The sequence below is a fragment of the Lucilia sericata genome, unplaced genomic scaffold (genome assembly GCF_015586225.1).
Source record: "Lucilia sericata isolate MDLA Ls3-8-SP2 unplaced genomic scaffold, ASM1558622v1 Contig000904F_arrow, whole genome shotgun sequence".
In the NCBI taxonomy this organism is placed as follows: Eukaryota; Metazoa; Arthropoda; class Insecta; order Diptera; family Calliphoridae; genus Lucilia; species Lucilia sericata.
In genome coordinates this window covers 1-127,500 of record NW_023994891.1, presented here as the reverse complement: position 1 = coordinate 127,500, position 127,500 = coordinate 1, and the positions used below count along the sequence as shown (strand labels likewise).

General features: G+C 31.6%; 2 protein-coding genes and 1 long non-coding RNA gene across 7 annotated transcripts in view; 2 read left to right on the top strand and 1 right to left on the bottom strand.

Moving 5' to 3' along the window:
• The window catches only part of LOC119608965 (serine/threonine-protein kinase grp), a 63,339-nt gene extending 59,471 nt beyond the window's left edge, over positions 1-3,868 (top strand). Inside the window, exon 6 of one of the 3 annotated variants that reach the window (XM_037963607.1) lies at positions 2,921-3,868. In XM_037963607.1, the coding sequence (XP_037819535.1) occupies positions 2,921-3,579 (659 nt within the window). In that variant the 3' untranslated portion in view covers positions 3,580-3,868. The remainder of the gene's footprint in view (positions 1-2,920) is intronic. The other 2 variants (XM_037963606.1, XM_037963608.1) reach the window with 2 other exon arrangements.
• Positions 3,869-10,615: 6,747 nt separating this feature from the next.
• LOC119608964 (putative uncharacterized protein DDB_G0293878) lies at positions 10,616-96,399 on the bottom strand. Of its 3 annotated transcripts, XM_037963603.1 has the most exons (10): positions 95,772-96,399; positions 74,928-75,001; positions 40,796-41,696; positions 23,131-23,396; positions 22,538-23,069; positions 20,988-21,126; positions 20,055-20,900; positions 19,598-19,996; positions 12,194-13,068; positions 10,616-11,896 (listed from the first exon to the last, which is right to left on the bottom strand). In XM_037963603.1, the coding sequence occupies exons 3-10, from the start codon at positions 40,848-40,850 to the stop codon at positions 11,388-11,390; spliced, it is 3,621 nt and encodes a 1,206-aa protein (XP_037819531.1). In that variant the 5' UTR covers positions 40,851-41,696; positions 74,928-75,001; positions 95,772-96,399; the 3' UTR covers positions 10,616-11,387. The 3 variants fall into 3 exon arrangements, with proteins under 3 accessions (XP_037819531.1, XP_037819532.1, XP_037819533.1); XM_037963604.1 differs by lacking the exons at positions 74,928-75,001; positions 95,772-96,399 and adding an exon at positions 61,080-61,116; XM_037963605.1 differs by lacking the exons at positions 74,928-75,001; positions 95,772-96,399 and adding an exon at positions 58,999-59,035.
• Positions 96,400-98,205: 1,806 nt separating this feature from the next.
• On the top strand, positions 98,206-98,807 carry LOC119608966. Its single transcript, XR_005231883.1, has 2 exons — positions 98,206-98,348; positions 98,720-98,807. It is a non-coding gene; the product is annotated as an uncharacterized LOC119608966 (long non-coding RNA).
• Positions 98,808-127,500: the final 28,693 nt, after the last annotated feature.

The window sequence follows — 127,500 nt, the reverse complement described above, 5'->3', positions numbered from 1 at the left end:
ACTAGACTATAGACTAGACTATAGACTAGACTATAGACTAGACTATAGACTAGACTATAGACTAGACTATAGACTAGACTATAGACTAGACTATAGACTAGACTATAGACTAGACTATAGACTAGACTAGACTATAGACTAGACTATAGACTAGATTATAGACTAGACTATAGACTAGACTATAGACTAGACTATAGACTAGACTATAGACTAGACTATAGACTAGACTACTATAGACTTAGACTATAGACTAGACTATAGACTAGACTATAGATTAGACTATAGACTAGACTATAGACTAGACTATAGACTAGACTATAGACTAGACTATAGACTAGACTATAGACTAGACTATAGACTAGTCTATAGACTAGACTATAGACTAGACTATAGACTAGACTATAGACTAGACTATAGACTAGTCTATAGACTAGACTATAGACTAGACTATAGACTAGACTATAGACTAGACTATAGACTAGACAATAGACTAGATAGACTAGTTAAATAGGCTAGATAAATAGACTAGATAAATATATTAGATAAATAGACTTGTTAAATAGACTAGACTATATACTAGACTATAGACTAGACTATAGACTAGAATATAGACTAGACTATAGACTAGAATATAGACTAGGTTATATACTAGACTACAGACTAAACTATACTCTAAACTAGACTATAGCCTAGAATATAGAATATACTACAGACTAGAATATAGATTAGACAGAATATAAATTCGACTAAAGAATAGACTAAAAATTAAACAACAGACTATAGACTAGATTATATACTAGACTATAAACTAGACAATAGATTAGACTATAGATAAGACTATATATGAGACTATAGATTAGACTAGACTATAGGCAAGAGTGTAAACTTGACTATGGACTAGACTATAGACTAGACTATGGACTAGGCTATAGACTAGATTATGGACTAGACTATAGACTAGATTATGGACTAGACTATAGACTAGACTATAGACTAGACTATGGACTAGGCTATAGACTAGACTATGAACTAGACTATAGACTACACTATAGACTAGACTATAGACTAGACTATAGACTAGACTATAGACTAGACTATAGACTAGACTATAGACTAGACTATGGACTAGGCTATAGACTAGACTATGGACTAGACTATAGACTAGAATATAGACTAGACTATAGACTAGACTATAGACTAGACTATATACTAGACTATAGACTAGACTATAGACTAGACTATAGACTAGACTATAGACTAGACTATAGACTAGACTATAGACTAGACTATAGACTAGACTATAGACTAGACTATAGACTAGACTATAGACTAGACTATAGACTAGACTATAGACTAGACTATAGACTAGACTATAGACTAGACTATAGACTAGACTATAGACTAGACTATAGACTAGACTATAGACTAGACTATAGACTAGACTATAGACTAGACTATAGACTAGACTATAGACTAGACTATAGACTAGACTATAGACTAGACTATAGACTTGACTATAGACTTGACTATAGACTTTGAGCTAGACTGTAGACTAGACTATAGACTAGACTATAGACTAGACTATAGACTAGACTAGACTATAGACTAGACTATAGACTAGACTATAGACTTTGGGCTAGACTGTAGACTAGACTATAGACTAGACTATAGACTAGACTATAGACTAGACTATAGACTAGACTATAGACTAGACTATAGACTAGACTAGACTATAGACTAGACTATAGACTTGACTATAGACTTTGGGCTAGACTGTAGACTAGACTATAGACTAGACTATAGACTAGACTATAGACTAGACTATAGACTAGACTATAGACTAGACTATAGACTAGACTAGAGACTAGACTATAGGCTTGAAAAAAGACTTGAATAATGACTAGACAAGTTTGTAGACTAGACTCTAGACCCTACTAAAGCTTACACTCTAGACAAGGCTATAGAATTGACTATAGATTAGACTACTAATTAGAGTACATATACATTAGACTAAAATATAGACTGGACTATAGACAAGATCATTACTTGTCTATTGACTGCTATGTGGACTACTTATCAAAATTTTATATGTTAGAAAAAGTAAAGAAAATGTCGCGGTATAATTACGTATTAGTATTTAGAATCTATATCATACCTCTATCGTAATTTTAAGCCTAATTATGTGTTAAACATGTGTTTAGTGTTAAAAGTGTTCGAAATTTTTTGTACAGGTACTTAGTGACTCTCAATGGTTATAGATATTTGAGTTTCACTTTGTACCTGACCTAAAGATTTCTACTCGCAACTAAGTTTAAAAAAAAATTGACCTAAATTGATTTTGTTTCCAAGTTCTTAACTGAATTAAGGTGGAACTTTCTGAACTTTATACGTCTTCAACCCAGTAATGATTTTGGCTCTGCACACAACATAACTAAATGCATTTTACTTAGTGTTTTTATAAAATTGCGCATGTTATCATAGCTTTGGCGCTTTAGCTGTATGATAGCTTTGATACCTTCATAAAGCTAGATTACCAAAGCATTGAAAATGCGTTTCCACAGCAAAAGTTTAAACAAGTTTTTAATAGAAAAAACTGATTCCTAAAAAGTGCTTTATATTAATAATTTTCTCTGTTAAGTTCATATTCATTTAATTATTTTCATTTATGTATAATTTTTTTTGTAATTTAAAAACTTTTATAATTTTTGCATATTATTTGTTCTTTGGTGATTTTAGCTGTATGGTTAAATATACATAAAATTCCATAGAGCTTTATTACCAAAAACCAAATGGTTTTTGCTTTTATGTTCATCTTATGTTTGTTTGTTTTTTTCATTTAAAACATTGTTTTACATTTTATTTCTGTTTTTATTAACAAATTTTGTTACATACTATATTGTACCCCCTATTTCTTTCTTAGATCGTTCACGTGATTTGGTTGATTCTGCTGCTGCCTTAGAGATACGCTCACCCAAAGCCAAACGTCAAAGACAAATGTCTAGTCATCACAGTAGTCATAATATGGATGATTCCATATCACGTAATTATTGCTCACAACCTATGCCGATAGTTAAACATGATTTCGAAGCTCCCGCCAAACAACAAGAGGCCAATATACATCCAGCTGCCCAAGAACATCGTCTTGGTTTCTGTTTCTCCCAACCCGCCATGTTGGATGATCTACTGCTGTGCACACAAATGAATCAAACACAATCTGCTTCGCAAAATGTATTCCAACGTTTGGTACGGCGTATGACACGTTTCTTTGTGACACTACGCCAGGAGGATACCATTAAACGTCTGGTCACTACCATCGAACGTCTCGGCTATACCTGTAAAATTAGTGAAGATAATCTGGTGGTCACTATCTCGACCATAGATAGACGCAAATTACGTTTAGTATTCAAGGCACACATTATCGAAATGGATGGTAAAATCTTACTCGATTTCCGCTTATCGAAAGGTTGTGGTCTAGAGTTTAAGCGTCGCTTTATTAAAATTAAACAAATTATGGAGGATGTTGTACTCAAGGGACCCGTTACCTGGCCCATAGCAATTGCCACCAATTGTGTGCCTTAAAATGTATTTTCTCGTTTCTCTATTTTAAATTTATTTGCTTTGTTTTAATTTAATTTATAGTTTATAGTTGTAACGTCTCTTTTTGTTTCATTATGATTGTTTTTGATTATGTCTTTTATTCTTAAAACTTTTCTTTAACTTATTGATGTTTTATTCAAAAAGAAAGGAATTGCCTTAAATGGAACCATTGTTTTTAGCTTAAGTAGGTAGATAAACATTGATATTTTTTTTCAAAATAAAAATGACTTTTTTAATAAATTTTGTAAAAAAAATTGATGAATAAAATAAAGTAAAATGGGTTTTATTTTGATTTCCTATATAAAAGTTCTAATGTAAGTTTTCTGATCATGAAATCTTCAATGATAATGGAGAGATTCAGTCGTTCAATAACGATGAAAAATAAATGAAATGAAAGGTTAGATTATAGACTAGACTATAAGCTAAAATATAGATTAAACTAGATTATAACTAGACTAGACAGAAAAGCCTATGGACTAGAGTAGGCTATAGACTAAACTACAAACTAGACCATGGACTAGACCAGACTATAGACTGGACTAGAATATATTCTAGACAATAGACTAGAATATAAACTAGACAATAGACTAGAATATAAACTAGACAATAGACTAGAATATAGACTAGACTATAAACTAGAATATAGACTAGACTATAAACTAGAATATAGACTAGACTATAAACTAGAATATAGACTAGACAAGACTATAGATTCGACTTAAGATTAGACTGTAGATTAGGCTATAGACTAGACTATAGACTAGACTAGAATATATACTAGACAATAGACTAGAATATATACTAGACAATAGACTAGAATATAGACTAGACTATAGACTAGACTATAAACTAGAATATAGACTAGACTAGACTATAAACTAGAATATAGACTAGACTATGCACTAGCCTATAGATTAGACGATTGACTAAACTATAGACTAGAGTGGAATAGACCGGACTAGACTAGAGAATAAACTAGACTATAGCCTAGGTTATAGACTAAACTATAGACTAAACTAAAGACTACACAATAGTCTTGACTACAGACTAAACTACAGAATACACTAGACTAGGCTAGACTACAGACTAAACTATAGACTATAGTATAAACTAGGATATAGACTACAATATAGACTAGCCTATAGACTAAACTATATACTACACTATAGTGTAGGATATAAACTAGGACATAGACTACACTATGGAATATACTTTAGACTAGGTTATAGACTAAACAATAGACTACACTATGGACTAGATTTTAGATTAGATTATAAACTAGACTATAGGCTAAGCTATAGACTAGGCTAAACAATAGACTACACTATGGACTAGACTTTATACTACACTATAGACTAAGCTATAGAAAAGACTATAGAATAGACAATAGATTAGACTAGACTTTATACTACACTATAGGCTAAGCTATAGACTAGATTGTAGAATAGACAATAGACTAGACTATAGACTACACTATAGACTAGATCATATCCTAGACTTTACCATAAACTAGACTTTATACCAGACTAGACCATACTATACTAGACTAGACCATAGACTAGCCTATAAACTAGACCATAGACTAGCCTATAAACTAGACTATAGACTAGCCTATAGACTAGACTATAGACAATCATATAGACTAACCTATAGACTATGAGCTAACCTATAGACTAGACTAGAGTATGAACTAGACTATACCCTAGGTTATAGACTAAACTATAGACTAGACCATATACTAGACTTTAGACTATACCATAGACTAGACTTCATACTAGACTATGGACTAGCTTATAGACTAGACTATAGACTAGTCTATAGACTAGACTATGAACTAGCCTATATACTAGACTGAATATAGACTATATATATATATATATATATATATATATATATATATATATATATATATATATATATATATACTCTAGGTTATAGACTAAACTATAGACTACACTATAGACTAAACTATAGACTACACTATAGACTAAACTAAAGAATACACAATAGGCTTGACTATAGACTAAACTGTAGAATACACTGTAGACTAGGCTATAGACTAGACTATAGACTTGACTATAAAATAGACTACAGGCTAAACTAGACTTTAGATTATACCATAGACTAGACTTTATACTAGACTGTAGACTAGACTATAGACTAGCTTATAGACTAGACTATGAACTAGCCTATATACTAGACTGAATTAGACTATATATATATACTCTAGGTTATAGACTAAACTATAGACTAGACTATAGATTAAACTAATGACCACACTATAGACTAGACTATAGACTAAACTATATACTACACTATAGACTAGGCTATAGACTAGGATATAGAATACACTATGGACTAGACTTTAGACTACACTAAAGCCTAGACTATAGAATAGACTATAGACGAGAATATAGACAAGACTATAGATTAGACTATAGACCAGAATATACACTAGACTATAGATTAGACCAGACTGTACGTTACACTATAAACTAGACTATAGATTAGACGATTGACTAAACTGTAGACTAGACTAGAGACTAGATTATAAACTAGAATATAGACTAGGTTATAGACTAAACTATAGACTATACAATATACTAGATTATAGACTAAACTATATAATACACTATGGAATAGACTGTATACAAGATTATAAACTAGACTATAAGGCTACTTTATGGACTAGAATATAGACTAAACAATAGATTAATTCGAAATATTTTGAAAGAATTTTAGTAAAACATTTTTCAATTAGTACATAGTTTTCTTTGTTGTTGTATTAGTATATATGATTTATTATTAATTCAACATTTGTTTTTATTTTATTATATTTATAATAGATAATATGAAAATTCAAATGATTAAAGGTTTTGACTTTAAGTAAATATTACACATGACTTGACTCGTTTCACTTAATTTAATAATTTTGATCATTAGTTTAATATGTATAACGTTTTTTAGCGATGATAATTTTTGTATTAAATTTAACTTATAGTTAACTAATGTATAACAAGTCAATAGAATACATATTTAATCATAATATTATATAGTTATATACAATAAACAATAAATTTGCAATTAAATATAAATATTTTGTAATAATATTAATAATAATAATAATAATAATTTACAACCTAATAGAAAAATATTTTATTAAAGAGATAATATTTAAAGCGTTAGAAAATAATTCTTTTAATATGATTTCATTAATATTTTGCATTGAATACATTTCATAATTAGTTCTTAATTTTATTTTACACTAATTTATGGCTAATAAATAGATTTTATTTAAATTAAAAATATTTTATATATAAAAAAAAAGAAAATTTTTAACAAACAAAAAAAGATGTTTAATAATATTTTCTCATTTAATTCTGTGTATTAATAATTTGTACAAAATTTAAGGCATATTACAATGATGATCAAAGTATTGTTTTATTAAAATATATAAAATAATTAAAGAAATTTTTATTACAAAATTTACAGCTAAGAAAATATTTTTTTGTTTAAAGCCAACAATAACAAAATGTTTACATTTGTTTTATTTAAATAATAATATGAATTAATAATGCACACAATTTTTTAAAATAAAAAAAATAAATTAATTTATAATTAATTTTCTTTTTTTTTACTTAAGGTACATAATTATATATTCTTTTGCATTATGTTTTGGATTATATATAACAAGTTGTTTGTTTTATGTATTTCTTATGTTATTTTATAGTTTAATAGTTAAATATTTGTTCTAATAGAAAATTTTTATTATTATTATATATATTTTTTAATAAAAATATTGTAGTTTTTTTTTACAAATATTTGCACTTAATAATTTTTATTTAGAATTTTTTTTTTTTAATTAAATTAAAAGTTTAAGGCTTAAATACAACAAATTTGGAAGGAATATTGAATATATCTGAGTTCCTGTACAATGACGATTCCAAAGTTGTGTGAGAGATAGAGTTTAAATGTATGATAAAAGGGAGAACTAGTGTAAAGATTTTATCGAGAAGAGGCCTTATTCAGGAAGAAAGATTTAAGAAAAATGCTCTCTTTAACAAACACATTTTGTATAGAACACTTAGTTAAAGATTTTCTATAGAAATTTTCTCTCTTTAAGAGACATATTTTCTATAGAAGGTTGCTTAATTTGTATAGAAAATCGCTCCCTTTAAGATGAGTTTTTCTATAGTAGAATGTTCTCATTAAGAAATATATTTTCTATAGAAAGTTGCTTTTTTTTAAAGGCACATTTGTTTAGAAAATTTACTCCCTTTAAGAGAAGCTTTTTCTGTAGAAAATTGTTCCCTTTATGAAAAACATTTTCTATGGAAATTTGTTCCCTTTAAGAAAAATAGTTTCCATAGAAAATTGATTAGTCTTAGAGTCTCATTTTGTATAGAATTTTGTTCTGCTAAAGAGACTCATTTGCCATAGAATAGTGCTTTCTTTAATGAAGACATTTTCTGTAGAAAACGGTCTATTTAAGAGGCTAATTCTCTATAGAAAATTGCTCCTTTTAAAAGGTACCTTTCCCATGGAATATTGCTCTCTTCAAAGAAGACATTTTCTACAGAAAATTGTTTGTAAATAAGAAATATATTTTTATATAAAATATTTCTCTTTTTATGAGCCTGATTTTCTCTAGAAAACTGCTCTCTTTAAGAGTCTCATTTTCCATAGAATATTGATCTCTTCAAAGACATTTTCTATAGAAAACTTCCAGTTTAAGAGACACAATTTTTATGGAAAATTGAGAGTTATTTTCTCTAGAAAACTATTCTCTTAAAGAAAGTTATTTTCTATAGAATATTGGTTTGTTTAGGAAATTTATTTTCTATAGAAAATTTCATTACTCCCCTTAAGAGACGATTTTTCTTAAGCAAATTGTTCTATTTAAGAAAAACATTTTCTATAGCAAATTGTTCTCTTTAAGAAAAACATTTTCTATAGAAAATTGATTAGTCTTAAAGTCTCATTTTGTATAGAAATTTGTTCTGCTTAAGAGAATCATTTGCCATAGAAAATTGCTTTTTTTAATGAATGTTTAAGAGGCTAATTCTCTATAGAAAATTGCTCCTTTTTGGTGGTACCTTTTCCATGGAATATTGCTCTCTTTAATGAAAATATTTTCTACAGAAAATTGCTTGTATATAAGAAAGTTATTTTTATATAAAATATATCTCTTTATGAGCCTGATTTTCTCTAGAAAACTGCTCTCTTTAAGATTCTCATTTTCCATAGAATATTGCTTTCTTCAAAGAAGACATTTTCTATAGAAAACTTTCTGTTTAAGATAGACAATTTTTATGGAAAATTGAGTGTTATTTTCTCTAGAAAACTATTCTCTTAAAGAAATTTATTTTCTATAGAATATTAGTTTGTTAAGGAAACTTATTTTCTATAGAAAACTTTTCTTGTTAAGAGACTCATTCTCTATAGAAAATTTCATTCTTTAGGAGACTAATTTTCTATAGAGAATTACTCTCTTTAATAGTCTCAATTTCTAAAGAAAATTGCTCTATTTAGGAGACTCATTTTCTATGGAAAATTGCTCTCTTTAGAAGACTCATTTTCTATGGAAAATTGCTCTTTTTTTTGAAAGACATTTTGTTTCTATAAGAGTGTGATCTCTGCAAGAATTTGTTCACTTTAAGAGTTTGAAATTCTCTGGAAAATATGTCACTTTAAGAGACTAATTTTCTCTAGAAAAATTTTCTATTAAAGAAAGAGATTTTGTTTGGAATATTTCTATCTTTAAGAGAAAGATTTTCTATAGAAAAGTTGTCTTTTTATTAAACTGATATTCTTTAGAAAATTTGTCTTTTTCGGTTAGAAAATTTCCCAAGAAAAACTGAGACAGATTTACTCAAAAATGTTGGGCCCTTAACAGACTGATTTTCTCAAGGAATTTTTTACTCTTTTCGAGGCTGATTTGCGGTAGAAAAATATCCTCTTTTCGAGATTTGATTTGCTTTATCTCTTTAAGGGAAATGTATCTTAAGAGAGAAATTTATATTAAGAGATTAATTTTCCCTAAAAAAATGGTTCTTTAAGAGTATGAGTTTCTCTAGAAGATTTAACTCTTTAAAAGGCAGATTTTCTCTAAGAAATTTGTTGCTTTTCGAAACAGATTTGCTGTAGAATTCAGTGTAATATTCCCTAGATAACGGCTGTCTTTACAATCCATATTTTTTATAGTAAATGTATCTCTTACGAGTCTAAGTTTCTATGCAAAATTGTTTCCTCAAAGAGTTAATTTTGTTATAGAAAACTTGTCTCTTTAAGATACAAACAGACAAAGTATTGTATATTTACTATAAGACAAGACAGAAATGTCTAAATTCTAAAGGTAAACTTGTAAATTTTAAGACGGAATTTCACAAAAAGAAATTTTATAAAATTTTAGGAAAAATTTAGTCAAAAATATTTCTAAATTAAAAAAAATAATGTTATATTTTTTTAATGTTTATTTAAATCCTTTTAAGTTAAGCTTAAAAGTATTATAAACAATTTTTTTTCGTTTAGTAATAAGAGTCATGCAAAAACGTTCGAGATATCAGCTTATAACTCAAAAATACGAAAGAGTTATAGTGATTTCAGAGAAGAAATATAATTAATAAATAAATAAAAAAAAATATGTTTAAAACAAAAATATTGATGGATTAGAATAATACAATTTTTGACTAAATTTTTTATAAAGAAATACTTATTTAAGGCAGTTGAATTATAAAAGTAATATTGCACTTTTAGGGCCGGTTTTTCAGATAAAGATAATCTACATTCTTTGTTTAAACCTAGTTTAATATATGTTTTGTGTTTTTCAGTAAACAGTAACGTTACTTATTATCTTAGTTTAACTGAGTGTTATTGGCCAATTAAACTTAAGTTATAAGTGAGAAGACACAATTAATAAAAACAATAAAACAATGATTTCGGAAGAACAAAAACTTAATATTTTAAGTAAATTGCAATTTTCCAATTTGTTTTGTTTTATTTATTATTGTTTTAAATGTTTATTTAACATTTTTCCAAAATTTTTCATTTTACAAAAGTATTATTTGCAAAAAACAGATGTTCATTGTTTATGTTTTTGAGTGAAAAGTTGGCAATACTAACAAAGTTAACTAAACTTAAATCCATAACTGAAAAACACAATCATCGGTTAAAGTCCGTCTAAATTTGTTCCGAGTTTAATCTAACAGCAAGTTAAGCCTAGTTTAACTGAGTAGTAAGAAACCCGCCCTAAGACCTAAGGTCAGCATTATATAAAATATTGGAATTTTTACTCTCCGCAATATTGAATAGGCTCTTTTTACTTTTTAAAAATGTATTGCACTCTTCTTTACACCTAATATATAACGTATCCAATCACCAAATCCGATATTCAGTTAAGATTCATCATCTTAACTCGAATAACACAAGCCGACTTTAGTTATTTTTCTGAATCAGAATTTGACTTTATTTCTGATACTCAGGTTTACGAATTATTTCCCCTTTTCTTTAGGACAAATTCCATCAATGAAATCGAATGCTTGGTGGGAACATCACTAATGTACAAATTTCCTTTAAAGGTCTTTGCTAATTTCACCATTAACCTGGCTCTTAGCTTTATTTTGAATATTTACAATACTAACCTTAAATTTAACACTCTCCCTTTCTTTACTTCTATAGCTTTAACCAACAGCTGTTATACATTTTGTTCTCTAACTCTCAAACTTGAATCTTAATATTTATCTTTTGGACCTTTTGCTATACCTACTAGTCGTAGGTAATGACTCCAAATTCTAGTAACTTATTTTCTTGCGCAACTTTAAAGACAAACGTTGCTGCTGCTGATGTTCACGTTGTTCGGCAGCCATAACTCCAGCAGCATATTTAGCACTACGCGGCATATAAAGACCCTGACTGGTAGTAGGTGTAGGTATACCGGAGGTAGAGGTCGAAGAAGTAGACGAAGCAGTTGAAGATTCCAAATTTGTGATAGCAGCCTGGCGATGTCTGGTGCGAAAACTACCACCACCACCACCACCAACAACTGTTGAGGTGGCACCAGTAGCAGAATTGTTGTTGTTGTTGGAGGCGGCAGAAACTTGATTGTTAGTCTTTCTCAGCAATTTAGTGTTGTACTCATCACATTTATCCTTTTCAATGCGTGTACTACTTAAGGATCTTTTATTGCGTTTAATATTACTAAAGCCTCCACCAGAAACTCCGCTGCCATATTGGCTACTACAGGGTATACCCGTCGTTGATGGCAAGGAACGCTGTGATGTACGACTAAGACGATTTGTATCTAAATTTTGAGGAGTAGAGGAGGCGGAAGAGGAACAGGGTGTGGGTGTGGTTGCCAGGGATAGGGAATGGTTATAGGAGGATAATAGGTTTGGCATAGTGGTTGTGGTGGTGAGATTGTGATGTGATTGTTGTTGTTGTTGGTCATGGTGCGGGAATGAATTGTTGTCGGCGGCAATGGGGGGAGAAGAAGATGATAAGAAATTTATGTTTAATTGTGTTTGTTGTATTATATTAGAGATATTATTATTATTATTATTATTATTATTATTGTTATTATTTTCTAAGGATAAATTACTGTTTGAATGTGTGGATTTAAGGGTTTCAGCGTCAGAAGAGGAATTTGAATGATTGGCAGAGGTACAAGAGGATTTTGTTGTATTGGTACGCAGTATACGTTCTTCCAATTTATTACTACTATTGCTACATGTTGTGGTTGTTGTTGTACTACTACTATTGCTATTGTTGTTGCTGCTATTGTGATTATTAGTTTTGTTCATATTGCCCAAGAGATTGCCAGTAGAGGGTAAAGGATTCGAATTTAAATCCAGTGTAGCTGAAGATGAACGTGTTGTAATGCCACCGCCACCACCACTGACACCACCGCCCAACTGTATGGATGAGGGCAAGGCAGAAACATCTCGATAATAACGTGCAGTAGTCATAGTACAAGGTGGTGCTTGTTGCAGACCACCTCCAGCTCCACCACCACCATCTTGATGACGATGATATCTTAAACGTGATCTTCCTCTCAAAGTCATGTGATGATGTGAGGGTGCTGTTATAGCGGCTGCTGCCGATAGTCTATTGGAACTTCTAGAAGGCGGTATAGTGGCTGATGAACCCACTACACCACCACCATGATTAATGGCCACATTCAAATCAATTAAAGCTGCAGTTGCTCTCACTATGGGTATTTTACTTTCATTGGTTGTGGAACTTATTAAAGTGTTGTTGTAGGTTTTCGTTTGTTTATTTAAACTACTGAGTGTGGGAGTAGTTACATCATGTTGATGTGGTAGCAAAGTTGATGATGTTGTTGTCGCTGTTGTGGAACTTACAGTATTGGCATTGTGGTTGTTGTTGTTATTATTATTATTATTGGCGGCAGTGACATTATTTGAAATCTGTTGTTGCTGTTGTTCAGCTTTACGTAAATGCATTAGTCCCATTCTTTAGATATTAGTTTATATACAATTGTTAGTAGTTTTTTTATTGTATGTTGTTGTTGTATAATATTTATATTGATTTAGGGTAATTGTGTTGTTGTTTTATTGTTTTATTTATTATACAAGATATATATAAAATCCCCGAAAGTCACCGCAATTTAGAGAGAGAGAGAAGAAAGAGAAAAAATAAATATTGGAAAGATATATTATAGTAAATCAAATATTATATTGGTGTTTATATAGTATAATGTATAGATTTGGTAGATTACAGGTGTTATAGGGAGAAAAAAACTATGTTTCGAATGTTGAAATAATAAGAAGACATGCAGAGCAAAGGCAATTAAGAAATAAGGAATCAAATAAAAATGCACTCAAAAAGTTTGTTATATATTTTAAGATCGGAGAAAGCAGTTGGTTATTAAAAACAACACAGTGGATTAGTAAAACCTTAAAAACTGCTGTACTTTAGATACCAAACAATATTTAGATCTGCATAGATCTGCGTAAGTCAGTAGATTTTTTCGAAGAGTAAAGCGATTCAAGACAGTCGACTTTCTTTCTTGATCTTCTTGAAGATCTCTCTGAGTCTGTAACATGTAATGGACAATTTAAATTTTGAAATAGTACTAACTTATAACCAAAATAGTACTTTTTAGGTTTGAAAGTACTAAACTAATTTAGACTAAACTTCGGACTAAACTACAGACTAGACTATATACTAGACTATAGACTACACTATAGACTTGACTATAGACTAGACTATAGACTAGACTGTAGACTAGACTATAGACTATACTATAGACTAGACTATAGACTAGACTATAGACTAGACTATAGACTAGACTACCGACTAGACTATAGACTAGACTATAGACTAGACTTATAAACTAGACTATAGACTAGACTATACACTAGACTATACACTAGGCTTTAGACAAGGCTATAATCTAGAGTATAGACCACACTATAGACTAAACTATAAACTTGACTATAGACTAGACTATAGACTACACAATAGACTAGACTATAACCTAGACTATAACCTAGACTATAAACTAGACTATAGGCTAGACTATAGACTAGACTATAGACTAGACTATAGACTAGACTATAGACTAGACTATATACTAGACTATAGACGTGACTATAGACTAGACTATAGACTAGACTATAGACTAGACTATAGAGTAGACTATAGACTAGACTATAAACTAGACTATAGACTAGACTATAGACTAGACTAGACTATAGACTAGACTATAGACTAGACTATAGACTAGACTATAGACTAGACTATAGACTAGACTATAGACTAGACTATAGACTAGACTATAGACTAGACTATAGACTAGACTATAGCCTAGACTATAGACTAGACTATAGACTAGACTATAGACTAGACTATAGACTAGACTATAAGCTAGACTAGACTATAGACTAGACTATAGACTAGACTATAGACTAGACTATAGACTAGACTATAAGCTAGACTATAGACTAGACTATAGACTAGACTATAGACTAGACAATGGACTTGACTATAGACTAGACTACAGAATAGACTATAGACTAGACTATAGACTAGACTATAGAATAGACTAGACTATAGACTAGACTATAGACTAGACTATAGACTAGACTATAGACTAGACTATAGACTAGACTATAGACTAGACTATAGACTAGACTATAGACTAGACTATAGACTAGACTATAGACTAGACTATAGTCTAGACTATAGACTAGACTATAGACTAGACTATAGACTAGACTATATACTAGACTATAGACTAGACTATAGACTAGACTATAGATTAGACTATAGACTAGACTATAGACTAGACTATAGACTAGACTATAGACTAGACTATAGACTAGACTATAGACTAGACTATAGACTAGACTTTAGACTAGACTATAGACTAGACTATAGACTAGACTATAGACTAGTCTAGTCTATATTCTATAGACTAGACTTACGGATTTGATGTAGATCGAAATTTCTACAGTAACGGACGTTTTCGGGGAATAGTAACGAACTATTTGTCCCAAAAAATCCCCCACAAGAAATACATTTTAATACCCTTCACCTTCATGGCAGAAGAGAATAAATACATAAGTTTGTTATAAATACATAAGTTTGTTATAGACTAGACTATAGACTAGACTATAGACTAGACTATAGACTAGACTATAGACTAGTCTAGTCTATATTCTATAGACTAGACTTACGGATTTGATGTAGATCGAAATTTCTACAGTAACGGACGTTTTCGGGGAATAGTAACGAACTATTTGTCCCAAAAAATCCCCCACAAGAAATACATTTTAATACCCTTCACCTTCATGGCAGAAGAGAATAAATACATAAGTTTGTTATAAATACATAAGTTTGTTATAAATACATAAGTTTGTTATAGACTAGACTATAGACTAGACTATAGACTAGACTATAGACTAGACTATAGACTAGTCTAGTCTATATTCTATAGACTAGACTTACGGATTTGATGTAGATCGAAATTTCTACAGTAACGGACGTTTTCGGGGAATAGTAACGAACTATTTGTCCCAAAAAATCCCCCACAAGAAATACATTTTAATACCCTTCACCTTCATGGCAGAAGAGAATAAATACAAAAGTTTCTTTAATCGTGTCCGGCCGTCAGTTTATCTTCGAGATCCGAAACATCAGTATTTCTATCAGACATACTTTCGAGAAGTTTCCTATTTAAAATCAGCAATATAAGTTTATAAATAACAGAGATATGAGCAAAATTCCAAAAGATCGCTTGAAAGTATTACGACAATTTTTTTTCACAGGAGATAATTGTGATTGAATTTACATAAAAATAGTTTTTCCAAAATTTTAATATGTTTACAACATAATTATATTTAGCAAAGTAACATCAAAACTACAGCAAAATTGATGTTAAAGGTTAGAAAAGTAGGGAACCATTAAAGCTAAAAAATTTTATAAGAAAACACCCAAAAGCCACAAAAGAAAAAACAAACAATAAATACAACAACAAAATATTACAACAAAGGAGGAAAAGCCAAAAGTTGGGAGAAGGAAAAAGAAAATAAAATAACACAAAGAAATTTATTAAATAAAAAAATACAAACAAAATTTGGTTTTTTGGGGGGGAAAATTTCAAAAATTTGTAAATATTTATTGAATCATTATCATGCATAAAACAAAAGAACTATTAAAATATTTAGTACAAATAAGTTAATAAAGATTTAATAATAAATTATACAACAAAATTTAAATATCTACAGAAATTCAAAAAATATATAGAAAGATGTCTTTTATTTTTCTTGATAAAATTTTAAAAACATAAATAAATTTTAAATAAAAGGTGGTATGTATATAAAAAATATATATGTATGTATGTATATATCAAAGTAAGTAGTACTTAGTAGTGTGTTTAGTTCTAATAATATATAATTACAACAAATCGAAAAAAATACATTACAATTGGGATAGATTTATTATTTTTGTCTCTACTACAATATACAATTTTGAAAATAAAACGAAAATTTCTTTTTTTTTATTAGAAAATAAAAATTTTGGTGTGATAATAATAAGAATAATAAACTTTTTTAATATATTAATAAATATTAACTATAGCTTATGTTTTAAAATAATTTATTTAAGTATTTTGTTTAAAATATACTTTAATTTTGTTATAAATTTTATTTTGGAGTAGGAAAAGGGGGAAATTTTTATTCAACCATCAACGATGACGATTAAAGTATTGCATTAGACTTCGTTTAAAGCTTGGTTTTGTTTTAAAGTTGTTTGTTTGTTAGAAATAAAGAAATTTAAATTTTTACAAAATTTTAATTAAACAAACTAAAAACATATTACAAAAACAATATTAAGAGTGTTAAGTATTTAATTATTCCAAGCATTAACTAAAATTAGTAAAAATAAATTTAAATTAATGAACCTAAAATATATTTGTTTATTAGTTTTTTAATTAAATGGTATTTTACTACAAAATTACTCTGAAATTGGGAAATATGTTAGAAATAAAAGAAAAATATTCTATAGAAAATGTTATTTCGAACTAGACAACTTTTCTATAGAAAAAGTTCATTTAGTCCAGACAAATTTTCTATAGAAAAAGTTACTTTAGACTAGAAAACTTTTCTGTAAAAAAGTAGGTTTAGGCTAGACAACTTTTCTATGGAAAAAGTGGCTCTAGACTAGACAATTTTTCCATAGAAAAAGTTGCTCTAAACTAGACAACTTTTCCATAGAAAAAGTTGCTCTAAACTAGACAACTTTTCCATAGAAAAAGTTGCTCTAAACTAGACAACTTTTGTATACAAAAAGTTGTCCTAGACTAGACAACTTTTCCGTAGAAAAAGTTGCTCTAGACTAGACAACTTTTCCATAGAGAAGTTGCTCTACACTACACAATTTTTCTATAGGAAATGTTGTTCCAGTCTAGACAACTTTTCTATAGAAAAAGTTGCTCTAGTCTAGACAACTTTTCTTTAGAAAAAGTTGCTCTAGTCTAGAAAACTTTTCTATAGAAAAAGTTGCTCCAGTCTAGAAAACTTTTCTATAGAAAAAGTTGCTTTAGTCCAGACAACTTTTCTATAGAAAAAGTTGCTCTAGTCTAAACAACTTTTCTATAGAAAAAGTTTCTCTATTTTAGACAACTTTTCTATAGAGAAAGTTGCTCTGGTCTAGACAACTTTTCTATAGAAAAAATTGCTCTACTCTAGACAACTTTTCTATAGAAAAAGTTGCTCTAGTCTAGACAACTTTTCTACAGAAAAAGTTGCTCTAGTCTAGACAATTTTTCTGTAGAAAAAGTTGCTCTACACAACACAATTTTCTATAGGAAATGTTGTTCCCGTCTAGACAACTTTTCTGTAGAAAAAGTTGCTCTAGTCTAGACAACTTTTCTGTAGAAAAAGTTGCTCTAGTCTAGACAACTTTTCTATAGAAAAAGTTGCTCTAGTCTAGACAACTTTTCTATAGAAAAAGTTGCTCTAGTCTAGAAGACTTTTCTGTAGAAAAAAGTGCTCAAGTCTAGAAAACTTTTCTGTAGAAAAAAGTGCTCCAGTCTAGACAACTTTTCTATAGAAAAAGTTGCCCTAGTCTAGACAACTTTTCTGTAGAAAAAGTTGCTCTAGTCTAGACAACTTTTCTATAGAAAAAGTTGTTCCAGTCTAGACAACTTTTCTATAGAAAAAGTTGCTCCAGTCTAGAAAACTTTTCTATAGAAAAAGTTGCTTTAGTCCAGACAACTTTTCTATAGAAAAAGTAGTTCTAGTCTAGACAACTTTTCTATAGAAAAAGTTGCTCTCATCTAGACAACTTTTCTATAGAAAAAGTTGCTCTCATCTAGACAACTTTTCGATAGAAAAAGTTGCTCTCATCTAGACAACTTTTCTATAGAAAAAGTTGCTCTCATCTAGACAACTTTTCTATAGAAAAAGTTGCTCTCATCTAGACAACTTTTCTATAGAAAAAGTTGCTCTGGTCTAGACAACTTTTCTGTGGAAAAAGCTGCTCTGGTCTAGACAACTTTTCTGTGGAAAAAGTTGCTATAGTCTAGACAACATTTCTATAGAAAAAGTTACTCTAGTCTAGACAACATTTCTATAGAAAAAGTTACTCTAGTCTAGACAACTTTTCTATAGAAAAAGTTGCTCTAGTCTAGACAACTTTTCTACAGAAAAAGTTGCTCTAGTCTAGACAATTTTTCTATAGAAAAAATTGCTCTAGTCTAGACAACTTTTCTATAGAAAAAATTGCTCTAGTCTAGACAACTTTTCTATAGAAAAAGTCGCTCTAGTCTAGACAACTTTTCTATAAAAAAAGTTGCTCTAGTCTAGACAACTTTTCTGTAGAAAAAAGTGCTCCAGTCTAGACAACTTTTCTATAGAAAAAGTTGCTCTAGTCTATAAAACCTTTCTGTCTAGACTAGAGCAACTTTTCTATAGAAAAAGTTGCTCTAGTCCAGACAACTTTTCTATAGTATAAGTTGCTTTCTTTCCCAGTAACAGGTCTAAATTAAATACCAACAAAACTACCACATTAAAATTTAAAACTAAATGTTAATATTTACTAAAAAGAAAGAAAATATAAATAAAATGCAAGAACTAATGGCGGCAATATGAACAAATTAATTATAAAATTGACAAAATAAAATTCAAAAAAACAATTTATAATAAAAAAGTAGCAATTAAAAAGGAAAAAATCATTTTTTTCATTTTCTTATAAAATTTAGCAATAAAAAACACGGCAACAAACATTATCAAAAAATTAAATAAAACGTTAATAAAATGGCTTTTGAAAAAAAAACTAAAAGTTAATTTTCTTAGATTTTTGTTAAAAAATTGGCAAAATGAATTTAGTTATTAAATGATAAAAGAAATTAAAAATTTGTTAATTTGTTTGTATTAAGAAAAAATGAGGAATTAAAAAGTGTTGGGAGGGGGATAAAGTCAAAAAAAGGGATCATTTTGTGTGTATAGGGGGGTGGGGAGGGTTATTTAAAACTTACCTTTTGCTATAAATAGCTAAACTGCGTGCCCGTGTTGTTATTGTACTATTAACACTAGTTAAACCCATGGTGGTGGTAGTTGAGGTTAGATTTGTTGTTGTTGCTGTTGTAGTTGGACCACCAACACTGTTATTGTTGTTGTTATTATTATTGTTAATATTATTACAATTATTGTTATTACTGTTGTTGTTGTTGTTATTATTATTATTGTTATTAATATTGTTGTTATTATTTAATAAATTATTTGTAGCTGTCACCGCTGCATTTGAATCCAAACAATCTTGTGCCTTTAGGCCAGTTGTGGTGGTTGTAGTGGTGGCCAACATATTAACCAAATTATTGTTATTACGGAACGGTTGTGAACGGGCTCGGGTATGACGTAAAGGATTTTCAGTTTCACTGTAAAATAATGTTTAAATTTAAATATTTTAAACCATAAGTTGCATTTCAAACTTACCCTGTACTACCACCAGATCTGGAATTATGTTGCCTTCTCATGGCCTTAATTTGATTTAGTTTATCACCCTGAGTTTGTGCCTTGGTCTTTTCTATAGCTGCCTGTGTCATTTTCACCGTGGATGCTATGGTAGGCCTTTGTAAGGCGGCCGGTTCATAAGTAGTTGAAGGTTTTTTCAATTTCTTTTCAGAATACAAAGGAGCCGGAGCCACATTCGTATTAGTGGTGACACTTGAGCTAGTTACCGTTGTAGTTGTTATCAAACTATGACCATTACCCATTAAAGGTGGTGTTCGACGTAAAGTTATTTCGGTAATTGCTGCAACACCTCCACCACCACCCGTGGGAGTAGGTGAACTTCTTAGAGATGTGGTAGTAGTGGTAACATTACTGCTCTTCGTACTGGCAACTGTTGTCGGCGATTTGCGTCTTCGCGACACTATAAATGTGCTATTGGTATTAGAGGTTGTAGATTCTTCTTCGGTTTCGGTAACATCATTGTCATTATCACTAGCACTAGTAGGCGGTGTTATGGCACCATCTTTCGCTGTCATTAACAAACGTGTACGAGTTGTTAGAGTTTTATTGCCATTCTCATAGGATTCCAAAGAATCCAATTGATTCGAATCAGTTTGATCTTCCTCATTCAAATGCATGGTGTCGACCTTTTGTGAAATACCCTTGACGCGTGTCATTAACATTTCCGTATTATTTTCATTCGTACGTAACTGACCAGCAGAACAAGTTTTATACAATAAACTATAAATGCCATATTTGTGTACGGGACAACAGGTACCAGCACGTTTACGCATGCGTTCTCCCTCAGACCACAGCCAGGATTGTTTACTAAAGTTATGGAGGAGAAGGAGGAGATAATGAGAAATTTATATAAAATTGTTGTCAATTTGTTTAATTCGTAAGTGATTTAATTACTCTTCCATCCATTGTTGTTGATGACCAATAACCGAACCAGGACGACATAAACGCAACCAGGCTATAGCTTCCAGAGCTGAGAAATTATAGTGTTTCATAATATAAGCACCAATTAAACTACCAGTGCGTCCAAGACCAGCTAAAAACAGAAAATATGTCCCATTGAGATAAAAACAATATTTCATTTCAAACTTTTTGTATAGAAATGGATGACTAGACTAGAGCAACTTTTTCTATCAAACCGGACTAGACTAGAACAACCTTTTTTAATAGAAAAGTTGTTTAGTCTAGATCAACATTTTCTACAGAAAAGTTATCTAGACTAGAGCAACTTTTTTCCAAGAAAGGTTGTTTAGACTAGAACAACATTTTCTATAGAAAAGTTGTCTACACTAAGGCAATTTTTTCTATAGAAAAGTTGTCTAGACTAGAACAACTTTTTCTATAGAAAAGTTGTCTAGACTAGAGCAACTTTTTCTATAGAAAAGTTGTCTAGACTAGAGCAACTTTTTCTATAGAAAAGTTGTCTAGACTAGAGCAACTTTTTCTATAGAAAAGTTGTCTAGACTAGAGCAACTTTTTCTATAGAAAAGTTGTCTAGACTAGAGCAACTTTTTCTATAGAAAAGTTGTCTAGACTAGAGAAACTTTTTCTATAGAAAAGTTGTCTAGACTAGAGCAACTTTTTCTATAGAAAAGTTGTCTAGACTAGAGCAACTTTTTCTATAGAAAAGTTGTCTAGACTATAGCAACTTTTTCTATAGAAAAGTTGTCTAGACTAGAGCAACTTTTTCTATAGAAAAGTTGTCTAGACTAGAGCAACTTTTTTCCAAGAAAGGTTGTTTAGACTAGAACAACTTTTTCTATAGAAAAGTTGTCTAGACTAGAGCAACTTTTTCTATAGAAAAGTTGTCTAGACTAGAGCAACTTTTTCTATAGAAAAGTTGTCTAGACTAGAGCAACTTTTTCTATAGAAAAGTTGTCTAGACTAGAGCAACTTTTTCTATAGAAAAGTTGTCTAGACTAGAGCAACTTTTTCTATAGAAAAGTTGTCTAGACTAGAGCAACTTTTTCTATAGAAAAGTTGTCTAGACTAGAGCAACTTTTTCTAAGAAAAGTTGTCTAGACTAGAGCAACTTTTTCTATAGAAAAGTTGTCTAGCCTAGAGCAACTTTTTCTATAGAAAAGTTGTCTAGACTATAGCAAATTTGTTTATAGAAAAGTTGTCTAGACTATAGCAACTTTTTCTATAGAAAAGTTATCTAGACTAGAGCAACTTTTTCTATAGAAAAGTTGTCTAGACTAGAGCAACTCTTTCTATAGAAAGGTTGTTTGGACTACAGCAATCATTTCTATAGAAAATTTTTCTAATCTAGAGCATGTTCTTCTAAAGAAAAGTTATTTCGGCTAGAATGTGTTTTCTATAGAAAAGTTGTGTATACTGGAAGAGCCTTTTTATATAAAGTTGTCTAGTTTAGAGCAACTTTTTCTATAGAAAACTCCAGACTAATACAATAAGATTAAAACAAAATTAAGGAATTCTTCACCCACCTTTACAATGCACTGCTATGGCACCCTTTGTCGTCTCACATATCGTTAAGAATTTCTTCAATATCAAATCACTAGGCGTACTACCATCAATGAAAAATAGATCTTTATGATCAAAACCGGCATTCTCAAAACTGGAAGCATGATAAACCTTGGCATTCAAACGTATGATGGTCGTTACATTATTTGCGCGAAAATATTCAAAATAAGTTTCCGGTGAATGGCAAGGATAACCATTTGGCAGTGTTTTGGACTTTTGATGAGGTCCACAGAAGGCAATAAACTTTTGAGGAACAATCCAATTGAAATCACCATTTTCAACACGTTCATAGTATTCATATTCCTCGGCATCGAAATCTTCAAAATTAAAGAAACCCGCCTTTAAAGATTTGTGTACAGCATTTAGGCAATCGATTAGGGAGATTTTATAGCCACTAGGGCCATAGGAGGCATCACAAAAACGTGTATAAGCAGGTATTTCGCCCATGACCAAAGGGCGATAGGCCTCTTCGGGTGATTTGTTGAGGTAAATTATCTGGGGTAAAAAGAAAATTTGTTTAGAATTTTTAAAATGTTGTTATTATACTTGATCTCACCGCAAATGCTCCCATTAGATAGGCGGCATTAACTCTTTTAGCCGGATTCATGGAGGTGTAGTGTACAATCTTTTTATTAGCCAAAGTTTTATTATTTAATTTGGCATTCAATTTCTGACAATAGCGATACAGCATGCAAATGTTTAGGGGACCAAAATCATTGTAGAAATTTTCATAGATAAAATCATCATCGATGCTAAAATAATGACTGGTTGCAGTATTTTTTGGTTTAAAATTCTTTTTAAATGCCACAAAATATAAACGATCTATAAAGAAAGCAGGATATAATAGAAATTTAATATTTAGAAAATATATAAAAAAATTGTTTAGTTCTTTTATATTTAAATAAGCCCCTTTACATTCATAATAAGATTTAATTAAAACACATTATGAAATTTATTTTAATTTCGCAAGACCCATTAGAATTATTAATAAAGGCAACAACTTTAAATTCAGCTCAAAGAAAATGTAATAAAAATTTATTGTTGGCATTTACGTGCCACACATTTGTTACTTAAAGAGTTAAAAACAAAAGGACCAATATACACGTAAGAGTTCTATATTCGGCTGTGCCGGATCTTATATACATACATATATACCCTTCACAATATAAAAACAAAAAAGTACCAATTCCATTTTTATATATTTTCATACAATCTGGACTATGAATGTTCAATTTTAAGTTTCTAGATTCAATATTATAGAAAATTCAAAAATTCCTTTTGAAGAACAAAAAAGTATTAAAAAAGTCCCATATTATAGAGTAGACTATAGACTAGACGATAGAGTAGACTATAGACTAGACTATAGAATAGACTATAGACTAGACTATAGACTAGACTAGACTATAGACTAGACTAGACTATAGACTAGACTAGACTATAGACTAGACTACAGACTGGACTAGACTATAGACTGGACTATAGACTAGGCTATAGACTATACTATAGACTATACTATAGACTAGACTATAGACTAGACTATAGACTAGACTATAGACTAGACTATAGACTAGACTATAGACTAGACTATAGACTAGACTATAGACTAGACTATAGACTAGACTATAGACTAGACTATAGACTAGACTATAGACTAGACTATAGACTAGACTATAGACTAGACTATAGACTAGACTATAGACACTAGACTATAGACTAGACTATAGACTAGACTATATACACTAGACTATAGACACTAGACTATAGACTAGACTATAGACACTAGACTGTAGACTAGACTATAGACTAGACTATAGACTAGAACTATAGACTAGACTATAGACTAGACTATAGACTAGACTATAGACTAGGACTATAGACTAGACTATAGACTAGACTATAGACTAGACTATAGACTAGACTATAGACTAGACTATAGACTAGACTATAGACTAGACTATAGACTAGGCTATAGACTAGACTATAGACTAGACTATAGACTAGACTATAGACCAGACTATAGACTAGACTATAGACTAGACTAGACTAGACTATAGACTAGACTATAGACTAGACTATAGACAGACTATAGCTAGACTATAGACTAGACTATGACAGACTAGACTAGACTATAGACTAGACTATAGACTAGACTATAGACTAGACTATAGACTAGACTATAGACTAGACTATAGACTAGACTATAGACTAGACTAGACTAGACTATAGACTAGACTAACTAGACTAGACTATAGACTAGACTATAGACTAGACTATAGAACTAGACTAGACTATAGACTAGACTATAGACTAGACTATAGACTAGAACTATAGACTGAACTAATAGACTAGACTATAGACTAGACTATAGACTAGACTATAGACTAGACTTAGACTAGACTATAGACTAGACTATAGACTAGACTATAGACTAGACTATACGAACTAGAGACTAGACTAGACTAGAACTAGACTAGACTAGACTATACTAGACTAGACTATAGACTAGACTAGACTATAGACTAGACTATAGACTAGACTATAGACTAGAACTATAGACTAGAACTATAGACTAGACTATAGACTAGACTATAGACTAGACTATAGACTAGACTATAGACTAGATTATAGACTAGACTATAGACAGACTATAGACTAGACTATAGACTAAAGACTATAGACTAGACGATAGACTAGACTATAGACTAGACTATGACTAGACTTAGACTAACTATAGACTAGACTATAGACTAGACTATAGACTAGACTATAGACTAGACTATAGACTAGACTATAGACTAGACTATAGACTAGACTATAGACTAGACTATAGACTAGACTATAGACTAGACTATAGACTAGACTATAGACTAGACTATAGACTAGACTATAGACTAGACTATAGACTAGACTATAGACTAGACTTATAGACTAGACTATAGACTAGACTATAGACTAGACTATAGACTAGACTATAGACTAGACTATAGACTAGACTATAGACTAGACTATAGACTAGACTATAGACTAGACTATAGACTAGACTATAGACTAGACTATAGACTAGACTATAGACTAGACTATAGACTAGACTATAGACTAGACTATAGACTAGACTATAGACTAGACTATAGACTAGACTATAGACTAGACTATAGACTAGACTATAGACTAGACTATAGACTAGACTATAGACTAGACTATAGACTAGACTATAGACTAGACTATAGACTAGACTATAGACTAGACTATAGACTAGACTATAGACTAGACTATAGACTAGACTATAGACTAGACTATAGACTATAGACTTATAGACTAGACTATAGACTAGACTATAGACTAGACTATAGACTAGACTATAGACTAGACTATAGACTAGACTATAGACTAGACTATAGACTAGACTATAGACTAGACTATAGACTACTATAGACTAGACTATAGACTAGACTATAGACTAGACTATAGACTAGACTATAGACTAGACTATAGACTAGACTATAGACTAGACTATAGACTAGACTATAGACTAGACTATAGACTAGACTATAGACTATAGACTAGACTATAGACTAGACTATAGACTAGACTATAGACTAGACTATAGACTAGACTATAGACTAGACTATAGACTAGACTATAGACTAGACTATAGACTAGACTAGACTAGACTATAGACTAGACTAGACTATAGACTAGACTAGACTATAGACTAGACTAGACTATAGACTAGACTAGACTATAGACTAGACTATAGACTAGACTATAGACTAGACTATAGACTAGAGTATAGACTAGACTATAGACTAGACTATAGACTAGACTATAGACTAGACTATAGACTAGACTATAGACTAGACTATAGACAAGACTATAGACTAGACTATAGACTAGACTATAGACTAGACTATAGACTAGACTATAGACTAGACTATAGGCTAGACTATAGACTAGACTATAGACTAGACTATAGACTAGACTATAGACTAGACTATAGACTAGACTATAGACTAGACTATAGACTAGACTATAGACTAGACTATAGACTAGACTATAGACTAGACTATAGACTAGACTATAGACTAGACTATAGACTAGACTATAGACTAGACTATAGACTAGACTATAGACTAGACTATAGACTAGACTATAGACTAGACTATAGACTAGACTATAGACTAGACTATAGACTAGACTATAGACTAGACTATAGACTAGACATAGACTAGACTAGACTATAGACTAGATTTTAAACTAGACTATAGACTAGACTATAGACTAGACTATAGACTAGACTATAGACTAGACTATAGACTAGACTATAGACTAGACTATAGACTAGACTATAGACTAGACTATAGACTAGACTATAGACTAGACTATAGACTAGACTATAGACTAGACTATAGACTAGACTATAGACTAGACTATAGACTAGACTATAGACTAGACTATAGACTAGACTATAGACTAGACTATAGACTAGACTATAGACTAGACTATAGACTAGACTATAGACTAGACTATAGACTAGACTATAGACTAGACTATAGACTAGACTATAGACTAGACTATAGACTAGACTATAGACTAGACTATAGACTAGACTATAGACTGGACTATAGACTAGAATATAGACTAGACTATAGACTAGAATATAGACTAGACTATAGACTAGACTATAGACTAGACTATAGACTATAGATATATAGACTATAGACTAGAATATAGACTAGACTATAGTCTAGACTAGAGGCTAGACTATAGACTAGACTATAGGCTAGACCATAAGCTAGACTATAGACTAGACTATAGACTAGGCTATAGTCCAGACAATAGCGTAGACTATAGTCTAGCCTATAGTCTAGAATATAGTCTAGTCTACAGTCTGGATTATAGTCTAGTCTATAGTCTAGCCTATAGTCTAGTCCATAGTCTAGCCTATAGTCTGGACTATTGACTAGACTATAGTCCAGACTATTGACTAGACTATAGTCCAGACTATAGACTAGACTATAGTCCAGACTATAGACTAGACTATAGTCCAGACTATAGACTAGACTATAATCCAGACTATAGACTATACTATAGTCCAGACTATAAACTAGACTATAGTACAGACTATAGACTAGACTATAGTCCAGACTATAGACTAGTCTATAGTCCAGACTATAGACTAGACTATAGTCCAGACTATAGACTAGACTATAGTCCAGACTATAGACTAGACTATAGTCCATACTATATCCTAGGACTATAGTCCAGACTATAGACTAGACTATAAACTATATTAAAGGCAATACTATAGTCGGACTAATTGAGCCCCCATATAACCCCTCTTTCAGAAGATCACTGGTTTTTGCAACAAATTTTTAAAATATTTCGGAATTGAGCTTAAATGCTTTATTATTAGAAAAATTATACATATGGTCGTTTTAATTTTTGAATGAAATTTTAAGAGGTTATCTGGGATTTTTGCTCATATCTCCATTATTTATATTTTAATTAGCGATATTTTCGAAAACATGCCTGATGTAATTATTGAAGATTACAAGTGCAGTATTCCGAGATATCTGGGGTCTTCAGAAAATTGATTGTAACAAACGCACAGACGGAAGTAACATAATCAACATAATGAACTAGAATATATACTTCATAAGGTCGGATAATTATAATATATATTAATAACAAACGAAATGACAAACTTATATATACCCTACTCACGAAGCCGTAGGGTATAATAAAGAAACATATAAAAAAACTTAAATTTGAAAATTTCAACAGTTGTTAGAGCGTCACGCCAAAGAATGCCTAAAAAACGACCAAGAAAAGCATTTCAAAAAACAACAAAAACGAATCTTATAAAAACATTCCTATAAAATGGTAATACAATGGTGTTATCATGTGTTTGTATGAAAGAGAGAGAAATATGTTTGCATGTTAAGAATTTAACTTAAAATTTCCTAGTATAAATAAATAATAAAATTGCAAAATTTATTTAGAAATTATAAAAATGTCAAAAGTTAATAAGGCGGGCGGTTATGGTTGTAAACACTCTACAAATAAGTATTGACTGGAGAAAAAGAAAACAACGACGACAATAACAAAAAATTGCCAAAAAAATAAGAAAGTTATGGAAATATTGGTGGTATTAAAAATGGAACGAATAAACAATAAACAGTGTTGAACAAAATCTTTCTAATACTGTTGATTCGAAAAAATTAATGAAATTGAAAAAAATTGTCAAAAGTAAAAAAGATTTTAAATAAAATTTAAAAATATTTAATTTTTTTTTCAAAATTTTTATTTTGAAAACAGAAAATGAGAAGAATTGTTTTCAACTAAAACTGAAATTATTTTCTTATAAATTCTCATGATTTAGAGATTATTTAAAAAGTTTTGAAAGTTTTTCGAAAATAACTTTGACGTAGAAAGTTTTAACCTCTACTGTAAAAAAAAAACCTTATTATGTTCATAAATGTAAACAGGAAGTTTAAGGAATACAAAGTTTATTTAGTTAAAGGCAAATGCATACATATTAAAAAAAATAAATTCAATCAGCAACAAATACAATACAAATTGTTGTAACTGTTAGTGGTTCAATTTACCGGGTTAAAAGTTGCCTTTTTTCCTTTTTTTTTCTAAAAAACGAAATTTAATAAAGGTTTTGTTGGTTTACCAAGTAATATTTAAACACATATTCAAAATTTCAACAGTTGTTAACAATTTTCAAGGGAATTTTAACAACTGTTATAAAAAGTGAAAAAAAATCAACCTTAACCAATAAATAAAATACGAAGAAAGCTATTTTTTAATATAGGTTACTCAGATGAAATATTTGTTTCCTCGCAATTTAAAATATGCAAATAGAGTTAGTATAAATAATATAGTACAAATGTATTTCAAAAAAGAGTATTTTTAGATTTAACTAGAAAATAGTTTAAATTGTATGCGTTGCTTAGGTATTCACATAGATATTTTACAAATAGCTATTTCTTTCCTAATGTTAGTTTATGTGTTACGAAAGTTGCTATAGTATAGTTAAGTTGTTGTATGTATCATAGCTACTATTACATTTTATGCAATATGAACTTCTCATGTCATGTTTATTCCTCATATTCGAACCAAAAAAAGAAGGAAAAAATATCTAATGTCTTACAAGTGCAGTTGAGAAAAAAACAGTTATAAACAAGGGTTATCAAACTTCTGTTTAAAAAATCTAAATATGTATTGACTTTATAAAGAATGTCCCTTATAAAGAATGTCACGAATAGCAAAGAACTTTTTCCGCAATCATTTAAATCTAAATATAATACTGAGTGATAAAAAAAACTACTTATAGACTAGACTATAGACTAGACTATAGACTAGACTATAGACTAGACTATAGACTAGACTGTAGACTAGACTGTAGACTAGACTATAGATTAGACTATAGACTAGACTATAGACTAGACTATAGACTAGACTATAGACTAGACCATAGACTAGACTATAGACTAGACTATAGACTAGACTATAATCTAGACTATAAACTAGACTATAGACTAGGCTATAGACTAGACTGTAGACTAGACTATAGACTAGACTATGGACTTGACTATAGACTAGACTATAGAATAGACTCTAGACTAGACTAAAGACTAGACTATAGACTAGACTATGGACTAGACTATAGACTAGACTATAGACTAGACTATAGACTAGACTATAGACTAGACTATAGACTAGACTATAGACTAGACTATAGACTAGACTATAGACTAGACTATAGACTAGACTATAGACTAGACTATAGACTAGACTATAGACTAGACTATAGACTAGACTATAGACTAGACTATAGACTAGACTATAGACTAGACTATAGACTAGACTATAGACTAGACTATAGACTAGACTATAGACTAGACTATAGACTAGACTATAGACTAGACTATAGACTAGACTATAGACTAGACTATAGACTAGACTATAGACTAGACTATAGACTAGACTATAGACTAGACTATAGACTAGACTATAGACTAGACTATAGACTAGACTATAGACTAGACTATAGACTAGACTATAGACTAGACTATAGACTAGACTATAGACTAGACTATAGACTAGATATAGACTAGACTATAGACTAGACTATAGACTAGACTATAGACTAGACTATAGACTAGACTATAGACTAGACTATAGACTAGACTATAGACTAGACTATAGACTAGACTATAGACTAGACTATAGACTAGACTATAGACTAGACTATAGACTAGACTATAGACTAGACTATAGACTAGACTATAGACTAGACTATAGACTAGACTATAGACTAGACTATAGACTAGACTATAGACTAGACTATAGACTAGACTATAGACTAGACTATAGACTAGACTATAGACTAGACTATAGACTAGACTATAGACTAGACTATAGACTAGACTATAGACTAGACTATAGACTAGACTATAGACTAGACTATAGACTAGACTATAGATTAGACTATAGACTAGACTATAGACTAGACTATAGACTAGACTATAGACTAGACTATAGACTAGACTATAGACTAGACTATAGACTAGACTATAGACTAGACTATAGACTAGACTAGACTAGACTATAGACTAGACTAGACTATAGACTAGACTAGACTATAGACTAGACTATAGACTATACTATAGACTAGACTATAGACTAGACTATAGACTAGACTATAGGCTAGACTATAGACTAGACTATAGACTAGACTATAGACTAGACTATTGACTAGACTATAGACTAGACTATAGACTAGACTATAGACTAGACTATAGACTAGACTATAGACTAGACTATAGACTAGACTATAGACTAGACTATAGACTAGACTATAGACTAGACTATAGACTAGACTATAGACTAGACTATAGACTAGACTATAGACTAGACTATAGACTAGACTATAGACTAGACTATAGACTAGACTATAGACTAGACTATAGACTAGACTATAGACTAGACTATAGACTAGACTATAGACTAGACTATAGACTAGACTATAGACTAGACTAGACTATAGACTAGACTAGACTATAGACTATAGACTATAGACTAGACTATAGACTATAGACTATAGACTAGACTATAGACTAGACTATAGACTAGACTAGACTATAGACTAGACTATAGACTAGACTATAGACTAGACTATAGACTAGACTATAGACTAGACTATAGACTAGACTATAGACTAGACTATAGACTAGACTATAGACTAGACTATAGACTAGACTATAGACTAGACTATAGACTAGACTATAGACTAGACTATAGACTAGACTATGACAGGACTATAGACTGACATAGACTAGACTATAGACTAGACTATAGACTAGACTATAGACTAGACTTAGACTAGATAGACTAACTATAGACTAGACTATAGACTAGACTTAGACTAGACTTGCCTTGATTCGTTCTTGGCCTAACAATTCCCCTGAAATCCCTCGTTTAGTTTTACACCCAAAAATTAATCCCGAATATTTAAAATTCATGGTTTACCCCTTTTGCTCAAGCAAACCCTCTGCGAACAATTGTTATAAGTTTGTTTAGCAATAGTAGTACTAAATAAGACTAAAAAGTTCTGGTGTTTATTTTTGTGTGTGTTTCTAATAAATTTTATTTGAGTACATGTTTTACACTTTTTGTTTCTTTTTGTTGTAAAATATAATTTTGTGTATTTTAGAAAAATGCGCAGGAGAATTTACATAGAATTTATTAGGTTTCTATGTTTTGTTTGAATTTTGAAATAAAATGTTGTTGTGTTTTTCAACAAACAAAACAAAAACAAAAATTTGAACTCAATATTGTTGGTTTGCTGCTGGTATTTCTACAGCTATTGTTATTAATTTCACGACAACAATATATTGGTTTTATAAACGTATGCATGAATTTAAATTTGAAGAAAATTGTAAGAAAAGTTTTCCTTTACTCTTTATAAAATAAATTTTATGATAATTTATTATGTAATTCGATCGAACATTTATTCGAAATTCTTTTATAAATAGCACATTTGAAATTGTTTCTAAAACTAGACTATAGACTAGACTATAGACTAGACTATAGACTAGGCTATAGGCTAGATTACAGACTAGACTATAGACTAGACTATAGACTAGACTATAGACTAGACTATAGACTAGACTATAGACTAGACTATAGACAGACTATAGACTAGACTATAGACTAGACTATAGACTAGACTATAGACTAGACTATAGACTAGACTATAGACTAGACTATAGATAGACTTAGACTAGATAGACTAGACTATAGACTAGACTATAGACTAGACTATAGACTAGACTATAGACTAGACTAGAACTATAGACTAGACTATAGACTAGACTATAGACTAGACTATAGACTAGACTATAGACTAGACTATAGACTAGACTATAGCCTAGACTATAGACTAGGACTATAGACTAGACTATAGACTAGACTATAGACTAGACTATAGACTAGACTATAGACTAGACTATAGACTAGACTATAGACTAGACTAAGACTAGACTAATAGACTAGACTATAGACTAGACTATAGACTAGACTATAGACTAGACTATAGACTAGACTATAGACTAGACTATAGACTAGACTATAGACTAGACTATAGACTAGACTATAGACTAGACTATAGACTAGACTATAGACTAGACTATAGACTAGACTATAGACTAGACTATAGACTAGACTATAGACTAGACTTAGACTAGACTGTAGACTAGACTGTAGACTAGACTGTAGACTAGACTGTAGACTAGACTGTTCTGTAGACTAGACTGTAGACTAGACTGTAGACTAGACTAAATGTCTGTACTTTCTTCGACCATAATTATAAGAATAAATCAATATTTGCTTAATAGTGAATACTTTCTTTAAAATATTCTTTTATAAAATTTAAAAAGAAACAAATTGCCAATAATAAGACAAGACGTAAAACCCAACTATTTTTATATTGAAGTGTAAACGTGCGATATCAATTGTGTCGGCATAGAGATCTACAATAAAAATATCTAAAACCAAATAAAGATTGATTTTTCTTTTTTTTTAATATTTTTCCCTAATACTACTTAATAACAAAGAAGTATAATAGAATTATAAAAGAGTGTATAAAAAAGAGAAAGAAGGCGAAGAAAAAAATATAGAAAATTTAAATCCAATTTTGTCGTTATACATTCGTGTTTAAACACACTTTTCCTAAGAGTTGTTGTAACCACGACTACACACGTGCAGTTTAAGAGGGAGAGGGGGTTGTCAGAGGTAGCTGTAGTTTAAGATTAAATAACAACACAAATTGTTAGACATCATATGTATATAAATAAATGATAAGGTTATTATTAGAACAAATATAACAATAAGTGCGTAATATGATTATTATAATCTTTATGATTTATTAAGAGTTATAAAGATTTCTTTATTAGGCCTTTTTATTTTAATTCTATTGCATATTTTAGCAATTTTAGATTTTTTTAACTCCCTTAATGTCTCTTAACCTTTTATTTCAATAATAAATAATTTATTTAAAATAAATTCAATATTTATGTCCATCACTTGCCAAACCTCAGAATAATAATAATCTGCTACCAGTTGTATACGTTATGTTTAATTAAATACAAAATTAAATTATGTATACGCACTGCTATCAACAACAATAAGAACATCAACAACAGAATCAATGAAAATACAATAAATAATTCGTTGCAAAAACAGAAAATCAATTAAAAACTCAAACAATTACAAGACAAATACAATTATGTAGAGAGAAAAAAAAAACAGAAAAAAGAAAGCAAAAACAACAAAAAACAAACTGTTGCATCAGATCAAGGCTATTTTGTTGTAGAAATCTCAACAACAAAATGAAACAAGTAAGAGTTCTATATTCGGCTATAGCAAATCTTATATACCCTTTACAATGATGTGTCAGTACGAGTTTTAATACAAAACAGTCAAAAAAATACCAGTTGAAAAACGAATAAGGAACCAGAAACCCTTTTATAGATTTTTATTCAATTAGGGTGCTGCGTGTGTGCATAACAACCAAAAAATAGGTTCATATGCTTAATTCAAAAACTACTACTAATTCTACATACATTTGAATTACCTACATTGAAACTTTTTAAAATTACTCGATACAGTTTAAAGTAAGTGATGTGTCACATATGATTTTTAAGAACCAAAACACCTCCTCATTATTTTTTTATTAGGCATGACGAAGAAAGAAATATAAAGTTGAAACACACCCAAACAGAAAAATCAAATAAACTTCATAATAATATACTAGTTCAATACACTTAAAGATATTAACACATTTTTGAAGAAAATAAAATAAAAATATTTCCAGGACAAAATATTTTAACTTTCTTGTTATGACCAGTTGTTATATCATACATTTACTTAGTAATGATTGGCCTTTATCCAGCACATTATTTTATTTAGCTGAATAGACTAGTCTATAGTCTAGTCTATAGTCTAGTCTATAGTCTAGTCTATAGTTAGTCTATAGTCTAGTCTATAGTCTAGTCTATAGTCTAGTCTATAGTCTAGTCTATAGTCTAGTCTATAGTCTAGTCTATAGTCTAGTCTATAGTCTAGTCTATAGTCTAGTCTATAGTTCAGTCTATAGTCTAGTCTATAGTCTAGTCTATAGTCTAGTCTATAGTCTAGTCTATAGTCTAGTCTATAGTCTAGTCTATAGTCTAGTCTATAGTCTAGTCTATAGTCTAGTCTATAGTCTAGTCTATAGTCTAGTCTATAGTCTAGTCTATAGTCTAGTCTATAGTCTAGTCTATAGTCTAGTCTATAGTCTAGTCTATAGTCTAGTCTATAGTCTAGTCTATAGTCTAGTCTATAGTCTAGTCTATAGTCTAGTCTATAGTCTAGTCTATAGTCTAGTCTATAGTCTATAGTCTAGTCTATAGTCTAGTCTATAGTCTCTATAGTCTAGTCTATAGTCTAGTCTATAGTCTAGTCTATAGTCTAGTCTATAGTCTAGTCTATAGTCTAGTCTATAGTCTAGTCTATAGTCTAGTCTATAGTCTAGTCTATAGTCTAGTCTACAGTCTAGTCTACAGTCTAGTCTATAGTCTAGTCTACAGTCTAGTCTACAGTCTAGTCTATAGTCTAGTCTACAGTCTAGTCTATAGTCTAGTCTATAGTCTAGTCTATAGTCTAGTCTATAGTCTAGTCTATAGTCTAGTCTACAGTCTAGTCTATAGTCTAGTCTATAGTCTAGTCTACAGTCTAGTCTATAGTCTAGTCTACAGTCTAGTCTATAGTCTAGTCTACAGTCTAGTCTACAGTCTAGTCTATAGTCTAGTCTACAGTCTAGTCTATAGTGTAGTCTATAGTCTAGTCTATAGTCTAGTCTATAGTCTAGTCTATAGTCTAGTCTATAGTCTAGTCTATAGTCTAGTCTATAGTCTAGTCTATAGTCTAGTCTATAGTCTAGTCTATAGTCTAGTCTATAGTCTAGTCTATAGTCTAGTCTATAGTCTAGTCTATAGTCTAGTCTATAGTCTAGTCTATAGTCTAGTCTATAGTCTAGTCTATAGTCTAGTCTATAGTCTAGTCTATAGTCTAGTCTATAGTCTAGTCTATAGTCTAGTCTATAGTCTAGTCTATAGTCTAGTCTATAGTCTAGTCTATAGTCTAGTCTATAGTCTAGTCTATAGTCTAGTCTATAGTCTAGTCTATAGTCTAGTCTATAGTCTAGTCTATAGTCTAGTCTATAGTCTAGTCTATAGTCTAGTCTATAGTCTAGTCTATAGTCTAGTCTATAGTCTAGTCTATAGTCTAGTCTATAGTCTAGTCTATAGTCTAGTCTATAGTCTAGTCTATAGTCTAGTCTATAGTCTAGTCTATAGTCTAGTCTATCTAGTCTAGTCTAGTCTAGTCTAGTCTATAGTCTAGTCTATAGTCTAGTCTATAGTCTAGTCTAGTCTAGTCTATAGTCTAGTCTATAGTCTAGTCTATAGTCTAGTCTATAGTCTAGTCTATAGTCTAGTCTATAGTCTAGTCTATAGTCTAGTCTATAGTCTAGTCTATAGTCTAGTCTATAGTCTAGTCTATAGTCTAGTCTATAGTCTAGTCTATAGTCTAGTCTATAGTCTAGTCTATAGTCTAGTCTATAGTCTAGTCTATAGTCTAGTCTATAGTCTAGTCTATAGTCTAGTCTATAGTCTAGTCTATAGTCTAGTCTATAGTCTAGTCTATAGTCTAGTCTATAGTCTAGTCTATAGTCTAGTCTATAGTCTAGTCTATAGTCTAGTCTATAGTCTAGTCTATAGTCTAGTCTATAGTCTAGTCTATAGTCTAGTCTATAGTCTAGTCTATAGTCTAGTCTATAGTCTAGTCTATAGTCTAGTCTATAGTCTAGTCTATAGTCTAGTCTATAGTCTAGTCTACAGTCTAGTCTACAGTCTAGTCTATAGTCTAGTCTACAGTCTAGTCTACAGTCTAGTCTATAGTCTAGTCTACAGTCTAGTCTATAGTCTAGTCTATAGTCTAGTCTATAGTCTAGTCTATAGTCTAGTCTATAGTCTAGTCTACAGTCTAGTCTATAGTCTAGTCTACAGTCTAGTCTATAGTCTAGTCTACAGTCTAGTCTATAGTCTAGTCTACAGTCTAGTCTACAGTCTAGTCTATAGTCTAGTCTACAGTCTAGTCTATAGTGTAGTCTATAGTCTAGTCTATAGTCTAGTCTATAGTCTAGTCTATAGTCTAGTCTATAGTCTAGTCTATAGTCTAGTCTATAGTCTAGTCTATAGTCTAGTCTATAGTCTAGTCTATAGTCTAGTCTATAGTCTAGTCTAGTCTATAGTCTAGTCTATAGTCTAGTCTATAGTCTAGTCTATAGTCTAGTCTATTCTAGTCTATAGTCTAGTCTATAGTCTAGTCTATAGTCTAGTCTATAGTCTAGTCTATAGTCTAGTCTATAGTCTAGTCTATAGTCTAGTCTATAGTTTAGTCTATAGTCTAGTCTATAATCTAGTCTATAGTCTAGTCTATAGTCTAGTCTATAGTCTAGTCTATAGTCTAGTCTATAGTCTAGTCTATAGTCTAGTCTATAGTCTAGTCTATAGTCTAGTCTATAGTCTAGTCTATATCTAGTCTATAGTCTAGTCTATAGTCTAGTCTATAGTCTAGTCTATAGTCTAGTCTATAGTCTAGTCTATAGTCTAGTCTATAGTCTAGTCTATAGTCTAGTCTATAGTCTAGTCTATAGTCTAGTCTATAGTCTAGTCTATAGTCTAGTCTATAGTCTAGTCTATAGTCTAGTCTAGTCTATAGTCTAGTCTACAGTCTCTCTACAGTCTAGTCTATAGTCTAGTCTACAGTCTAGTCTACAGTCTAGTCTACAGTCTAGTCTACAGTCTAGTCTATAGTCTAGTCTACAGTCTAGTCTATAGTGTAGTCTATAGTCTAGTCTATAGTCTAGTCTATAGTCTAGTCTAGTCTATAGTCTAGTCTACAGTCTAGTCTATAGTCTAGTCTATAGTCTAGTCTATAGTCTAGTCTATAGTCTAGTCTATAGTCTAGTCTATAGTCTAGTCTATAGTCTAGTCTATAGTCTAGTCTATAGTCTAGTCTAGTCTATAGTCTAGTCTATAGTCTAGTCTACAGTCTAGTCTATAGTCTAGTCTATAGTCTAGTCTATAGTCTAGTCTATAGTCTAGTCTATAGTCTAGTCTACAGTCTAGTCTATAGTCTAGTCTACAGTCTAGTCTATAGTCCAGTCTACAGTCTAGTCTATAGTCTAGTCTACAGTCTAGTCTACAGTCTAGTCTATAGTCTAGTCTACAGTCTAGTCTATAGTGTAGTCTATAGTCTAGTCTATAGTCTAGTCTATAGTCTAGTCTATAGTCTAGTCTATAGTCTAGTCTATAGTCTAGTCTATAGTCTAGTCTATAGTCTAGTCTATAGTCTAGTCTATAGTCTAGTCTATAGTCTAGTCGTCTAGTCTATAGTCTAGTCTATAGTCTAGTCTATAGTCTAGTCTATAGTCTAGTCTATAGTCTAGTCTATAGTCTAGTCTATAGTCTAGTCTATAGTTTAGTCTATAGTCTAGTCTATAGTCTAGTCTATAGTCTAGTCTATAGTTTAGTCTATAGTCTAGTCTATAATCTAGTCTATCTAGTCTATAGTCTAGTCTATAGTCTAGTCTATAGTCTAGTCTATAGTCTAGTCTATAGTCTAGTCTATAGTCTAGTCTATAGTCTAGTCTATAGTCTAGTCTATAGTCTAGTCTATAGTCTAGTCTATAGTCTAGTCTATAGTCTAGTCTATAGTCTAGTCTATAGTCTAGTCTATAGTCTAGTCTATAGTCTAGTCTATAGTCTAGTCTATAGTCTAGTCTATAGTCTAGTCTATAGTCTAGTCTATAGTCTAGTCTATAGTCTAGTCTATAGTCTAGTCTATAGTCTAGTCTATAGTCTAGTCTATAGTCTAGTCTATAGTCTAGTCTATAGTCTAGTCGTCTAGTCTAGTCTATAGTTCTATAGTCTAGTCTATAGTCTAGTCTATAGTCTAGTCTACAGTCTAGTCTATAGTCTAGTCTATGGTCTAGTCTATAGTCTAGTCTATGGTCTAGTCTATGGTCTAGTCTATAGTCTAGTCTATAGTCTAGTCTATAGTCTAGTCTATAGTCTAGTCTATAGTCTAGTCTATAGTCTAGTCTATAGTCTAGTCTATAGTCTAGTCTATAGTCTAGTCTATAGTCTAGTCTATAGTCTAGTCTATAGTCTAGTCTATAGTCTAGTCTATGGTCTAGTCTATAGTCTAGTCTATAGTCTAGTCTATAGTCTAGTCTATAGTATAGTCTATGGTCTAGTCTATAGTCTAGTCTATAGTCTAGTCTATAGTTCTATAGTCTAGTCTATAGTCTAGTCTACAGTCTAGTCTATAGTCTAGTCTATGGTCTAGTCTATAGTCTAGTCTATGGTCTAGTCTATGGTCTAGTCTATAGTCTAGTCTATAGTCTAGTCTATAGTCTAGTCTATAGTCTAGGCTATAGTCTAGTCTATAGTCTAGTCTATAGTCTAGTCTATAGTCTAGTCTATAGTCTAGTCTATAGTCTAGTCTATAGTCTAGTCTATAGTCTTGTCTATAGTCTAGTCTATAGTCTAGTCTATAGTCTAGTCTATAGTCTAGTCTATAGTCTAGTCTATAGTCTAGTCTATAGTCTAGTCTATAGTCTAGTCTATAGTCTAGTCTATAGTCTAGTCTATAGTCTAGGTCTATAGTCAAGGTCTATAGTCAAGTCTATAGTCAAGTCTATAGTCAAGTCTATAGTCTAGTCTATAGTCTAGTCTATAGTCTAGTCTATAGTCTAGTCTACAGTCTAGTCTACAGTCTAGTTTTAGTCTAATCTATAGTCTAGTCTATAGTCTAGTCTATAGTCTAGTCTATAGTCTAGTCTATAGTCTAGTCTATAGTCTAGTCTATAGTCTAGTCTATAGTCTAGTCTATAGTCTAGTCTATAGTCTAGTCTATAGTCTAGTCTATAGTCTAGTCTATAGACTAGTCTAAAGTCTAGTCTATAGACTAGTCTATAGTCTAGTCTATAGACTAGTCTATAGTCTAGTCTATAGACTAGTCTATAGTCTAGTCTATAGACTAGTCTATAGTCTAGTCTATAGACTAGTCTATAGTCTAGTCTATAGACTAGTCTATAGTCTAGTCTATAGACTAGTCTATAGTCTAGTCTATAGTCTAGTCTATAGTCTAGTATATAGTCAAGTATATAGTGTAGTCTTGGGTGATCTTCGCAAGTCCGTACATCCGTCTGTCTGTCGGTTGATAACTCGATAGAGTGGGAAAATACGAAGCTAGATGGCTCTCTTCCTCTTAATAAATTTCTCTCAGTGTATTTGCTTTCATAAATCTATAAAAAGTTGAAACGTGATGTAAACAATTATTGTTGGAATATGATGGAATTATTTTAAAACAAAAACAAAACGGAGCACAAAACAAGCAAGTAATATGTATTTTGATAAAAAGAAATATTAACTTTTTACTAAAATAAATTTTCCCGCTTCTCCTCCCACACTCAACACTTTCGGCTGAATAAACGTAACAAATAATCAATCAAGTGTTAAATATGATTATCAACATCATAAAGTTAAAAACTAATTTAAGAAAATAGAACAAATATAAAACTAAATTAAAATATGACTTACTGCGTTGTATTTCTGAAGCTGCAGCCAGCAAATCATTGTTGTCATCATCCAACATTTTGAGGCGGGTTTAGGTATGTAAATGGTTCAAAGCGCCAACAATAGCAAATGTAATCAATAGTAGTTTAACAACAGCAACAAATTATAGTGTTTGTTGTAAATTAAAAACGAAGAGATTAACAAAGAAACAAAAAACTAATCACTAGTCAATAAAACTAGAATTTAGCTCCAAAATTGCAATCACATGTAGAACAATAATTATGTGAATGTAAAAATATTATTGCAACTTTTGTAAAATGTTCGAGGTTTTTCAAAATATTGAAGATTTTTCAACATTTACGCCCTCTAATTTTGCTTTTGGTCAGTTGATGGGAGGTTGCTCTAATGAAAGTATAACAATTTTCGCGAACTATTGACAAATGTAGTGATTGGTCTCCCTCTCTGGCGTGTGTGTGTGTGTTTGTTTATTTAATGATGTCCAGCATATACAAAAACAAACTTCTGGCTATTGTTATTATTGCTCACAGCAATAATGACCACACAACTACTCAATTGTAAAATTTTGCAAAATGTCTTCTTCCTCCTTCTTTTTTATTTCTGCCTATTTTGATTGATTTTTGTTGCCTTTTTTTGTTTGTTGCCACTAAATACGTGACCGACTTTTAAACGCCAATTGCATTTAACAGGAATAAACGATTAAAAATGCAAAATCGTTGCCACCAAATAAACAAACAAAAAAATATAAACCGACTGGTTGGCTGTTGCAAAAATATGTTGATTTTATTATTGTTGGCAATAGTATTGTGGTTTTTTGTTTTTGGTTTGATGCATGCAAAACCAATTTTGTTTCTTATTTTAGAAAACCAAGAATTTGTAGATAATTTTATACAATTTTGTGGAAAATCTGTAATAAAAAGAAATTTGGATGAAAAAATTAGTTAAAAGTTAATTAAATTATTTTACATAAAAATTTGAAATTAATTCAGACGGAGACTTGTTGAAACAAAGGTGGAGGCTATAGTTATTAAATACTGGTACATATTAACTCAGTCATCCACCTACACTTTGTAACTGCAAAATAATAAATATCTAAACTTTCTAAAAATGTTGCCGCAGCTAAAGGGGAAAACAATATTAGTCAGTTTAATTACATAAAACTCCAAAAAGCTATATAGAACTGATCTAAAACTGAACTAGAACTGAACTAGAACTAATCTAAAACTGAACTAGAACTGAACTAGAACTGAACTAGAACTGAACTAGAACTGAACTAGAACTGAACTAGAACTAAACTAGAACTGAACTAGAACTGAACTAGAACTGAACTAGAACTGAACTAGAACTGAACTTGAACTCAACTAGAACTGAACTAGAACTGAACTAGAACTGAACTAGAACTGAACTAGAACTGAACTAGAACTGAACTAGAACTGAACTAGAACTGAACTAGAACTGAACTAGAACTGAACTAGAACTGAACTAGAACTGAACTAGAACTGAGCTAGAACTGAACTAGAACAGAACTAGAACTGAACTAGAACTGAACTAGAACTGAACTAGAACTGAACTAGAACTAAACTAGAACTGAACTAGAACTACTAGAACTGAACTAGAACTGAACTAGAACTGAACTAGAACTGAACTAGAACTGAACTAGAACTGAACTAGAACTGAACTAGAACTGAACTTGAACTCAACTAGAACTGAACTAGAACTGAACTAGAACTGAACTAGAACTGAACTAGAACTGAACTAGAACTGAACTAGAACTGAACTAGAACTGAACTAGAACTGAACTAGAACTGAACTAGAACTGAACTAGAACTGAACTAGAACTGAACTAGAACTGAACTAGAACTGAACTAGAACTGAACTAGAACTGAACTAGAACTGAACTAGAACTGAACTAGAACTGAACTAGAACTGAACTAGAACTGAACTAGAACTGAACTAGAACTGAACTAGAACTGAACTAGAACTGAACTAGAACTGAACTAGAACTGAACTAGAACTGAACTAGAACTGAACTAGAACTAAACTGGAACTAAACTAGAACTGAACTAGAACTGAACTAGAACTGAACTAGAACTGAACTAGAACTGAACTAGAACTGAACTAGAACTGAACTAGAACTGAACTAGAACTGAACTAGAACTGAACTAGAACTGAACTAGAACTGAACTAGAACTGAACTAGAACTGAACTAGAACTGAACTAGAACTGAACTAGAACTGAACTAGAACTGAACTAGAACTGAACTAGAACTGAACTAGAACTGAACTAGAACTGAACTAGAACTGAACTAGAACTGAACTAGAACTGAACTAGAACTGAACTAGAACTGAACTAGAACTGAACTAGAACTGAACTAGAACTGAACTAGAACTGAACTAGATACTGAACTAGAACTGAACTAGAACTGAACTAGAATCTGAATTAGAACTGAACTAGAACTGAACTAGAACTGAATTAGAACTGAACTAGAACTGAACTAGAACTGAACTAGAACTGAACTAGAACTGAACTAGAACTGAACTAGAACTGAACTAGAACTGAACTCGAACTGAACTAGAACTGAACTAGAACTAGAACTAGAACTAGAACTAGAACTAGAACTAGAACTAGAACTGAACTAGAACTGAACTAGAACTGAACTAGAACTGAACTAGAACTGAACTAGAACTGAACTAGAACTGAACTAGAACTGAACTAGAACTGACCTAGAACTGAACTAGAACTGAACTAGAACTGAACTAGAACTGAACTAGAACTGAACTAGAACTGAACTAGAACTAGAACTGAACTATAACTGAACTAGAACTAGAACTAAACTAGAACTGAGCTAGAGCTGAATGATAATCATCTAAGAAATAATTAAAAAAATAACCGCTTTTATATGGACCACCCTTTTTTAATAATTACCTTATTATTCAGAAAGAGACAGGTAATAAATGCAATTTATATTTAGCAACGACAATATAAGACAATAACAACAATATAAACCAAATATTAAAAAAAGTTAATACTACATGTATATTAGTTTTAACAAATTCAATATACAATGAGCGGGTGGATTATGTATTACGTTGAATTTAGAAACAATTTTAAATTTTTAAATACATTAATTAGTTGGAGATAATAATAGCAATAGATGTAGATAAAACAGTTTACTTCGATTATTTAAAATATTAAACTACAGTTTGTTACAAACTAGATTAGAAAATAAAAACAAATTATATGAAAACATAATAACTTAAAATTTCTGATAACTGGTGTATAAAGTTATTACTAACAAACGTTACACTTTATAAACATTTTTAAAAATATTGTAAAATTTCGCAGATTTTTACCAGTTTTAATTGCACAGATAAATATAAAATATACTTTTTATTCATATTCTATTGACTTTTTATATTCGTTTAAGTTAAATAAATAATAATACCTTCTCTAATCGCTTTAAATGTCTTACTAAATACAAATAAATTACTATAAAATAAACAACTCGTCAGACACTGTTGAATGTTGGCTGAATGGGATTCCATAATATTCAATACATTACTAAAACAAAACAATAAAAATAATTAAAAACTAATACTAATCAAACTCTTTGAAAATATTAGAAAGAAATAGAAGCAAAATATATATATAAAATTTATTAATTTATAAGAAGAGAAAACAAAATCAATCAATAAAATAAAATAAATTTTGAAAACAAACACATATTGGAATAAATGATTTGTATTAACTCTGCAGTGATTCTTAAATAATTAAATGCAATAATTGCTCACTTAATTGCTCATTTCTAGTTCAGTTCAAGTTCAGTTCTAGTTCATTTTTAGTTCAGTTCTAGTTCAATAATAGTTCAGTTCTAGTTCAGTTCTAGTTAAGTTCTAGTTCAGTTCTAGTTCAGTTCTAGTTAAGTTCTAGTTAAGTTCTAGTTAAGTTCTAGTTAAGTTCTAGTTAAGTTCTAGTTAAGTTCTAGTTAAGTTCTAGTTAAGTTCTAGTTCAGTTCTAGTTCAGTTTTAGTTCAGTTCTAGTTCAGTTCTAGTTCAGTTCTAGTTCAGTTCTAGTTCAGTTCTAGTTCAGTTCTAGTTTAGTTCTAGTTCAGTTCTAGTTCAGTTCTGGTTCAGTTCTAGTTCAGTTCTAGTTCAGTTCTAGTTCAGTTCTAGTCAGTTCTAGTTCAGTTTCTAGTTTCAGTTCTAGTTCAGTTCTAGTTCAGTTCTAGTTCAGTTCTAGTTCAGTTCTAGTTCAGTTCTAGTTCAGTTCTAGTCAGTTCTAGTTCAGTTTCTAGTTCAGTTCTAGTTCAAGTTCTAGTTCAGTTCTAGTTCATTTCTAGTTCAGTTCTAGTTCAGTTCTAGTTAGTTCTAGTTCAGTTCTAGTTCAGTTCTAGTTCAGTTCTAGTTCAGTTCTAGTTCAGTTCTAGGTTCAGTTCTAGTTCAGTTCTAGTTCAGTTCTAGTTCAGTTCTAGTTCAGTTCTAGTTCAGTTCTAGTTCAGTTCTAGTTTCAGTTCTAGTTCAGTTCTAGTTCAGTTCTAGTTTCAGTTCTAGTTCATTCTAGTTCAGTTCTAGTTCAGTTCTAGTTCAGTTCTAGTTCAGTCTAGTTCAGTTCTAGTTCAGTTCTAGTTCAGTTCTAGTTCAGTTCTAGTTCAGTTCTAGTTCAGTTCTAGTTCAGTTCTAGTTCAGTTCTAGTTCAGTTCTAGTTCAGTTCTAGTTCTAGTTCAGTTCTAGTTCAGTTCTAGTTCAGTTCTAGTTCAGTTCTAGTTCAGTTCTAGTTCAGTTCTAGTTCAGTTCTAGTCAGTTCTAGTTCAGTTCTAGTTCAGTTCTAGTTCAGTTCTAGTTCAGTTCTAGTTCAGTTCTAGTTCAGTTCTAGTTCAGTTCTAGTTCAGTTCTAGTTCAGTTCTAGTAGTTCTAGTTTCAGTTCTAGTTCAGTTCTAGTTCAGTTCTAGTTCTAGTTCAGTTCTAGTTCAGTTCTAGTTCAGTTCTAGTTCAGTTCTAGTTCAGTTCTAGTTCAGTTCTAGTTCAGTTCTAGTTCAGTTCTAGTTCAGTTCTAGTTCAGTTCTAGTTCAGTTCTAGTTCAGTTCTAGTTCAGTTCTAGTTCAGTTCTAGTTCAGTTCTAGTTCAGTTCTAGTTCAGTTCTAGTTCAGTTCTAGTTCAGTTTTAGTTCAGTTCTAGTTCAGTTCTAGTTAAGTTCTAGTTCATTTCTAGTTCAGTTCTAGTTCAGTTCTAGTTCGGTTCTAGTTCAGTTCTAGTTCAGTTCTAGTTCAGTTCTAGTTCAGTTCTAGTTCAGTTCTAGTTCAGTTCTAGTTCAGTTCTAGTTCAGTTCTAGTTCAGTTCTAGTTCAGTTCTAGTTCAGTTCTAGTTCAGTTCTAGTTCAGTTCTAGTTCAGTTCTAGTTCAGTTCTAGTTCAGTTCTAGTTCAGTTCTAGTTCAGTTCTAGTTCAGTTCTAGTTCAGTTCTAGTTCAGTTCTAGTTCAGTTCTAGTTCAGTTCTAGTTCAGTTCTAGTTCAGTTCTAGTTCAGTTCTAGTTCAGTTCTTGTTCATTTCTAGTTCAGCTCTATCTAGTTCTGTTCTAGTTCAGCTCTATCTAGTTCTGTTCTAGTTTAGTTTTACTTCAGCGCATTTCGACCAGTATGGTCTCATCAGAAAATATTTGAAGAACCTCTGACACTTATTGTCAATACAAAAATACATAAATAAATACAAAGTAAAAGAAATCATTATTATTTAATATGATATTAAAAATACACTCATCCACAGTAATTAATTATTTAATTAAAAACGATTCTTAACAATACTTGTACAAACAACAAAAGAAATAAATAAATATAAACAATTTATAAATAAATAAAACTGATTACAATTGATTGTTGAAATACATACAACTAAAGCGGACTTTTGTTTTTATAAAAAGCACAAACTGATTGAAAAAAAAAAAACTAGACGCTATAATAATTAAACTTTAAAACCGAACTTATGCCCGCAAAACCGTATTAAAATGACGTAGACGTCGTTGACGATCTAAGTCCGATAGAGTATAATGAGAAACAGATTCAGATAACAAATGCAAAATAGAATAGAATTTGTAATTCATACAACCTGCTGATTTTTGATTTTTCGAGTATTAATTTTAATTTATGGCATTTGAAATAAAAATTCTGTTGTATTCGTTGTTGTTTCATGCAATGTAAATTATGGAAATAACAACTTGGAAACCCACACACAAAATTTTACTTTTATTTCACTTCAGTTGTATGTGTCGTTTAATGTTTAGAGCGGGACCAGAGGTTGATATTGTAGAATCTTTTTTGTGATTTTTTTTTTTTTTTTTTTGTACAGTTTCAGTTGTTTGCTGAATATACAGCTGGAGGCATAAGCTTCCGTGTGGTGTTTCTGCAGTGACAAACAGAAATAAAAATGAACTGGCTTTTGTTTTTGTGAAACCCACAAAATATAAAACTATAATTGAATAGAACTGTACTCTTATTTGGTAACCGCCGCCATATAATAGATTTTTTTTTTATTTTGAACTTGAAAACAATATAAAACTAAATTAAACAGATATTTAAAGGAATGCGTTCATATATCTTTTATTCCATTGCTTTTAATCCACAACAGTTAGTGTAAGGAAAACAACGGACCCGAAGCCATTTTAAAATAATTAAATTTATTAAAGTTCCTTAAATCGTACAATTATTTTCTGAAAGGGCCCCCAGTTAAAAACATCCATATAACAAAACACTTGTAACAAACTTGAAAAATATACTTTTAATTCCTTTCCACAACTGTTATCATCAAATAAAATTTTGAAAATATGACGTTTACTTTTTTAATAGAAAAAAAAAACCGACAATAACAACAACAACTTTATCACCATTATTAAAAGTTGAAAATTCTATAAATTATTTTATTTTGTTAAAAAGGTGGGCGGCTATAAATAAAAATGTTGTTAAACAAAATAAATTTTAATTTTATAAATGAAACACCATTCATTAACATCAACGACATTGCACTTCTGAAATGCTTACAATTTGATTGGATTAAACAACTAATGAGTTGTTTAAACATTAATTCATTTCAATGATAATAAAACACTTATATTCTGTACATAGTTGAGGTAATCAATTGCTTAATAGTTAAAGATTAAAATAATGTTTTATAGATAATTTCATTTTTAAAAGGCTTGAGGTAACGTTTTGCTTTGATGTATTCGCAATAAAGTATATTCTGTAGCGATCAATCAAAATTAAAACTAGTGTGTTCAGTTCTAGTTCAGTTCTAGTTCAGTTCTAGTTATATTCTAGTTATATTCTAGTTCAGTTCTAGTTCAGTTCTAGTTCAGTTCTAGTTCAGTTCTAGTTCAGTTCTAGTTCAGTTCTAGTTCAGTTCTAGTTCAGTTCTAGTTCAGTTCTAGTTCAGTTCTAGTTCAGTTCTAGTTCAGTTCTAGTTCAGTTCTAGTTCAGTTCTAGTTCAGTTCTAGTTCAGTTCTAGTTCAGTTCTAGTTCAGTTCTAGTTCAGTTCTAGTTCAGTTCTAGTTCAGTTCTAGTTCAGTTCTAGTTCAGTTCTAGTCAGTTCTAGTTCAGTTCTAGTTCAGTTCTAGTTCAGTTCTAGTTCAGTTCTAGTTCAGTTCTAGTTCAGTTCTAGTTCAGTTCTAGTTCAGTTCTAGTTCAGTTCTAGTTCAGTTCTAGTTCAGTTCTAGTTAGTTCTAGTTCAGTTCTAGTTCAGTTCTAGTTCAGTTCTAGTTCAGTTCTAGTTCAGTTATAGTTCAGTTCTAGTTCAGTTCTAGTTCAGTTCTGTTCAGTTCTAGTACAGTTCTAGTTCAGTTCTAGTTCAGTTCTAGTTCAGTTTAGTTCAGTTCTAGTTCAGTTCTAGTTCAGTTCTAGTTCAGTTCTAGTTCAGTTCTAGTTCAGTTCTAGTTCAGTTCTAGTTCAGTTCTAGTTCAGTTCTAGTTTCAGTTACTAGTTCAGTTCTAGTTCAGTTCTGTTAGTTCTGTTTCTAGTTATGGTACTAGTTCAGTTCTAGTTCAGTTCTAGTTCAGTTCTAGTTCAGTTCTAGTTCCGTTCAGTAGTTCTAGTTCAGTTCTAGTTCAGTTCTAGTTCAGTTCTAGTTCAGTTATAGTTCAGTTCTAGTTCAGTTCTAGTTCAGTTCAGTTCAGTTCTAGTTCAGTTCTAGTTCAGTTCTAGTTCAGTTCTAGTTCAGTTCTAGTTCAGTTCTAGTTCAGTTCTAGTTCAGTTCTAGTTCAGTTCTAGTTCAGTTCTAGTTCAGTTCTAAGTTCAGTTCTAGTTCAGTTCTAGTTCAGTTCTAGTTCAGTTCTAGTTCAGTTCTAGTTCAGTTCAAGTTCAGTTCTAGTTCAGTTCAGTAGTTCAGTTCTAGTTCAGTTCCTAGTTCAGTTCCGTTCAGTTCCAGTTCAGTTCTAGTCAGTTCTAGTTCAGTTCTAGTTCAGTTCTAGTTCAGTTCTAGTTCTAGTTCTAGTTCAGTTCTAGTTCAGTTCTAGTTCAGTTCTAGTTCAGTTCTAGTTCAGTTCTAGTTCAGTTCTAGTTCAGTTCTAGTTCAGTTCTAGTTCAGTTCTAGTTCAGTTCTAGTTCAGTTCTAGTTCAGTTCTAGTTCAGTTCTAGTTCAGTTCTAGTTCAGTTCTAGTTCAGTTCTAGTTCAGTTCTAGTTCAGTTCTAGTTCAGTTCTAGTTCAGTTCTAGTTCAGTTCTAGTTCAGTTCTAGTTCAGTTCTAGTTCAGTTCTAGTTCAGTTCTAGTTCAGTTCTAGTTCAGTTCTAGTTCAGTTCTAGTTCAGTTCTAGTTCAGTTCTAGTTCAGTTCTATTTCAGTTCTAGTTCAGTTCTAGTTCAGTTCTAGTTCAATTCTAGTTTAGTACTAGTTCAGTTCTAGTTCAGTTCTAGTTCAGTTCTAGTTCAGTTCTAGTTCAGTTCTAGTTCAGTTCTAGTTCAGTTCTAGTTCAGTTCTAGTTCAGTTCTAGTTCAGTTCTAGTTCAGTTCAAGTTCAGTTCTAGTTCAGTTCTAGTTCAGTTCTAGTTCAGTTCTAGTTCAGTTCTAGTTCAGTTCTAGTTCAGTTCTAGTTCAGTTCTAGTTCAGTTCTAGTTCAGTTCTAGTTCAGTTCTAGTTCAGTTCTAGTTCAGTTCTAGTTCAGTTCTATTCAAGTTCTAGAGGTATTGACTTAAATTACAAAAATTCCTTCAACATTTTATTTAGTAGTCTTTAAAAATATATAAAAAAAGAATACAGATATATAAATCTCTTTATTCTGCTTAACTATTTCAAAATGTCTGATGTAAAACAAAATCTTTTAAAAGCAAAACATTTAACAAAGAATTTATAAAATATTTATTATGTAAAAAAATCCAAAATTTAAAGATTGACAAATTATATGCCTTTTAAACAGCATAAATTCTATTTAATATTTAGTTGCACAACTTTTAACAGATGACATCTCGTGACAAGTGTTTTTGTCGCCACTAACAAATACTAAATCATGTCACTGTAACTGCAAATTTTTCCAAAATATGTACATATTAAGGATTTAAATTGCAATCCTCTGTATTTAAATGACCACAATTACAAATAAATTCATTTAAGTTAAAAAGAAACAATCAACTTCTTCTTCATCTTTCTCTTCGACTTCCTCTCACTTCAGTCCACACTTTGGCTGTTAGTACAATGCAAGTGTTGCACATTTTTAAAAGTGACAAGTTTTGAATGTGTTGCATAGCTGTAGTTGTTATTGTTGTTGATGTTGTTGTATATGTTATTGTATTATTAGGTCAAGGTAGCAAGAACAAGCAGTTGCTAGTTTTTTACATACAACAAATAGTACATCATCATCAACACCACCATCAAACCCGACCTACATCCCTCCCCAATGTCTACTAAATACAATAATTGCACAAGCTGTGAGAGCAAATATTTTAAATTTCATTGTTATTTTGCAAACTTTACCACTTTTCTAGAGATGGGTAAAAAATTTAGTAGCAGAAATGTACTTTATTACGGTTTATTATTTAAACAAAATACATTTCTTCATAGAAATTGAGAGAGTCTATGCTTGAGCTTTAAAATAAAATAAGTACTTTTTATTTTGCATTTACACTGCAAAAAGGACGAAAGTACCCCAACAGTTCATGTCAGTGATTTGTACTATTATTAATTTTATATACAAGAGTGAATGTACTACATATAAGAAATATACAAGTGTGAATGGGTACCTTCATTATTGTGCTGTTGACAGAAAGGAAAAAAAAAGTGAAATGCATGAAAGTCTGATCCAAAGAGAGGACAAACGAAGGAAGGGCTTTAAAGTAGTTTTTAGTTTTGTTCATTGTGAAAATTTGCATGTTAAGCAAAAAAAAGTTTAATATACATTTCACTTTGGCTCTTATGCGATATGTGTGTATTTTGTGTAAATAATTTACAAGAACAAATATTAACCTTTTAATGCCAAAATTGAAAAAAAAAACGGAATTATTATTTTTTTAAATTAAAAATTTTTAAGAAAGAGAAGAGCAAAGGTCTAAAATAGAACTGATCTAGGACTAAAATAGCACTATTTTGGATCTTGAACTCAACTAGATCTTAACAATAACAGAACTGGAACTAAATGAGAAATATTATGGAACTAGTACTGAACTAAAACTGACCTGCAACAAAACGAGGCACTGAAATTGATATGAACTAGAGCTGAACAAGAACTTAACTAGAACTGAACTGGACCCTAAATTGGAACTGAACTGAACTAGAACTGAACTAAAACTGAACTAAAACTGAACTAGAACTGAACTAGAACTGAACTAGAACTGAACTAGAACTGAACTAGAACTGAACTGGAACGAACTAGAACTGAACTAGAACTGAACTAGAACTGAACTAGAACTGAACTAGAACTGAACTAGAACTGAACTAGAACTGAACTAGAACTGAACTAGAACTGAACTAGAACTGAACTAGAACTGAACTAGAACTGAACTAGAACTGAACTAGAACTGAACTAGAACTGAACTAGAACTGAACTAGAACTGAACTAGAACTGAACTAGAACTGAAACTAGAACTGAACTAGAACTGAACTAGAACTGAACTAGAACTGAACTAGAACTGAACTAGAACTGAACTAGAACTGAACTAGAACTGAACTAGAACTGAACTAGAACTGAACTAGAACTGAACTAGAACTGAACTAGAACTGAACTAGACTGAACTAGAACTGAACTACGAACTGAACTAGAACTGAAACTAGACTGAACAAGAACTGACTAGACTGACTAGAACTGAACTAGAACTGAACTAGAACTACTAGAACTGAACTAGAACTGAACTAGAACTGAACTAGAACTGAACTAGAACTGAACTAGAACTGAACTAGAACTGAACTAGAACTGAACTAGAACTGAACTAGAACTGAACTAGAACTAGAACTGAACTAGAACTCAAATTGAACTGAAGCCATTTTTAACAACGGCCACAATTCTTCGATTATTATTGTAGAGATCACTTTGATCTTAAAAGAGGCGTAAGCAAGTTAAAATAAAATTATGAAACTTGACGAATTAGTTTCTTTGTCTACATATAAATTGTGTATTTCTACAAACTCCGCTCCTTAAGGGGTTAATCAATCTGTAGTAACTTTAATTCTACTTTAGTGCATATAAATTGTTGGCCAAATCTTAGTACCATTATTTAATGCATATTTACATATATACATACAAACATATTTACATACACACATATTTCGTATTAACATTTACGTTTTATGCAGTTTATTTTAATGTTTTCTTTTCAAAATTGCTTAAAAAGTAATTTTCCATTGTTCTAAAGATATTTTTGGACATAACAATGATGTGTGTATTTACTCTACAAGTATGTGTGTATTTACCACTTTTGTAGTGGTTTTAATTTTCTATTTTTTTCCAAATAAATGAAGAATTTCCTGTGAAAAAGAAAAGCATTTGGAAAAAAAGTATTTACATTTCATAAATTTAAAATTCATTTAAGAAAATTAACATTTGTACGTGTAATTTATGGGTCAGATGGATATATTTTGCATGTTTCTAATTTTCCATATTTTTAGTTTGAAGAAGTACTTACTATAGAAATTGTTTCCGTTTTAATATTTTTTATAATATTTTTTTTAACAATTTTACCTTTTTTTAATTTTAAAGTTCAAAAGTCAAGAAGTTGGTTACACACTTAAGTTAAAAGTTAATAAAATTTTAGAAAAAACCTCAAACACTCAAAAAAATTTTAAACAATTAAAACTAACATGTTATTCCAAAAACACACCTTTTTTAGCAGTTTAAAGCAATTTTTTTATAAAAGGTGTGTTTTGAGTTTCTTGGTTTAATGGCCAATATTTAAAAAAAAAATTAGCAAAGATATTTGAAAATAGAAACAATGTTGTTTTTAAAAGTATTTAACCAATTTTAGCGACATTAATGACTGTTTCCTAAAAAAAACGTTTATAGACAAAAATTCATTTAAAGATTTTCGCTATTTTCGTAACAATTTCGTATACAATCTGCTGTAAATGTATGAATGTTAAAGTAACATCAACAATGGTTGATATGAAATTTTGGCGGTTCCATAAAGTGGGGTAATTAAATTTTGTTTTGGTTTGTTTTGTTTATATATTTTTCAAGGTCATGAACATGTAAAACATCCGCTATAGACACGTTTGTTAAACAATCAGAGAGTGTTTTTCATTCTCTTCCATAAGCTTTCTTACTCACTCGATTGCTACGATTGCTCGTATTCAAGATATTAAACCAGGGTTGCCAAATACTTTCATTGCAAAATCGTTAAAATATAAAATTTTAATTTATTTTATATTCTTTTACATCCTAGATGTCAAACTGTGATATATAGTACCGACAATAGTTCATAGACTAAATTTTAATCTATATTTCCGACTATAGTTCAACTATGGTTTTAAGTCCAGACTGTAGTCAATAGTCCAGACAATTATCTATGGTCCAGATTACAGTCTATAGCACAGACTATACTCTATATTCCAAACTATAGGTTATAGTCCAGACTAGAGTCTTTACTGCAGCCTAGAACTGAACTAGAACCAAACTAAAACCGAACTAGAACTGAACTAGAATGAAACCAAAACTGAACTATAACTAAATTAGAACTGAAATAGAACAGAACTGGAACTAAACTAGAACTCAACTAGAACTGAAATAGAACTAAACTAGAACTGAACTAGAACTGAACTAAACTAGAACTGAACCAAAAATGAACTAGAACTGAACTAGAACTGAACTAGAACTGAACTAGAACTGAACTAGAACTGAACTAGAACTGAACTAGAACTGAACTAGAACTGAACTAGAACTGAACTAGAACTGAACTAGAACTGAACTAGAACTGAACTAGAACTGAACTAGAACTGAACTAGAACTGAACTAGAACTGAACTAGAACTGAACTAGAACTGAACTAGAACTGAACTAGAACTGAACTAGAACTGAACTAGAACTGAACTAGAACTGAACTAGAAGAACTAGAACTGAACTAGAACTGAACTAGAACTGAACTAGAACTGAACTAGAACTGAACTAGAACTGAACTAGAACTGAACTAGAACTGAACTAGAACTGAACTAGAACTGAACTAGAACTGAACTAGAACTGAACTAGAACTGAACTAGAACTGAACTAGAACTAAACTAGAACTGAACTAGAACTGAACTAGAACTGAACTAGAACTGAACTAGAACTGAACTAGAACTGAACTAGAACTGAACTAGAACTGAACTAGAACTGAACTAGAACTGAACTAGAACTGAACTAGAACTGAACTAGAACTGAACTAGAACTGAACTAGAACTGAACTAGAACTGAACTAGAACTGAACTAGAACTGAACTAGAACTGAACTAGAACTGCACTAGAACTGAACTAGGACTAGACCAATACTAAACTAGAAGTGAATCAAAACTGAACCCGAACTGAAATAAAACTGAACTGGAATTGAAACAAAACTGAGTCCAGACTATAGTCTAATGTACAGAGTCAGACTATATATAGTCCACTCTTTAGTCTATAGGCCAGACAAGTCTAAAGTCCAGACTAAAGTCTCTACAATTAAAAATAACCTTGAAAATTGTAATCTTCATAAAAATTGGAAATCTTTTTTATTTAGAGTCATCTGGCAGCACTCCCTTCAATCAATTCACAACCCACTAAAACAAATTGAATGAATTGTAGCGAGAAATTATATAAAAATAAATATAAACACTTTCATAAATGGTATTTATGAATTATTTATACATACATAGATACAAATGTACATACACACACAAGGTGAGTATTTGTTAAAATGTATATTTAAATTAGTATTTAATTGGTATTTTGACATATGAATTTGAAAAGTGATAAACAAAATCGTAGAAAAAAACTTATAGAGAATTTTGTAAATTGTTTGAGTTATTTAGTAAGGGAGAGAGATTTAGAAAAATGACAAGTTAACTTAAACATATAAACAATTATATGATTCAGTATTTAAATTATACAATAGTGATTGCTGCAAATGGCATTCACTGGGAAGTAATATGCTAAAATGAATAATAAACCAAACAATTCTTTAATAAGAATAATTTCCATTCACTAAAAATTACTTAAAAATTGCTTATTAAATTATTCAATAAATTATTCAAGTTTTCCAATCTTTTTTATCGTTAGCCACAAGTTGTTTTCAAAATTATTCGAATATTTTTCCGTAGATTTTCTTCTTTCTAAATTTATTTGTTCTTTGGTTTAGATGATTTCTAATTTTGTTGTGTTTGTTGTTGTTGGTGTCATTGTGTTAAATATTATAAAAAAAATAATAATAATGGTTGGGTTTGTTATTTATTTTACACTCGAGTGATTTTGACGTTAAATTGTGTTTAAGGTTTTTTCTAGCATTTAGCTTTTTATGTCATTCTATTGTTGTTGCTGTTTGTTTTTGTACCTACGACAGCAAATATGCATGATGTAGTAGTTTTTATAGCCATACAAATTTCAGAATACATAAGCAGTTTTGGGTGAAAATTATAGACCTTTTATGTTCTAAAAATAAAGATACGTAGATCGTTTGCGAACTTTTTAAAATTTGCTATCTAGAACTGAACTAGAACTGGGCCAAACCTGAACTAGAGCTGAACTAGAACTTAACTACAACTCAACTACAACTCAACTACAACTGAACTGGACCTACTGGAACTAGATCATAGCTAGAACTGAACTAGAACTGAACTAGAACTGAACTAGAACTGAACTAGAATTGATCTAGACTGAACTAGAACTGAACTAGAACTGAACTAGAACTGAACTAGAACTGAACTAGAACTGAACTAGAACTGAACTAGAACTAGAACTGAACTAGAACTGAACTAGAACTGAACTAGAACTGAACTAGAACTGAACTAGAACTGAACTAGAACTGAACTAGAACTAGAACTGAACTAGAACTGAACTAGAACTGAACTAGAACTGAACTAGAACTGAACTAGAACTGAACTAGAACTGAACTAGAACTGAACTAGAACTGAACTAGAACTGAACTAGAACTGAACTAGAACTGAACTAGAACTGAACTAGAACTGAACTAGAACTGAACTAGAACTGAACTAGAACTAGAACTGAACTAGAACTAGAACTGAACTAGAACTGAACTAGAACTGAACTAGAACTGAACTAGAACTGAACTAGAACTGAACTAGAACTAGAACTGACGAACTGAACTAGAACTGAACTAGAACTGAACTAGAACTGAACTAGAACTGAACTAGAACTGAACTAGAACTGAACTAGAACTGAACTAGAACTGAACTAGAACTGAACTAGAACTGAACTAGAACTGAACTAGAACTGAACTAGAACTGAACTAGAACTGTACTAGAACTGAACTAGAACTGAACTAGAACTGAACTAGAACTGAACTAGAACTGAACTAGAACTGAACTAGAACTGAACTAGAACTGAACTAGAACTGAACTAGAACTGAACTAGAACTGAACTAGAACTGAACTAGAACTGAACTAGAACTGAACTAGAACTGAACTAGAACTGAACTAGAACTGAACTAGAACTGAACTAGAACTGAACTAGAACTGAACTAGAACTGAACTAGAACTGAACTAGAACTGAACTAGAACTGAACTAGAACTGAACTAGAACTGAACTAGAACTAGAACTGAACTAGAACTAGAACTGAACTAGAACTAGAGACTAGAACTGAACTAGAACTGAACTAGAACTGAAATAGAACTGAACTAGAACTGAACTAGAACGAAACTAGAACTAAACTAGAACTGAACTAGACTGAACTAGAACTGAACTAAACTGAACTAGAACTGAACTAGAACTGAACTAGAACTGAACTAGAACTGAACTAGAACTGAACTAGAACTGAACTAGAACTGAAAAAACTAGAACTGAACTAGAACTGAACTAGAACTGAACTAGAACTGAACGAGAGAACTGAACTAGAACTGAACTAGAACGGAACTAGAACTGAACTAGAACTGAACTAGAACTGAACTAGAACTGACTAGAACTGACTAGAACTGAACTAGAACTGAACTAGAATGAACTAGAACTGAACTATAACTGAACTAGAACTGAACTAGACTGAACTAGAACTGAACTAGAACTGAACTAGAACTGAACTAGAAACTGAACTAAGAACTGAACTAGAACGAAAACTAGAACTGAACTAGAACTGAACTAGAACTGAACTAGAACTGAACTAGAACTGAACTAGAACTGAACTAGAACTGAACTAGAACTGAACTAGAACTGAACTAGAACTGAACTAGAACTGAACTAGAACTGAACTAGAACTGAACTAGAACTGAACTAGAACTGAACTTGAACTGAACTAGAACTGAACTAGAACTGAACTGGAACTGAACTAGAACTGAACTAGAACTGAACTAGAACTGAACTAGAACTGAACTAGAACTGAACTAGAACTGAACTAGAACTGAACTAGAACTGAACTAGAACTGAATAGAACTGAACTAGAACTGAACTAGAACTGAACTAGAACTGAACTAGAACTGAACTAGAACTGAACTAGAACTGAACTAGAACTGAACTAGAAGAACTAGAACTGAACTAGAACTGAACTAGAACTGAACTAGAACTGAACTAGAACTGAACTAGAACTGAACTAGAACTGAACTAGAACTGAACTAGAACTGAACTAGAACTGAACTAGAACTGAACTAGAACTGAACTAGAACTGAACTAGAACTGAACTAGAACTGAACTAGAACTGAACTAGAACTGAACTAGAACTGAACTAGAACTGAACTAACTGAACTAGAACTGAACTAGAACTGAACTAGAACTGAACTAGAACTGAACTAGAACGAACTAGAACTGAACTAGAAGAACTAGAACTGAACTAGAATACGAACTGAACTAGAACTGAACTAGAACTGAACTAGAACTGAACTAGAACTGAACTAGAACTGAACTAGAACTGAACTAGAACTGAACTAGAACTGAACTAGAACTGAACTAGAACTGAACTAGAACTGAACTAGAACTGAACTAGAACTGAACTGAACTAGAACTGAACTAGAACTGAACTGGAACTGAACTAGAACTGAACTAGAACTGAACTGGAACTGAACTAGAACTGAACTAGAACTGAACTAGAACTGAACTAGAACTGAACTAGAACTAAAAAAAGTCAGGCTTTACATTATTTTTATCTACAGTTTGCAAAAGCTTTGTCTATATCGACCCTCGTAGGTTGAGAACCTAGGGAAGAGCCACTGTTTACAATATTTGCATAAATTGTCACATTTTCTTTTCAGTCAATTAAATCAATGTTATATTTTTTATATATTTTTGTTCAAGTTGTTGAAACCAAATTCATAAAAAATGTGACTAATAATAACGGAAAATATTTGTTAGTTTTTAAAATATTTTTCACAAATATGTGATTTTGTTTACGATTAACAAACAATGGTGTGTATAGGAGTAAAAAAGGGCGATTATTTGTCATAGTAGTCAATGATTAATTTTCCAAAAAATAGGTTTGCCTTTCGTTTTGGATTGGTTCTGTCTATAATAACTGGGGATCAAAATTTACTCGACTTTAAATCTTATTCTTGTTTTGAAATCTGTTGGGCACAAAAAAATTTATTAAGACTATATTTTAACGATTCGATAAGGCAGGGTTGGAAATTTGTACATGACTATTTCTACTTACTCATTTATTTTGCAAATAATTGGAAACATTTACGTACCTGGAAATAAAAATAGAAACAAATTATATTAAATTTAATATTTGTAATTTTTTTATTTTAAATTTGTAGTGGAAGTAAGCTAAGCAAACATTAAAAATATAATGGGAGACAACAATTCCTTAAAGTTTACAAAATAACAAAATATATGTACATTCAAGATTTTGGAGACACCATTTCCTTAACTGAACTAAAACGGAATTAGAACTGAACTAGAACTGAGCGAGAACTGCACTAGAACTGAACTAGAACTGAACTAGAACTGAACTAGAACTGAACTAGAACTGAACTAGAACTGAGCTAGAACTGAACTAGAACTGAAACTAAACTGAACTAGAACTGAAACTAGAACTGAACTAGAACTGAACTAGAACTGACTAGAACTGAACTAGAACTGAACTAGAACTGAACTAGAACTGAACTAGAACTGAACTAGAACTGAACTAGAACTGAACTAGAACTGAACTAGAACTGAACTAGAACTGAACTAGAACTGAACTAGAACTGAACTAGACTGACTAGAACTGAACTAGAACTGAACTAGAACTGAACTAGAACTGAACTAGAACTGAACTAGAACTGAACTAGAACTGAACTAGAACTGAACTAGAACTGAACTAGAACTGAACTAGAACTGAACTAGAACTGAACTAGAACTGAACTAGAACTGAACTAGAACTGAACTAGAACTGAACTAGAACTGAACTAGAACTGAACTAGAACTGAACTAGAACTGAACGAGAACTGAACTAGAACTGAACTAGAACTGAACTAGAACTGGAACTAGAACTGAACTAGAACTGAACTAGAACTGAACTAGAACTGAACTAGAACTGAACTAGAACTGAACTAGAACTGAACTAGAACTGAACTAGAACTGAACTAGAACTGAACTAGAACTGAACTAGAACTGAACTAGAACTGAACTAGAACTGAACTAGACTGAACTAGAACTGAACTAGAACTGAACTAGAACTGAACTGAACTAGAACTGAACTAGAACTGAACTAGAACTGAACTAGAACTGAACTAGAACTGAACTAGAATGAACTAGAACTGAACTAGAACTGAACTAGAACTGAACTAGAACTGAACTAGAACTGAACTAGAACTGAACTAGAACTGAACTAGAACTGAACTAGAACTGAACTAGAACTGAACTGGAACTGAACTAGAACTGAACTAGAACTGAACTAGAACTGAACTAGAACTGAACTAGAACTGAACTAGAACTGAACTAGAACTGAACTAGAACTGAACTAGAACTGAACTAGAACTGAACTAGAACTGAACTAGAACTGAACTAGAACTGAACTAGAACTGAACTAGAACTGAACTAGAACTGAACTAGAACTGAACTAGAACTGAACTGAACTAGAACTGAACTAGAACTGAACTGGAACTGAACTAGAACTGAACTAGAACTGAACTGGAACTGAACGAGAACTGAACTAGAACTGAACTAGAACTGAACTAGAACTGAACTAGAACTGAACTAGAACTGAACTAGAACTAAAAAAAGTCAGGCTTTACATTATTTTTATCTACAGTTTGCAAAAGCTTTGTCTATATCGACCCTCGTAGGTTGAGAACCTAGGGAAGAGCCACTGTTTACAATATTTGCATAAATTGTCACATTTTCTTTTCAGTCAATTAAATCAATGTTATATTTTTTATATATTTTGTTCAAGTTGTTGAAACCAAATTCATAAAAAATGTGACTAATAATAACGGAAAATATTTGTTAGTTTTTAAAATATTTTTCACAAATATGTGATTTTGTTTACGATTAACAAACAATGGTGTGTATAGGAGTAAAAAAAGGGCGATTATTTGTCATAGTAGTCAATGATTAATTTTCCAAAAAATAGGTTTGCCTTTCGTTTTGGATTGGTTCTGTCTATAATAACTGGGGATCAAAATTTACTCGACTTTAAATCTTATTCTTGTTTTGAAATCTGTTGGGCACAAAAAAATTTATTAAGACTATATTTTAACGATTCGATAAGGCAGGGTTGGAAATTTGTACATGACTATTTCTACTTACTCATTTATTTTGCAAATAATTGGAAACATTTACGTACCTGGAAATAAAAATAGAAACAAATTATATTAAATTTAATATTTGTAATTTTTTTATTTAAATTTGTAGTGAAGTAAGCTAAGCAAACATTAAAATATAATGGAGACAACAATTCTTAAAGTTTTACAAAATAAACAAAATATATGTACATTCAAAGATTTTGGAGACACCATTCTTAAACTGAACTAAAACGGAATTAGAACTGAACTAGAACTGAGCTAGAACTGCACTAGAACTGAACTAGAACTGAACTAGAACTGAACTAGAACTGAACTAGACTGAGCTAGAACTGAACTAGAACTGAACTAAAACTGAACTAGAACTGAACTAGAACTGAACTAGAACTGAACTAGAACTGAACTAGAACTGAACTAGAACTGAACTAGAACTGAACTAGAACTGAACTAGAACTGAACTAGAACTGAACTAGAACTGAACTAGAACTGAACTAGAACTGAACTAGAACTGAACTAGAACTGAACTAGAACTGAACTAGAACTGAACTAGAACTGAACTAGAACTGAACTAGAACTGAACTAGAACTGAACTAGAACTGAACTAGAACTGAACTAGAACTGAACTAGAACTGAACTAGAACTGAACTAGAACTGAACTAGAACTGAACTAGAACTGAACTAGAAACTGAACTAGAACTGAACTAGAACTGAACTAGAACTGAACTAGAACTGAACTAGAACTGAACTAGAACTGAACTAGAACTGAACTAGAACTGAACTAGAAACTGAACTAGACTGAACTAGAACTGAACTAGAACTGAACTAGAACTGAACTAGAACTGAACTAGAACTGAACTAGAACTGAACTAGAACTGAACTAGAACTGAACTAGAACTGAACTAGAACTGAACTAGAACTGAACTAGAACTGAACTAGAACTGAACTAGAACTGAACTAGAACTGAAGTAGAACTGAACTGGAACTAAACTAGAACAGAACTAGAACTGAATTAAACTGAACTAGAACTGAACTATGACTGAACTAGGACTGAACTAGAACTGAACTAGAACTGAACTAGAACTGAACTAGAACTGAACTAGAACTGAACTAGAACTGAACTAGAACTGAACTAAAACTGAACTAGACTTCGAAAAATAATAAAAGGTTCCCATCCCTGTCATACCACAATAGTATCCAATTTTCTTTAAGTTTCATGTTAAAAAGCGATTTCAGTTGTTTTTTTTTTTCTTGTATTTGTTTTAAACTTTATACTAAATAAACTTTTAATTGCAGATTGTTAAGTTTAAAATTTGTTTCCTTAGTTTTATTTATCAAAACCTTTTTTTGCAACAAAATTTTATCAAAATTCAGAGGAATTTTATTTATAATAAAGTGTTTGTAATAAACTGTTTCAAATATATGAATTTAATATTTTTTCTCGTTCAAATTGTCGGTTTTTTTTTCAAATCAGAAATGGCTAGTTTTATAGTCCTTTTTAAGGGGCAAAATAGTACTTAACGTAAGTATGCCACATAGATTACAAAATGACAGTCTGGTAGCTGTAAGTCGAAGTGAGACAAAGAGCGGCGAGAGTTAGAGTGATGAGAGTTCAAACATTAAACCACCGATTTGACGATCTTTGTGCGGTTTTGGACTAGGAGTCAAAAGAAATTAAAACGGAAATAATTGCTACCAAACTGTCTCTTTGTAGTCTAAGTAGAATGATAACATTAAGTCGCTCAAACATATTATATTAACTGTGTTACTTTCTTAATATTCTTATCATTTACTAAAATTCTCAAGAAAACTTTATTGCAATCGTTGTCATTTCAGCATAAATGTACTAGACCATATATAATAATTCTTAATGGTCTACTAAACATTCACTAGCTTATGTATTTTTTAATTAAATATTTCGCTTATATTAGATCAAATTCCATTAATTACTTAATAATCATTGTAACTAGAAAAGTAATTGGACAAATGAACTCTTGTAAATGAAAACACGTGCGAAATATTATGAATATTAATTACGATTTATTAAATATTTATAAATTCATATGAAAAACGTTGCAAAAATTACCATTAGAAAATCTCTTAAATAGCAAGTACCCAGCAGTGCTGAGTATATATTTTTATTATATAAAATATGCGGATGCATATTTATGTATAATTGCAGGCCAAAGTTGTTATTTTTAATAAAATAAATATTTTAAATCAATATATATTTCCGGAAATCACAAACAGTTTAATAATCCAAAGTTTGCTGAATAATGATGGACTTGCAAATATAAAACTTTAAAAATTGTATTAGATTTTATATTTCTGAAGCATAAACCTCAAAAGTGTGTTTTGAAATTAATAATTCAATAAATATCAAACACACGGACCTGTTGAAGTAATCATATAATGATTACAAGTACTCATATTATGATCCAAAGTAATAATATTGTGATTGACATTATTATTATAATAAGAAATAATCATATTATGATCCAATGTAATATTATGACCACAGGTAATGATTTTACTAAGTAGAATTTCGGATCATAATATGATTACTTTAAATCATATTATGTTTAATATATGTATATAAAATTGTATGAAATAGTACGAATTATTTTAATACGATGCAAAATAATTTTCGAAAAAAAATCGTTTATTTTCGGAAATACATAGTATTTTTAATATTTATTTAGACAAAAATTGTTGTTCGTTTTAAAAAAATCTTTGTAAATATTATACTTATATTAAAGTCTATCGTACTTTCTTAAAATTGGAAAAAGGTTTGATAAAATAGTATTTCGTAGTATGCATGAAATTGTCGTTAATATTACGTATTATTCTAATACGGTGATGATATGGGAAGCATGTACTTGCAACGCTTGCGGTTATAGAATATGTCATCAATGTATACTACTAACTAACTAACTAACTAACTAACTAACTACTAACTAACTAACTAACTAACTACTAACTAACTAACTAACTACTAACTAACTAACTAACTAACTAACTAACTAACTAACTAACTAACTAACTAACTAACTAACTAACTAACTAACTAACTAACTAACTAACTAACTAACTAACTAACTAACTAACTAACTAACTAACTAACTAACTAACTAACTAACTAACTAACTAACGAACTAACTAACTAACTAACTAACTAACTAACTAACTAACTAACTAACTAACTAACTACTAACTAACTAACTAACTAACTAACTAACTAACTAACTAACTAACTAACTAACTAACTAACTAACTAACTAACTAACTAACTAACTAACTAACTAACTAACTAACTAACTAACTAACTAACTAACTAACTAACTAACTAACTAACTAACTAACTAACTAACTAACTAACTACTAACTAACTAACTAACTAACTAACTAACTAACTAACTAACTAACTAACTAACTAACTTACTAATGAGGGCTTCAAGCCCCCCAGATGAAAGTCCGCTTTTTTTCCCCAAAATGTTCAGATGAATATTTAAGTTCTTCATGCAAAATTTGATGAAATTAGTTCCATTAGTTTCCTAGATAAACGAATTTTTGTATTTAATTAATATAGGAGGTGCCGCTCCCCTCATGGATAATCCCCAATTTATTACCCAAAAGGTTTAAATGGATGTTAAAGTTATTCGTGCAAAATTTTAAGATTCTAACAGTAATAAAAGATTTTTTGTATTTAATTTATATGGGAGGTGACACGCCCCCTAATGCTAGTCCGCCTACTTTTTGTCCTACATAATCATATTGACACTAAAGTGGCTCCGACAAAATTTGAGGACTCTGTTATATTATCTCAAATCTACGGATTTAATATTTTCTTAATTTATTATATAAATATTTTGGAACATAATATGATTAGTGGGAAAATAATATAATGAAATATTTTGACCATATTTTATTATAATATTATAATTTAATCATATTGTTATCATCATAATATGTTTTGACTACAACAATCATAGTATGGTTACAACAACCATATTGCACTAATAAATTATTGTGGTTTCCCAAAGTATGATAAAAAAGTTATGCTGAATACACTGTACATTACCTAGAGACACTAAAGTGGCAATTGCTTTTAAGTTTATGAGAGATGTAAATACTTAACAGCTGTTTATATCTCACATAATCCAAAAATATAAAACTTCTATTAATCTCTATATTTACTTAAAAGGGTACATGAGTCCTTTCGAAAACAGCTGAGTATATATAAAAAGAACATGTTAAATATGATCAAAGTACTACTATTACTTAATTGACACACATATGTACAAAACACAAATATGGTCAGCTAAACAATGGGACCAATAATAAAGCGGTCAATTCGATTTGCGTTCTTTTTAAATTCAAAAAGAATTGAAACATATACAATTTTTATATCCAAAACTAACAAGCGATTCATTTAGGGATCTATGGATTGACATTCGTTAACACTTTAGCCAGTAGCTATCAACCAAGCATCAATTTACAGGACTAGTTTCCTGACAATTTCCTGTAGGAAGTAAATGGAAAGTAATGAACAAACACTATTCGGGAAATATTCCTTACTTGAACGTTTTTATTGAAACACAAAAAGTTCATGGAAATATTCATGTTTGAATACATATAACTAATGTTAATTTGGCAATCAAAACCCCAAGCATATTAAAACTATATGTGCATCATTTGGATACTAAAACCCCACGCCGAACACCCACACCCCCACTTTATACTAACTACATCACTGCAGCAATGTGGCACCATCCAAAACCCATTAGAGTAACTGCTCTACAAATACTCAATAGTCGTAAAGAGAACAGCAGTAGAACACTGTCTGTTCAATTCAATTCATTTCAGTTCAAATCGATTATTGGATAAAATAGTAAATGGTGGCTGGCTGGTGGCTGGTGGCTGGCAGGCAATGAATGTAAATTTACTTTTACGACCGGTGTAGCAGATGAAAATAAAGAATGACACTTACCAACTACTAGCAGCAAGTGCACATGCCAAAAGTCTATTAAAATAAAAAAAAAGAAACGAAACCGAAAAAAAGAACATATAAACTGAAGCTTCATTTCAACAATGTTTCTAGCTGATGAAAGAAACCAGAATAAACATAAATTTGAAAAAAAGCAATTTGAAATATAAAATAATAAAATGAAAAAATAGCTGTAGCTGGTACATTATTTGATTGAATTGTTGTTTCGGGAATTGTACTCAATCATTCGATATACTAACTTACTCCTTATAAAAGTGCAATCAAATAAGTTTTGAAGGTAAAATAGAAATATAGATATTTAAAGTTCAAAAGAAGAATATTGGCAAAAAAAGTAACAAACGAAGAACAAACAAATAGAAGACTTGGTTGAAAAAAAAATTAAGAATTGTGTTTGATCATTACTGTAAGACTTGTATAAATATAAAGTTTTACCTTGAACAAGAGCTTAGATATGATAAAGAACTAATCTGGAACTAAACTTAAACTGAACACGAACTAAACTAGAACAGAACTAGAACTGAACTAGAACTGAACTAGAACAGAACTAGAATAGGACAGAAACTAGAACAGAACTAGAACAGAACTAGAACAGAACTCAGAACTAGAACAGAACTAGAACAGAACTAGAACAGAACTAGAACAGAACTAGAAAGAACAGAACTAGAACAGAACTAGAACAGAACTAGAACAGAACTAGAACAGAACTAGAACAGAACTAGAAAGAACTAGAACAGAACTAGAACAGAACTAGAACAGAACTAGAACAGAACTAGAACAGAACTAGAACAGAACTAGAACAGAACTAGAACAGAACTAGAACTAGAACAGAACTAGAACAGAACTAGAACAGAACTAGAACAGAACTAGAACAGAACTAGAACAGAACTAGAAAGAACTAGAACAGAACTAGAACAGAACTAGAACAGAACAGAACTAGAACAGAACTAGAACAGAACTAGAACAGAACTAGAACAGAACTAGAACAGAACTAGAACAGAACTAGAACAGAACTAGAACAGAACTAGAACAGAACTAGAACAGAACTAGAACAGAACTAGAACAGAACTAGAACAGAACTAGAACAGAACAAAAACAGAACAAGAACAGAACTAGAACAGAACTAGAACAGAACTAGAACAGAACTAGAACAGAACTAGAACAGAACTAGAACAGAGCTAGAACAGAACTAGAACAGAACTAGAACAGAACTAGAACAGAACTAGAACAGAACTAGAACAGAACTAGAACAGAACTAGAACAGAACTAGAAAAACTAGAACAGAACTAGAACAGAACTAGAACAAAACAGAACTAGAACAGAACTAGAACAGAACTAGAACAGAACTAGAACAGAACTAGAACAGAACTAGAACAGAACTAGAACAGAACTAGAACAGAACTAGAACAGAACTAGAACAGAACTAGAACAGAACTAGAACAGAACTAGAACAGAACTAGAACAGAACTAGAACAGAACTAGAACAGAACTAGAACAGAACTAGAACAGAACTAGAACAGAACTAGAACAGAACAGAACAGAACTAGAACAGAACTAGAACAGAACTAGAACAGAACTAGAACAGAAACTAGAACAACTAGAAACTAGAACAGAACTAGAACAGAACTAGAACAGAACTAGAACAGAACTAGAACAGAACTAGAACAGAACTAGAACAGAACTAGAACAGAACTAGAACAGAACTAGAAACAGAAACTAGAACAGAACTAGAACAGAACTAGACACAGAACTAGAACAGAACTAAGAACAGAACTAGAACAGAACTAGAACAGAACTAGAACAGAACTAGAAAGAACTAGAACTAGAACAGAACTAGAACAGAACAAAACGAACAGAACAGAACTAGAACAGAACTAGAACAGAACTAGAACAGAACTAGAACAGAACTAGAACAGAACTAGAACAGAACTAGACAAGCTAGAACAGAACTAGAACAGAACTAGAACAGAACTACAGAACTAGAACAGAACTAGAACAGAACTAGAACAGAACTAGAACAGAACTAGAACAAACTAGAACAGAACTAGAACAGAACTAGAACAGAACTAGAACAGAACTAGAACAGAACTAGAACAGAACTAGAACAGAACTAGAACAGAACTAGAACAGAACTAGAACAGAACTAGAACAGAACTAGAACAGAACTAGAACAGAACTAGAACAGAACTAGAACAGAACTAGAACAGAACTAGAACAGAACTAGAACAGAACTAGAACAGAACTAGAACAGAACTAGAACAGAACTAGAACAGAACTAGAACAGAACTAGAACAGAACTAGAACAGAACTAGAACAGAACATAACTAGAACAGAACTAGAACAGAACTAGAACAGAACTAGAAAAGAACTAGAACAGAACTAGAACAGAACTAGAACAAGAACAGAACTAAGAACAGAACTAGAACAGAACTAGAACAGAACTAGAACAGAACTAGAACAGAACTAGAACAGAACTAGAACAGAACTAGAACAGAACTAGAACAGAACTAGAACAGAACTAGAACAGAACTAGAACAGAACTAGAACAGAACTAGAACAGAACTAGAACAAACAGAACTAGAACAGAACTAGAACAGAACTAGAACAGAACTAGAACAGACTACTAGAACGAACAGAACTAGAACAGAACTAGAACAGAACTAGAAAAACTAGAACAGAACTAGAACAGAACTAGAACAGAACTAGAACAGAACTAGAACAAGAACAGAACTAGAACAGAACTAGAACAGAACTATAACAGAACTAGAACAGAACTAGAACAGAACTAGAACAGAACTAGAACAGAACTAGAACAGAACTAGAACAGAACTAGAACAGAACTAGAACAGAACTAGAACAGAACTAGAACAGACTAGAACAGAACTAGAACAGAACAAGAACAGAACTAGAACAGAACTAGAACAGAACTAGAACAGAACTAGAACAGAACTAGAACAGAACTAGAACAGAGCTAGAACAGAACTAGAACAGAACTAGAACAGAACTAGAACAGAACTAGAACAGAACTAGAACAGAACTAGAACAGAACTAGAACAGAACTAGAACAAACTAGAACAGAACTAGAACAGAACTAGAACAAACTAGAACAGAACTAGAACAGAACTAGAACAGAACTAGAACAGAACTAGAACAGAACTAGAACAGAACTAGAACAGAACTAGAACACAACTAAAACTGAACTAGAACTGAACTAGTAGTGAACTAGAACTCAATTTGAACTGAACTAAAAATGTAATAGTACAGAACTAGAACTGAACCAGGACTCAACTAGAACTGAATTAGAACTAAACTAGAAAAGATCTAGAAAGGAGCTAAGAATTAGAACTAAAGAACCTCTCCGTTTTTCCATAAGGCAGCCTTAAGCTTTGTATTCGCGGTTGTTAGATCTTACAACGTTGGCAGTGCAAAAAATGTCTAACAACAGTGTCAACTTACAAATTTTGTCTTGCAACATTGTCAGTAGCTAATGCTTTTTCTGACAACGTTGTAAAACAAAAAATTGGAAGTTCACACGATTGTTAGACATTTTCTGCACATTTTACTGACAACGTTGTAAGATCTGACAACCGTGTATCAAAGCTTTAACTTTATGAAATTTATTTAATTTCCCTAAATCCAAGGTAATTGAAAAATAAATTTTATATTTAAATTATATTTCATCTGCTATTCACTTAATGCTGATTAAAATGTATTCTATTCAAAATGTAAAATAAAAGTTATAAGCAAAGTAGGAGCCTTATGATATAATTTCTTAAAAAATTATCCTTGTCAAAAAAATATGTATATTTAACAAAAAAACAAATTTGGGAAAACGCAACAACCTTGTCTGTTAAAGGAACCATAAATAAGAAAATTATATTTCATCAATGTCATAACAAAAAACCATCTAAATAACAATAAAAAAAAACAAGACATTTCCTGCAAAACAAGAACCAACTGAATTTTCTTTCCAGCGATTCCTCTGCTGTTGTAATCATCAGTCATACGGATAAATACTCTTGTACGTACTTTTTCACTCGTTGTACTCAATTTATTAACACAAAATACTTGAATATATCCTGTAATTTTCTCTTAATCGTATGGAAATCTAGGAGTGGGGCTGAGTTAGAGTGTTTGTACGGACGAAAATTCACTGTAGCAATATCGTATAAAATTGCGTTTAATGAGTGGAACATTTACTGTTTAAGGTTTTTTTCTTCTTACGTAGTAATAAAAAAAATATTATTAAGAAACATGGCCTTGTTTACCAATGCTGTCGGAAAAGAAACCAGCAATTTCCCAAAAACGTGGAAAAATTAGGAAGTTAGAACTTATCGTATACACATCCTTGGCTGAGCTCGAAAACAGAGGGGATGAAGAAAATGAAGTTGTAAGTAACATTAAATAACTGGTCTAATTTGTATATGCCAACTGTAAGTAATTGTTAAGGATATTTGAAGTACGTTGAAGTGTATGTAACATAATGAACAGTTATAATTGTTTTTCATTGATGGAACATGTTCGATCGAATTTTAAAAATACAAATACATAGTTTGAAGGAATGTGTACTAGAACAGAACTAGAACGGAGCTAGAACAGAACTAGAACTAGAACAGAACTAGAACAGAACTAGAACAGAACTAGAACAGAACTAGAACAGAACTAGAACAGAACAGAACTAGAACTAGAACCGAACAGAACTAGAACAGAACTAGAACAGAACTAGAACTGAACTAGAACAGAACTAGAACAGAACTAGAACAGAACTAGAACAGAACTAGAATAGAACTAGAACAGAACTAGAACAGAACTAGAACAGAACTAGAACAGAACTAGAACAGAACTATAACAGAACTATAACGAACTAGAACAGAACTAGAACAGAACTAGAACAGAACTAGAACAGAACTAGAACAGAACAGAACTAGAACAGAACTAGAACAGAACTAGACAGAACTAGAACAGAACTAGAACAGAACTAGAACAGAACTAGAACAGAACTAGAACAAACTAGAACAGAACTAGAACAGAACTAGAACAGAACTAGAACAGAACTAGAACAGAACTAGAACAGAACTAGAACAGAACTAGAACAGAACTAGAACAGAACTAGAACAGAACTAGAACAGAACTAGGACAGAACTAGAAACAGAACTAGAACAGAACTAGAACAGAACTAGAACAGAACTAGAACAGAACTAGAACAGAACTAGAACAGAACTAGAACAGAACTAGAACAGAACTAGAACAGAACTAGAACAGAACTAGAACAGAACTAGAACAGAACTAGAACAGAACTAGAACAGAACTAGAACAGAACTAGAACAGAACTAGAACAGAACTAGAACAGAACTAGAACAGAACTAGAACAGAACTAGAACAGAACTAGAACAGAACTAGAACAGAACTAGAACAGAACTAGAACAGAACTAGAACAGAACTAGAACAGAACTAGAACAGAACTAGAACTAGAACTAGAACAGAACTAGAACTAGAACTAGAACTAGAACAGAACTAGAACAGAACTAGAACTAGAACAGAACTAGAACAGAACTAGAACAGAACTAGAACAGAACTAGAACTGAACTAGAACTGAACTAGAACTGAACTAGAACTGAACTAGAACTGAACTAGAACTGAACTAGAACTGAACTTGAACTGAACTAGAACTGAACTAGAACTGAACTAGAACTGAACTAGAACTGAACTAGAACTGAACTAGAACTGAACTAGAACTGAACTAGAACTGAACTAGAACTGAACTAGAACTGAACTAGAACTGAACTAGAACTGAACTAGAACTGAACTAGAACTGAACTAGAACTGAACTAGAACTGAACTAGAACTGAACTAGAACTGAACTAGAACTGAACTAGAACTGAACTAGAACTGAACTAGAACTGAACTAGAACTGAACTAGAACTGACTAGAACTGAACTAGAACTGAACTAGAACTGAACTAGAACTGAACTAGAACTGAACTAGAACTGAACTAGAACTGAACTAGAACTGAACTAGAACTGAACTAGAACTGAACTAGAACTGAACTAGAACTGAACTAGAACTGAACTAGAACTAGAACTGAACTAAAATGAACTAGAACTGAACTAGAACTGAACTAGAACTGAACTAGAACTGAACTAGAACTGAACTAGAACTGAACTAGAACTGAACTAGAACTGAACTAGAACTGAACTAGAACTGAACTAGAACTGAACTAGAACAAACTAGAACAGAACTAGAACAGAACTAGAACAGAACTAGAACAGAACTAGAGAACTAGAACAGAACTAGAACAGAACTAGAACAGAACTAGAACAGAACTAGAACAGAACTAGAACAGAACTAGAACAGAACTAGAACAGAACTAGAACAGAACTAGAACAGAACTAGATCAGAACTAGAACAGAACTAGAACAGAACTAGAACAGAACTAGAACAGAACTAGAACAGACTAGAACAGAACTAGAACAACTAGAACAGAACTAGAACAGAACTAGAACAGAACTAGAACAGAACTAGAACAGAACTAGAACTAGAAAACTAGAACAGAACTAGAACAGAACTAGAACAGAACTAGAACTAGAACAGAACTAGAACGACTAGAACACTAGAACAGAACTAGAACAGAACTAGAACAGAACTAGAACAGAACTAGAACAGAACTAGAACAGAACTAGAACAGAACTAGAACAGAACTAGAACAGAACTAGAACAGAACTAGAACAGAACTAGAACAGAACTAGAACAGAACTAGAACAGAACTAGAACAGAACTAGAACAGAACTAGAACAGAACTAGAACAGAACTAGAACTAGAACAGAAGAACAGAACTAGAACAGAACTAGAACAGAACTAGAACAGAACTAGAACAGAACTAGAACAGAACTAGAACAGAACTAGAACAGAACTAGAACAGAACTAGAACAGAACTAGAACAGAACTAGAACAGAACTAGAACAGAACTAGAACAGAACTAGAACAGAACTAGAACAGAACTAGAACAGAACTAGAACAGAACTAGAACAGAACTAGAACAGAACTAGAACAGAACTAGAACAGAACTAGAACAGAACTAGAACAGAACTAGAACAGAACTAGAACAGAACTAGAACAGAACTAGAACAGAACTAGAACAGAACTAGAAGAACTAGAACAGAACTAGAACAGAACTAGAACAGAACTAGAACAGAACTAGAACAGAACTAGAACAGAGAACTAGAACAGAACTAGAACAGAACTAGAACAGAACTAGAACAGAACTAGAACATAACTAGCACAGAACTAGAACATAACTAGAACAGAACTAGAACAGAACTCACAGGACTAGAACAGAACTAGCACAGAACTAGCACAGAACTAGAACAGAACTAGAACAGAACTAGAACAGAACTAGAACAGAACTAGAACAGAACTAGAAAGAACTAGAACAGAACTAGAACAGAACTAGAACAGAACTAGAACAGAACTAGAACAGAACTAGAACAGAACTAGAACAGAACTAGAACAGAACTAGAACAGAACTAGAACAGAACTAGAACAGAACTAGAACAGAACTAGAACAGAACTAGAACAGAACTAGAACAGAACTAGAACAACTAACAGAACAGAACAAACTAGAACAGAACTAGAACAGAACTAGAACAGAACTAGAACAGAACTAGAACAGAACTAGAACAGAACTAGAACAGAACTAGAACAGAACTAGAACAGAACTAGAACAGAACTAGAACAGAACTAGAACAGAACTAGAACAGAACTAGAACAGAACTAGAACAGAACTAGAACAGAACTAGAACAGAACTAGAACAGAACTAGAACAGAACTAGAACAGAACTAGAACAGAACTAGAACAGAACTAAACAGAACAGAACTAGAACAGAACTAGAACAGAACTAGAACAGATCTAGAACAGAACTAGAACAGAACTAGAACAGAACTAGAACAGAACTAGAACAGAACTAGAACAGAACTAGAACAGAACTAGAACAGAACTAGAACAGAACTAGAACAGAACTAGAACAGAACTAGACAGAACTAGAACAGAACTAGAACAGAACTAGAACAGAACTAGAACTGAACTAGAACTGAACTAGAACTGAACTAGAACTGAACTAGAACTGAACTAGAACTGAACTAGAACTGAACTAGAACTGAACTAGAACTGAACTAGAACTGAACTAGAACTGAACTAGAACTGAACTAACTAGAACTGAACTAGAACTGAACTAGAACTGAACTGAACTAGAACTGAACTAGAACTGAACTAGAACTGAACTAGAACTGAACTAGAACTGAACTAGAACTGAACTAGAACTGAACTAGAACTGAACTAGAACTGAACTAGAACTGAACTAGAACTGAACTAGAACTGAACTAGAACTGAACTAGAACTGAACTAGAACTGAACTAGAACTGAACTAGAACTGAACTAGAACTGAAGTAGAACTGATCTAGAATTGAACTAGAACTGAACTGAACTAGAACTGAACTGAACTGAACTAGAACTGAACTAGAACTGAACTAGAACTGAACTAGAACTGAACTAGAACTGAACTAGAACTGAACTAGACTGAACTAGTACTGAACTGGAACTGAACTAGAATTGAAATAGAACTGAATGGAAGATAATACTCAAACATTTCAGGGCTTTTTTGATATTGATATAGAAATGGTGTATGATATGAAGATCTGTTAATCTTCGAATAGTGTATTATGTAAGCCGTTACTTATTTAAAGTATTTTTTTTTTTTGTAATACATGAACTTTAGGTAATAACAGTCAGGTGTTAAAGATTAACAATCTAGATAAATTTAATGTTTTAATGATGTAAAAATGTTAAAAAGTACTTACATTGTTTTTCTTAATCACAATTTAAATTTTCCCCGTGTTTTCAGTATTTTATTTAACAGTTAAAAAATGTTGAACTGTAAAGAGAACAAGAGAAAACTACATAAAATTAATTAAAACAAAATGTTCTAGTGGAGAAAAAAACAATTTAATAAAATTTACAATAAAAAAGAAAAACAATACAAATGATTAAATTTGTAATCGCTGAGTTAGGAAAGGGGAGCGAGTAATGAATGAGTATTTACAAACAATCTTAAATTTGAAACTTTGTTTTTCTTTCATGACGTAATTTTCCCGGATTAGAGCCTTTAAATAAGAGTATGTGTTATTATTATCAATATGTATTTTTTTGCTTATTTATTGTCATTGACTTGGATTTTTATTACAGTTGAGATACAATTTTCTTTTCTTTTTTGTTGTTTATTTTTTCTGTTGTCTATTGAAGTGATGAAAATTGTAGGAAAATGATGATTTTTTAAGTGGAAAGAAAATATGAAAAATTTATTTAAATATTATGCAGACAGTTTTATAATAAACCAAATTTAAGACGAAGTTTAATAAACTCTGCAGAATTTTATGAAAATTTTTTATACTTATTAAATTCTTTAAAATAAGCTTTAACGCTACCAAGTAAGCATTTAGTAAGTCCAAAAGTAAGCAGTTGGTAAACAATAAAATACATAAGCAATAAAATACATGTTTGCTGGGTTATTTGCTGAATATTTTAGTGTGAATATAACAACTGAAAATTGTTCATTGTTTTGCTATTGTTGTGGAGAAAGTATTTTTAACAGCATTGGATGGTTTTGGTTGTTTCTGCTATTGGTGGCTGACAATGACGATGACGACGACTACGGCGAGATGATGATGATGACAAATAAATTAATTCTTGTTTGCATAATAAGCAGTTTTACATTCACCAACCAACAAATACAAAACTTACATACAACTATTGCGAATAGCTAAAATTTTCCCTTAAACAGTCAAAATTTACGACAATTGCTCAATGTGTAGCAAACAGCAGCAAATATAACAAAGTTTTTCTTTTCTAAATCAAAAACAGAAACCACGAACCAAAAACAATTTAAATTTATTTTGATTAAATAATAAAGTTTGTTTTTGCTTTATTTATTTAAACAAATCAATATAAGTTAATAACAACAAAAGTTTTGATCCACAATTCAATTTGTCATACATTTAATTTGTAAGTTTTTTTTAAGATTTTTGAGGTTATGGATACGGATGTTGAAATATTATTTGAAATTTTCTTGAAGAACTAGAATTGAACTAGAACTGAACTAGAACTGAACTAGAACTGAACTGGAACTGAACTAGAACAGAACTAGAACTGAACTAGAACTGAACTAGAACTGAACTAGAACTGAACTAGAACTGAACTAGAACTGAACTAGAACTGAACTAGAACTGAACTAGAACTGAACTAGAACTGAACTAGAACTGAACTAGAACTGAACTAGAACTGACTAGAACTGAAACTAGAACTGAACTAGAACTGAACTAGAACTGAACTAGAACTGAACTAGAACTGAACTAGAACTGAACTAGAACTGAACTAGAACTGAACTAGAACTGAACTAGAACTGAACTAGAACTGACTAGAACTGAACTAGAACTGAACTAGAACTGAACTAGAACTGAACTAGAACTGAACTAGAACTGAACTAGAACTGACTAGAACTGAACTAGAACTGAACTAGAACTGAACTAGAACTTAACTAGAACTGAACTAGAACTGAACTAGAACTGAACTAGAACTGAACTAGAACTGAACTAGAACTGAACTAGAACTGAACTGAACTAGAACTGAACTAGAACTGAACTAGAACTGAACTGAACTGAACTGAACTAGAACTGAACTAGAACTGAACTAGAACTGAACTAGAACTGAACTAGAACTGAACTAGAACTGAACTAGAACTGAACTAGAACTGAACTAGAACTGAACTAGAACTGAACTAGAACTGAACTAGAACTGAACTAGAACTGAACTAGAACTGAACTAGAACTGAACTAGAACTGAACTAGAACTGAACTAGAACTGAACTAGAACTGAACTAAACTGAACTAGAACTGAACTAGAACTGAACTAGAACTGAACTAGAACTGAACTAGAACTGAACTAGAACTGAACTAGAACTGAACTAGAACTGAACTAGAACTGAACTAGAACTGAACTAGAACTGAACTAGAACTGAACTAGAACTGAACTAGAACTGAACTAGAACTGAACTAGAACTGAACTAGAACTGAACTAGAACTGAACTAGAACTGAACTAGAACTGAACTAGAACTGAACTAGAACTGAACTAGAACTGAACTAGAACTGAACTAGAACTGAACTAGAACTGAACTAGAACTGAACTAGAACTGAACTAGAACTGAACTAGAACTGAACTAGAACTGAACTAGAACTGAACTAGAACTGAACTAGAACTGAACTAGAACTGAACTAGAACTGAACTAGAACTGAACTAGAACTGAACTAGAACTGAACTGGAACTGAACTAGAACTGAACTAGAACTGAACTAGAACTGAACTAGAATTGAACTAGAACTGAACTCAACTAGAACTGAACTAGAACTGAACTCAACTAGAACTGAACTCAACTAGAACTGAACTAGAACTGAACTAGAACTGAACTAGAACTGAACTAGAACTGAACTAGAACTGAACTAGAACTGAACTAGAACTGAACTAGACAACTGAACTAGAACTGAACTAGAACTGAACTAGAACTGAACTAGAACTGAACTAGAACTGAACTAGAACTGAACTAGAACTGAACTAGAACTGAACTAGAACTGAACTAGAACTGAACTAGAACTGAACTAGAACTGAACTAGAACTGAAAGAACTGAACTAGAACTGAACTAGAACTATGAACTAGAACTGAACTAGAACTGAACTAGAACTGAACTAGAGCTGAACTAGAACTGAACTAGAACTGAACTAGAACTGAACTAGAACTGAACTAGAACTGAACTAGAACTGAACTAGAACTGAACTAGAACTGAACTAGAACTGAACTAGAACTGAACTAGAACTGAACTAGAACTGAACTAGAACTGAACTAGAACTGAACTAGAACTGAACTAGAACTGAACTAGAACTGAACTAGAACTGAACTAGAACTGAACTAGAACTGAACCAGAACTGAACTAGAACTGAACTAGAACTGAACTAGAACTGAACTAGAACTGAACTAGAACTGAACTAGAACTGAACTAGAACTGAACTAGAACTGAACTAGAACTGAACTAGAACTGAACTAGAACTGAACTAGAACTGAACTAGAACTGAACTAGAACTGAACTAGAACTGAACTAGAACTGAACTAGAACTGAACTAGAACTGAACTAGAACTGAACTAGAACTGAACTAGAACTGAACTAGAACTGTACTAAAACAGAACTAGAACTGAAGCAGAACTGAACTAGAACTGAAAATCTTACACTTACTTAAGACCCATTAAAGCAGTTAAAAATATCTAAAAAGGACGCAATAAACAGAACTGCAGCTATGAATTATATCAAAATTGTTTATATATTATTTTTAACCCAAAATTAATGCACTAAAAAAGCCCCAGAAAAAATTATAACACTCCAACCAAAAAAAAAAAAAAATACTAAAAACACCTTTCATGCGGCTCGTTAAAACCCTATACCAAAAAAAAAAAGTTTTAAAACAAAAGCAACTGCTAAACAAAAACATTTTATGACGCAAAATTCTTTTATTTCTGTATTTTATTATTTGTCACAACAACCCTTCTATTTTTTTATTTTTTATAGAAATTATTGTTAAAATAAAGAAATTGAAGAAACCTCTTTTAAACCTTTTCATGTGTTGTGTTTTATATACTTTTTCTTTTTTTTTGCAATTTTTTTGTAATTTCTTTTATTTTATTTAATACATTTAAAATGTAAAATATATGATGAGTATGTTTCAAGAATCATACTCTTTTTTTGTCATAACCACCGTTATTTATTCACAATTCCAGTAGGATTGTAAAGTACACATGCAATTATATTGCGGTGCATTGCATTGCATGTGTAGAGAACAGCAACAGCAGCAGCAGCAGCAGCTAGCAACACTTGTGTGAATGCAGTCAGAGTTGCATTTTTATAAATACACTGAGCGAAATAATATTGTGATTTCTTATAATTATTGGAATAGTACTAAGTACTCCTGTTATCCAGTCCACCAGACTCATAATGTGTTTGAACTTTAGTTGATCGATCCATATAATACGATTTTTTTAATAACCAGGTATTTTAACATTAAATCATAAAAATGTTCATTCCCAACAGAAACCTACTTCTTCTTAGCACAATTTTTTTTACTGGCGCCATTATTTTCTGTACATTTTTTAGTGTATTTAGATACAAATGTATTTGTAAAGAGTGACATCGTTTAGTACTTAAATCTATTCAAGCATATTACACCATTTCTGTATAGAAAATGAACTAAATTAATAAAATTTATAACATTTCTATTACATTAATTTAAAACTTGAAATCAAAATTCTTATAACAAAACAAGTAATATTTTAATTATGTTTATAATTCAGCTTCCGTCTCTGTCAAAATTTCTCTGCCAAATGCAAAAAATTTCAGTTTCTCCCGGGAATCAGTGTAAATACTTAAAAATCCTCTGCAACCATCTAACATCCATTTACCGCCAGAAACTCTCATACAAGTCTTCTATACTTTGTTGCACATTCAAGTTAATAAAAGAAAAAGAAGAAAAAAAAAAACGCATAAAATTGTGCATTAAATATGCATACCCAGTCATAGCCTAAAACGAAGGGGAAAGAGGGAGAAAAAGAGCGAGTGTGAAAGGGGCCAAAAACTTACAAAATAAAAAGCGAAATTTAAAAAAACTTTCAACAGAAATAGCAAAATGCAACAGCCATTGTCGACGTTGACGACAACATTAATGCACCAAAAAAAAAAAACAACAAAAATGTTCATCATCTAACGAAGCTTATTTTCCCAAAACATTTTTCATGTTTTGTGAGTTGAAAATAGGAAAATAGTATAAAAGAAGTGTCTGTATTTCTTGGAATTGTAATTTTATTATGTTTTGGGAGTGATACTGTTAGGTTTAGCAGATTTTCTTTTTGTTGTTGGTTGGTTTTATATCAAATTATAAAAGGAAGGTTTAAGCGTAATTGAAAATTTCATAAAACAGGCGTGAAGAAGAGAGAGAGTATATTCTTCTGAGTGCCTATTTGTTGAAATCTTTAAAGGATATTTGTTTAAAGTTTTGTCAAGTTTAACACGAGCTTTTTGTAAATGAAGGTAATATTTGATGTTCAGAAAATAAATTACAAACGACGGATACACAACTAAGAGAAAGGAGAACTGTCCTTAACAATGTGCTGCATTTGAACTACTTAAGCAGACCTGAATCTAAATCTGAGTTTAAACTATAACCGTACTAGAACAGAACTAGAACAGAACTAGAACAGAACAAGAACAGAACTAGAACAGAATTAGAACAGAACTAGAACAGAACTAGAACAGAACAAAACAGAACTAGAACAGAACTAGAACAGAACTAGAACAGAACTAGAACAGAACTAGAACAGAACTAGAACAGAACTAGAACAGAACTAGAACAGAACTAGAACAGAACTAGAACAGAACTAGAACAGAACTAGAACAGAACTAGAACAGAACTAGAACAGAACTAGAACAGAACTAGAACAGAACAGAACTAGAACTGAACAGAACTAGAACTGAACTAGAAATGAACTAGAAATGAACTAGAACTGAACCAAAACTGAACCAAAACTGAACTAGAACTGAACTAGAACTGAACTAGAACAGAACTAGAACAAAACTAGAACTGAACTAGAACTGAACTAGAACTGAACTAGAACTGAACTAGAACTGAACTAGAACTGAACTAGAACTGAACTAGAACTGAACTAGAACTGAACTAGAACTGAACTAGAACTGAACTAGAACTGAACTAGAACTGAACTAGAACTGAACTAGAACTGAACTAGAACTGAACTAGAACTGAACTAGAACTGAACTAGAACTGAACTAGAACTGAACTAGAACTGAACTAGAACTGAACTAGAACTGAACTAGAACTGAACTAGAACTGAACTAGAACTGAACTAGAACTGAACTAGAACTGAACTAGAACTGAACTAGAACTGAACTAGAACTGAACTAGAACTGAACTAGAACTGAACTAGAACTGAACTAGAACTGAACTAGAACTGAACTAGAACTGAACTAGAACTGAACTAGAACTGAACTAGAACTGAACTAGAACTGAACTAGAACTGAACTAGAACTGAACTAGAACTGAACTAGAACTGAACTAGAACTGAACTAGAACTGAACTAGAACTGAACTAGAACTAACTGAACTCTAGAACTGAACTAGAACTGAACTAGAACTGAACTAGAACTGAACTAGAACTGATCTAGAACTGAACTAGAACTGAACTAGAACTGAACTAGAACTGAACTAGAACTGAACTAGAACTGAACTAGAACTGAACTAGAACTGAACTAGAACTGAACTAGAACTGAACTAGAACTGAACTAGAACTGAACTAGAACTGAACTAGAACTGAACTAGAACTGAACTAGAACTGAACTAGAACTGAACTAGAACTGAACTAGAACTGAACTAGAACTGAACTAGAACTAGAACTAGAACTAGAACTGAACTAGAACTGAACTAGAACTGAACTAGAACTGAACTAGAACTGAACTAGAACTGAACTAGAACTGAACTAGAACTGAACTAGAACTGAACTAGAACTGAACTAGAACTGAACTAGAACTGAACTAGAACTGAACTAGAACTGAACTAGAACTGAACTAGAACTGAACTAGAACTGAACTAGAACTGAACTAGAACTGAACTAGAACTGAACTAGAACTGAACTAGAACTGAACTAGAACTGAACTAGAACTGAACTAGAACTGAACTAGAACTGAACTAGAACTGAACTAGAACTGAACTAGAACTGAACTAGAACTGAACTAGAACTGAACTAGAACTGAACTAGAACTGAACTAGAACTGAACTAGAACTGAACTAGAACTGAACTAGAACAGAACTAGAACAGAACTAGAACAGAGCTAGAACAGAACTAGGACTGTATTAGAACTGAACTAGAACAGAACTGAACTAGAACTGAACTAGAACTGAACTAGAACTGAACTAGAACTGAACTAGAACTGAACTAGAACTGAACTAGAACTGAACTAGAACTGAACTAGAACTGAACTAGAACTGAACTAGAACTGAACTAGAACTGAACTAGAACTGAACTAGAACTGAACTAGAACTGAACTAGAACTGAACTAGAACTGAACTAGAACTGAACTAGAACTGAACTAGAACTGAACTAGAACTGAACTAGAACTGAACTAGAACTGAACTAGAACTGAACTAGAACTGAACTAGAACTGAACTAGAACTGAACTAGAACTGAACTAGAACTAGAACTGAACTAGAACTGAACTAGAACTGAACTAGAACTGAACTAGAACTGAACTAGAACTGAACTAGAACTGAACTAGAACTGAACTAGAACTGAACTAGAACTGAACTAGAACTGAACTAGAACTGAACTAGAACTGAACTAGAACTGAACTAGAACTGAACTAGAACTGAACTAGAACTGAACTAGAACTGAACTAGAACTGAACTAGAACTGAACTAGAACTGAACTAGAACTGAACTAGAACTGAACTAGAACTGAACTAGAACTGAACTAATGAACTAGAACTAACTAGAACTGAACTAGAACTGAACTAGAACTGAACTAGAACTGAACTAGAACTGAACTAGAACTGAACTAGAACTGAACTAGAACTGAACTAGAACTGAACTAGAACTGAACTAGAACTGAACTAGAACTGAACTAGAACAGAACTAGAACAGAACTAGAACAGAGCTAGAACAGAACTAGAACTGTATTAGAACTGAACTAGAACAGAACTGAACTAGAACTGAACTAGAACTGAACTAGAACTGAACTAGAACTGAACTAGAACTGAACTAGAACTGAACTAGAACTGAACTAGAACTGAACTAGAACTGAACTAGAACTGAACTAGAACTGAACTAGAACTGAACTAGAACTGAACTAGAACTGAACTAGAACTGAACTAGAACTGAACTAGAACTGAACTAGAACTGAACTAGAACTGAACTAGAACTGAACTAGAACTGAACTAGAACTGAACTAGAACTGAACTAGAACTGAACTAGAACTGAACTAGAACTGAACTAGAACTGAACTAGAACTGAACTAGAACTGAACTAGAACTGAACTAGAACTGAACTAGAACTGAACTAGAACTGAACTAGAACTGAACTAGAACTGAACTAGAACTGAACTAGAACTGAACTAGAACTGAACTAGAACTGAACTAGAACTGAACTAGAACTGAACTAGAACTGAACTAGAACTGAACTAGAACTGAACTAGAACTGAACTAGAACTGAACTAGAACTGAACTAGAACTGAACTAGAACTGAACTAGAACTGAACTAGAACTGAACTAGAACTGAACTAGAACTGAACTAGAACTGAACTAGAACTGAACTAGAACTGAACTAGAACTGAACTAGAACTGAACTAGAACTGAACTAGAACTGAACTAGAACTGAACTAGAACTGAACTAGAACTGAACTAGAACTGAACTAGAACTGAACTAGAACTGAACTAGAACTGAACTAGAACTGAACTAGAACTGAACTAGAACTGAACTAGAACTGAACTAGAACTGAACTAGAACTGAACTAGAACTGAACTAGAACTGAACTAGAACTGAACTAGATCTGAACTAGAACTGAACTAGAACTGAACTAGAAGTGAACTAGAACTGAACTAGAATTGAACTAGAACTGAACGAGAACTGAGCTAGAACTGAACTAAAACTGAACAACAATATATTCTTCCCTACCGACATTATATAAGTACATAGTTATTGACGTAACGTAAAGGTGTATAAACTCCCTTGTTTTTGTGCTACTGCAATTGTTGCAAATTTTATTTATTTTCTTCTTTAAAACACTTATATAAGTTTAGTATTTTATGCAAATTTGTTTAATGTTTTTTTTTCTAATAATCAGATTTTAAAGGAATTTAAAACGAAACTTCCTTCTAATAGCAACCTTGAAAGGTGTATTTCAATTACATACTAAGTTCTTTGTTTTACGTTTTTTATACATATATAGTTTGTTTTTTTGTTACCTTATCTTGGTGAACTTTTAACATTTCTTTTGACACATTTTACTTTTTTTCCGGCCACATTCAACGTACAATACAAATTTATGGTCAACGTAGTAAAACGGTAGATGATGACCACAACAAAAACATGTATCGAATTTTGTTGTATTTTATTGCTTGAATTATTTTATTAGGCATGCAGTTTTATTTCGAAGGGTGTTCAGAAGAAAATTATTTTAAATGAATTATAGTATTAGACTAGCACCTGTACGACATTGAAGTTATGTAAATTTGGACTATTAAAAGATTTTCTTAAGTCTGGTTGGGGCTAAACTTAAACACAATTTGATAGTTTGTATGAGCAGTAACGCAGTCAATAAGTTGATTCAGAATGTGTTGATGACTCAATCTTCCCCACTAAGTCGAAGAGCAGATCACAAATTTATTTCTAAAATAATCGTTATGGTTCACCCTAATCATTATCGGTTTTAACCCTTATTTCGTATGATTGTGTGCATGATACTACTCCGTTTATTACGTTATATAAACTAAACTGGAACTAAAACATTCGTAAGACATTATTTCCCCTTTTTAGCTCGTTTAACTGAATAAGACGTTTTAGATGGAATGTATGTCAATTATTATAAACACTGGACTAAATGACTGACTGACGCGGTCTAGAATGTGTAAAAAAAGACTAATACACCCTTCGCTATAATGAGGGGAGTGTTTAATCTTCAATCGATGTGTTATTTTCAATGTCTCCATTTGCGACTGGTCCTCGTCATCTTCCTCGGATACAGTGTAACTAACTACTAACTAACTAACTAACTAACTAACTAACTAACTAACTAACTAACTAACTAACTACTAACTAACTAACTAACTAACTAACTAACTAACTAACTAACTAACTAACTAACTACTACTAACTAACTAACTACTAACTAACTAACTAACTAACTAACTACTAACTAACTAACTAACTAACTAACTAACTAACTAACTAACTAACTAACTAACTAACTAACTAACTAACTAACTAACTAACTAACTAACTAACTAACTAACTAACTAACTAACTAACTAACTAACTAACTAACTAACTAACTAACTAACTAACTAACTAACTAACTAACTACTAACTAACTAACTAACTAACTAACTAACTAACTAACTACTAACTAACTAACTAACTAACTAACTAACTAACTAACTAACTAACTAACTACTAACTAACTAACTAACTAACTAACTAACTAACTAACTAACTAACTAACTAACTAACTAACTAACTAACTAACTAACTAACTAACTAACTAACTAACTAACTAACTAACTAACTAACTAACTAACTAACTAACTAACTAACTAACCAACTAACTAACTAACTATCTAACTACCTAACTAACTACCTAACTAACTAACTAATTAACTAACTAACTAACTAACTACCTAACTATATCTATCTATCTATCTATCTATCTATCTATCTATCTATCTATCTATCTATCTATCTATCTATCTATCTATCTATCTATCTATCTATCTATCTATCTATCTATCTATCTATCTATCTAGCTATCTATCTAGCTATCTATCTATCTATCTATTTATCTATCTTATCTATCTATCTATCTATCTATCTATCTATCTATCTATCTATCTATCTACCTACCTACCTATCTACTATCCTATCTATCTATCTATCTATCTATCTATCTATCTATCTATCTATCTATCTATCTATCTATCTATCTATCTATCTATCTACTATCTATCTTTATCTATCTATCTATCTATCTATCTATCTATCTATCTATCTATCTATCTATCTATCTATCTATCTATCTATCTATCTATCTATCTATCTATCTATCTATCTATCTTCTATCTATCTATCATCTATCTATCTATCTATCTATCTATCTAATCTATCTATCTATCTATCTATCTATCTATCTATCTATCTATCTATCGATCTATCTATCTATCTATCTATCTATCTATCTATATCTATCTATCTATCCTATCTATCTATCTACTATCTATCTATCTAGCTATCTATCTATCTATCTATCTATCTATCTATCTATCTATCTACTATCTATCTATCTATCTATCTATATCTATCTATCTATCTATCTATCTATCTATCTATCTATCTATCTATCTATCTATCTATCTATCTATCTATCTATCTCTCTATCTATCTATCTATCTATCTATCTATCTATCTATCTATCTATCTATCTCTATCTATCTATCTATCTATCTATCTATCTATCTATCTATCTATCTATCTATATCTATCTATCTATCTATCTATCTATCTATCTATCTATCTATCTATCTATCTATCTATCTATCTATCTATCTATCTATCTATCATCTATCTATCTATCTATCTATCTATCTATCTATCTATCTATCTATCTATCTATCTATCTATCTATCTATCTATCTATCTATCTACTATCTATCTATCTATCTATCTATCTATCTATCTATCTATATATCTATCTATCTATCTATCTATCTATCTATCTATCTATCTATCTATCTATCTATCTATCTATCTATCTATCTATCTATCTATCTATCTATCTATCTATCTATCTATATATCTATATATACGTCTAGCCTATTGTGCCCTCCATTACCAATATTTGAATACATATAGACATATTACATATCTAACGTAAGATATTTCAAAGACCTTTCAAAATAAATACTTAACACTTGAGAATAGATCGATATCCCATTAGAAGAGTACATCTAATTCGTTACTTATTCATTCCATTTCTTCAATTCTACAAGTATTGCTCTATTAAATAATACATTATGTATTTGCGTTGACAAGTTTTTATACTTTAAACATGGATTTGTTATTGGGTTCTCTCGTATTTTTTTTACGTTTGTATTTAAATTGAACTTTACAATTCTGATTTATGTCAAAAAATGTTTTATTCTTTTCTATAGCTTTAACAGTTTTTTTTCATTTTGCCGTCGGTCTATGGTTTGTTTTTATGGTCAGTATTATGTACTTGTTTTTTTGTACAATTTTTTTTCAGTTTGCCGGAGTGGCGTAACAATATTTCCTGACATCACTGATTCTTGGCTGTTGTTTGTGGCTTTAAGTTTTTTTGTTTTTCAACTTTTATAGGGTTTTAAGAGAAATTTTTTTTAAGTAAATCAAAAACTTAAAGTTTTTTTTAGTAACTTATTATGTATGAGTTTTTTGCATTCGAATAGTTGATTTAAAGTAGGTGCTTTTCTTCAATTTAAATAACACATTTGATATTTTGAAATTTTTGAAAACTTTAAGGTTGAAATTGTAATATTAATATATGGAAAATTTCAACCCTCCTAATTTAAACAATGTTTATAAGTTTTCTTTTTCATACTTCCCTGTTTTATGTGGTCAACATAACCCGAATTTTAAATGTAGTCCTTCTACCTCAAAGAAACTGCTTAATTTTAACACAAACAAATGCAATTTGTTGGCTGTTGTATAGTAAATACAATTTATTATTTCTATTTAGTTGTTTTTCTCTAAATTTTATTTGCACTTTTTGGCAAAAAGTATTTAGTTTTGCTCTAAAGAGTGGCAGAGCGTCTAAAATTAAGGCAGCCTATAAGACAGTGATCGGCAAAAAGAGAACAGTTTCAAACAGATTCAAAAAAATTTATTTGTAAATTGATTTTTCACTAAAGTTTAAAGTTTTAATTTTTCTTTGCCAGCCGACTCCTTATGGCTTTAGTTGCCGACCACTGCTTTATATATGGCGTGTATATGAAAATGTATTAGTTTTTTTAGTCTTTTTATAAACTTAATTCCATATTATACTCTATCTCTAGTCACTCATTTGTTGTATTTTTTTATTGTTTATTTCAGTTAGTGTTTGTTGTTTCTAGTCTGACATACTGACTCAGTTGTTTAAGTAAAATTTGCTGTTGTTATTATTGCATTATTTTATTTTTATTTTTTATTTTTCCCTTAGATAGTAGAATGAAAATATATTATATTGTCAGACATTTGCTATTTATTTTTGAGCTTTAAACAGATGAAGGGTGCTAAGTCGAAGGGTTAGGAATCTTAGTTACTGTTCTTAAGTCTCTAATCATGCCACGAGTTTTACGTACATTTGCACCTAGTGTAACTAGTATTTTTATAAGTTTTAGTAAACAGTTAATCTAGTGACCAATTTACCTTCTTAAATTGTTACTATGCCACTAACTGTGCAAATTTCGTACGATCTTCAAACGATCTTCCTTTACAATCCCCAAAAGAAGAGATTTTATTCTTTTAGTAAACAAATTCCCTTTAAATAAACCACCATGAAGTCTATTATGTCTCAAAACTTATAAATGTCCTAGCCATAATACTTATTATTTTGCTGAGCTTTTGCAAAACAAATCCTTCGATGTCCTTTTATTGTTATTTACTTTACTCTAGTTATTATACTTAAATAGATACACTTGTTAAAAAGATATTGATCAACATGATGTGGTAGTGGTTGCGGTGGTTGTAAATAGTAATAGCAACAAAAACAACAACAACAACAATTATATATAATAATACAACAAAAAATAATTGTCTTAAAGAAAAGTGTTAAATAACTAGGATTTTGTTTGAGTAATTAGTACACAGAGTTTTTTAGAAGGATAATACTTGCTAGTAGTAGTATGGTGTTGTAATAAAATGCTGTCAAACTGAAGACATTTTATCGGTTATAATAAACTCAAGGAGACTTTTCCTTAAAGTATAATGTAACAAATTTACAGCTGTTAATAAAGAAACTATATTTAGAACTTAATAATTAGGTTACTTTAGTCTATTCTATAGACTATTCCATAGTCTATTCTACAGACTATTTCAAAGTCTATTCTATAGACTATTTCATAGTCTATTCTATAGAATATTTCATAGTCTACTCTATATAGACTATTTCATAGTATATGCTATAGATTATTTCGTAGTCTATACTATAGATTATTTCGTAGTCTATACTATAGATTATTTCGTAGTCTATACTATAGACTATTTCATAGTCTATTCTATAGACTATTTCATAGTCTATTCTATAGACTATTTCATAGTCTATTCTATAGACTATTTCGTAGTCTATACTATAGACTATTTCATAGTCTATTCTATAGACTATTTCAAAGTCTATACTATAGACTATTTCATAGTCAATTCTATAGACTATTTCATAGTCAATTCTATAAACTATTTCATAGTCTATTCTATAGACTATTTCATAGTCTATTCTATAGACTATTTCATAGTCTATTCTATAGACTATTTTATAGTCTATTCTATAGACTATTTCATAGTCTATTCTATAGACTATTTCATAGTCTATTCTATAGACTATTTCATAGTCTATTCTATAGACTATTTCATAGTCTATTCTATAGACTATTTCATAGTCTATTCTATAGACTATTTCATAGTCTATTCTATAGACTATTTCATAGTCTATTCTATAGACTATTTCATAGTCTATTCTATAGACTATTTCATAGTCTATTCATAGTCTATTCTATATACTATTTCATAGTCTATTCTATAGACTATATCATAGTCTATTCTATAGACTATTTCATAGCCTATTCTATAGACTATTTCATAGTATATTCTATATACAATTTCATAGTCTATTTTATAGACTATTTCATAGTCTATACTATAAACTATTTCATAGTCTATTAGGGTGATCGATTATTCGACATTTTCCAAAAACCGGTTTTCGAATAGTTCGAATAGTTAACATTTAAAAAAAACCGGTTGATATTTTTCAAATTCAGAAAAAACCGGTTAACCGGTTTTTCATTATAAATAAAAAAAAATATTTTAATTTGAAAAACTTAATGTTTATGTTTAAATTTGATTAATAAAACATGGCCAGAAATGATTTTTAACAGTTTAAAAGATTATAACTATAGATTTAGTCGTCTGATTTACATTATTTCATTAATATAAAAAAATTAGGAAAAAAGGTGGGACACTTCTGTTAAACATAAGGTACTATCCTAGCTTATTTCAAAAGCCTTGTTTAGGACAACACTTCCATAAAATTTCAGCCGTAAATTAATTATTGTAAATTGAATATAATCTTAAGATTGATAAAATTTTATCAAACAGTTATCAATTTTACAAATAAATTTTTTTAACTAATTAGGAAAATCAAAAAAGTTTAACCAAAGGAGCTTTAGAAAAATATACGCTAGTTCCTCGACTCAAATAATTTTCAAATTTAGCTGTATTATTATTTACTTAAAATATTCATTTAAATAATCTTTGAATACAAAGCAAATAAAAGTATTCGAAACTGGTTTTTAAAAAGTGAAAAAACCGGGTTATTCGATATTCGAAAAATCAACATTAAGAAAAAACCGACACTGGTAAAGCAGAAAAAACCGGTTTTAAAACCGGTTGAAAAATCGAGTCGATCACCCTATAGTCTATTCAATAGACTATTTCATAGTCTACACTATAGACTATTTCATAGTCTATTCTATAGACTATTTCATAGTCTACTCTATAGACTATTTCATAGTTTATTCTATAGACTATTTCATAGTCTATTCTATAGACTATTTCATAGTCTATTCTATAGACTATTTCATAGTCTATTGTATAGACTATTTCATGGTCTATTCTATAGACTATTTCATGGTCTACTTCAAAGTCTATTCTATAGAGTCTATTTCATAGTTTATTCTATATAGACTATATCATAGTCTATTCATATAGACTATTTCATAGTCTATTCATATAGACTATTTCATAGTCTATACTATAGACTATTTCATAGTCTATACTATAGACTATTTCATAGTCTATACTATAGACTATTTCATAGTCTATACTACAAACTATTTCATAGTCTATTCAATAGACTATTTCATAGTCTACACTATAGACTATTTCATAGTCTATTCTACAGACTATTCCGTAGTCTATGCTATAGACTATTCCATAGTCTATTCTATAATCAATTCTATAGACTATTTCATTGCCATTTCAATAGACTATTCTTATTCCTAAGAAAGATAAAACAATTTAAAAATTACAAATTATCATGTCTGCTAAAGAAAGTCAACAAAAAATGAGAAGAGAGTATAAAAGTAATCAGGAGCATAAGGCGTTTAAGCAAATAATTAAAGGAATTGTGTCCTCATAGTATTTCAATGACGTCGCTGTCATCGTTATCTTCTATCATTTGTTTCGTTTATTTTGTTGGTAGTTATATTCTTACTCTTTTGTTTGTTGTAATGTAATTTAAAAATTGACATAACAGAAAATTTAGTTGACGTTATTTAATTTAGGAAAATATAACAATATTTTAAATGTTTTTATTAGGGTAAAAGGCAGTGAAATTATTAAACAGAAAGAGAGGGGAAAGAAGAATCATTATATTGCGAATACCTACATACATAGGTATAAAAAAGAAAATTTAATTTTAAAAAGGAAAATACCTATTTTGTGCTAAAAGGGAGACTTATTCATATGCGATTTTTTTAAATCTAATTTCACTTTTAAAAAAATTTTTCAAAAACATATTTTTCTAAGAAAAATAAATCTCTCAGAGGAATTTCTTAAATAAAAATCTCTTAAGAGTTGCTTATAGAAGTATTAATTTAAATAAAATGAATGTTAAGAGTCTTTAATCTTAAAAATTAAAATTTCTTTTTTTTAATTAAGAAATTGCAAGAAAATTCCTTAGAGAAGGAAAATGTTTAAAGGTGACAAAACCTATGACAACAAAAACTGTATATATTTTTTCATGTTTTGCACACACATGTAGGCACGCACGCACTTAAATACATATTGTTAAAAAAAATAACAAACAATAATAAAAATGAGCAAAGTCTCCACGTGATTATTTTATTTTGTATTTTTTTTAACAAAAACCTAATAAATAAAATGTGTTTTGTACAAAAATAACAAACATAAGTATTTATGTGAAAAAGTGATAAAACTAATGGAAAAACTAAATAAAGAGTAAAAATACAAAAAGGAGCTCAAATAAAATGAAATTAAGAATATACAGGAGAGAGAGAGAGGGAGTTTTGAACAATACACAACAATAACAATTGAAATGAAATGTAGTGAAAGAAATCATCACGTTACTTGACTTATCAATCATATAAAATTACAATAACAATGTAGGTATAGAGAAAAATATAACAATAATAAATAAGCAAAATAAGTACCTATTAAAGTAAATACATAAAATGAGAAAATGTCATAACAAAAATATAGTGTTTGGCTGTTCCTGTAATTACAATTAAAGCGTCAAAGATGCAACAGTTTTTTCCTCTATTGCAAACGGAACTTACGGTATTGTTTGCTGCTGCCTGTTAGGAATATTTAATGAATGTTTTGTGTGTTATAAAATTTTAGGGAGTGTAATAAAATTCAAGTGGTAAATGTTAAAGATAAGAACGAAATTTAAGGGTTGTACAATATGTCTATGCTGTGATAAGTTTGTATGATAAAATTTTACTTAAATTAAGGAAAATTGTTCCGATTTTATTAATATCATTCGGAAATAGGTATAAATTTATTTTTTGAAACTTAGACTAGAATACTAATCATATAACCTAACAGAAGCACACATATGGATAGTTCGTTATAAGATGAACTGCTTTGATATTTAAAGAAAATAAAGGAAAAATTAAAAATTTTCTTATAAACTAAATAAATTTGACAGAACCTTTCAAGATCCCTGGAAAATTTAGGGAAAAAGCCAGTTAGACTACACCAAAGTATTATACCTAGATCTATATTAAAATTCTACATTTGTAACAATAAGGCTCAATATCTTTTCAGAATGTTTTTTAAAATCTGGCTCGCTGCCGATTTTGATATTTAGGCAGTTTTTTTTATTGAAATTGAATAAATTAATTGAAAATCAATATGTCAAAAAAATTCTATTACTAGTTCTGAGTGTAGGTATTATGTTATTTAAATCTTTTAATATTTAACAATTCAATAATGTAAGCTATTGTTATTAAAATCTTAAAAAAGTATTACTGGTTTTAAATTTTTTAATTAAAAAAGCAACCACAAATACTGAAATATTTCATAATTATCATTTTTTCCAAAACAAGAACTTTACCAACAATTTAATTAACACACACAATCGTATTTGCCTACAGAATTAAAAAAAAAAACAAACATCAACAAATCACACATACACAAAAAATATTATAAAAAACGTGTAATTGTCAAAACGAGAACGGGAGACAGTGGGAAGGAGCTATGACAGGCCTGGAAAATAGATTTTTTTGAAATATGTACCTTTTAGCAAAATAGTAGATCTCTGGTAAAAGGCACTTTTACCAAATGAGTTTTTAGTCTATAGCCTAGTTTTTGGACGAGGCTATTGACTTTGCTATGGACTGACTATTGACTAGTCTATTGACTAGTCTATTGATTAGACTATTGACTAGTCCGTTGATTAGACCATTGACTAGTCTATTGTTAGACTTTTGAATAGTCTAAAGACTAGGCTGTTGTCTAGTCTAAAGACTAGGCTGTTGTCTAGTCTAAAGACTAGGCTGTTGTCTAGTCTAAAGACTAGGCTGTTATCTAGTCTAAAGACTAGGCTGTTGTCTAGTCTAAAGACTAGGCTATTGTCTAGTCTAAAGACTAGGCTATTGTCTAGTCCATAGACTAGACAATTGACTAATCTATAGACTAGGTTATTGACTAGTCTATAGACTAGACTACTGACTAGTCTATAGATCATTTTATAGTAGTTTGTAGGCTATGGAATATTGACAATTCTATAAACTAGACTATTGACTAGTCTATAAACTAGACTATTGACTAGTCCATAGACGAGACTATTGACTAGTCTATGTACTAGACTATTGACTAGTCTACAGACTAGACTATTGACTGGTCTACAGACTAGACTATTTCATCTATATACTATACTGTTGATTAAGTCTTTATACTAGACTATTGACTTGTCTATAGACTAGACTATTGACTTGTTTATAGACTAGACTATTGACTTGTCTATAGGCTGGACTATTGACTAGTCCATTGACTAGTATATAGAGTAGACCATTGACTATTGTCTAAAGACTAGTCTATAGACCACATTATTGACTAGTCTGTAGACCAGACTATTGACTTATCTATAGATTGAACTAGGTATTGACTAGTTTATGGATTATGCTAAAGAAAGTCAACGAAAAATGAGAAGAGAGTATAAAAGTAATCAGGAGCATAAGGCGTTTAAGCAAATAATTAAAGGACTTGTGTCCTCATAGTCTTTCAATGACGTCGCTGTCAACGTTATCTTCTATCATTTGTTTCGTTTATTTTGTTGGTAGTTATATTCTTACTCTTTTGTTGTTGTTGTAATGTAATTTAAAAATTGACATAACAGAAAATTTAGTTGACGTTATTTTAGCAATTTAATTTAGAAAAATATAGCAATATGTACTAGACTATTGACTAGTCTACAGACTAGACTATTGACTGGTCTACAGACTAGACTATTTCATCTATATACTATACTGTTGATTAAGTCTTTATACTAGACTATTGACTTGTCTATAGACTAGACTATTGACTTGTTTATAGACTAGACTATTGACTTGTCTATAGGCTGGACTATTGACTAGTCCATTGACTAGTATATAGACTAGACCATTGACTATTGTCTAAAGACTAGTCTATAGACCACATTATTGACTAGTCTGTAGACCAGACTATTGACTTATCTATAGATTGAACTAGGTATTGACTAGTTTATGGATTATGCTATTCACTAGTCTATTGATTAGTATATGGATGAGACTATTGACTAGTCTAGTAGACAATTCTCTAGTATATGTACTAGACTATTGATTCTATTGACTAGAGTATTGACTAATCCATGTACTAGGCTATTGTCTAGTATAATCGACTCGATTGTAGACTAGTCTATAGAATAAAGTATTGACTAGACTATGGATTAATGACAAGTCTATAGACTATTGATTAGAATAGGGATTAAACTATTGACTATTTATGGACATTATATGGAGTAAACTATTGACAAGTGTAGTATCTAGATCAGTCTATCGACTAATATATTGCAAAATTACAATTGTATTGAATTGTCCATGCCTGCAGCAATACAAATATATCTAACAAGAAAATAAAAACCAACAACAATAAGAGAAGAAAAATTATAAAATGTTTAACAAACAATTTTACATTAATATATTCTCTTTTGTTGTTGTTGTTGTTTTTAGCGGTTAAATAATAAGATAAATGCAAAAAAGCTCCACTACACATTGTAGAAAAATACAAAACAAAAAGGAAACAGTAAAAAATAAAAAAATAATAATATTATTGACAATACAAAACAGAGAACACAAAAAAAAAAGAAACAAATAAAAAACAATAAGAAAAAAACTGACTGCCTGCGTAAACAGTTTTTCTTTGCTCAGCAAAGAAGAGATTTTCTAAAAACAACAAAAACAACCAGAACAAGTGGAAATAAGAAACGACGATGATGATGATGATGAAAGAATAGTTAAAAGGAAAGAATTAGGTACTGACCATTATGGAAAAAATAAAAAAACTTACCTCAACTAAAATAGTTTTCTTTTTCAGCTTAAAATACTCCAAATACCGTTATTAATAATTTTTTACAATAATTTAGCACTTAAATTCTTAATTTTATTTCATGTACTTAAAATTTTTTCTATCTCTTCTTAAATTTACATATTCTTTCAATAATTAAGAAAAAAATAATTCACCATAAAAATTTTATAATCAGTAAATTTTTTAACAATTCATAATATTGTTTAATTAATATTTATGTTTTGTTTATTATTTCACTTCAATTTATTTCACTTAAATTCAAATTTATGTTTTTTTGGGGATTTTATTATATTTGCCCCCCTTAACAGAACAAGAAGCAATTGCGTTTGAATTATTTTCTTTTCTTTTGCAACACTTTTTTTTTTTTTGTTTATTTATAAAATTTTTCTCTTTTTTTCTTAAATTTTTTATTTCATTTCATATAATTTTTGAGTGTGCCTGAAAATCTGTACAGAAAATTTTGTGTAAACTTAAAAAACACAACAAAATTGTTTTTTCTCCCTCTGTTAAATTAGAAAAAAACGCGTTAACACGAAATTTTTTAACACGCACTGATGACGTCCATTTACGTTGAGCTCCAATTTTCTACTTGCTGTAGAAAAAAATTTCAACGTTTCTTTTGAATTGGTTTGACAACTTGTCACAACCGCCACCGCTTTCCAATTGGAAATTTGCTTTTACATATAGTTGTCTCTTTCTAACTGGTATTTAAAAGAGAAATGTCAAAATGAAAACAATAACAGGGTTGTATTTTAGACGAATTGTGTGGAATTATTTAGCTCATGTCTATATTAGACAAATATTTATTATGCTAAAAGTTAAATTATTATCATGCTAAAAAAATTAGCAGGTCCAGACGACATTTATTAGCGTTATAACGTTGTTATGACAGTGTTGTGTAAACAACTATTTAAACAATGTTGTCTTGATAACAAACGTCATTGTATTGTCAAATTTTTATAGAATTTTGTTTTTGTGCAATTAAAACTGATTTTTAACATAAATTATGTTAAATATGTTCAGAAAATGTCTAACAATCGTGCTAATTAACATTATTTGAATCTGACAATGGAATCACTGTCATTTAACTGTTTTCTATTGGCAACACAGTGCATTAAAAGAACAAATGCAGCTAAGATCTGCCAACTTTTGACATAGAACAATCTAACAACAGTGTGAACTGACAATTTTTGTTGGCAGATAAATTTATTGTCTGACAATTGTATGGTAATGAAATTGTAAGGTTTTCTTAGAACTAGGGTTCTATAAATCGACTTTCGAATAATCGAACAATCGACTTTTTGTCGAAAAAAGTCGAAGTCGATTATTTTGTTCCAAAAAGTCGATAACTCGACTATCGTCTGTGAAAAAGGTCGAAAAGTCGACTTTGTTAATAAAAGTCAAAAAAAAAGTCGAAAAGTCTGAAAGTCGAAAAAAGTCGATAAGTCGAAGAAAGTCGAAAAAAGTCGAAAAAAGTCGGAAAAGGTCGAAAAGTCGGAAAAAGTCGAAAACTCGAATATTGTAGAAAAAAGTCAAAAATAGTCGAAAATTTAAAAAAAGTGGAAAAAAATGTCAAAAACTCTAAAATAGTCGGAGAAACTTGAAAAAAGTCAAAAATAGTCGAAAAAAAGTCGAAAATAGTCAAAAAGTCGAAAAAAAATCGATAAGTCGGAAAAAGTCGAAAAAAAGTCGAAAAGTTGACTATTTATAAAATACTTATAGTCGAAAAATTTAAAAGTTGACTTTTAATTAAACGAAAAAAGTCGAAAAATCGACTTTTCATAAAATGCAAAAAGTTGAAAAGTCGACTTTTAATTAAATGAAAAAAGTCGACTTTTCGTTTCAACTATAGAACCCTACCTCTGAACTGACAATTTACCTTTTGCTAACAATTTTTCATTGTCAGAACTGCCAACGTTGTAAGAAGAAAGTCGAAATAAGCCGGAAAAAAGTTGAAAAGTAGAAAAAAGTTAAGAAAAACTGTAAAAAATTCGAAAAGTCGACTCCTTATAAAACATAAAATTCGAAAAGTCAACTCTTCATAAAACGAAAAGAGTCTCAAGTCGACTTTTCACATAACGCAAAAAGTTGATAAATCGACCTTTCAAAAATACAAACGTCGACTTTTCGTTTCCAGTATAGAACCCTAGTTTATAATCGTAAAGGATTTTCTTTACTTTTGCACAATTTATTTATATCTAAAATATAAAATATATAATTTAGACTAATTTTAAATAGGTATTGATGGAAATGGTGTAAATTACCCTATAATTTGTTACTTTTTGAAAATAGCCGCTTTTTAAAACTACAACTACTTATATTTACAACCATGCAACAAAACTCTCCACAGAAATACAACTCTGTCACTTAACCTTCTTCTTCAAAATATTCTCCACTCTCATTTATTTTATTCTTATTCATTTTACACACATTCGCTTAACGAAGTTAAAAACGCGTGAAACGTTTATTTGACCATCAGACGACTTCGTGCGAATTTTTATTTAATTTTTTCAGTTTAATTGCACAAAAATATACATAAATTAGAAAAAACCAAAACGGGTAGGAATAGAAACGTGTTTTAAAGCAAAAAAAACTTAAAACAAAACCAGCCACTAAAGAAAAATTTCACAAAACCAACAAGCAAATAGACACAGCTGTGGTTTAAAAGAAAAAACGAAAAGGAAAAAAACTTAGTGCAACAACAATAAAGAAAAAAAAATTCTAAAAGAATAGATTTTTTCCTGCTTTTGGAATAAAGAATTTTAGAAAAGACGAAAGAAAAAAAAACGTGTTTAAAATTTTATTTAGTTACTATTTTTGGCAAAGAAATTTGTGAGATTTTTGCTTTAGTGGTATTTTAATAACAAAACGCAAATTATTATTTGTTAAACAAAGAAAATTTTAACTAAATTTAACAAATTCCTTAAAAGCTTGTTAATTTGTTTGTGTTTGTTCATCGTGTGTTTCTTTTTTTATTGACTGCTGCCTATACATACAACATATATTTGTCGTTTATTAAAAAAAAAAATTAAAACAACATTTTGATAAATTTCATGGAAGACGTCATTGTTTTAAGCAGCGATAGCGAATCATCTTCGAGCCCTACATCAGAAATGGAAGTGGAACCCGTTGAAATTGAAAATACCAGCGAAACCATTGTGCCCAAGGACAATGCAACGTAAGTTTTATAAGATAAATTATAAAGGAATGTTGTTTTCTTTAAAGGTTTTAAAAATTCTTATTAGAAAAATTTTCTAATTTGTATGTTTTGGAGAGTAGGGGAAAGTAAAAACATTATTATTTTAGTTATAAGTAGTTTTGTTGTTTTTTTTTTTATTTCTTGGCTGTTTTACATAATCTTCAATTCTCTCTACTTATGTTTTTGTTCTTCTTTTACATGTTTTCTATTATGTATTTATGTTTTCTGAGAAAAAACAGTTATTTTTGAAAAATGACCTTAAAAAACAACAAATATATGTATGAGAAATTTAATATGTAAGAATGTGTGTAGAAAAAAAACATTGCAATTTTCAAGTTTTTGCTGAAATTTTATTTTATGTTTTTTTTTATAGTATTATTAAGTGTTTTTTGTTTTTATTTACTTATTTTTTTGTACAACAACATAATTTGTTAAACAACCCTGACTTAAACTACACAAATAAAGTATTTTTTCTCCCACATGTGTTTGGGGCTTAAGGTTGCCATAGTATTTTTTTAAAAGAAAACGTTAAAGAGAAGATTTATAAAAAGTTGCATTTTCATATATTAAATATAATTATAATAAACTGAAACCATATGATAGTCTTTTTTTCTCTGAGAAGAGTAGAGTGATCGGAAAACTTTATTTCCCCCCGAAATTCAACAGTGTCATCGACAACAACATCGTTATCTTTATGCGCCACTACTCGGCCTTCTCCCCTGCAATCGCAAAGACAACAATTACCCTCGATTGCACTACGTCTACCTGAGAAGATATTCATATTGCAACCACCTCCCATAGCAGATACGATTTCTTTCGTCATTTTAATTGCTAGACAATAATGTCAATGCCATGTCGAAAATGATGAAAGACATAATAATGCTGGGAATGAAAACATTCATTCTGATAAAAAATCATCGATTAGACCTAGCGGAGGTAAAATCTTCTAGTCATTTGTTAAAAGGCCAAAAATTCACTGACCTGATTGATAAGTGTAACGTTTTAGCTGAATTGTTTGCCAGCAACTCTTGCTTGCCGGAAAGCAATCAACCACTGCCTGAGTAGGGTTCTATAAATCGACTTTCGAATAATTGAACAATCGACTTTTTGTCGAAAAAAGTCGAAAAGTCCAAGTCGACTATTTTGTTCCAAAAAAGTCGATAACTCGACTATCGTCTATGAAAAAAGTCGAAAAGTCGACTTTGTAAATAAAAGTCGAAAAAAGTCGAAAAGTCAAAAAATCGGAAAGTCGAAAAAAGTCGAAAAGTCGAAAAAAGTCGAAAAAAGTCGAAGAAAGTCGAAAAAAGTCGAAAAATGTCGAAAAGTCGAAAAATGTCGAAAAGTCGAAAAGAGTCGAAAATTTTAAAAAAGTGGAAAAGAGGTCAAAAACTCTAAAATAGTCGGAAAAACTCGAAAAAAAGTAAAAAAATAGTCGAAAAAAAAAGTCTAAATAAATCGAAAATAGTCAAAAAGTCGTAAAAAATCAATAAGTCGAAAAGTCGGAAAAAGTCGAAAAGTCGGAAAAAGTCGAAAAAAGTCGAAAAGTCGAAAAAAGTCGGAAAAAGTCGAAAAGTCGACCATTTATAAAATACTAAAAGTCGAAAAGTCTAAAAGTCGACTTTTAAATAAATGAAAAAGGTCGAAAAGTCGAAAAAATCGACTTTTCATAAAATGGAAAAAGTCGAAAGGTCGAAAAGTCGACTTTTAACTAAATGCAAAAAGTCGAAAAGTCGACTTTTTGTTTCAACTATAGAACCCTATGCCTGAGCTTGATTGGGCACTAGTAACTATGCCAAACACATTCTTTCGAGTTCGTACAGTTAAATGGGTATTAGCGGATCTTAACATAAATAAGTCTCCTGTGCCAGATGGCATTCCAGCACTGGTCTTGAAACAGTGCTCTACGACGCTAGCTTGCCCATTAGACAATATTTTTAACACTTTACCATGTCGGTGAGTTCCCTGCAAGCTGGAAGATTGCTAATTTTACATCAATCATCAAAAAGAGAGGCTAATAATCTTGAAAATTATCGCCGAATTGCAATTTCCTCCATGGCTTTCGTAGCGGCCGTTCTATGGAAGATTTACTAACTTTTCTCTAGACAAATTGTGCAATTCCATTTACCATTATGGCGAAAGTAAAGTGGTGGCTCTAGATATTTCCAAGGCGTTTGATAGGCTGTGATATGGTGCACTCTTATCAAAACTAACTGCTTTTGATGTCGGTAACTACTTCTCTTCGATTTATATGGAGCTTTCTCAGAGATAACTCTATACGAGTTGTTATAGATGGGATCTCATTAAACGGGTTCAAGATAAATTTAGGGTTACCTCTTGGCTCGGTTCTTTTTCCCACTATATTCCTTATCTTTCTATATGATCTATGTTAAACTTCCAACCCTTTCTACTCGCTTGCAGATGATAGCAACATTTTCCATTCATTCAATTATAGGCCAAGTCCCTCGGAGTTTGAATGACTCACTTAATCTCAAGATCTAGTGACAATCACGTCAGATCAGATTGCTTCATCTCATATTTATGGGTGTCGTGTCAATATTAAGGAGTCAGAAGCTCTTGATGTTCTGTACATAAGAATACAATGTCGAAAGAAGCATTAAAGTGTCTCGGACCTCTTTACTATCTACATCACTTACAGTGGTGGCTACGATTTTAGCACACTTGGTATATGTTGCCTATAACATAAAATATTTCCTATAGTTCTTAACTTTTTTAACAAATTATTTTTTATGCGTAACACATGTCCTTCGATGATCACGACACATTACATTTTGTTCCACTACTTTGTTGCATATAGATTTTTTTCTTTCCAAAGTACATCTACCCCCAAAAAAATATGGACATAAATTTAGCACAAAATTAAAAAATCATTAAAAAATTAAAAATAAAACAAAACAACCGGCTATATTTATCTTATTGCACTTAAAATTTTATATTTTGTAGAATAGTTGCAGATTTTGATAATATCATTTCTCCTCCTGGACATAATCTTCACCAGAACCCTCTAGAAATTTCATGACATAAATATTAACTTTCAGCCCATAAATTGGCAAAATTCTTGGTGATTTCTGCTTTTATTTGTTGGTCCATATCATGTTATATGTTCTCTATTGAATTGGAATCGAGAAAATATACTGGGCACTGCACACATGACAATCCCGCTCGCTTCCAAGCAGCTCATCTCAGCACTTTTAGCATATTTACGGTCGATGTCGACCAAAAAACGCCATCTTTGTCCTCCGATTTTTTTTAATAAAGTATTTAAGATCCTATTTTGATAGTCATACGGATCCATTTCTGCATCCAACATCAATATAGGACCAACAGCACGCCAAGAAAATGCAATGAATACCATGAAATTTCCCCCTATTGTGATATATGATTTCTCTGGAACACTTTAGCTTTATCTGCATGATTGGAGGATACTAGTTGAAGATTATTAGGATCAAATTTGATGGAAAAATGTAATTATGCTGTACTCCAAACATGCAGCAACAACCAAAGTGTACATTTAAAACCATAAAACACAATGGGTGAAATATGACGAATTCGGAGGCGTTTTCCGGGCGTAGTGGAGGTTTTATACGCAAGGTGGATGCACAAATGGATCAGTATGACTATCAAAATAGACTGTTAAATATTTTAGTAAAAAAATTAGTGGACAAAAGTTCAGTTAAATGGCGTTTTTTGGTCGACAATGACCCAAAATATGTTAAAAGTACAGAGAGGAGCTTCTTGGAAGCGAGCGAGATTGACATGTTTGCAGCGCCCAGAATAATTTCTAGATCCCAATCCAATAGGGAACATATTAAACGAAATGGTGCAACAAATAAAACACAAATTCCTAAGAATTTTGCCTATTTATGGGCTGAAAGTTAAAATTTATGTCATGAAATTTCTAGTGTGTACTGGTGAAGATTATGTCCAGGAGAAGAAATTATGTTATCAAAATGTGCAACTATTCTACAAAATATAAAATTTTAAGTGCAATTACATAAATTTATCCGGTTTCTTTGCTTTATTTTTAATTTTTTAATGATTTTTTTATTTTGTGCTAAACTTATGTCCAGATTTTTTTGGGGGTAGATGTACTTTGGAAAGAAAAAAATCTATATGCAACAAAGTAGTGGAACAAAATGTAATGTGTCGTGATCCTCGAAGGACATGTGTTACGCATAAAAAAGAATTTGTTAAAAAAGTTAAGAACTATAGGAAATATTTGATTTTATATTTAACAGATACCAAATGTGCTAACCTCATGGCCGCCACTGTATATCCTGCCAAAAATGGAATATAACTGTCATGTATGGGCCTGCTACTATGGGGCTAAACGATCACGTACAGAAGACGGCGAAGGTATTTCTCGATGACAGTAGGGTATGCAATTCTATTGCTTCACTGGAGCACTGTCACAATGTGGGAAGCGCTTCACGATTCTATCAATACTACAATGGAATGTGTTCTTCTGCAATTAGGGAACTTGTTATCGAAACCCCCATATTTACACATAACACACGTAGTCGATTGACCAGTCGATCGTACAATGCACTACAGAGAGTATTCGTTCTTTAGTCGTACTGTCCGTCCACCAGAAATTGTTGTTGTAACCGATTGGCTGTGACTGGATGTTCTTCCCTGGGGGAAAAATTGATTGATGCAGCTGTTGCTGAGTTCACAATCTTTGGCCGTTTAAGAACAGTTGTTCCCCCAGAAGACTTTCCTGTCACTTGCAATGTGGGTAGGTTTAAAGCGAATGTCCACAAACATTCTCCATCCCATAACCTAGTAGAGGTCATACTCTTAGTGCTGGTCTTAAAAAAACTCAAGTATTATATAGTTTTAGCTCTTACAATAACAAAACCCTTCCATCGAGACCAAACAACTACCCTTACACTCAGACCTCATGGTGTTTGCAAGAGTTTGGACGAAATGTCTTTGAATCATATTTTATTTATGTGTAGGATAGGTACATTTATAAACTTTTGTGGCCCCAAGGTCAATTAATAATAAAATTAACTTTCTAAATTGTTTATAAAATTAAAAAAATATCTTGTAATTTTCTTTCCACTACTTTTTTAAAATTCTTAATTTAAAAGAAATCGTAAAAAAGTGTCTATATATAAAAAACTGTTTAGTTTTTTTGCCAATTCTATTATTGAATTTAAAGCTATTTTTAAATAATTTATTTGCGTAAATTTATATATGTATGTTGCAAAATTTTCGAATATTTTTGGCAGTTTGTTTATAAACATAAATTAAGAATGAAAAAATTAGATAAAAACATAAAACAAATTGAGAAAAATTTTATTGTTTATAAAAGTTATAATATGGTACAAGGTCAAGAAAGCAAAAATTTTCCAAACTTTGAACTTTAACTATTAAAAAAATAGATTATAAAAATGGATTAAATAAATATATCAATTGCACCAAACAAATTGAGTACAAACTCTTTACTTGTCCTTCATTCTAGACAATTTATTTAATTTATATAAAAATCTATAATTTGTTGTAATAAATTAACTAATTTATTATTTATTTCCTCCTAAATGGTTTCCCCCATTTTTTCTAAATTGCACATTTTTGCTATGAAATTTTATAAAAAAAATTACAACATTATTTACAAAACTATTAGTTTTATTTTTTTATTTATTAACATTTAACTCTCTAGCGGAAATACCATTTTAGGCGCAATGCAGTGCAGCAAATAATTGTGTAGTTGTTATATTTATAATTCTATAAAACTAATTAAATTCTAGATAATATTACTTATAAGGAGCTTATCAAACAAATAAAGAAACTTGCTCAAGGAAAGCAACTAAAAAAAATAATAAAAGAATTATTTCTAAATCATTAAGATTTGAGAACTTTATTTGAATTGTTAACAGTATAAATAAATAATTTATTTAATATTGCATTTGTTATAATTTTTTTTGAACAAGGTGTGAAATGAAACCAAACACACTTCTTATTAAAAACAAGTAAGAAAGTATAGTCGGGCGTGGCCGATCATATGATACCCTACACCAGTTATGAATATTAAATGTGATTTATTTTTCATAATAAAGCATTTATCTTCAATATTCTCTTGTTCCGATACATTTAAGCAATTTATGGATGAAAAACTAATTTTCTGAAAGAGGCTTTATATGGGGGCTAGGGGCAAATATGGACCAAGCCCGATAAAATTTTGTGAATATATTTATATTTACATAATATTTTATTGTGCTGAATATCATCACGTTATTTGTGTTTATAAGTTAATTTGAGACATTCAAGTAATTTTCTGAAGGGGACTTTGGATGGGAGCTAGGGTCAAATGGGGCCCGATCTTTATGAAATTTGGCAGGGTCTTCAAGACTTCTATAAAACTTAGTTGTGCCGTATTTTATCGATGTATCTGTATATTTTACATAATTATGAGCTCAGAAGCCCTTTTCGGGGGGTTCTGTTCTATGGGGGCTAGGTGAAATAATGGACAGATTTTAACCATTTTCAATAGGCTTCGTCCTTGGGTCAAATAAAACGTGCGTGCCGAATTTCATCCAATTATCTTGAAAATTGCGACCTGTACCTTGCGCACAGAAAACGATTCAAAGCCCATTGGTATACTTTAAGGTGGGTCTAAGACGAATATTTTTGTATGTTACAAACATCAGCACAAATCCTCACTAAAGTGGTGTAGGGTATAATTAACAAAAATAAATAAATGTTTTTTTTTTTTTGATAAAAATTTATTTTGTTGGTTGGCGGTTATCTTTACTTTAATGTGCATTCAGGGAATTTTTTTGCTTGTGTGTTTTTTTAATAAGTTATTGTTTAAATTATTTTCTGTTTTTGTTTATTTCTATTACTGCATTTGAAATTTTGAACAAAGAAAATTAAGCAATAATATTTTTGTTTACACTATAAAAGTATTGGTTTTCTTATTCTAAATAAATACGTCGCAGTTACCGATTTGTTAAATGAATTTTAGGGAAAAATCCAAAAGAATGAATAACTTATGGTTATACTCATAAATTAAACCTATTCGCAAACAATAATGCTGGACCTAATATAAATTATGTTTTAAATTTTATAGGTATCAAGTTTGCTAAAAAAAAAAACATGGCATGTTAGCATCCTGTTTATATCCTTAACACAAAAGTTATTAACTCCCACGCATTAAAAAAAACGACAACATATACCGTTATAAATAAAAACTTATCCTTTTTTAACAAGAACAAATATTTTAGGAAATATAAATACCAACTCCTACGTCAAAGCATAAACAGTGAAACCTCACTTTTACAAATTCTTTTGTAAAATAAATTAAATAAAATAAATGTTAAAAATATGGGTCAACATTTATTAACCCATAAGCTGAGACCTAACAGCTTTGGCAAAACACCAGTCTAACAGTGGGAATTAATTAAAGACATGTCCTATAGTATTTACCAATGTTTCGATTTAAATATTTAAATGTTATACTAGAAATAAGCACATGATGTCGTAAGTAAATGTGGGTGTTATCGAAGATAATATCAGCCAGCACGCCACCATAGCCAGTGTTGGTTATAAATAATATGAATTAAAGGAAGCATGGAATGTCTGCTGCAGACCAAAATAAAATGCGTCATATTTAGTTTACGGAATTGTATTTTTGATGAAATATGTACATATATGTTTCTTAAAATATTTTGTAAATAATTTATAGTCAAGTTAAGTAGCACGATTCCCTGCGTGCTACACTAAAGTAAGGAAGAAAGAAAATAAGTATATTATAGATAGATAGATAGATGATTAGATAATAGATAGATAGATAGATAGATAGATAGATAGATAGATAGATAGATAGATAGATCAGATAGATAGATAGATAGATCGATAGCTAGATCTAGATACATCGACTAGATAGGTCGCTCGCTTGCTCGCTAGCTCGCTCGCTCGCTCGCTGCTCGCTCGCTCGCTCGGCTCGCTCGCTCCTCGCTGCTCGCTCGCTCGCTCGCTCTCCTCCCTCGCTCGCTCGCTCGCTCGCTCGCTCGCTCGCTCGCTCGCTCGCTCGCTCGTCGCTCGGTCGCTCGCTCGCTCGCTCCCATCGCTCGCTCGCTAGCTCGCTCGCTCGCTCGCTCGCTCGCTCGCTCGCTCGCTCGCCTCGCTCGCTCGCTGCTCGCTCGCTAGCTCGCTCGCTCGCTCGCTCGCTCGCTCGCTCGCTCTGTCGGTCGCTCCTCGCTCGCTCGCTCGCTCGCTCGCTCGCTCGCTCGCTGCCGCTCGCTCGCTCGCTCGCTCGCTCGCTCTCCTCGCTCGCTCGCTCGCTCGCTCGCTCGCTCGCTCGCTCGTCGCTCGCTCGCTCGCTCGCTCGCTCGCTCGCTCGCTCCTCGCCTCGCTCGCTCGCTCGCGCGCTCGCTCGCTCGCTCGCTCGCTCGCTCGCTCGCTCGCTCGCCGCTCGCTCGCTCGCTCGCTCGCTCGCTCGCTCGCTCGCTCGCTCGCTCTCGCTCGCTCCTGCCCGCTCGCTCGCTCGCTCTCGCTCGCTCGCTCGCTCGCTCTCTCGCTCGCTGCTCGCTCGCTCGCTCGCTCGCTCGCTCGCTCGCTCGCTCGCTCGCTCCGCTCGCTCGCTCGCTCGCTCGCTCGCTCGCTCTCGCTCTCGCTCGCTCGCTCGCTCGCTCGCGCGCTCGCTCGCTCTCTCGCTCGCTCGCTCGCTCTCCTCGCTCCTGCTCGCTCGCTCGCTCGCTGCTCGCTCGCTCGCTCGCTCGCCTCGCTCGGTCGCTCGCTCGCCTCGCTCGCTCGCTCGCTCGCTCGCTCGCTCCTCGCTCGCTCGCTCGCTCGCTCGCTGCTCGCTCGCTCGCTCGCTCGCTCGCTCGCCGCTCGCTCGCTCTCTCCTCGATAGAGATATAGATAGATAGATAGATAGATAGATAGATTGTGCCCTTACATGCAGGTGGCAATTTACTTATAATGGAATTTTCGGTCCAGTATACTTCAGCTATCTAATCTCCGAGATGCGAAAAACAACACCTCCCTTTACAACCAAGCAGATGGGATGGCCTCTGTTGAGTTGGCAACGTAACCGTAGACCGATGTACGAATCCATCAAATAAGCCGAGACTTTGTTCTTACTCACAGAGGACACACTGTTTGTAAATCTGCTACGAACAGAGTTTACTCTAAACATACCTGGACAGGGAAGGAAAATTCAATGTTATCACTTGTATAAGATACCCTTCAGCCATCACCTTGCACACGTTCCCATTTATCCGACACACTCATAAGAGAACAACTTAAGGGCAGATTCACTCAAGTTATACGGTCGGATGAGTTCCGTATTCCCTACATTCATCCTGTATCATATACCTTAACACCAACAAATATCCAACGCTTAGTTTCACAGTTACTCCTCTGTGTGAGTTATCTGTTGTCATTCGGCAACAGCACCGAACTTATAACCGTGCAACTTACTCTTCCCGCGAATTTGGGTTTAAACCACAGAACAAGTCCTGCTGACAACTGGCCACCCGTAGTACCAGATTATGATGTTCTCTGGTTCGATCCCATGCAAATCATTCCTAGCAAAGTACGCGCAGTGAATTGACATCACCAGTTTATAGTCCCGGCAGACTAAAGGTACTGGTAGCACTTCTTTACCCCGGGATTGCAATACACCAAGATGAGGGTTTTTCATTAAGAAAACATGCCTGGGGGGAACTTTCAGGTCGAGATTTTTAAGCGGGTGATGGACTTTACAATGTTCAATAATGATGTTTCATGTATGGCAAGACATTAGCAGTTATGGCAAAAAAATCGTTTGTGACTTAAGACTCGACAAATACAGAGAAATACCAATTACGGAGTCTCTTAAAAAAGGGGGTTTATCTATTATATTTAAACAACTCAGAGTGTCTTCATACCGATTCAAGAATTAAATAAGTTATTAATTAAAATATTATTTCTTTGTTTCTTTCTCTCTTATGGCGACCCTTTCTTAACATTCTCTAGAGGTTTAAAACTTTGATATTTTCAAATTTAATTCCTTTTAAATAAAATAATTCTAAAATACAACAAATTGTATTTTTAAAATTAAATAATTTGATTGGCCTTGTTAACAAAAAACCCACTTACAAAAAAAGTTAGTTAACTTAAACTTCCAGCAAAAACCAAATTTATAATAAAAGTCAAAGACTTTTTAACGACCCACTTATTTGAGGCAAGTGTTGTGTATAATTTTTTTTGTACAAATAAACTTTTTTTGTGCGGGGTTCAACAAACAACTTGAACTTTACATTGAAAAAGAAGTGAACAGCATAAAACAACCTTGACTTTTAACAACAAGTGTCTTTAAAATTTATTAAAAAAAAACATTAACAATTTTATTAAATAAATTGTAACTATTTAAGGTATTTTTTAATTAATTGAACTAAACCGTTATATCTTTCAAACATTCACCGTTATTTTGTTTAATTTTTGAAATATAAACAAATAATTTACGACAATTTATTTAACATAAATTTCAAAATTTGTTTCCTATAACAAAATTAGTCATGTTTTTCTTCTTGTTGCTTTATTTTTGGTCTCAGATGACTTTAAAAAACTTAAACAGACTCTTTGTTTGTCTATTTTGGGATTAAAACAAGTTTTTTTTTTATTATTTTGTTATAAGAAATTTGGTTTATTTTTATTTTAATAACTGGAAAGTTTTTTTTTTTCTTAATTTGGCCAAAAATCTTAATAAAAATTTTACTTGTTTTTGCCAAAATTAACGTAAAACATGACGGTAAGCCGGAAAGACAGAGAGGGAGAGATGATGATTCATTTAATGTCATGATAGATGGATTTTTGAGTGGTTTCATTAGATTTGAAAAATTATATACAATACGATGCCACATTTGTTTTTGTTTTCCAAATTTATTTATTTACTTTATTTTATTTATTTGTGCATTTTTTTGTGCAAATAATTATAAACACGTGTGTAAATGAAATGAAATTTATTATGAAATTTGGAAAATATTGCATTTAATCGAATGGCTAGTCATTGGATTAGTCTACATATTGATTAGGTTACAAACAAGTTCATAGGCCAGTCCCTATGGACTAGTCAATAGACTATGTATACACTTATAAATGGACTATACCATAGACTTCTCCATAGTCTAGTCAATAGACTATTCCATAGTCCAGTCCACAGACTAGACAATAGACTAGTTCATAGTCAATGCTCTAATCTATTGAATTATATGAATATTGACTAGACTATTGACTAGACAATAGACTAGGCTATAGACTTGACAATAGACTAGGCCATAGGCTAGACAATAGACTCGTCAATAGACTATTTCATAAACTTATAAAAGGACTATTCCATAGACTTCTCCATAGTCTTGTCAATAGACTACATATACCACTACCATAGGGTAGTCAATGGAATCGTCAATAGACTATTTCATAAACTTATAACGGGACTATTTCATAGACTACTCCATAGTCTTGTCAATAGACCATTCCACAGTCTAGTCCATAGACTAGTTTATAGTCAATGCTCTAGTCTATTGACTAGTCTATGAATTAGTTTATTGTCTTGTCTATTGTATAGTATATTGACTAGGCTATAGACTTGACTAGTCAATAGACTATTCCATAGTCTAGTCTATAGACTAGGCAAAAGACTAGTTCATAGGCTAGAGAATACATTAGTTCATAGGCTAGACAATAGACTAGTCCATAGGGTATTCAATAGACTAGATTTCATAAACTTATAAATAGACTATTCCATAGACTTCTCCATAGTCTAGTCAATAGACTATTCCAAAGTCTAGTCCATAGATTAGACAATAGACTAGTCCATAGATCAGTTTATAGTCAATGCTCTAGTCTATTGACTAGTCTATGAATTAGTTTATTGTCTTGTCTATTGTATAGTATACTGACTAGTTTATTGACTAGACAATTGACTAGGCTAGTCCATAGTCTATGCTCTAGTCTATTGACTAGTCTACGAATTAGTTTATTGTCTTGTCTATTGACTGGACAATAGGCTAAACTTGACAATAGACTAGGCCATAGGCTAGACAATAGACTAGACCATAGGCTAGATTATAGACTAGTCCATAGGGCAGTCAATAGACTATTTCATAAACTTATAAATAGACTATTCCATATTCTAGTCCATAAACTGCAATAGACTAGTTCATAGGCTAGATAATAGACTAGTCCAAAGGGTAGTCAATAGACACGTCAATAGACTATTTCATAAACTTATAAATGGACTATTCCATAGACTTCTCCATAGTCTAGTCAATAGACTATTCCATAGTATAGTCCATAGACTCGACAATAGACTAGTCCATAGACTCGACAATAGACTAGTCCATAGGCTAGTCAAGACTAGTCGATATTTTATATTAAAATATTGACTTTTTTCTGTAATTTAAAATTTAATCCCATTCTTTTCATTTTACAATTACGGCCAACAACCTGTACTAGCTCGTGTTTGTGTTTTTTTTTTTTTTTCTTAAAAATATGAATAATTTTTTAAATATTTTTGTTTTGCTTATTGTTGTACTATATTCTAGAAAAACAACGACGACAACAACAAAACACAAAAAAACATCATTAATATTCATTCACAATTTTCTTGGATTTTTCTTTCTGGCTTCTATTAAAAAAAAAATTTCATTGAATTTCCGTCATAATTTTATTAACCTTCTTATAAAAGAAGAAAAAAAATCAAATTTTTCCTGGTTACTTTCAATAAGAGCGATAAAAAGCCATAGAAAGGAAATGCATTATTTTTAAGTTTCTATAGTATTCATTAAATCAATTTAATTTAAGTGATTTTTTTTTCATGCAATAATTTAAATTCGAAATTATTTATAGATTGCATTATATTTTTTAAAATTTCATTTGCTTTTTTTTTTATATTTAAAAATCCAAAGCTAATTTATTTTCTTTTAAAAATTCTACAAAATTTTAATTTGCAGAGGCGATGCCTTTGAGTCAATAGCTTTTTGCAATCATGTCATTAAACACTTGTTAGTTTAATTTTTATACAATTTTGCTAAATTATTTTTTTTTTTAATTTTTTGTTTATTCGTTTAATTATTTTTCGTTTTTTTTTTCTTCTATTTCTTTTGTTTAAATGTAGGTTTCATTTTACAGCCGCATTAGTACTTGATTAATTGTATATAGTATACTTTATAAATAACATTATTTTCTTACCACATTATATCTTCACTATTACGTAATAGTTGACTGTTTTTCGTTGAAAATGTGTTGAAACAAAAATATTATTAAAAATGATTGCATGTTTTGAAAAATTTAACAAAAAATTAATAATAACACAGGAAAGTTTTAAGAATTAGGTGACAAAATAGATAGGTAGGTAGATAGATAGATAGATAGATAGATAGATAGATGATAGATCGATAGATAGATATATACTAGATAGAGATAGATAGATAGCTAGATAAGATAGCTAGATAGATAGCTAGATCGATCGATAGACTCAGATGCTAGCTAGCTCGATCGATAGCTCGCTCGCTCGCTCGCTCGCTCGCTGCTCGCTGCTCGCTCGCTCGCTCGCTCGCTCGATGCTAGCTCGCTGCTCGCTCCTCGCTCGCTCGCTCGCTAGATCGCTCGCTCGCTCGCTCGCTCGCTCGCTCGCTCGCTCGCTCGCTCGCTCGCTCGCATCGCTCCTCGCTCGCTCGCTCGCTCGCTCGCTCGCTCGCTCGCTCGCTCGCTCGCTCGCTCGCTCGCTCGCTCGCTCGCTCGCTCGTCGCTGCTCGCTCGCTCGCTCGCTCGCTCGCTCGCTCGCTCGCTCGCTCGCTCCCTCGCTCGCTAGCTCCCTCGCTCGCTCGCTCGCTCGCTCGCTCGCTCCTCGCTCGCTCGCTCGCTCGCTCGCTCGCTCGCTCGCTCGCTCGCTCGCTCGCTCCTCGATCGCTCGCTCGCTCCTCGCTCCTAGCTCGCTCGCTCGCTCGCTCGCTCGCTCGCTCGCTCGCTCGCTCGCTCGCTCGCTCTCGCTCGCTCGCTCGCTCGCTCGCTCGCTCGCTCGTCGCTCGCTCGCTCGCTCCTCGCTCGCTCGCTCGCTCGCTCGCTCGCTCGCTCGCTCGCTCGCTCGCTCGCTCGCTCTCTCGCTCGCTCGCTCGCTCGCTCGCTCGCTCCTCGCTCGCTCGCTCGCTCTCCGCTCGCTCCTCGCTCGCTCGCTCGCTCGCTCGCTCGCTCGCTCGCTCGCTCTCGCTCGCTTCGCTCTCTCGCTCGCTCGCTCGCTCGCTCGCTCGCTCGCTCTCTCGCTCGCTCGCTCGCTCGCTCGCTCGCTGCTCGCTCTCGCTCGCTCGCTCGCTCGCTCGCTCGCTCGCTCGCTCGCGCGCTCTTCTCGCTCCCCTCGTTTCCTCTGCTCTCTTCCGTTTCCTCCCGTCATACCTTTCTCTCGCGCTCTACCACATCTCTTATGGTCACAGTGGATCATGTTCCCTCAGAACACATCAAGTACTGTATGGACTAAAACTTATTTGAAAATTAACCAATAAAGATGAGTGAACAGCTATAATTTCGAACTCTCGCTTTAGCGACACTTAGTGCATCCTAATTATGATATTTAAATAAATGTTCGAACAATTTTTGTATCGTTCTGTTATAATAAATTCGAAATTCAATACTCAGAAAAAAAGTCTGTGTTGAAATTTGTTTATTTTTTTAATAAACTTTCAAAATATTAAAAAAACTTATTTTGTATTATATTCCAAATGAACTCCTCCCTGTAATAAAATTCATATTCAAAGAATTAAAATAATAGCAATTACTTGTAGCGTGAAATTAATAATAAAACCAGAAAAACACTTGAAGTGCAAAAAAATATGAAATTTACTAAGAAACGCCCGCAGTCCGATAACAACTGTTTTTTCTATGACAAACGAGGTGCTGCCAACAGTTCATTGCTACAAATCTACAGCAAACCATCGTCAGTTTTTAATAACAATCGCAATAACGAACATGTTCACTACCACAAGGTCGTCAAGAGAAGACAATGACCAATAAATGCTGTCACAAATCTGTGGTTGTGATGGAAAACAATGAAAGTGTATTTGGACAAGATGATTGTGACAATTGTTGTAAAAGCTGCAATTATGGGACAACAACATTTGTTACCTTGGCGCAGTCGTTTGTATCACCACCTCTGCTGTCAGAAGATATTTGAAAAAGTTAAGATTTTATAAAGTCAAAGTTTTAAGGTAGGATTATTAAAAATATTTAAGGTTTAAAACAGTTGTTATAGTTTAGTTCTAGGTCTGTTCTAGTTTTTATTTGTTCTAGTTCAGTTCTAGTTCAGTTCTAGTTCAGTTCTAGTTCAGTTCTAGTTCAGTTCTAGTTCAGTTCTAGTTCAGTTCTAGTTCAGTTCTACTTCAGTTCTAGTTCAGTTCTAGTTCAGTTCTAGTTCAGTTCTAGTTCAGTTCTAGTTCAGTTCTAGTTCAGTTCTAGTTCAGTTCTAGTTCAGTTCTAGTTCAGTTCTAGTTCAGTTCTAGTTCAGTTCTAGTTCAGTTCTAGTTCAGTTCTAGTTCAGTTCTAGTTCAGTTCTAGTTCAGTTCTAGTTCAGTTCTAGTTCAGTTCTAGTTCAGTTCTAGTTCAGTCAGTTCTAGTTCAGTTCTAGTTCAGTTCTAGTTCAGTTCTAGTTCAGTTCTAGTTCAGTTCTAGTTCAGTTCTAGTTCAGTTCTAGTTCAGTTCTAGTTCAGTTCTAGTTCAAGTTCTAGTTCAGTTCTAGTTCAGTTCTAGTTCAGTTCTAGTTCAGTTCTAGTTCAGTTCTAGTTCAGTTCTAGTTCAGTTCTAGTTCAGTTCTAGTTCAGTTCTAGTTCAGTTCTAGTTCAGTTCTAGTTCAGTTCTAGTTCAGTTCTAGTTCAGTTCTAGTTCAGTTCTAGTTCAGTTCTAGTTCAGTTCTAGTAGTCTAGTCTAGTTCAGTTCTAGTTCAGTTCTAGTTCAGTTCTAGTTCAGTTCTAGTTCAGTTCTAGTTCAGTTCTAGTTCAGTTCTAGTTCAGTTCTAGTTCAGTTCTAGTTCAGTTCTAGTTCAGTTCTAGTTCAGTTCTAGTTCAGTTCAAGTTCTGTTCTAGTTCTGTTCTAGTTCAGTTCTAGTTCAGTTTTAGTTCAGTTCTAGTTCAGTTTTAGTTCAGTTCTAGTTCAGTTCTAGTTCAGTTCTATTTCAGTTCTATTTCAGTTCTAGTTCAGTTCTAGTTCAGTTCTGGCTTCAATTCTATTTCAGTTCTAGTTCAGTTCTAGTTCAGTTCTATTTCAGTTTTAGTTCAGTTCTGGCTCAGTTCTAGTTTAGTTATATTTCAGTTCTAGTTCAGTTCTAGTTTAGTTCTAATTCAGTTCTAGTTTAGTTCTATTTCAGTTCTAGATTCTGTATTCTAGGCCAATGGCAAATTATATTTTCAATCGTCTCTAGTTCATCTACATCTTAGCATATCATATTACATACAGTCCCATTTATAGACAAATCCCCTTATTGAGCGATGTCCCGTTAAGATCCCTGCCAGTATCCAGTGTTGCCAACATTGGTCAAGCAAAACGCGCGCAAAAAAATTAAAAAGGGGTAAAAAAGCGTAATTTTCTAACTGAAAATGGGTAAAAAAGCACTAACGTTTTTTTTAGTCAAATATTGTTTATTTTAATAAAAATTGCACATTATTTCGCTCATTTCCTACAAGACTCCAAAATTCGTTTTTTTAGAACATTGGGCAAAACAAAACAAAACATGTGTCATACTAAAGTCTTTCATCTGTGTGAGTTAGATTTTTAGTAACGTAAGAACTAAAACTAATATTGACGAATATTAGATAAATAAGATGAGAATTTTAAAAGTTATTTTATAAATAGTAAAATGTCATTAAACATTCAAACTGACAGGCACACTACCAACTGGCCAACCGATGTACCCACACCCAAATTGTAAAATTGTACAAAACTTATGAAATATATTTTTTTTGCAAAATCTATATATATTATTTTTAAGTTTTTTGAGTTCTGGAAAAATTGTTAATTTCACTGATAGTGAAATAACATAACTTATTGTAAAGTATTTTGAATATTTTGTTTTTTGTTTTTGAAGAATAATATTTGCTTTTAAAACTTAACACAAATAAAAAAAAGCACCCGTGTAAAAAAATTTAAAACAGTTTTTAAGAAAAATTTAGTCCTTAGTGTAAACTGATCGTATTCTAATAAACAACAAAAAGTGGTACAAATAGAAAGATCAAAGAATGATCCCTCAGTTTTCTTAACATTATAGAGAAAATGTTTAATATTATTAATTAAATAAAAATTACCTCCTGAAATTCACAAATATTTTAAAATATTTTAACAAGAGTGTTATATTCGGCTGTGCCGAATCTTATATACATACCCACCATCAAATCTTATGCCGTAAAAGGAATGCTCCTCTGTAAACATCAGGGAGATAAGGCTTAATTCAATTATGTACGTGATCTTCAAATTAACAAAATATTAATTTTTAAAAACAAAATATTTTTGTCCAATTTTTTAACCATGAACATATATCAGAGGTAGTGTCAATTAATTATGAACTGTTTGTCGTAAAATTTGGTAGAAAGATTTCGTATAACACTTATTCGTTTCGAATTTCATTACTGTTCTCGAATTTTTAATTCAGTCATAAGCGTAAAAGTTATTATCTAAAGGGGAACTTATATGGGGTTGGGACAATTAATTATATATCGATACCCATAAAATTTTGTACATAGATTTTGTTTTGTTGGTCAGTTATAGACCAATCGTCATAAAATTCGGCATAAAGAATTATAATAAAAATCTTTTTATTGCGAGTACAACGATGAAGTAATCATGGAGGCTTTATATATGAGGGATAGGTTCAATTGTGTAAAAAAATTATATAAAACTTATTTTTTGTCAATTTTCATCGCTGTACTCATATTTTTAAGGGGACCTTAATAGGGGGTAGGGTACGCTACCGACAAATCCGAATTAAATTCGAATTTCTCCGCTATACTCGTATTTTTAAGTCAGTAATGAGCGTTAAAATCAATTTTTGAAGGTGACCATATGTGGGGGTAGGGTCAATTATGGACCGATTGCCGTAAAATTTGCTAGAGAGATTTTGGCTTATATAAAACATATTTATGTCGAATATTTTTAAGTCGATAATGAGTATTAATGTCATTTGGTAGAGAAATTTTGATGCATATAAAAGTTACTTATGTTGAATTTCAACGCTGCACTCATAGGGGGACCTTATTTGGGGGTAGGGTCAGTTATGGACCGATTCCCATAAAATTTGGTAGAGACATTTGGACTTATATAAAACTTATTTATGCCGAATTTCATCGCTATAACGTATTTTTAAGTCAGTAATGACCGTTTAAAATCATTTTCTGAAGGAGACCTTATATGGGGGGTAGGGTCAATTATAGACCAATTTCTATAAAATTTAGTAGAGATTTTGGCATATATAAAACTTACTTATTTTGAATTTCATCGCTATACTCGTATGGGGGGTAGGGTCAATTTTGGACCGAATCCCATAAAATTTTGTACAGAGATTTTGGCGCATATAAAACTTATTTATGCCAAATTTTATCGCTATACTCGTATGTTTAAAACAGTTGTGACTGTTAAAGCTGTTTTTCGGGGGGCCACTTGTATGGGGGATATGCGAAATTGTGGACCCATATTGTCCATTTGCAATACCAAACAAACCTTACTTATAAGAAATATTTGTGGAAAAATTTAACTCCCTTGCTCTTTCCGTTCTAACCCTATCGTGCTTTCAACAGACGGACGGACAGATGAACAGACGGATGGACATGGTTAGATCGCCTTAGAATTTAATACTTTTGTGGGTCTACGACCAATGTGTTACAAACGGAGTGACAAAATCAATATACCCCACTCATCTTTTTTGATGGTGGGTATAAAAAGCACTAAATGCACTGTCATAAAATTAGAAAGCACCACTGTAGTGCCTTTTTGAAAAAAGGCACCATGAGCAAAATTTTCCACGTTTGGCACACCAAAAAGCACCGCAAATAGTGCTAAAAGCACTAAGTTGGCAACACTGCCAGTATCAAGTGTTGGTCATAAGGCCTTTGATATTTTGCAGTCCATTCTATAAACTTTAAAATTTGAAATGAAATTTTGTCTTCTATAAAGATATTGGTCATATATTGCTGTCTTCTCTATATTTATTCTGTCACTTTAACATGATATTTTTTGTGCAAACAATAAATACTACAAGTCCCCTAGGACTTCAGTAGCAGCAACAATTGTATATATTTGCCACAATATCATAAATTTAACTTAAGGCATTTTATTGTTGCTACAATAATATATGTGGCAACAATATACATACAGATGAGACAGCAGCTATAACATGAATTGTATCTATTTGTTATCAGTTCATATTTAATTTTATGTTTTATTTTATTTTTTCCCCTCTTCTCTGTAGTCATGTTTTTAAAACAAAGAGAGTTGTATCTCATAAATAATTCATTGTGGCGGTAATAAAAGGATTTATATACATATTTAACTTACATACATATTCATGTTTTAAATTGTTGCAGTTATATTAATGCAAATGTATGCATATTTTTTCTTTTGTGTTAAATGTGGCTGTTGCACTCAATATTTTTACTCCAATCATAATGATTGTGGCAGTTGTTGTTTGTTGTAACGGGAAAGTGTTTATTGTTTTTCTTTTCTATTTTGCATTAATTTCAATTTATTTTTTAATTGAAACATTTAAGAAATTTTTTGATCATGTTTGTTTTTAATTGAATTGTTAAATGTTTTTTAAGGCTCTGTGTTTCAGAGACACTGATACGTATGAGTGTTATAATTAAGAGATTTATTGAAATTGTACTATTTATTTAAGCGTATTGTTTGCTTGATGATTTTTTTAATTTATCTACTTAATTTCATGATTAAATTTTAAAAGTTTTTGCTGAAAATCAATTTTCCATTAGCTATTTTCTCAATATCAGTTATATTAGTCTGTTTCTGGTTTGTCAAACTAGTTAAAAGACTAGTCAATAGACTAGTCAAAAGACTAGTCAATATAATAGTTAAAATATTAGTTCATGGTCTAATCATCTGACTACTCAATAGTCTAGTCAATAGATTATTCAATAGACTAGTCGATATAACAGTCAATAGGTTGTCAGTAGACTACTAAACAGTTCTAGTTCATTTCTACTCCATTTATAGTTCAGTTCTAGTTCTGTTCTCGGTTTAGTTCTAGTTCAGTTCTAGTTCAGTTCTAGTGCAGTTCTAGTTCAGTTCTAGTTCAGTTCTAGTTCAGTTCTAGTTCAGTTCTAGTGCAGTTCTAGTGCAGTTCTAGTGCAGTTCTAGTAGTTCTAGTTCAGTTCTAGTTCAGTTCTAGTTCAGTTCTAGTTCAGTTCTAGTTCAGTTCGAGTTCAGTTCTTAGTTCAGTTCTAGTTCAGTTCTAGTTCAGTTCTAGTTCAGTTCTAGTTCAGTTCTAGTTCAGTTCTAGTTCAGTTCTAGTTCAGTTCTAGTTCAGTTCTAGTTCAGTTCTAGTTCAGTTCTAGTTCAGTTCTAGTTGTTCAGTTCTAGTTCAGTTCTAGTTCAGTTCTAGTTCAGTTCTAGTTCAGTTCTAGTTCAGTTCTAGTTCAGTTCTAGTTCAGTTCTAGTTCAGTTCTAGTTCAGTTCTAGTTCAGTTCTAGTTCAGTTCTAGTTCAGTTCTAGTTCAGTTCTAGTTCAGTTCTAGTTCAGTTCTAGTTCAGTTCTAGTTCAGTTCTAGTTCAGTTCTAGTTCAGTTCTAGTTCAGTTCTAGTTCAGTTCTAGTTCAGTTCTAGTTCAGTTCTAGTTCAGTTCTAGTTCAGTTTCTAGTTCAGTTCTAGTTCAGTTCTAGTTCAGTTCTAGTTCAGTTCTAGTTCAGTTCTAGTTCAGTTCTAGTTCAGTTCTAGTTCAGTTCTAGTTCAGTTCTAGTTCAGTTCTAGTTCAGTTCTAGTTCAGTTCTAGTTCAGTTATAGTTCAGTTCTAGTTCAGTTATAGTTCAGTTATAGTTCAGTTCTAGTTCAGTTTAGTTCAGTTCTAGTTCAGTTCTAGTTCAGTTCTAGTTCAGTTCTAGTTCAGTTCTAGTTTCAGTTCTAGTTCAGTTCTAGTTCAGTTCTAGTTCAGTTCTAGTTCAGTTCAGTTTCAGTTCTAGTTCAGTTCTAGTTCAGTTCTAGTTCAGTTCTAGTTCAGTTCTAGTTCAGTTCTAGTTCAGTTCTAGTTCAGTTCTAGTTCAGTTCTAGTTCAGTTCTAGTTCAGTTCTAGTTCAGTTCTAGTTCAGTCTGTTCAGTTCTAGTTCAGTTCTAGTTCAGTTCTAGTTCAGTTCTAGTTCAAGTTCTAGTTCAGTTCTAGTTCAGTTCTAGTTCAGTTCTAGTTCAGTTCTATTTCAGTTCTAGTTCAGTTCTAGTTCAGTTCTAGTTCAGTTCTAGTTCAGTTCAGTTCTAGTTCAGTTCTAGTTCAGTTCTAGTTCAGTTCTAGTTCAGTTCTAGTTCAGTTCTAGTTCAGTTCTAGTTCAGTTCTAGTTCAGTTCTAGTTCAGTTCTAGTTCAGTTCTAGTTCAGTTCTAGTTCAGTTCAGTTCTAGTTCAGTTCTAGTTCAGTTCTATTTCAGTTCTAGTTCAGTTCTAGTTCAGTTCTAGTTCAGTTCTAGTTCAGTTCTAGTTCAGTTCTAGTTCAGTTCTAGTTCAGTTCTAGTTCAGTTCTAGTTCAGTTCTAGTTCAGTTCTAGTTCAGTTCTAGTTCAGTTCTAGTTCAGTTCTAGTTCAGTTCTAGTTCAGTTCTAGTTCAGTTCTATTTCAGTTCTAGTTCTAGTTCTATTTCAGTTCTAGTTCAGTTCTAGTTCAGTTCTAGTTCAGTTCTAGTTCAGTTCTAGTTCAGTTCTAGTTCAGTTCTAGTTCAGTTCTAGTTCAGTTCTAGTTCAGTTCTAGTTCAGTTCTAGTTCAGTTCTAGTTCAGTTCTAGTTCAGTTCTAGTTCAGTTCTAGTTCAGTTCTAGTTCAGTTCTATTTCAGTTCTAGTTCAGTTCTAGTTCTAGAATCCGTCCCGCTCAAAATCAGGATAATTTCGTACAAGACTCTTGATCTATAACTTTCTTGTCCATCCAATAAAAATTTGTGATCATTATGTGATGATCGCTCTATTAGAAGCGAGATAATTTATCACAGGATTTGTTAGACCAACGATGGCCAAACAGTCTCGTGGGGGAATCTAGACTGTCTCAAAGATGTGTCACTAACGGATCTAATATAATCTTTTGGAAACACCGGTGGTTTCTGACGTTTACAAATGACTCACAAAATCTCTGAATTAGAGACCGAGAGAGAGAGAACGGGAAGTTTTAAAGTACCTTAACTTATACATATCAACAACTTTTGAGAAACCCTGTTTAAATATTATAAAAGCTTTTTCTTTGGCAATAAAATATGATATGATTAAACTTTTTATACATTTGCTTTTGTAAAAGTTATTGTGAAAGAGCGAGCCACAAACTGAGTGACTAATATTTTGTGTATGAGAGAAAAATAATGATCATTAAGCTTTTGTGATTGCAGTTTTTTCTTTTTAAATTGATTGTATGTATGACTGAGTTTTGTGGTTTTTATTTATTTATTTATTTTTGTAAAAGTTGGCAAAAATGCGTTTCGAGCACATCAGTGCGTTCTTAAACAGCCCACGGTAAACACACATTAGACAGATTATAATAAAGTGAAAACGTGTGGGGCCGGTTATTATATTTTTTTTTTTTTATAAAGAAATAAAATATTTTTTGTATAATAAATTTTTGTTATATTAAAAAAAAAATAAGTAGAAAAATAAGAAATTTTTTCTAAATAATTTTATAATTAGAAAAAATAATAAATTAACAGTTTGCGTGTGCAGTTAAAACGTTTTTTTTTTTAATTTTTTTTTGCCAATAAATGATTTATGTTTTATAATAATGATCATAGCCAAGCTGTTAACGATGATGATGAGATGATTATCTTGTGCAAAAAAGTGTGTCAATAATTTATAGCAAAAACAACAAAAAAAAAAAAAAAGATAGAAAAAGTTTAATAAAATTTAGAAATAAGTTGCTGTTAATCTTTTAAAATAAAAATTTTATTATCAAACTATATAAAACTGCATTATATTACAAATTGCATTTGTTGCTGAGTTGTTTTCCACATATTTCAACTGGAAATCTCTACTAGTCTTTAAAATAAAATCATGTATTAGTAAGTACTTAAAACGTGTTAAATTTCTTAAATTTTATTTTACAATTAATTTAAAAATAAACCACATTTTTGTGTTGATTTCAATTTAAACTCTTGACATTTGTCTGTCTGTCTGCGCTATTTTTGTATCGCAATTGTAACCAGAAATTTATACTTAAATGTTTTAAAATTAAATTAAAAAAAATAGCAAATATTTTATAAACTATTTTTAAATTTTAATTGAATTCATTACGTCTGCTGTCTGGTTACTTTTTTAAAAATAAATACTTATGTTATTTGTGTCTTGTTAAAGGTTTGTTCTACTCGACATCTGACCATAAACAAGAAATTTCAACCTTTAAGTTTGTTAAGAAATTGTATCTAAATGTGTGTCGTTTCTTAATTAAATAGTTAAAGTAAAAAAGGGGCTAACTACTTAAAATTAGGTTTAGAACACTAGCTGCTATAGATTTCCAGGGATATGAATTTGAGTATTTCTTTTACATGTATATGAGAATTGTCACGCCCGCTAATGTTGGTCTCACTATCCTTAACCCAAATAATCATATTGAATGCTAAATCTAAATGTTAAAGTTTAACAACTATAGCCCTAAAAGATTCAACTTATATGAGAGATGCCACGCCCAACATAGCAAGCCCGCCTATTTCGAACGCAAAAATTTCCGTTCAGAAATTGTTTTGAGCGCTTCTTGCTCACTGGTATTATGATGAAATTTTCCACAAATAACTTATATAAACATAATTCCTTCGAAAAATTGTATAAGAATCGGGCCACATTTGACCATAGCCCCATATCTGGCGTCTCTATAAAAATATAATTTTCGTAAGGAAAAATTGGACAAATTAATGTATAAACTTTTAATTCTGAATCAGACCCTCCCTCAGATTACAAATATTTTGAACGCCTTATCAATTATTTGATAAGAAAATTTATTATATGTTTGATTTGCTGCTATCAATGATCGTTCTGGTTAAAAAGAATTATTTAATTCTCTAATTCGTTGTGAAAAGATTAATATTAAAGTGACAGTTGAGCCTCCTAACGTTTGTGACAAACGGTATTATAAAGCTCAGACTATAGTAGACACTATGACACTAGACTAGACAATAGACTATAGTCCAGACTATAGACTAGACTACAGTCCAGACTAAAGACTAGACTACAGTCCAGACTATAGTCCAGACTATAGACTAGACTATAGTCCAGAATATAGACCAAAATAAAGGCCAAACTATAGATCAGACTATAGACTAGACTATAGTCCAGATTATAGACAAGACTATAGTCCAGACTGTAGACTAGACTATAGTCCAGACTATAGTCCAGACAATAAATTAGAATATATTGCAGACTATAGACTAAACTAAAGTCCAGACTATAGTCCATACTCTAGACTGTAGTCCAGACTATAAACTAGACTATAGACTAGAGTAATGTCCAGACCATAGACTATAGTCTAGTCTAGACTATAGTTGAGACTATAGACTAGACTAGACTATAGTCCAGACACTAGAGTATAATCCAGACTATAGACTATAGACTTTAGACTATAGTCTAGACTTTAGACTAGACTTTACACTAGACTATAGTCCAAACTATAGGTTAGACTATAGTCTAAACTTTAGACTAGACTATAGTCCAGACTATAGATTAGACTATAGTCCAGACTATAGATTAGACTATAGTCCAGACTATAGATTAGACTATAGTCCAGACTATAAACTAGACTATAGACTAGAGTATTGTCCAGACCATAGACTAGAGCAATGTCCAGACCATAGACTAGACTATAGTCCAGACTATGGCTCATACTAGAACCTAGACTATAGTCCAGACAGTAGAGTATAGTCCAGACTATAGACTAGACTATAGTCTAGACTTTAGACTAGACTTTAGACTAGACTTTAGACTAGACTTTAGACTAGACTATAGTCCAGACTATAGGTTAAACTATAGTCCAGACTATAGGTTAGACTATAGTCCAGACTATAAACTAGACTATAGACTATAGTATTGTCCAGATCATAGACTAGACAATAGTCCAGACTATAGACTAGACTATAGTCCAGAATATGGTCCAGACTATAGACTATAGTCCAGACTATAGACTAGACTGTAGTCCAGACTAAAGACTAGACTAAAGTCCAGACTATAGACTAGACTATAGACTAGACTATAGTCCAGAATATAGACCAAAATAAAGACTAAACTATAGATCAGACTATAGACTAGACTATAGTCCAGACTATAGACTAGACTATAGTCCAGACTATAGACTAGACTATAGTCCAGACTATAGACTAGACTATAGTCCAGACTATAGACTAGACTATAGTCCAGACTATAGACTAGACTATAGTCCAGATTATAGACTAGACTATAGTCCAGACTATGGACTAGACTATAGTCCAGACTATAGATTAGACTATAGTTCAGACTAGACTATGGACTAGACTATAGTCCAGTCTATAGACTAGACTATAGTCCAGGATGTAGACAAGACTATAGTCCAGATTATAGACTAGACTATAGTCCAGACTATAGACTAGACTATAGTCCAGACTATAGACTAGACTATAGTCCAGACTATAGACTAGACTATAGTCCATACTATAGACTAGACTATAGTCCAGACTGTAGTCCAGACTATAGTCCAGACTATAGTTCAGACTATAGTCCAGACTATAGTTCAGACTATAGTCCAGACTATAGTTCAGACTATAGACTGAACTATAGTTCAGACTAGACTAGTGACTAGACTATAGTCCAGACTATAGACTAGACTATAATCCAGGATATAGACAAGACTATACACGAAACTATAGTCCAGGCTATACACGAAACTATAGTTCAGACTTTATGAGACATTAAAGTCCAGACTAGACTATAGTCCAGAATATAGACCAAAATAAAGACTAAACTATAGACTAGACTATAGTCCAGACTATAGAATAGACAAGACTAGACAAGGATATAGAGAAGACTATAGTCCAGATTTTAGACTAGACTATAGTCCAGACTATAGACTAGACTATAGTCCAGACTATAGACTAGACTATATTCTAGACTATAGTTCAGACTATAGAATTGACTATAGTTCAGACTAGACTATGGACTAGACTATAGTCCAGACTATAGACTAGACTATAGTCCAGGATATAGACAAGACTATACACGAAACTATAGTCCAAACTATAGCCCAGGCTATATACGAAACTATAGTTCAGACTATATGAGACATTATAGTCCAGATGAGAACTCATTCTAAATAAAATTCGTATAGTTTTTGCCACTTAGTCCCTTTTACCCCTGAACTGTGTGTAAATTGAGGTATTATATGGTTTAGTTTTTGAAATTGTAATTTGCCAGTAATACGTCTTCATTTCGCAAACAGGTATTTTTCTATATGGTGTCGTCGTAGAAAGTTTATTTAAACTTTTTATTATATAGTAGTCGTTTTTCTTTTAAGTTTTTTTTATTTTTGTATTTTTTTTTACAAAGTAGACAATTTTCTTTTTGACGTGCATTTATTTTAATTAAATAAAATAAAACACATGCTAATAAAATGATCGTCCGTTTTACATTTACAAGCATATTCTTACTAAAAATATAAAAATTTATTTTAATAAAATAAATTAAGATTTGCAATTCAAATTTGAGGCATAAGGTGGAGTTAAAGTTTGGACTTAAGAAAATTTCCGGGTAGTAAATAGGAGAGTTTTATTTAATATTTAATTCATATAATTTTTCCATTATTATTATATGAACTCATGCATGATTATTACAGAATGTTAACGTTTATCCTATCAGTAAGATATACTGATGATAAAAATTATATTTGTGTATGTCAAAATTTGCTAACTGTTGATTTACGTTAAAAAATTCAATACCAATTTCTATGCGTTCATTTTTTATTTCTCCATACTGATGACAAATTTATAAGGCAATCTTGAACAAACTAGTAAAAAACTGATAACAACTTTTTTGTTTGTTCTTATTATTATTTTTTTTTTTCGGTAAAAATTTTCCACCTAAATGCATTTTAAAGGTAAAAATGTCACGAAAAGTAAAAAAGTTAGTAGTTCAACAAAAAAAAAAAAAAACTAACTATTGCTGAATATGCATTGCTCCCCTCATAAAAATTTTGCTATTGAAACTTTTTTATTCGAAAACTCACTTATATAGTCGTATATGTATCTATATGTACTATATACGATACACGGAACAACACTACTAAAACAAGAATCTTTTACATATTCAAACTTTTTTCAAAGTTCGTTTTTATACGAAATTATGCGTAACTTAAAAGTTGTAGGAAAAAAATAAACGAATGAAATGTAAATTCTTTTATATGCATACTAAATTTTTTTGGCAAACTAGACACGTACACATACGTTAACTTAATGCATACTCTCAATGCTAGGGTGCGCCGATATCTCGTCTATAGTCTTAACTATAGATCAAGATTGCAATCTAGACTATAGACGTCCTTACTATAGACGAAACTTTAGTCCGGACTATGGACGAAACAGTACACTCTCTAGACTATAGTTCAGACTACAGGTTAGACTATAGTCCAGCCAAGAATAAAGTCCATACCATAGACAATAGATTATACTACAGTCCAGAATATATAATGAACTATAGACTAGACTATAGACTAGACTATAGACTAGACTATAGACTAGACTATAGACTAGACTATAGACTAGACTATAGACTAGACTATAGACTAGACTATAGAACTAGGACTATAGACTAGACTATAGACTAAGACTATAGACTAGACATAGACTAGACTATAGACTAGACTATAGACTAGACTATAGACTAGACTTATAGACTAGACTATAGACTTAGACTATAGACTAGACTATAGACTAGACTATAGACTAGACTATAGACTAGACGATAGACTAGACTATAGACTAGACTATAGACTAGACTATAGACTAGACTATAGACTAGACTATAGACTAGACTATACAGACTAGACTATAGACTAGACTATAGACTAGACTATAGACTAGACTATAGGACTATGACTATAGACTAGGACTATAGACTAGACTATAGACTAGACTATAGCCTAGACTATAGGACTAGGACTATAGACTAGACTATAGGACTAGGACTATAGACTAGGACTATAGACTAGACTATAGACTAGACTACTAGACTAGCTATAGACTAGACTATAGACTAGACTATAGACTAGACTATAGGACTAGACTATAGACTAGACTATAGACTACGACTATAGACTAGACTATAGACTAGAGACT

What these genes read in the sequence shown, in the direction of transcription:
- LOC119608964 (XM_037963603.1), bottom strand. Translation starts at nt 40,850, where the DNA reads ATGTTGGATGATGACAACAATGATTTGCTGGCTGCAGCTTCAGAAATA. An exon ending in AGCTTCAGAAATACAACGCA is followed by an intron (nt 23,397 to 40,795) that starts GTAAGTCATATT and finishes CTTTCTTTATAG; the next exon opens with ATCGTTTATATTTTGTGGCA. An exon ending in CATAGCAGTGCATTGTAAAG is followed by an intron (nt 21,127 to 22,537) that starts GTGGGTGAAGAA and finishes TTCTGTTTTTAG; the next exon opens with CTGGTCTTGGACGCACTGGT.